Here is a 121,896-nt window from a genome sequence, read left to right on the forward strand (position 1 = left end):
GTGTCTGAGAAGAAAAACGACTTGTTTTCTGGTCTACTCTTGGAAAGACCTCCAGGGTCTATGCAACCTGAGAGGCCGTGGTATCCATGATCAGGAGATAGGCTGGGATCCATGGTCAGTGCTCCTGCTCCAGAACAAATTGATACCAGAGGTCCAGATAGGTTTCCATGATCTGTGCTGCTACCTGAGGCCATGTCAAGGTCTATGGTTCCTGCTGCCATGGTGGTGTCAATGCTCCTGCTGCAGAGCAAATGTCCATATTACTACTGAAGTATTACTATTGGAGGTCACGGGGATGTCAGTTGTCACGGTATCCTAGGGCTGTATGGCTGTGAAGAGACATCAAGAGCAGAGTAACTCTTACCAAGGAAAACATTTAATTGGAGATGGCTTACAGTTTCATAGGTTTTTCAATCCATTATCAACACGGCAAGAATGATGACACACAGGCAGACACGATGCTGGGGAGGGTACTGAGAGTTCTACATCTCAATTTTCAGGCAGTAGGGAGAGACTAAGCCACTAGGCCTGGTTGAGCTTCTGAGATCTCAAAGCCTACCCCAAAATGATGTAATTCTTTCAAAAGAGTCACATATACTCCAATAAGGCCACACCTCCTAATAGTGACACCCCCTATAGACTTACAGGGGTCATTTTTATTCAAACCATCACATATGGTCATGGGGTTAATAATTTAAACTGATTAATAATTTGGAGAACATGGGAGAAAGGTGGCACATGGAAACACAAGCAGGTGGCAATGTTCATGTATTTCTCAAGAAAAATAAATTTATTAAATAATAAAACAAAATAGAAATGACCAAACTACATTATATACATGTACGAAATCATCAAAGAATAAAACCATTTCCTATAGACTCGTATGCAAGCTATGAAATCTTTCTCTGCTTTCTATGATTTAACTGCTGCCTTTCATTTATATTTCCTTTCATTTTATTGAGTAGGGTATGTTGGATTAGTGGAGGCAAGACAGAAAGAGTTAACTAATTCCTTATTAGTCAATCTTAATAATTCCTTCCACCATGGTGGAGGCAAACGTGTCAGATGATTGCACCTGCGATACATTTAATACAGCAGAAGGAACTGACAGGAATCTGGAGAGAAGCAAGATACTAAGACACAGCCCTAGAGTCCCAAGTCCATGGTAGGACAGTGATGGAAGACCAATCCAAGGTTGCTGTGGATTCTGGGAAAGGCAGTCTGCAAATAAAATCTTGTGAAACTCCCTTTCAGATGGAGTTCTGTGACATCCATGACAATACTGTACCATCCAGTGTGCCTTCTGCTTCTCCTAGAGATGTGGGTAAGTCACGCCCTGTGAATGCTACTCTTGGTGGTCAACTTGATTAGACCTAGAATGGCTAAAACCCCAAGCATCCAGACAGATCTGCAAGGGATTTTTCTTGATTGAATCATTTGATGGTGGAAGACCCACCCTAAATCTAGGTTACACCTCTGGTAGAGGACGTGGAAGATAGAAGCTTTTGCTTTTTATCTCCTTGCCTTCATTCTCATTGTCAAGGTCATATGTCCTGCTTCTTTGAGACTCTGATGTGTACTGAAGATCCATCCAACCTCATGGACAGGACAGTTATTGGATTCTTAGACTTTCCTCCAGAGGGAGAACCATAGCCTATAAGCCACTCTACTAAGACTCCTTTTTATATATCAAGATTTATTCTCTCTATCCTGTTCCTCTAGAAACCCCAACTAATAGACTACCTCACACGGTCAGAAACTTTCACCTCTATCAGGAAGAGTGGAAGCTGACCTTAGCTATTTATTAAAAACCCACTTCAATGAAAAAGCATTAAAGAGCCCCAGGGTTCTAATCTCCTCCTAAAACCCTACCTGCCAACACAGTTGCACTGGGTTTCAGGTTCCAAGACATGAACTCTCAGTGGTGTATTCAAACCATAGCACGGCTATAAACAACCGCTTCATAAAGACTGTACAATTATTGCTCTTCACCAGCTAATTCCTCTGAAACTCCTGCTGTGTGTTGTATTGTAACTTTAAGTCTCTTGACTTTAATTCAGCTCGCATCCCTCTTATGAACATAAAGAACACTACGCCAAGCTCATAGCATCCTTTTCGATCCTTCCTTCCATTCCCAGCTCTGTGAAGCTACTGCAGTTAGAGATACCTTACAAATGGGGCAGGGCGCATTTCCACATCTCCAACCTTGCTGCTACCTCCAACTTATCCTAAATGTTTTATATTTCCAATACTTTAATATCAGTCGAAGGGGAAAAGTCTCAAATGATTCTATCATCACCTTTTATGTTAATGAGTATCCATCCAATTTAATTTACATAAATTAACCATTATTCTTAATTTGGGAATGCTAATACATTACACTAAAGGGAATACCTCAAAAGAGATTTCTTAAAATAATGTGCCTTCACTCTGAAACTACCTGTCATATTCCCACCTATATGGAATTACCTTAACTTACTAGGTAGGTGTTCTGTGGAGTTGCAGGGTTTCTGAAATTTTAAAGCAGAGAAATTATAATTTTATGAGACTGTTCTGATTATTCACCACTAATGTTTTTACATTTATATTTTTCAACCCAGAGAATACTGTCTTGCCTTTCAAAATCAAGCATTAGTCTCAGAAAGCTTTCAACAAGGAATTAGATGTTTTCAAATGTGAATATTTAGACTGCTAATCTATGCACTGAATGTTATTATCAGGTCTACAGAATCAGTGAAATATACAAAATGAATAATTCAGTATCCTCATATTCAAATTGTAGGGAAGTATAATTCACTTTTGACATTTTAATTAAAGCAAGCTCCCAAATATAATTGTTATGGTTTAGTCTGTTGCTATGTACTGTAATGTTAAATTCTGTACCTGAAGACCTAAGCCTATAAGTGAATTCTCATATTTGCACACATTTGTTCCACAAACCTTGTTGCTTAATTTAAAACTATTGGTTATATAAAATTGTCTAGCCAATTGTCTAGTAAAAGAAATAGAGGTGGGTGGGTGTTATGATTTCTATGCTTGGCCTATGGAGTGACATTATTAGAAAGTGTGCCACATTGGAGTAGGTGTGGCCTTCTCGGAATAGGTATGTTACTGTGGGTGTGAGCTTTAAGACCCTCATCTCAGCTGCCTGAAAGTCAGTATTCTGCTAGCAGCCTTTAGATGAAGATGTAGACCTCTCAGTTCCTCCTGAATGCTGCCATGCTCCTTCCTGGATGATAATGGACTGAGCCTCTGAACCTGTAAGTCAGCCCCAATTAAATGTTGTCCTTATAAAAGTTGCCTTGGTCATGGTGTCCAATCCTAACTAAGACACAAGTTGGTACCAGAAACTGGGGTATTGCTGTGATAAGCCTGACCATGCTTTTGTTTAGAAGACTATGGATATTGGAACTTTGGATTTGGAAAGCAGTAGGATGCTTTAAATGGGACTTAATGAGCTATCCTAGTAGGAATATGGAAGACTTTCTTACTGAGAGTGATTTCACCTGGCCCAAGAGGTTTCAGTGGAAAATTTCAATATGTGGTCTAGAAACAGGTTTTGCGGTATTTTGGTGAAGAATGTGGCTGCTTTTTGCCCTTATCTAAAGAGTTTGCCTAAGGTTAAGGTGAAGAGAGTCAGATTAACTGCATTGCAAAGGAAGTCTCAGAAACGCCCACTATAGGCCTTGTTCTCTGGTTAAGTCTTATGAAGAGCATTTTAAACAAGCATAGCAAACTGAGAAAGGAAAAATGTAAAATATAAGGTTCAAGTATTAAAGGAGTACCAAGAAGTGAAATGAAGCTGAATTCTTTGTTCAAGGAGATAACAAATTAAGGGAGTGGGACCTTGGGACAAGATCCTACCCAGCTAAATTTAGACCCAGACATGGTGGTACATCCCCAAGATCTAAATAACTTTAAAAGTCCCACAATCTTTATAACTTCTTACATATTAATTTTTCAATCCCTTTAAAATATCCAAACTCTTTTAAAATTCAAAGTCTTTTCTCAATTCAAAGTCTCTTAACTGTGGGACCCATTAAAATACTTTCTTATTTCAAGAGAGAAAAATAACAGGGCACAGTCATAATCAAACTCTAACCATCCAATATCTGAGATCCACTCAGGATCTTCTAGGGCTTGGGTCACTTCTCCAGCTCTGCTCTTTGTAGCACACACCTTGTCTTCTAGGCTCCAACAGTCTGTATCTCACTTGTGCTGTTGTTCTTGGTGGTCTCAGAGGCCAAGCAATACTAGATTGCGTCCCCTGGCTTGCTCAGCTTGCTTTCTTATAGAACCCAGGCTACCAGCCCAGGGATAGCATCACCCACAATGGGCCCTCCCACCCTTGATTACTAATTGAGAAAATGCCTTACAGCTGGATGTCAAGGAGGCATTTCCTTGGGAGAGGCTCCTTTCTCTGTCATAACTCCAGCTTGTGTCAAGTTGACACACAAAACCAGAAAGTAGAGTGAATTACCTAGAGGAAAAGGAAGAATGGAAAGAGGGGAGAAAGCCACCATGAGGGGAGATGGACCGTGAGCACATGATCAGAAGAGACAACAAGTATCTGGGGTACTCTTCTGGGAAGGTACCCAGGCCTGCAATTAGAAAAGTAGATTAGGGGTTACCTCTTCCCCCCCGCCCAGTAATTGTTAAAGCCAAATAAAATAACTGTGGTCTGAGTCTATGGATTCAGACTTATTTTTAAGCTAGTCGGGGATAAGCTTAATATTGTTTTACTACAATAAATTATGATTCATACATCTTTAAACAAGTCAATAAGCATCAGCCAATAAACTAAAAGTACTCAAGTTCAAGTTTGTGTCAACTCCATCAAAAGGTGTCAAAAACTAGCTCTGACAACATATGTCTCTGAGCTGAACTGCCAATATTCCTTTTCAATATATGTAGCTATATTTGATTTTTCCTGATATACCAATTATACTGCCAAAAGACAAAGTTTAGGGCCTTTTCTGGTGACTATGTTTGGGAGTGGTGCTAGATTGGAAATTTTGTTATTCTCCAAATCCAAAATATCCCATGAGGTTTATTATGTTGAAAATATTTTTCTTCTTCTCAACATATTTGTTTTGCTCATTTGTAATTCTGGTTGTTGATACTACCAGAGAATTTTACTGTGAAAGACTCAGTCAGTTCGTCATGTTCTCTTTCTAATGTGATTCCCACCTTGTTGCTATAGCTGGCTTTTCCATAGTGAAAAGGAGAAAAGGATTTGCAAAGACAAGAGAAAATGTGTTTCCCTTTGCCACAACAGCTACACAGTTTGTGTGTAGAAGGAACATCAATTCTACAGCATTTTGAACTAGCTAGAACAAATTACTCCAAAATTTGTTCCTTTGGTGGACAGTAGAGGGGAATCCCATTCTGCTACTTTGTATGATGCTGAAGAAAAGAGTAGGTAACTAAAGTACCTTCACCTCTGCCAGAAGAAGCCTATGTTGTGAGCCACTTGGGAGACGGTGGTGTCAGGGACTGGAGAAAGGTGGGGGCTTGAATGAGTGTCAGCCATGAAGAGCTGTGCTGCCTTTAACCTATAGCCACAGACATGATGCAATTTCTTGAAACCAATGTGACAGAAAAACAGAGCCCTTTATTTAAAAGAAGGCAGGAAAGTGCCATTCTAAATACTCTAAGGCCAGGCATTAGTAGCTCACATCTTTAATCCTAGCACTCGGGAGGCAAGGGCAGGCACACCTCTGGGTTTGAGGCCAGGTTGGTCTGCATTCCAGGCCAGCCAACTACATAGTGAAACTCTGTAGAGTTTCATAACAATAACAAGAACAGCACCCGCAAAGCTCCAAACGATTAACAACAAAAAAGCCTCAAACGAAAATTCCCAAACAAAACAAAAAGTTCTAAAATTTAAAGTTTTTTCCTTTTTTATGCTACAGTGTCTTCACTTTTTGTGATATATATATATACATATATATATATGTATATATATATATATGTATATATATATATATATATATAATTTCATCTTAAGTCACAGTACCAGATAGGATATAGCAAATATATATGCTTCTCTGGTTGTTGACACTACCAGAAATTTACTGTGAAAGACTCAGTCAGGGCATATATATATTTGCCATGCCCTAGCTGCTATTGTAACTAGAGATGAAATTAGCATGAATTTCACCATTCATCATTTGGGCAAACAGACTGGTTTTAAATGCAAACCAAGACTATATTATTTTTACGTACAATCCCTGAAACTACACACTCTTCTCTTTTGTATACTCTTTTGGTTTTGTTCTTAAGGAATGTCTATTCGGAGGGATACTCATTCTTATTGTTGAGAGTTGTTTTTCCATTTCTGAGCTCATTACGTCAGTATATCACACTTGTTCAAGCTATATTTCCTAGTGTCGGAAGTCACGCTACTTGGCCTATGGAGAATTGCCCTTTTCATTTTTAATTTATTTTACCACCTCCCCTCCCCCATCAAAGAATTTGTTTATCTCTCCTGTGCCTTGTTTTATGAATGGTGATAGACCTCTTTCTTATTATGCTTTCTAATGCTCACCAAGCCTTCTGATTACTTCATCTGAGCCACGGTGCTCTTAGGTGGTAGATTTATCGACTGATGCCAAATCTTCAAAGGATGTGCATTAATGAAAGTCTACATATTAAACTCTTGAATTCTAAACCTTTACCTTTACTTTCTTCTATCCAATTTCTGCTACATCAAAACTATAGGTACTACTTGTATAAGAACTTTCTTTTATAATATCTATCTATAGATACTATGATATCTTTCTATATATCTATGTATCTATCATTGCCTATTTATTGTGTTTGCATGTGTATGTATGTATAACCTCCCCTCCATGTGCATGTCTGTGTTTATGTGTGTTAGGGTGAAGAGGATGATTTATGATTATTGACCTCTTCCCCAAGGAGAATAAGTGTTCTTGTAGATCTACAAAATAAAGAAAGATACATGGCCATGATTGACAGTGGACAGCATAATAATGGTACTCTAGTGACCTGATTATTGTTGGGTTGTTTTTTTTTTTCATGGGGGGATTTTATTTCTAAAGGGTATGGTTGGTTTGGATGGTTCTCTGTGTGTGTACCTATTACATATAAATGTGTATGCGTATGTGTAATGATGATGTATACACACACATGTGTGTAAGTACATAGTCATTTATTGCTGTGAATATTTATCCCCACAATATGTATGTCTTCAACATACTTCAAAGAAGTAGGGATTCTAATACAAGTGAAGGGACACCCCAGCAGTAGCATATATGAACTTGCTACTGAGAATGAGGACAAGCAGACAAAAGTCAAAAGCTTCTCTCCTCCATGTCCTTCCTCTAGGCTGACACCAGAAGGCATGGCCCAGATTCAGGTCGGATCTTCTGACCTCAGAATATCAAATCAAGAAAAAAAAATTCCCCACAGGTGTGCCTACATGCTTGAGTTTTAATTCCAGATGTAGTCAAGTTGATGACCAAGAATCACAGACATCCATATGAAAATTAAATAAATGTTTTTATTTATGTGTGTGTACATAACAGATTAGAAGTTTGATTGTAAAAAATACAATAATAAACTTTTAGAAGAAAATATATTAGTCAAACAGGGCTAATGATATCCAAATTGAAATATAAAAATTTCCAAAACTGGAAAATTCTGGTCATCAAAAGACATTATTAAGACGAAGAAACCATGAAATATCTTGGCAATAAAATTATACAAATCTATATCTAAAATATATATGAAAACCATGAACCAAAAAGAAAAATATGATTCAAATGAAAATGGAGAAAATACTTTAAAAAATGGCTTAAGGCACAAAATTGAGGTATCAGGATTATAAAAATTAAAAGCACAATGAAGTAACATTAAATGCCCTTAAAAATATGTAGTGTTGGCAAAAATATAGATCAACTTAAGCTGTCATACACGGGTGGTGGGAGTGTAATTGAAACAAACATATTGAAAAGTATCTGGCAGCAGTTATAAATGCAAAACATATGCTAATTATATATGACCCTATATACACAAAAGATAGTGCACAACACTTTTCATAATAGCCAGAAACTTGGACTTAACAAAACGTCCATCAAGAATAGAATGAAAACCAAACCCCGTGGGAGAGAGACCTCACCGCCTGGTCAGGTGGGCACTCCTGAGGCTGCAGAGCGGAGGAGACCACCAACACTGCCCACCCCTGCCCACATCTGGCCCAAGAGGCAACTGTATAAGGCCTCTGGGTTCCCGTAGGGGAGGGCCCAGGAGCGGCAGGACCCCTGCGCCTGAGAGGGCCCAGGAGCGGCAGGACCCCTGCGCCTGAGACACCGCGGGAACCTGAAGGAAACAGACCGGATAAACAGTTCTCTGCACCCAAATCCCGTGGGAGGGAGAGCTAAACCTTTAGAGAGGCAGACACGCCTGGGAAACCAGAAGAGACTGCACTCTGCGCACATCCAGACGCCAGAGGAAAACACCAAATGCCATCTGGAACCCTGGTGCACGGAGGCTCCCGGAAGGAGCGGCACAGATCTTCCCGGTTGCTGCCGCCGCGGAGAGGACTTAGGCAGTACCCCACGAGCAAACTTGAGCCTTGGAACCACAGGTAGGACCAACTTTTCCCCTGCAAGAAAGCTGCCTGGTGAACTCAAGACACAGGCCCACAGGAACAGCTGAAGACCTGTAGAGAGGAAAAACTACACGCGCGAAAGCAGAACACTCTGTCCCCATAACTGGCTGAAAGAAAACAGGAAAACAGGTCTACAGCACTCCTGACACACAGGCTTATAGGACAGTCTAGCCACTGTCAGAAATAGCAGAACAAAGTAACACTAGAGATAATCTGATGGCGAGAGGCAAGCGCAGGAACCCAAGCAACAGAAACCAAGACTACATGGTATCATCCGAGCCCAATTCTCCCACCAAAATAAACATGGAATATCCAAACACACCAGAAAAGCAAGATCTAGTTTCAAAATCGTATTTGATCATGATGCTGGAGGACTTCAAGAAAGACGTGGAGAACTCCCTTAGAGAACAAGTAGAAGCCTACAGAGAGGAATCGAAAAAATGCCTGAAAGAATTCCAGGAAAACATAAATAAACAAGTAGAAACCCATAGAGAGGAGACACAAAAATCCCTGAAAGAATTCCAGGAAAACACAATCAAACAGTTGAAGGAATTAAAAATGGAAATAGAAGCAATCAAGAAAGAACACATGGAAACAACCCTGGACATAGAAAATCAAAAGAAAAGACAAGGAGCTGTAGATACAAGCTTCACCAACAGAATACAAGAGATGGAAGAGAGAATCTCGGGAGCAGAAGATTCCATAGAAATCATTGACTCAACTGTCAAAGATAATGTAAAGCAGAAAAAGCTACTGGTCCAAAACATACAGGAAATCCAGGACTCAATGAGAAGATCAAACCTAAGGATAATAGGTATAGAAGAGAGTGAAGACTCCCAGCTCAAAGGACCAGTACCAGTAAATATCTTCAACAAAATCATAGAAGAAAACTTCCCTAACCTAAAAAAAGAGATACCCATAGGCATACAAGAAGCCTACAGAACTCCAAATAGATTGGAACAGAAAAGAAACACCTCCCGTCACATAATAGTCAAAACACCAAACGCACAAAATAAAGAAAGAATATTAAAAGCAGTAAGGGAAAAAGGTCAAGTAACATATAAAGGCAGACCTATCAGAATCACACCAGACTTTTTGCCAGAAACTATGAAGGCCAGAAGATCCTGGACAGATGTCATACAGACCCTAAGAGAACACAAATGCCAGCCCAGGTTACTGTATCCTGCAAAACTCTCAATTAACATTGATGGAGAAACCAAGATATTCCATGACAAAACCAAATTTACACAATATCTTTCTACAAATCCAGCACTACAAAGGATAATAAAGGGTAAAGCCCAACATAAGGAGGCAAGCTATACCCTAGAAGAAGCAAGAAACTAATCGTCTTGGCAACAAAACAAAGAGAAGAAAAGCACACAAACATAACCTCACATCCAAATATGAATATAACAGGAAGCAATAATCACTATTCCTTAATATCTCTCAACATCAATGGCCTCAACTCCCCAATAAAAAGACATAGATTAACAAACTGGATACGCAATGAGGACCCTGCATTCTGCTGCCTACAGGAAACACACCTCAGAGACAAAGACAGACACTACCTCAGAGTGAAAGGCTGGAAAACAACTTTCCAAGCAAATGGTCAGAAGAAGCAAGCTGAAGTAGCCATTCTAATATCAAATAAAATCAATTTTCAATTAAAAGTCATCAAAAAAGATAAGGAAGGACACTTCATATTCATCAAAGGAAAAATCCACCAAGATGAACTCTCAATCCTCATCTTCGGTTGGTTTATATACAAGTGTGCAATTTCTAGGCTTGAAAGTAAAATGATGCTATCTGGTGCTGGATAGAGGAGCCTTATTTTTTATTATGGCAGCTTGCTATTTTTGTAACATGGTGATTTGGTTGAACACAATAAAGTACAGTAGTAACTGAAAAAAAAAGATATAAAGACAACAGTCCAGATAGTCTCATATACATAGATGGTTTTCACAAACGTCAGAAATCCACAAAGTATGAGATTTAAAGTTATTTATCTTTTTTTGAGACATATCTGCTCCTAACTGTTCCCCTTTGGTGGATTTAATGAAGAATGTGAACATCTCTACCTTCAGGTGAGGAAATAATTTGTGGCTAGGCAGCCACTTGACAAAACTGCCTGTTTCATCTGCAGACTATACTGTCCAGAAAAGGACAAATTATGCAGAATATTTGACTGATAAACTCTGCCAAGACAGGGTGATTAGCCCTTCAAAATCTCCATTTCAAGAGTCTGTCAGTTGATTTTGGGCCCGAAGACTGAAGACTTGCACTCACATGTTCCTAACAGGCGACTGCACTAGTGGAGATTTGTCTCTACAACCTCTCAGTTCTGGAAGCCATGTTAGGCTTCCTATGTGTATAGATATTTGGTCGTTCTCAGATTTCTGATGGGGTTGAAGACTGATTCTAGTTTCATAGCCTATCAGGCTGTTTAACTCTGAAAATACATATTTTATTGGATAGTTATCAGATAGTGTAAAGCTAGCAAGATATAATATAGATTTTAGGCCTTTCTTAAATAATGGATAATAATGGAATGGATAACTAAATATTCTGTATAACTGATGTAGTGTTGGACTGGGTGTTAGATATATTTTATGCTTTTAATTACAAAATGATAATAGTTGTGCTCAGCTTAAAAAAAAAGAAAAGAAAAGAGAAGAAAAGAAAAGAAAAGAAAAGAAAAGAAAAGAAAAGAAAAGAAAAGAAGCCACGCTATGGATCAGCAGCGGCAGTATTGTATATTTATCTCTTATGGGTGCAGCAAATCATTTGGGAACAGTTTATGGAGCAGAAATTCCAAATTAACCCTTCACTCACTGTGTCGTGATATAGAACCATGGCGGTCTCGCTGTCCCGCCGTGTTGTAAACTTCGATTCTTTTAATTGGATTCTTTAGGTTGTTTGTGCATTAAGGACGCATTAGGTAAAGGGAGTAAAGAGTGTGAAGGTGTCTTTAAAAAAAAAAAAAAAGAAAAGAAATGATGGAATTTTCCCGATATTTTTCAGCATCTAATGATATAATCATGTGACTTTTTTCAGTTTTTTTTTTTTTAACTTGAGTATTTCTTATATACATTTCGAGTGTTATTCCCTTTCCTGGTATCCGGGCAAACATCCCCCTCCCCCCTCCCCTTCCTTATGGGTGTTCCCCTCCCAACCCTCCCCCCACTGCCGCCCTCCCAACCCTCCCCCCATTGCCGCCCTCCCCCCACCAGTCTAGTTCACTGGGGGTTCAGTCTTAGCAGGACCCAGGGCTTCTCCTTCCACTGGTGCTCTTACTAGGATATTCATTGCTACCTATGAGGTCAGAGTCCAGGGTCAGTCCATGTATAGTCTTTAGGTAGTGGCTTAGTCCCTGGAAGCTCTGGTTGCTTAGCATTGTTGTACATATGGGGTCTCCAGCCCTTCAAGATCTTCCAGTTCTTTCTCTGATTCCTTCAACGGGGGTCCTATTCTCAGTTCAGTGGTTTGCTGCTGGCATTCGCCTCTGTATTTGCTGTATTCTGGCTGTGTCTCTCAGAAGCGATCTACATCCGGCTCCTGTCGGTCTGCACTTCTTTGCTTCATCCATCTTGTCTAATTGGGTGGCTGTATATGTATGGGCCACATGTGGGGCAGGCTCTGAATGGGTGTTCCTTCAGTCTCTGTTTTAATCTTTGCCTCTCTCTTCGCTGCCAAGGGTATTCTTGTTCCCCTTTTAAAGAAGGAGTGAAGCATTCACATTTTGATCATCCGTCTTGAGTTTCATTTTTTCTAGGCATCTAGGGTAATTCAAGCATTTGGGCTAATAGCCACTTATCAATGAGTGCATACCATGTATGTCTTTCTGTGATTGGGTTAGCTCACTCAGGATGATGTTTTCCAGTTCCAACCATTTGCCTACGAATTTCATAAAGGCATTGTTTTTGATAGCTGAGTAATATTCCATTGTGTAGATGTACCACATTTTCTGTATCCATTCCTCTGTTGAAGGGCATCTGGGTTCTTTCCAGCTTCTGGCTATTATAAATAAGGCTGCGATGAACATAGTGGAGCACGTGTCTTTTTTATATGTTGGGGCATCTTTTGGGTATATGCCCAAGAGAGGTATAGCTGGATCCTCAGGCAGTTCAATGTCCAATTTTCTGAGGATCCTCCAGACTGATTTCCAGAATGGTTGTACCAGTTTGCAATCCCACCAACAATGGAGGAGTGATCCTCTTTCTCCACATCCTCGCCAGCATCTGTTGTCCCCTGAGTTTTTGATCATAGCCATTCTCACTGGTGTGAGGTGAAATCTCAGGGTTGTTTTGATTTGCATTTCCCTTATGACTAAAGATGTTGAACATTTCTTTAGGTGTTTCTCAGCCATTTGGCATTCCTCAGCTGTGAATTCTTTGTTTAGCTCTGAACCCCATTTTTTAATAGGGTTATTTGTTTCCCTGCGGTCTAACTTCTTGAGGTCTTTGTATATTTTGGATATAAGGCCTCTATCTGTTGTAGGATTGGTAAAGATCTTTTCCCAATCTGTTGGTTGCCGTTTTGTCCTAACCACAGTGTCCTTTGCCTTACAGAAGCTTTGCAGTTTTATGAGATCCCATTTGTCGATTCTTGATCTTAGAGCATAAGCCATTGGTGTTTTGTTCAGGAAATTTTTTCCAGTGCCCATGTGTTCCAGATGCTTCCCTAGTTTTTCTTCTATTAGTTTGAGTGTGTCTGGTTTGATGTGGAGGTCCTTGATCCACTTGGACTTAACCTTTGTACAGGGTGATAAGCATGGATCGATCTACATTCTTCTACATGTTGCCCTCCAGTTGAACCAGCACCATTTGCTGAAAATGCTATCTTTTTTCCATTTGATGGTTTTGGCTCCTTTGTCAAAAATCAAGTGACCATAGGTGTGTGGGTTCATTTCTGGGTCTTCAATTCTATTCCATTGGTCTATCTGTCTGTCTCTGTACCAATACCATGCAGTTTTTATCACTATTGCTCTGTAATACTGCTTGAGTTCAGGGATAGTGATTCCCCCTGAAGTCCTTTTATTGTTGAGGATAGCTTTAGCTATCCTGGGTTTTTTGTTATTCCAGATGAATTTGCAAATTGTTCTGTCTAACTCTTTGAAGAATTGGATTGGTATTTTGATGGGGATTGCATTGAATCTGTAGATTGCTTTTGGTAAAATGGCCATTTTTACTATATTAATCCTGCCAATCCATGAGCATGGGAGATCTTTCCATCTTCTGAGGTCTTCTTCAATTTCCTTCTTCAGTGTCTTGAAGTTCTTATTGTACAGATCTTTTACTTGCTTTGTTAAAGTCACTCCGAGGTACTTTATATTATTTGGGTCTATTATGAAGGGTGTCGTTTCCCTAATTTCTTTCTCGGCTTGTTTCTCTTTTGTATAGAGGAAGGCAACTGATTTATTTGAGTTAATTTTATACCCAGCCACTTTGCTGAAGTTGTCTATCAGCTTTAGTAGTTCTCTGGTGGAACTTTTGGGATCACTTAAATATACTATCATATCATCTGCAAATAGTGATATTTTGACTTCTTCTTTTCCGATCTGTATCCCCTTGACCTCCTTTTGTTGTCTGATTGCTCTGGCTAGAACTTCAAGAACTATATTGAATAAGTAGGGAGAGAGTGGGCAGCCTTGTCTAGTCCCTGATTTTAGTGAGATTGCTTCAAGTTTCTCTCCATTTAGTTTAATGTTAGCAACTGGTTTGCTGTATATGGCTTTTACTATGTTCAGGTATGGGCCTTGAATTCCTATTCTTTCCAGGACTTTTATCATGAAGGGGTGTTGAATTTTGTCAAATGCTTTCTCAGCATCTAATGAAATGATCATGTGGTTCTGTTCTTTCAGTTTGTTTATATAATGGATCACGTTGATGGTTTTCCGTATATTAAACCATCCCTGCATGCCTGGGATGAAGCCTACTTGGTCATGGTGGATGATTGTTTTGATGTGCTCTTGGATTCGGTTTGCCAGAATTTTATTGAGTATTTTTGCATCGATATTCATAAGGGAAATTGGTCTGAAGTTCTCTTTCTTTGTTGTGTCTTTGTGTGGTTTAGGTATAAGAGTAATTGTGGCTTCGTAGAAGGTATTCGGTAGTGATCCATCTGTTTCAATTTTGTGGAATAGTTTAGATAATATTGGTATGAGGTCTTCTATGAAGGTTTGATAGAATTCTGCACTAAACCCGTCTGCACCTGGGCTCTTTTTGGTTGGGAGACCTTTAATGACTGCTTCTATTTCCTTAGGAGTTATGGGGTTGTTTAACTGGTTTATCTGTTCCTGATTTAACTTCGGTACCTGGTATCTGTCTAGGAAATTGTCCATTTCCTGAAGATTTTCAAGTTTTGTTGAATATAGGTTTTTATAGTAAGATCTGATGATTTTTTGAATTTCCTCTGAATCTGTTGTTATGTCTCCCTTTTCATTTCTGATTTTGTTAATTTGGACGCACTCTCTGTGTCCTCTCGTTAGTCTGGCTAAGGGTTTATCTATCTTGTTGATTTTCTCAAAGAACCAACTTTTGGTTTTGTTGATTCTTTCTATGGTCCTTTTTGTTTCTACTTGGTTGATTTCAGCTCTGAGTTTGATTATTTCCTGCCTTCTACTCCTCCTGGGTGTATTTGCTTCTTTTTGTTCTAGAGCTTTTAGGTGTGCTGTCAAGCTGCTGACATATGCTCTTTCCTGTTTCTTTCTGCAGGCACTCAGCGCTATGAGTTTTCCTCTTAGCACAGCTTTCATTGTGTCCCATAAGTTTGGGTATGTTGTACCTTCATTTTCATTAAATTCTAAAAAGTTTTTAATTTCTTTCTTTATTTCTTCCTTGACCAGGTTATCATTGAGTAGAGCATTGTTCAATTTCCACGTATATGTGGGCATTCTTCCTTGATTGTTATTGAAGACCAGTTTTAGGCCGTGGTGGTCCGATAGCACGCATGGGATTATTTCTATCTTTCTGTACCTGTTGAGGCCCGTTTTTTGACCAATTATATGGTCAATTTTGGAGAAAGTACCATGAGGAGCTGAGAAGAAGGTATATCCTTTTGCTTTAGGATAGAATGTTCTATAAATATCTGTTAAGTCCATTTGGCTCATGACTTCTCTTAGTCTGTCTACATCTCTGTTTACTGAATTATATCAATGGATTTCCACATATTGAATCATCCCTTCATGTCTTGAATGAAATCTACTGGACTAAGATGGATGATGTATTGATGTGTTTCTGCATTCAGCTTGTGATTATTTTACTTTTTTTTAATAAATGATCCTAAGAGAAAAAAAAAAGAATAGAATGAAAACTAATGATTAGTATATCCATATAATGGAGTACTATTTAGTTATACTTTTCAATTATACAATATAAATGAAATGCATATAACTCCATACAAAATACCTGATTCTCTTAACATAATCTCATGTGAAAGAATCCAGAGACAAAATAAGCAAATAGATATTCATTTACCTTAACTGCCTGATTGCTTTTTGACCTAATATTTATATGAGTGTATCCATTTTGAGAAAATTATCATTTTTTTACTTATAACATACATTTTGTTATATGTATGCTTTAGATTCAATTTAAACATTTAAAAGAACAATCTGCTACATGGATGTGTCCATATTCTTAGCAGAATATTATGACATTTTGCTTTGGTGTGTAACACCATTAATAATCCAGAATAACGAGAGGGGGGGGGTAGGTCATGGCATTTCCTTATATCGGCTGAGTTTGAAGGCAAACATTGAGTTATAAACTTTTTCTTTTGCCTTTTTACTGTTTTACATAATTCAGTTATATACAAGTAGAAGATAAAAATTCTTATAGAATGTGAATTTATAATACAAATATCTTTTTAAAAATTTATCCTGATTTCAGATTTAATCAATTTAACCCTGACCATGAATTTCTCACTCCCAGGAACTATGGTTGTGGGTCGGCTGTTCCCAGTCTACAGAATTCAAAAATTGAACCATCATTCATTCCCTATCTATTTACTGCTGACCACCTCCATTTGACATTCTTTCCAATGCAAACCTTGTGTGAATGCTAATATTATCAACTAGATATCCCACCACTCTGAAAAAAAAATTATTGCTGCATCTGGACCCAGTGTTTAGCATTAGGAGAGAAAATTGTTCACATATGGAAAGTCCTCCTCCCTTCTTCTTATCTTAACAGGAGTAGAGCAAACCTGGAAGGAAGGTATCAGAGCTGTGCTGTTAGAGCAACAGACTGGCTCTGCATTGTGGAAGAAAGTAAGAGAACAAACACAGATGAGTCTTAAAACTTGGAACTTGGGGGTTGGGGATTTAGCTCAGTGGTAGAGCGTTTGCCTAGCAAGCGCAAGGCCCTGGGTTCAGTCCCCAGCTCCGAAAAAAAGAAAAAAAAAAAAAACTTGGAACTTGGCTGTCATAATAGCCAACGCTATTGGTTAATTACACAATGCCTTCATTCATCCTTAAGGATAACACAGACCCAAGTTAGGTACAGTATAATACTATTATCACTAGAAACTACACTGGATACAACTCAGACCCGTATGGATAATTCACTCTGTAGCCTACAGTCGCCATCTGTAGTGGTTTGAATGAAAATGGCCTCTATAGACTTATAGGAAGTGGAACTGTTAGGAAATGTGGCCTTGTAAGAGAAAGTCACTGGGTGTTAGCTTTGAGATTTTGGAATCTCAAGCCAGGCCCAACGTCATTCTCTCTTCCTGCTGCCTACAGATCACTGAACCAATCAAATGTAAAATATGTAAAAACCTTGGAAACACTTAAACAATGTGAAATCCCTGCCACCAGGGAGTGCTGCCCACTCCCACTGTGACCTCTGACTCCTGAAACCCCAAACCAGCATAATGTACTCTCCAAAGACTTTGGAATAACAACAAAACAGATTATTCCCAAGACTGAACAACAAGAACCATTCAGCTGGTTCACAACCCAAGCTGGAGTAACAGCAAACAAAGATACAAACACCCATTTGACAAAGGTGGGATCAGATATCCACACTAAGAAACACCACCAATGACCTAACTCCAGGTGCCTAGGTGCCATCATGAAAATGTCAATGACATGAAAAAACAAGACAGTATGCCTTCTCCATAAATGACCCTATCATAATGCTCCCTGAGGAGAGCAACTTAGCTGATACACAAGACAACAACTTCAAAATAGAATAATTAGCCACAGACACGTAAATCAAAGGCAATATAAGCCAATGCTTGAATGAAGACTACAAAGACATACTTGAGGAAATAATGAAAACAATTCAAGATTTAAAACCAGAATTTAATAGAGATATAAGCTATGAACAAAAACACAAAGTGAAGTAAAACTCAAAATGAAAAACTCAAGAAGTCAAACAATTAGCTCGGTGAAAAAAATCTCACCAACTGATTGGACTGAAGACAAAATGGCTTCCTGTCTTCTTTTCAGGGCCGCTGATGCTGCTTCATGGTGCCTGGCCTCAGCTCCTCCCCATGAGTCCTTCTATCCTGAAGTCTTAATACAACTGAAGGTCCATCTTCACTAATGGCGTGTCCCACCTTTCATAGAAGCTTCCATGCTGCCAAACCGGTACACACTTACACATTACTAAGTTCGGATGTCAAATTGGTGTTCATCTCTGGTACTCTCTGAGCCACAACTTTTATAGAATACCTCTAAGGAGATAGTACTCAAAATATTTCACCTCAAAGATGCTAGAGTTGACTCTTCAGCTCCAACCACCCAGCATCAATTGTCCCAGTAAAGATTTCACAGTTCTTAATCCAAAAAAAAAAAAAAACACACACATAAATGATGCTTAGAGAGGTTTAGGTTCCCTCCGAATTTTCAGAAGCCAGTGCCATGCTCTGCACCTCTCTCAACGTCCCAGTCTTCCAAGGTCCCACAATAGCTCCTTAAGCTCTGAGTGCTCAATAGCTTTTTCTGTGGTGGTTTGAATAGAAATGGCCCCATAGGCTCTTAGGAACTGGCAGTATTGGGAGGTGTGTTCTTGTTGGAGTAGGTAAGGTCTTGTTCGAGGAAGTACATCACTAGGGCATGGTGTTTGAGGTCTCAGAAGCCCAAGCAAGGCCTAGCCTCTCTCGTTCTCTTCCCACTTCCTGTGAGAGCTCCTTCTCCAGCACCATGTCTGTTTACATGCTGCCATGCTACCCACCATGATGATGATGGACTAAACCTTTGAAATTGTAAGCCAGCCCCCAATTAAATGTCCTTTATAAGAGCTTCTGTGGCCATGGTGTCTGTTCACAGCAATAGAAACCCTAAGACACTTCTGTAGCCCAAAGTTCCAAAATTCTTCCATAATCCTCCCCCTAAAAACATGTTTAGGTCCATCATAGTAATATTTCACTCTATGCTCTTAATTTCTATATAAATTTTCTCTCTTTTGCTTTGATAAAACACTGACCAAAAGAAAGATAGGGGAGAAAAGGATTTGTTTGGCTTAGTGGTTTCAGTGCGTCATCTGGAGAACTCAGACCATACTGAAGAAGATACCACTGAGGAATGCTGCTTACTGGCTTGCTTTCCACGGCTTGCCCAGCCTACCTTTTTATATAACCCAGGACAATAGACCCAGGGATAGTTACAGAAACTCAAGGTAGAAACCTGGAGTTAAAAATTGAAACAGAGGGATACTCTGCCATACTTGTAGATGGGAACATTGCATAACTGTCACTTGAGGGTCTTCATCCAGCAGTGTATGGAACCAGATGCAGAGACCCACAGACAAACATCACATGGAGTTCAGGAGTCATGTGGAAGAGTAGAGGATAGGACTGAGTGAGCCACAGGGGCTCAAGGACCCCTACCACCACAAGGACACCTACAGGGTCAATTAACCTGGGCCCATGGGGCTCACAGAGACTGAACTATCAACCAAAGAGTATCCAGTGTCAAACTTAGGCCCCTGCACATTTGTAGCAGATGTGCACCTTGGTCTTCAAGTGGGTTCCCTAATAATTGGAGTGGAGTCTGTCTTGGACTCTGTGGCCTGCCATTGGATCTCTTTCACATAGCCGGACTGACTAGTCAGGCCTCAGTGGAAGAGAATGCACTTAGATATTGATATTCCAGGGATTGTGTACCCTGAGAGGGTGGAGAAGGAGAGGGCATAATGTGGGAGGGACTTGTGAAGGTGGGAGGACAGAGGGGGCCATGACTTAGATGTAAAGTGAATAAAAAAATAAATTTAATTAAGGAGGGGGAAAAATAATTGAAACAAAGACTATGAAGAAACACTGCTGAGTAGCTTGCTTTCAAAGGCTTTCTTTCCAAGGGTTGCTTTTATGTACAACCCAGGATGGCTGGCCCAGGGGTGGCAATGCCCAAACTGGGATGGGTCCTCCCACATCAATAATTAGCCAAGAAAATTTGTTCCATGAACATGCCTATGGGCCAGTTTGGTGAAAGTGATTCCTCAGTTGGGGTTTCCTCTTCTCAGATGACTCTAGTTTTTGTCACGTTGACAAAAATTAATGAGCAACATCTTTAATGTGTGTTGCATCATTTTACTGATCCCCCAACTTTTTCCATGATGCCCTTTTGTCCATGTCTGCTAGTGTTTCTTGCATGACAATTGTCATGCACAGTCCACGGATAACTACCTGGAAAGAGGTGCCATGTTTAGCAACAGCAGCTGTTGGGCCTCTACCTCACTGCCCAAAGTGACTAATGATGACTGAGCCTCAGCTGGGACATTTGTGGCTCCCCAGTAAGCAACTGGGTTATGCCGACTATAACAGGATTTCAGATGTTAGTAGGCCTCAAGACCTTAGCACAACTAATTCCATGCCAGAAGTACCATTGAGGCTGTAAAACTCAGCCAGAAGACATCACCACCTGCCAAAACTAAAACAAAATAACCTAATCCATCAAAGTCCATAGCTCTGGGAAAGTCTCTAAATGTACCTTGCTTTTTTGGCTTCTGTAGTTCTGCTTCTGGCTAACTGTCCTCATTAACTAAAATGTGTCAACCCACAACATGGTTTTTGTGCTTAAAAGCTCACTCACCCTGAGAAAGGCCTAGGGCTACACTGAGATCCTGAACACCCAGTGTTGTCTTGGATGGCAAACAAAGACTTTCTATTGGCTTAAACACATGTCTGAGCAGTCTTCTCTGGTGAGTACTCCCACAACACTGACAATGGGGTTGCTCAGAGCTCTCATTGTAACTTGGTAACCATCTTGATAAGAATCATTTGGTCTGAAGCCAGCCCAGCGTAGTGGCTTACATTCATAAGCTCAGCCCTTGGGAGACTGAGGTTGATTTTCTACCAGTTCAAGGCTTCACAATGAGATCTGCGTCATATGGTGCATGCCTGTAGTTCCAGCCCTTGGAAGGCTGAGGCAGAGTGATTGCAAGTTCAAAGTTGTGTTTGAAAACATCTGGAAGAATAAAATCACAAGTTTTGAGCATGATAAATCAGATACATTATTCCAGTAATAATTTATAAAAAATATTCCAAAACAAATTATAATTGGCTTTAGAAGCTCTAATCTCTTTTAAAACAGAAGAAATACCTTTCTAGGTTGTATTCTTTTTGTTCACTAAATTGATGAAATTGTTAAATAACCAAAATAAACAGCAGATAGATATTCCCTTGATTAGTTTAAAACTGGAAAACCTGGGCCTGGGCTAGTTAAATATAAGCCTGAGACTATCTTTTCTTTCCCCTCTTTTGTCAACCCAAGCCAAGTTTTTAAAACATCGTCAACCTTTGTAGTAAATTACCACCCTGTTTTGTTTTGTTTATGAGCCAGGCTTTGGTCACTGGCACTGCCTATTTTGGACTTGTTTGGCCCACGTTAGAGAATTCAGGGATTTAAAAATAATTCAAAAGAAACAAGTAACCTTATTTTATTTTTTAATACAAGCTGAAGCATCCTTTTCCAAGGACCCACCTGAGATCACAATATCACATTTAATGAACCTGGTGTAACAGTCATTATTAGAGCTTTTACTAATCCATCATTTCTATGCTGTCCAAACAACCATCTTTGAAATATGCAACATGTGAAGCCAATCTCTTCTCACTAATACTTTGTAGTAATTAGATTTTCTACTAGGGCTTTTTGGGCAGCCATGACAGCAAGCACTATAGAAAAGGGGATGCTATGAATCCCTTCAAAAATATGAGGCAATAGAACAAATGAAACTCAAGACGGATGATCAAAATGTGAATGCTTCACTCCTTCTTTAAAAGGGGAACAAGAATACCCTTGGCAGGGAATAGAGAGGCAAAGATTAAAACAGACACAGAAGGAACACCCATTCAGAGCCTGCCCCACATGTGGCCCATACATATACAGCCATCCAATTAGACAAGATGGATGAAGCAAAGAAGTGCAGGCCGACAGGAGCCGGATGTAGATCGCTCCTGAGAGACACAGCCAGAATACAGCAAATACAGAGGCGAATGCCAGCAACAAACCACTGAACTGAGAATAGGACCCCTGTTGAAGGAATCAGAGAAAGAACTGGAAGAGCTTGAAGGGGCTCGAGACCCCAAAAGTACAACAATGTCAAGCAACCAGAGCTTCCAGGGACTAAGTCACTACCTAAAGAGTATACATGGACTGACCCTGGACTCTGACCTCATAGGTAGCAATGAATATCCTAGTAAGAGCACCAGTGGAAGGAGAAGCCCTGGGTCCTGCTAAGACTGAACCCCCAGTGAACTAGATTGTTGGGGGGAGGGCGGCAATGGGGGGAGGATGAGGAGGGGAACACCCATAAAGAAGGGGAGGGGGAGGGATTAGGGGGATGTTTGCCCGGAAACCGGGAAAGGGAATAACACTCGAAATGTAAATAAGAAATACTCAAGTTAATAAAAAAAATGAGGCAAATATTATAAGTCAGATTGAGAAATATGTTCACAAAACTGTCTGTGCTGGTAAAGAGGAAGCCTTCATTATTGGCATCCTTGGAAAATATTGTTTAAGTCAAGTTCTTTAAATATTTTTGAATGAAAACGGGGCGATACAAAAAAATTGTACACGTTAAATTATCACATAGGGAATGTATAATCTAACCCAGAGAGCATCTCTTGGTTAAAAAAAAATTGTTTTCAAGGAAAACAGGCTAAATGTAGGCCAAGATGCTAAGAGGCAGATTTTAGTACATGGTATTTTGTATATGGTACTTCCTACCTTTACTACCTAATTTTTTAAATGTACAAATAAAACAGCAAATGACATATGTGCATTTGTAAGTCATTGCAAATATTTATGAAAATAAAATTTGGAGCTAGAGTGATGGCTCATCCATTAAGGGCACTGTCTGCTCTTCTGGGGGACCAGGGTTTAATTCCTACCACCAACATAGCAGCTGACAATTGCTTGTAACTCCAGTAGCAGGGTGCCCAACACCCTTTTCAGACCTCCAAGATACCAGGCATGCAAGTGATACAGAAGCATAAAAACACCCACATGTATAAAATAGAAATAAGTACTGAAAAACATTTACTTTAAAAAAGTATTCAAGAAGACTCATAGAAGCCTGTGCCTAGAATGTCATCTTGAAGAATTAAAGACTAATTAAAACTAATTTAACTTTACATCATGCATAGTGCATTTTAGGTAAATAAGCACAATCCCTTTAACAGAAGAAAAAGTATATCAAATAATTTCTCTGACATAGTCTAAAACCTCCAACTGTAACTGTGGATAACTCTAATTATGATGCCAAAAGCAGTGGTTTTTGCAAGAATATCCCAATTTTTCAAAGGCTGCTCTTAACCCTTGACTAGTTAAATCATGTTCCTAGCAAAGAATGGGCATGAGTCCATTAGAAGGTCATCTAACTGTGTTCCCTAACTCTGAGCCTTTTAAGTTTATTTTATTTTGAGACATAAGACATGTGCATCTTTTGGGTAGGATATAATTCAGTCTGTGTATTTACATGTAGCATCCAAAGCACAGAAATAGCACTTTGTACTTGTCGAGCAATAATTGGTTTTTGATGTGTTTGGAATTTTTTGTGCTTTTTTCTATCATTACATATCACAGATTGTGATAACACAATAGTTCCCTTAATGTGCTATAGAAAACCATAACTAGTGCCCAGCTGGGGTATGGTACCCCACATCTAACTTACTTACCCTCTCCCTCACCTCTCCCTGTCTAATTAAAACTCTTCTACTCAGTTCTATGAGATTGGTTTCAATTTCCACAGAAAAAAAATGAGAATTGTAATCTTTCTTTTTTCAGTATCTGGCTTATTTCATTTCCTATATGACCTCCAATTCTACCTGTGTTGTTGTAAATAACAGAATTTTATTTTTCGTAGGCTTAGATTTTTCAAAACGTACTTTTAAAACGGTTCTTAATGCTTTAACCTCCCTTATAGCCCACCACGCACCAGGGGTAATGGAAAGGAAGGGCAAAGAGGGCGGTGAACCTGCTTAAATAGCTCTTTTGGGCGATTTCAGTCTTCATTGCCAGGATATCAGAAGTTCAGTTCACATGAGATAGCAGCTGTAGCTCGATCCACTTGCAAACACTATTCCTGAATCAGCAGTGGCAGTTTGAGCCAGAAGATTGGCAAGGCTCTGCCCATCAGCCCGAGTCCATGAAAGCAGGAAGAAGCTGCCAGAACACTACCAGAAGTTCTTTTGTGTACTTCTATCTACAAAATCATGACAAATGAGGACCAGCAAAGAGTAGCAAGGTGAACCAATGAATGCTACACAGTGTCATCCACTGTCAGTTGGTTATACTTATACTCTTTCCAAATATTGCATGTTCTTTCAAATGTCCACTTTAGCAAAATGCCGCATGCCCTCTTTCCAGGTAGCTTTAAGAAAAACACCATCTATCTGTTCTCAGGAAAACATCCTCCACTTCATGTTTTAATATTGACTAGCACTCCATTATCTGCATGTCCCTTGTTGTCCTTACCCTTTCATTCATTATAGACACCTGAGTAGTCCCACAGCTTGATCATAGTGAATGGTATAATAAACATGAAAGGACTGGAATCATTTGGGTGTAAGAATTTCATTTGCTTGGACACTTTCTCGTGAGTGGACTTGATGGATTATTTCCTGGGACTATTTTAAGGAAATTCCATATTGTTTTTCTTAAGAGTTATACACATTTACCATCAATGCTCAAGAGCTCCCCCTCATATATTTCAATCAGCACTTGGCTATCTTTAGTCTTTTTGATAAAAATCAATTTGCAAGTGTCTGTGTATGTGTGCACCTGCCTGATCATACTTGTGTGTCCATCAGCTCTGACTTGCCCCATATGTAGAGGTCAAAAGGCAACGTTTTGGAGTTAGTTCCCTCCTTCTACCTTTATGTGGTTCAGGGAATTGAACTCAGGTCTTCAGACTCATCAAGGCAAGAGTTTTTACCAACTAAGCCATCCTACTACCATGTATAATATCCCTGCTTACTGCCTAAGGTGATCTTACAGTATGGTTTTGATTTTTATATCTAGTAATTAGCAATTTTAATGTACTTGGTCATCTCCGCATTTTTTTGAGATGGAGTTTATTTAGTTCTACTGCCTGAGTTTAAATTAAGCCATGTGTTCGTATTTGTTTGTTCATGATGTTTTTCAGAGTTCTTGATATACTCTGGATATTAACCCCCTGCCTGGAGCATTGTTTGACGGTATTTTTCACATTTTAAGGTTGATTCTTTGTCAGTTGTTTCCTGTCTAACAGGGTTGTTTAGTCTGATGGACTCCCATTTGCTTAGTTTTGCTTTTGTCTGGTGTTTTTGAGCTCTTGTCACAAAATTCCCTTCCCTTTCCAATGCCTTGCAGCATTTCCCTTGTTTTTCTCCTAACAAATACTTAGTTCCAAGTCTCACATTTAAGCGTGTAATCGATTTGGATTTATTTAGTATCTGGTAAGTGATAGGGATTGTTTTCTTCTTGATTGTCTATATCCAGTTTCCTCAGAACACTGTGTTGAATAAACTGTCCTTTTTCTAATGATCCTTCTAAAAATGAAACAAACGCTACTCACGATAGTTACAAAAATTAATATATGTCTGGGTGCCTTTGTCAAAACTCAGCCTTCTCTGCATACTAACTTCTGTGTTCTGTGTTCTGCTTTTACTGCCACACTGCCTTGGTTATTAGCTTGGCACTAAACTTGGAAATCAAGAATCGCCATAGTCCAACTGTGCTCAGGATCACTTGGACTATTAAAAGCTCTTTTATGGTTCCATATCAATTTTTTTAAAGATTTATTTATTTCTATGAGTATACTGTAGCTGTCTTCAGACATCAGATAGTTGTGAGCCACAAGGTGGTTGCTGAGATTTGAACTCAGGACCTCTGGAACAGCTGTCAGTGTTCTTAACCACTAAGCCACCTTCCCCTCCCTGGTTCCATATCAATTTTAGAATGTGTTTTATATTCTGGAGAGGAAGTCATTGGTATTTTGACAGTGATTGCATTGAACAATGCATAGATTGCTTTGGGTGGCAATAATTATCTTAATAGTATACGTTCTTGTGATTATGAAATGAGATATCTTTCTATTTTTCATGACCTGTACCATTTCCATCATATGTACTTTACAATTTTCACTAGGAAACCTTGGACGTTTTACCACAAGCAGTTACAAAAGAGAAAAAATAAGGACCATCCAAGTTAGAAAGGCAGAATTAAATTAGCCATGTTTCCAAATGGCATCATTTTAAATACAAAAAAAAAAAAAAAGAAACCCTCAGTGCTACATCATAAGACTTAGAAGTAATAAAAAAATTAGTAAATTTGTAGGTTTTAAACATCAAAAAATCTAGCATTTAATTTTTAGATATCAATAATGAAAGATGCTACAAAAAACAAAAGTAATTTTAACTAACACAGATACTTAAAGGGGGATGGCGTGACTACGATCCTTGAAGATGAAGACCTGACCTTAGCTTTTCTATACAAATTGAAAGCCCATAGGTTTTGTGAAGAAAAAAAAAAAATACTCAGGTAGCTGTGACTCCAGAGTCGTTCAACAGAACCTTGGAAGTTGCTTAAGCAATCAGAATGTGAATAATACCTTGAGGGTCTGCAAATCACAGAGTTGGGATGTATAGATTAATACTGTTTTCAAAACAAACTGTATTGTGGCACTGTGCCAGGATGCCTAGATGTCTCATTCAGGTTGTTAGACCACTGACTCAGAGAAAGCTCTTGTGCCGAGCCTAATGTACTAAACCCTTATAGAGTAGGTGAGTTTTAGTGGATGACAGGGAACCTGTTGAGCTGAAGCCACTTAACCTGTATTTACACCACATTTCTGTTCCTTTGAAGTATTGTTAGATTATGTGATTGGTGGATGCTTTTGTGCCTCTATTGTTTCCAAGAATGGTGATTTGGTATATTAGTGACATGACCATGTGACATACAGAAATTTTTTGAGAGGTTATGGTTTCCAAAGGGTGAGAATTTATCACCATCATCGTGGGGAATTTGAGGGCAGCACGGAGACAGGCATGTTGCCAAAGTAGGAGCTGAGAGTGAAGTGGAGATGGTTAAGAGGCTTTTGACATGAGTTCACTCTATGACCTTCTCCTATTTAACCTTCTACTATTTCCCAAACAGCCCCACCAGCTGCAAGTAATAGATTCAAACATAGGAGCCTATAATGGCCAGCCACACTTATTCAAACCACCACTAAGGATTCACTGGGGTATAGGAGTTGCTTTGCATCCTAATTTCTCAGGTAAATTATGCTGAATTTTTTTGACAAGGAATATAGGTAGTATAATGGATGAGGGTGGAGGCAGAAGATGAGGAAAGCCCTGGTTGGCATCTAAAAGAACCCTAGAGACAGTGGTGTGCCTATCTGGTGTGAAGTTGGAAACTTGATACAGAAAACACAGCAACTCAAGGGTAAGCGAACGCTTCTTGAGCCACAGCAGCAGTGCTGAAGCCTCTTTAAATTAAAACTCAAATCTGAGCCTAAAGGAGAACTGATAGGATGGGCTGGATGTGGGTAAGGTGCAGTGGTGTGTGTGTGTGTGTGTGTGTGTGTGTGTGTGTGTGACCCATTCTATAGCATTAAGAAATCACTCATTTTTATAAATTATTGTGTCAAAAAATACATTTCCCTGAGTACTTTTTATTTATTCTTTACTGACAATATAGATGAGATGCATAATGGAACAGTATCGGTAGAGGCTGGCTGGCTGAGGCTCATTAGTACGAACAGAAAGATTTGCTGTGGCCTTGACTTTTCTATATGCTTGAAATTTTTTACTGAAAAAGAAAACCTACATATAGTTCACTTATAGTTTTGAGTCTCTTGAAACTAATTAGAGAAGGGAGGAGCCAGAAGCTGAGGCCTGTCTTCAAGAATAGAAAATCCTCCTGAGAACCCAGACTCAGAGAGACAAATATGGTTTGTATTCAGTTATAAGTGGATAGTAGCTGGTAAGTAGATGATAATCACGCTACAATGTAAGGAGTCAGGTTAGATAAACAGGAAGGCTCTAGCACAGAAGCATGGATCTCCCTCGGAGCGGAAATAGAATAGATTTTGCAGGAAGGCTGGGAATTGGTGGGGATAGGAGCAGGAGGGATGGGGTGGGGAGTAGAAGAGAATGCAGGGAGAGACAGCTAGAATTAGGGATCACTTGGGAGATGAAGCAGAAAACCAATGCAGTAGGAATTGCCTGGAATCTATGAGGGCGAGCCTAGTGAGAATCCTAGCAATGGAGGACATGGAATATGGACCGGCCATCTCTTGTAGCCAACCAGGCAAGGCTTCCAGTAATGGGACTTGATTGTATCTGGTTGAGTTGTTGGTGGGACATGGGATTTCAGGGTGTCCATAGCCATCCCTAAACAACTCAAGCTCGTTCTAGGACAGCTCTCTCAAAACTGACAGTAGGGCCCCATTGCCAATAACAACATCCATGCAGCTCATTGAACATAGAGTTAGGTCTAGTGCCCACATGGATTTTTAAACCCAACCTTCTAGTCTCTTTGGCAAGAGAAGGTATAGTAGAAAATATTAAAACCCTGGCCCAGGTTTTCTACCCTACCTTTGGTTACTGAGTTTATGGAAAGAAAACACACTCAGCCTTTATATTTCTAATAAGCCTAACGCAGCACAACAGCTGGGCAGCTGCCTACCTTCCATGCTGTTAGAACCTACTTTCCTATAGATAACCCTGAGTTATTACTGTTTTCTATGTTTGTCTGGACTGCTCTTAATTCCAACTGGGCAGCCCTGGGGACCATGTTTTTATGGCTCAGCTAACCCACGGCAGCTTTTCCTTTCTCCTATATTGTATAATCCTATTCTTATTTTTATCTTCCTCTTCTTCCTTCTCCTCTTCCTCTTGGACCCCAAGCCTATGAAACCTACACCCCATCTATGTCTCTTCTGCCTAGCTATTAGTTGTTGACATCTTTATCAACCGCAATTAACTGGGGGCAGGGCCATTCAGCATCTTATGAGGGACTCTCTTCTCTCTGGGGCACCAGTCTTGGGAGGCCCAAATTAGCATTAGAATACAAGCAGCATTAGGCCAACCTGATATAGAAATCTGGACACCAACTGACTCACAAAACCCTGCACTGTAGAGGGATTTTAATCCATCAACAAAACTACTTTGGCTGGAATATAGACACACCCTTAGTACACACTTTTAATCCCAAACAATGAAGCAAAAGTTAGTTCGTAGATTGAAGCACCCATTTGAATGTGATGTCAAATTGAGTGGCAGACAAAATCAGAGATCAGAGAATGATTTGACAGAATAGGATGCCCAATTCTCACAAGAACAGATAGGAAAAGAGGTGACTTAAGAAAGAGCAATGCACAGAGAGAGAGGGAGAGGGGAGGGGAGAAAGAGAGGGGGAAGAGAAGGAAGAGGAAGAGGAAGAGGAGGAAGAGGAGGAGGAGGAGGAGGCAATTTTACCAGGAGAGTTTTACAAAGACAGGTTAAGAGAAAGCAAGTTTAGCACATATGCAGGTAAAGACAGAACAAGCCAGAGAATGAGAAGGAACCAGAAGATTAGACCAGATTTGCAGCCAAACTTAGTATGAGGTCAAGCAGAGTAATTCAGTCAGAAGCTGAAAGAAGCCAATTTCAATCAACCATCTTGGAGAGAAGTTTTGATCCAGAATAGCTGAGTTGAATCAACCAGCTAGAGTTCAGAAAGAACTAGAAACGGCGACCTTAATTAGCGGCAAGTCTTAAAGGCTGAAAAAAATTCTAGGCCTACATTAGATTGTATGGAGGCTAGAAGCTTCCTAACCTTCCTAGGACTATGTTAGCAGACAAGCAATATGCCTCAGAAACAACAATTACTACAGAAGGATAAAAATTACATTCATATTATACCTACAATCTGTTCTGCCTGCAAGATGTGCTTTGGCAATGATGCTGTAGAACCTGTAGGAATGGCCAACCAATGTTTAGTTTAACTTGAGGCGCATGCCATGAGAGGGAGATTATTCCCTACCCTGCCTGGATGACCAGGAACTGGAAAGTTGATGGCCCAGAGACCTAAGGTAGAACCAAACATGACAGACAAAAGAATAAATGAATGAATGAAATAAAATGATTCCTAATGATATTCTTCTATACTCAGACTGATGTCTGGTCATCATCAGAGAGGCTTTCTCTAAGCAGCAGATGGACACAGAGCAGAAACCCACAGCCAGACATTATGTAGAGAGTCTAGATTGGAGATCTTCATCAGGTCCCTCCTCTCAGAGAAGGGGAGGAAAGATTGGAAGAGTCAGAGGCTTGAGTTTAGGGATGGTGATTCCCCAGAAGTTATTTTGTTGTTGAGGATAGTTTTTCGCTATCCTGGGTTTTCCATTATTCCAAATGAATTTGCAAATTGCTCTTTCTCAGTGAAGAATTGAATCTATAAAAATGTGCATATAATAATAAAATAGTGCTTTCTGTTTTTATTGTTGAGATAAAATGCCATGACCAAAAACAATGTGGGTTAATCTCATTAACACTTACATATCGCAGATCAAAGGAAGTCAGACAGGAGTCCAAATAGGAGTGGTTCCTGAAATAGAGAATATGAAGGAATGTTGCTTACTAGCTTGTTGCTTATTTATTTATTTACTTTATATCCAGATCGAAGCTTCCCTTCCCACCTCACTTGACACTCCCTCTCTCAACTCCCCTCTCTCTATGCCTTTTTCCTCAGAGAACAGGAAGTCTTCCAAGAATATCAACCCACCTTGGTATAACATGTAGGACTAGGTATGTTTTCTACTGAGCCTAGACAAAGGAGCCCAGTTAGGAGAAGGAAGTCCAAATGCAGGCAACAGAGTCAGAGACAGCCTCTGTTCCAACTGTTAGGGGCCCTACATGAAGACCAAGCTACACATCTGTTGTATGTGTGTAAGGGGCCTAGGTCCATCCCATGCATGTTCTCTGGCTGGTTGTTGACACTTAGTGAGCCCCTATTGGCCCAGGTTAGTTGATTCCATCACACCAAGTCTCTGCAAAGCTAGGCATATCCTCTCCCACAAAGGCCAGAGAAGGGAGCCCAGGTCAGGAGAACATATTCCACAAACATGCAACAGCTTTAGGGATAGCCCCAGCTCTAGTTGTTGGGGGACCCCCATGAAGACCAAGCTACATATCTACTACATATGTGTAGGGGTCTAGGTTCAGCCTGTGAATGGTCTTTAGTTGGTGGCTCAGTCTCTGAGAGACCCCAAGAGTCCAGGTTAGTTGACTCCTTTGGTCTTCCTGTGGAGTTCCGATCTCTTTCAGGGCCCTCAGTCCTTCTCCCAACTCTTCCATAGGAGTCCCCAAGCTCTGGCCACTGGTCAGCTTGGGCCTCTGCATCTGTTTTAGTCAGACACTGAGTGGAGTCTCTTGGAGGACAGTTATGATAGGAAAGCATGACAGAACATCATTAATAGTGTTAGGGACTGGTGCTCGCCCATAAGATGGGTCTCAAGTTGGGTCAGTTATTGGTTGGCAATTCCCTCAGTCTCTGCTCCATTCTCATCCCTGAATTTCTTGTAAACAGGTTAAATTTGGAATTTAAAAGTTTTGTGGGTGGGTTGGTGTCCCTATTGTTCTATAGGGGTTCCTACCTGACTACAGGGGTTGGCCCCTTCAGGTTCCATATCCCTACTGCTGTCTTAGCTAAGGTCACACCCTACCCCATTGATTCTCAGGAAAAACAAAACAAAACAATGCGCCCGAACGCACGCACACACACACACACACACACACACACACACACATACCACACAAACATCAAAATAACAGGGATTAAAATCACTGGTCATTAATATCTCTCAACATCAAGGGACTCAATTCCAATAAAATGAAAAGGCTAATAGAATAGATGCAAAAACAGGATCCAACATTCTGTTACATACAAGAAACACACCTCAGCCATAAAGATAGACATTACCTCAGAGTAAAGGCCTGAACAAAACCTTTCTAAACAAACAGACACAAGAAGCAAGCTGGAATAGACATTCTAAGATATAATAAAATAGACTTTAAACCAAAATTACTAAAAGGAGATTAGGAAGGACACTTCATACCCATCAAAGGAAAAAAATCTAAGATGACATCTCAGTTCTGAACATCTATACCCCAAACACAAGGGCACCCATATTTGTAAAAGAAACATGCAAAACTCATATCAAACCCCACACATTAAGAGTGGGAGACTTCAACACTCCACACTCACCAATCAACCAATCAACAGGTCATCCAGACAAGAATTAAACAGAGAAACAATGAAACTAACCAATATTATGAAACAAATGGAAATAACAGACATCTACAAACGCTTCACCCAAACACAAAGGAATATGCCTTCTTCTCAATACCTAATGGATCCTTCTCCAAAATTCACCATATAGTCAGTCACAAAGCAAGTCTCAACAGATACAAGAAAATTAAAATAATGCCCTGTATCCTATCAGATCACCATAGATTAAAGCTGGCTTTCAATAACAATAGAAACACCAGAGAACCTACACTCTCAAGAAAACTGAACAACTCTCTATTAAATGATCTCTGTGGCAGGGAAGAATAAAGAAAGAAATGAAAGACTTTATAGAATTCAATGAAAACAAAAGATACAACATACCCAAATTTACAGGACCCAATGAAAGCAATGCTAAGAGTAATGTTCATAGCACTAAGTGCCTCCATAAAGAAAGTTCTCATATTAGCAATTTAAAAGAACACCTGAAAGTTCTAGAAAAAAAGAAGCAAGTGCAACAAAGAGGAGTAGAAGGCAGGAAATAATCAAAATCAGGCTGAAATTAGCCAATTAGAAAGAAAGAAAATGATACAAAGAGTCAACGAAACCAAGAGCTGGTTCTTTGAGCAAATCAACAAAATAAATAAACCTTTACATATATATATATATATATATATATATATATATATATATATATATATATATTTACTTTACATCCCAATCAAAGCTTCCCTTCTTGTCTTAGTTAGGGTTTTACTGCTGTGAACAGACACCACGACCAAGACAATTCTAATAAGGACAACATTTTATTTGGGCTGGCTTTCAGGTTCAGAGATTCAGTCCAGTATCATCAAGGTGGGAGTATGGCAGCTTCCAAGCAGATATGATTCAGGAGGAGCTAAGAGTTCTGCATCTTCATCTGAAGGCTGCTAGCAGAATACTGGCTTTCAGGCAGCCTGGCTGAGGGTCCTAAAGCTCATGCCCACAGCGATACACCTACTCCAATAAGGCCACACCTAGTCCAACAGGGCCACACCTTCTAATAGTGCCACTCCCCGGACTAAGCATCTACAAACCATAACATTCCACTCCCTGACCCCTATAGGCTTGTTCAAACATATGAGACTACCTAAACATAGGATAGTAAAAATACATTTAGTCCAACTTCCAAAGCCCCCATAAAAGTCCAAAGTTTTGAGATCCATCCAATAACTTAACTATAATCCCCAAAGCAAGACAAGAAACCAGCTGGGCAAACTCCAAACTCTGTACCTCCATGTCTGATGTCAAGGCAGTTTTCAGATCTTCAACTCCTTTGTCATCTCTGTTAACTTCAACAAACTTCTGTCTCCTGGGCTATTGCCACTCCCTGTTAGCAGCTTTCCTCAGCAGATATCTCACAGCTCTGGCATCTTAAATATCTTGGGGTCTCCAAGACAACTTCAAAGTTACAACTTGTTTCAATAGCTGGAATTCTCACATGATGTTCTGGGCTCATCCAAAGGGCTCATCACCACTCCAGCTCTGCCCTCTGTAGCGCTCTAAGCTCAGGTTTATCCACTCCACTGTTCCTGCTGTTCTTGGTGATCAGCCCATGGTACTGGCATCTCCAATACACTGGGGTCTTCTGCTGCAACCAGGCTTCACCACTAGCCTCTCCATAGGCTCTCTTCATGGTGTCAAGCCTTAAATCCTTTGCATGACCCCTTTAGTTCTGGGCCATCAACTACACCTGAGGCTGCACCCTCACCAATGGCCTTCCACGGCCTCTCACAGTGCCAAGCCTCAGCTGCCCTTCATGTTGCCTTCATGCCTTCAAAACCAGTACCACCTGGGTGACTCTTGTGTATTACCAAGTATAGCTGTAGCAAGAAGTACATCCTCAGCCATCTCTGGAACACAGCATCTTTGTGCTCTCAGAAAACACTTCCCAGAAAATTTCACCTCAGTGATGCCAGTCTCAAGCACCGCTAATTTCTCAGCTCCCACAAACTAGCAACAACTGTCCCAGTAGTCCCTTCTATTCTAGATTCTAAAGCTAGAGTCACATGGCCAAAGATGCTGATCTATGCTGCTTGCAGGAGCTGGAACATGACCCCCTTGTTTTATTACATTATCACTAATTTTCTGTTTTCCTTCACTACCTAAGCTTGGCTGTCCTGGATCTTGCTCTGTAGATTGACCTTGAACTCAGCCCTCTACATGGCTGTCTCTCCTGGGGTTAAAGGTGTGTACCACCGAGCATACAGCTACATTTAGCTGGGTAGCATCTTGCCCCAAGGTCACCACTCCCTTAATTCAATTTAATATCATTGAACACAGGATTTAGCTTCATTTCCCTTGCTTGTGTCCCATTAATACTCGAACCATATGTTTTATATTTTTCCTTTCTAGACTTCTATGCTTGCTCAAAATGTTCTTCATGAGCCTTAACCGGAGAACAAAGTCTCTGCTGGGCTTTTTGAAACTTCCTTTGTCAATGCAATCGTGTCTTAGTTATGGTTTTACTGCAGGGAACAGACAAGACCAATCAGCCTGTGTGTGCCCTCACCAACAATGAACTGAACATTATTGCATCAATCACTAATGTTTTAAATGCCCTACAGGTTTGTCTACAGCCTGATCTTATGGAGGCGTCTCAACTGAGGCTCCCTTTATCTCTTAGATGACTCCAATTGGTACTAAGTTTACATAAAAAACTAGTAAGCACAGACACTCCATCTCCATAAAATATTGACAGTATTTTATTTATTTATTTATTTATTTATTTATTTATTTATTTATTTTATGTACAGCATTCTGCCTGCATATGTGACTGCAGGCCAGAAGAGGGCACCAGATCTCATTACAGATGGTTGTCAGCCACCGTGTGGTTGCTGGGAATTGAACTCATGACCTCTGGAAGAGCAGTCAGTGCTCTTAACCGCTGAGCCATCTCTCCAGCCCAACAATATTTCTTTATGTAAAAAAATATACAGTACATGCTATTTGCCTACAATATAGTTATCCCCAGAGTGATCTCAGGAGTTCCCCAGAAGTCTACCAACTCTTAGTGCAATGTCTTTACCTTGGTCCTCCAGTCTCTGGTAACTTGACCTTCTGAAAACTAGTAATTGATGAATTACCCAAAGGCAGATGTTCAAATGGGGCACCACTTTTCACTTCCACTGGCAACAAAGTGGAACAAAGGAGTGGGCTCCAAGAAGCACAGAGAATGGTGCTAGTAGGTGAGGTCATTACTTTCCTCATCACAAACATGGTTTCTTCAGTAGTCCGGGCTTTGCAAATCCTTACCTGGCAAAGGCCAGGGCTTCCATGGTGTCTTTCTGAGATAAAATTAACTCTGATTCCTCTTGTCTTCTTGCCAAACAACTGGAACTCATGTTCACAGAGTAAATAGATGTTCCTCCTCCTGACTGGCTTCTTGCAAATACGTAGAGCCCATTCCTCCCCTTTCTCCACATCAACTTCCCAGTGGCAGACTGAAAAGAATTGGGAGCAGTCCACCACACCAGCTGAGGGAATGAATCTTCTGGGATCTTCCACCAAATTATGACCAGGCTTCTCACAGCAGACAGGCCTTAAATCATTAGAAGGCTCCAGGGAGGGCTCAGGAGTCTTAGCTGCCAGAGCTCTATCCTCTGAGACCAATCCCAGGAGTCCAGTGATCTTCACTATATGTTGCTTCAGTAAGGGGCCATGCTGTTTTAGAAGGATGACCAGCTGTTTCATGACTCCATCAAACTTGATAGGACTCTTGTGTTCTTCTCGACACAAGGGACAGTTCATTATCAAGTCTTCTGTGTTTGTGAACCATTTTTTACTGCACTCCAAGCAAAATACATGGGAGCAGGAGAGATAAACAGGATCAGAGTAAAGGTCCAGGCAAACTGGACAGATTGCCTCCGTTTCCAAGTGGGTTCTCGGAGTCCTCCTTCGAGGTGAAACAACCATTCTTCAGTTTCTGGAAGGAACTGGTAGTCGTCCTTTGACACCTGAGATGTAAATAAATCCAATACAAATATTTACCTACATAGTTCCAGGTGATACTAGACCACCAAAGAATCATAGTTGAGTTGATCATCTGTGACATTTTTTAAAAGACATCTAAAATGACCAAAATTCAGGTGGTTAGAAGAAGGAGACAAAGCAGCCAAGGGTATCTTTCCAATCAGGCCAGCTTTCTGGGAATTCTCTGGAAACTTCTGGGTGAAGAGTTGTCTTCTCTGACCAAAACTTTTAGTTGTGGGCTCTGATCCTTCCTGGATCTTTAACTGATCTAGACGGGAGTGGACGTCTTCACCTTCCACCCTGGTTAACATTTCTTTCTAAGGCACTTGCAGATTTCTTTTTCCCTGTTTGCAAGGATTTAATTGAGGGTTTTTTTTTTCATGTTTATTTATTTATTCACTTCACATCCTGATTGCTACCGCCAACTCCTCCCATTGGACCTATCTCCCCACCTGCAAATATGTAGCAGATGTACAAACTTGGTCTTCATGTGGGTCTCCCAACCACTGGAGTGGGAGTTGTCCCTAAAGCTGCTACCTGTCTATGGGATGTGTTCTTTAAGGTGGGCTGCCTTGGCTGGCCTCAGTGGGTAAGGATGCACCTAGTTATGCAGAGGTCTGACGTGCCAGGTTGGGGGCAGGGGGTAGATACCCAGGGGAAGCCTCCCCCTTCTGAGAGAAGTAGGGAGTGAGGCAGGACTGTATTCTTTTTTTAATCCTCACCTAAATTCAATCATAAAACCAAAGTCAATCCTAGTACAGTTAACAAAGAAAAGTGACTAAGGAATCTATAGAGAAGATTCTGGGGAATAGCAAGGGAATAGCCAGGGGAGAGTAGGGGATGGAACAAGAAACCAAGAAGATGGACATAGACCAGCAGGTAGATGAACTCAGGGAGACACTGTGAGAGAGAAGTGGGCCAGGACTGAAGAGAAGTACCTAACCACGTGGTAGATATAGAAAATTTATTTTAAATTGGTTTAAAAAGGTATGAGCTAATCAGGGAATGAGCCAAAGCTTGTGGCCTAGCATTTAATAATAAATAATTAGTCTCCAAGTGATCACTCCAGGAACTGGAGCTGGGAAAGGAAAATGGAATTTAAAAATTATTTTAAACACGACTGGTCAGGTCTGCAGAGAAATGACCACGTGTGAATAAGGCAGCAAATCCACCACACCTTCAGTGAGATGCCGCCATGGCCTTGCCTCAACCACCCTGGAGTTTTACCAAAGGAAACAATATCACTGGCATTTGTAAAAGGCTTGCTTTCCAGTGTTAACTATCATCCCAAGTGATCAGAAATAATTCAGCAATAATCATACTACAAATACTAAAGGCGTTACATACGTCTAAGCAAAGAACAAAGAATAGTGTCCAAGAAATATAGAGCTGGACATAGGGATGGTAACCAAAAGATGGCCTGAATTTTTGCTGCACGTGCTTTAAAATGCAGAGAGTGATGTTAAACTTAAAGGTTTAGATATTGATTCTCTAGTCATTGAACATATCCAGGTGAACAAGGCACCTAAGATGAGCCAACTAACGTACAAAGCTCATGACCGGATTAGCCCATATGTAAGCTACCCCTGCCACACTGAAATGATCCTCACTGAGAAGGAACAGATTGTTCAAAAGCCAGAAAAAGATAAATGCAGATAAAAGTTAAGAAGGATGAGGAGGAGGAGGAGGAAGAGGAGAAGAAAGAAAGAAAGAAAGAAAGAAAGAAAGAAAGAAAGAAAGAAAGAAAGAAAGAATATTTAAAACACCTCAAAAACTATACATACATTTTACTTTAAGGAGCAAAGAAAATGTGGCATACATCTGAAGTTCAAGGCTAGCCTGAGCAACACAGACCTCGTTTCAAAAAGAAAGAAAAATTCAAATGTTTATTTCATCATGAAAAGTCCCATGAAGTTGTCTTGTGAAACTCTTACATGGTGATGTTTAGAGTGAACGTTCTCTTTCCTCGTCTGAAAGCCAAAGATAAAGACGCAAACAAAAGTTGTAGCCAGAGAGAAATAGGATTCTGAAGACAGTCCCACAAGAGGATCAGTTTACCTAGAGTTGGTGATCTCCAGCAAATGACTTAGGCTCGGCTCTGGACACTTGTGCTTCTGTACTTACTCCTTCGAGCTCTTTGTTGAACTAATGAGGCACTAGGGCTGGATGGAGCCTTATATAGTGTCTGTGACAGACTCCACCCACAATGAGTCATAAGCTCCACCCACAACATGAGTCAAAAGCTCCCTCTAACAGTTGTGCTACTTAAATCTAATCAAAGGGAGTGCATGCCTTAAACTCCTGCACTTGGGAGTCACAGGCAGGTAGATTTCTGTAAGTTTGAGACCAGCCTGGTCTACAGAATGAGTTACAGTTCAGCTAGGGCTACAGAGAGAAACCCGGTCTTGGAAATATAACAAATAAATTATTTTTTAATTTAATCACTTTTCTGGACCCAGGTGCTGCAGAGCCGCAGGTTACCCTGTAGACATGGCCAAGTTCAAGAACCACACCACACACAACCTGTCCCACAAGTGGCACAGAAATGGCATCTAAAAACTTCGGTCATAAGGTACAAATCTTTTAAGGGGTTCGATCTCAAGTTCCTGAGGAACATGTGCTTCACCAAGAAGCACAAGAAAGTCCTAAAGAAGATGCAGGCCAACAATGTAAAGGCAATCAGTGCCCTAGTGAAGCCTAATTAGTTAAACCTAAGAAGTCAAAGGGCCCCACGTGCCAACTGAGCTGTCTTGCTTTCAACGCTCGCCCTAAGCTTGGGAAGCAGATTCGAAGCTAAGTGGTAAAGGGTCATAGGCTCTGTCAACCAAAGCCCAAGGTTCAAACCAAGGCAGAGCTGAAGCCCCAGCCAAGGCTCCCACAGGTGTGCAGGCCCATGTGAAGGTTCTGCTAATGGAAGGAAAGACAGACTGCTGTGACACACCTACATATACACTATTTGCAGATGACCAGTGTCCTATGCTGTTTTAACAAATAAACTTAAAGCAAGAAATTAATTAATTTTTAAAATCTAATCAAGTAAACATTGATCCTAATCTTCCATGAACGTTGTTTTGCAACTGTCAAAAGAATTATATGTCTATACAATTAGATGCCATTAAAGACTACCTAAATAATTATACGATATTTCATACTAATTCTTGAGTTAAAAATAATGAGACTGCTGCCATCCAAATGACATTTTTCTACTTTTAGAACTCAACCTTTAGAAACAAAATATACTAGAGACCAAATTCATCCTCAGTTGTCTGATATATTCACAAGTAAACAGAATCTGAAACAATTTATGTCACTTAACTACTTTGGGGATCAGTTACTAGGCAGAAAACTGAAAACACTCAAAGTAACATTGTGCACCTGCTATAATTATTCATTCTCAAAATTATTTATTCTCAAAAATGTCCTTGCTTAAGCAATAAATTATGTGATATCTGTATTGAGCATTAAACACATCTCTTATCATTCCTGAACCTCCAAATGTGTGTTTTGATGGATGCATGTACCCATTTTTAAGTGATTAAATCATGCTGATTTAATCAACAGATTTGTAGAATTACTCCTTCTGTTCACCTAATATCCCCACTGCTCTGCCTGGTAACGATACCACTACCTTTATGTGTTGAAGTTTTTTGCAGTCCACATATGGATAAGACCATGCAATGATTCCGTTGGGGAGACAAAGTTAAGTATTAATAATGTCCTCTATTTCATGCATATAGTTGCAAATAGCAGGACTTTTCCCTACGATTGTCTAGTATTCCATTGTGAATATTAACATATTTTTTATTGATTCATTCATTGATGGATTGTTATATTGACTCTATCTTATCTGTTGCAAATAGTATCAAAATGAATGTAATAATCTACCTATTTCTGTATTGCATTGACTTCCTTTTCATTGGGTATATATTCAGAAATGGAATTGTTGGACCCTACAGGTAGAATTTTTTTACTGGTTTCCATAATTACTATATTCGTTTGGTGACAAAACTTCCTCTGGGAAGAAGCAGTGCGCACATGTTCTCACCCCAGATAGGAAACCCAGGACAAACCAAAGTACAGTTCAGATATCACCAAAGTCTCGTTGGTTTTGGCTTTGGTTTTGGTTTTGTCTCATGCATCAACAAAAGCACCAAAAAGTTTTTGTAGGCAGGCGTGGTGGTGCAAACCCCTTCATCTCAGTACTCGGGTGGTAGGGGCAGGAGGGGCTCTGTTTTAGTTGAAGCACAGCCTGACCTTCAAAGTGAGTTCCTGGACAGCTTGGTCTATTACACAAAGAAACCCTGTCTCAATAAACAAAAACAGAAACAAAAAAAGTTCTTGTGAATTTTATATGTCATATACCATGCAGTTAAAATTTAAAATAAAAAAAATAAAAAAAAAAACAGATGAGGGGGACGCGCTCTGAATCCCAGAACTCAGGAAGCAAAAGCAGACTGATATCTATGAGTTAAAACCCAGCCTGATCTACAAAATGAGTTCCAGGACAGCCAAGGCTACATAAGATTTTAGCTCAAAGTCTGGAGCAGAGACTGAAGGAATGGCCATTTAGAGCCTACCCCACCTGGGGATCCAGCCCATATGTATACAGCCACCAAAACTATACAATATTCATGGAGCCAAGAAGTGCATGCTGACAGGGGCCTGATATAAGTGTCTCCTGAGAGGCTTAAACAAAGCATGACAAATACAGAGGTGAATGCTAGCAGCAAACCATTGATCTGAGAACAGGGTCCCCTTGAAGGAATTAGAGAAAGGATTGAAGGAACTGAAGGGGCTTGCAACCCCATAAGAACAACAATACCAACCAACCAGAGCTCCCAGGGACTAAACCACTACCCAAAGATACACATGGACAGACCCATGACTCCAGCTGCATACATAGCAGAGGATAGCCTTGTTGGGCACCGATGGGAGGAAAAGTCCTTGGTCCTGCCAAGGCTAGACCCCCTAGTGTAAGGAAATGTCAGGGTGGGGAGGGGAGAGGCAGGGGTAATTGGGGAGGGAGAACACCCGTATAGAAGAAAAGGGAGGGGAAGGGGATGGGGGCTTATGGACAGGAAACTAGGAAAGGGAATAACATTTGAAATGTAAATAAAGAAATAGCCAACAAAAAAAAAGAAAAAGAAAAAGAAAAAGAAAATTTAGAAACAAGGGGGGAAAAAAGAAATGTTTGACATTCTCAGTCATCATAGAAATGCAAATCAAAACAACCCTGAGATTCCGTCTCACATCAATCAGAATGCTTAAGCTGGAAAATGCAGCTGACAGCAGGTGTTGTTGAGGATGTGGAGAAAGAAGGCTACTCCTCCACTGCTGGTGGAGCTGCAAGCTGGCAATACCACTTTGAAAATCAGTGGTGTTCCCTGAGACAGTTGGAAATAGTGCTACCCGAAGACCCAGCTATACCGCTCTTGGGAATATACCCAAAATATGCTCCAACATATGACAAGGACACGTGCTCCACTATGTTCATAGCAACCTTATTTATAATATCCAGAAGCTGAAAACTACCTACATGTCCCTCAGCAGAAGAATGGATACAAAAAAAGTGGTACATTCACACAATGGAGTAGTACTCAGTGATTAAAAACAATGACTTAATCAAATTCACAGGCAAATACAATGGATGGAACTAGAAAATATCATCCTGAGTGAGGTAATCTAGACCCACATCAAAGGACATACCCTGTACGTGCTCACTGATAAGTGGATATTAGCCAAAAAGCTCACAATGCCTATGATACAACCCACAGACCATATGGAGCTTAGAAGGAAGGAGGACCAGGGTGTTGATGCCAGTCCTGCACTAAGGGCGGAACAGGATGATCATGGGAGATAGAGGGAGAGGGGGACCTAGGAGGAAGAAAGGCAGGGGAGGAAATAAGAGGGCCAGTATCAGGAACTGGAGATGTAAGTGAGGTACCAAGGTACAGGAAAGCAAACAAAAATATGTAGCAAGGGTGATTGAGGAAATAACCACTGGAGGGTCCTAGATAACAGGGAAATGTGAGGCTCCCAGGACCCAACAGAGAGGCCATTAGCCAAAATGTGCATCTAATGGGGAGATAGATCCTGTAGAGATCACCTCCAGTAGATAGGCACGGCCCCAGTTGAAGGATGGGGCCACCCACCCATCTCAAAGTTTTTAATTTTCTGTCTAAAAGAAGAAAAGGGACAAAAATGGAACAGAGACTGAAGGAAGGGCCGACCAGGGACTGCCCCACCTAGGTATCCATCCTGTCTGCAGACACCAAACACATCACTGTTGTAGTGGTCAAGAGGCTCTTGCTGACAGGAACCTGGTGTGGCAGTTCCTTGTGATGCCTGGCCAGCAACTGACCAATGCAGATGTAGATGCTTGAAGCCAATGGACTAGAGAAGCAGAGGGGAATTGCAACCCCATTGGAAGAACAACATAGGCTGGACTGACCACCCATTTCTCCCAGACTAAACCACCAGCCAAGGAGTTTACCTGATGGGATCCATGGCTCCAGATACATATGTAGCAGAGGATGGTCTTGCCTGACAGCAGTAGGAAGGGAGGCCCTTGGTCCTGGGGAGGTTTGATGCCCCAGCATAGGGGGATCCTGGAGGGGTGGGGCAGGAGAGTATGGCTGGGTGGAGGAACCCCCTCTTATAGGCAAAGGGGGGGGGGAGGGGGGTGGGGGATAGGCAGTTCAGTGGAGGGGTAACTGGGAAGTGAGGTATAATCTGAGGTGTAAATGAGTGGAATGATTAATAATTAATAATAATAATAATTAATAAGAAAGAAAGGATGGAAGGATGGCAATTGGGGGAGGGATGAAGGGGGAGAGATCAGGGGAGGTGAGTGGAAGGGAAGGGGAAGGGGAGGGGAGGGGGAGAGAAGGGAAGGGAGAGGAAGGGAAGGTGAAGGAGGAGACTTGCAGATCCCCTAGAAAGAACTTGGGGATACCAGGATGCCCTTCTACTAACTAAGAGTCACTGTTCTGCCACACACTGGGGTAGTCTGGTAAGCAACAGATCTCGGCAGTAAAGTCCCCCGTGATGCACCTCACCCAACCAGTTGCAGATGCAGATGATGCAGCAAACTCCAAACACTTCTATTAGGCAGGATTTTCTAGAGTCATAGAATTTACAGAATGTCTCTCTATATATTTAAAAAATATATATTAGAATGACTTACAGTCTGCAGTCCAGTTAACCCAATAATGGGCAACTGTGAATGGGAAGTCCAAGAATCTAGTAGTTATTCAGTCCTTGAGGATAGGCATTTCAGCTGGGCTTGTGTAGAAGCAAGAATCCTGGAGTAGGTTCCAACAGATGTGCTGGCAAGCAGGTGAAGAGAGTGAGTCTTCCTTCTTCCAAAGTCCTTATATAGGCCTCAAGCAGGAGGTGTGGCCCAGATTACCAAATGAAAAGTGTGCACCACCACGCTTGGACTTAAACTGTTCTTTACTTGGGACTCGCTCAGTCCCAGGCTGGCCTTGAACTCAGAGATCTGCTTGACTTTATCTCCTGGGATTAAAGGTATGTGCCATGCCTGGGCCTAAGACTTTCGCCTCCACAATGTCTCAAGATCTGGATGAAAAGCATGCATCATTCTATGTCAAGACTCAGATCAAACACCTGTGTCTTCTGGCCTCAAGATCTGGATCCCAGGTATGCCCTCCATTTCTGACTTGTAGTGAAAGAGGCAGAGTTGGGGCCAATCTGGGCCCAGTGGGAAAATTCCCACCACAAATCTCCAAGCACAAGGACACCCTCCCTTCCAGGAAGAAAAAGGCTGGTTTAGTTACCAGAACAGCTACAAGCAAAACTGTCACACAAAGCTACCTATGGCTTCCAACCAACCCCACTTTGGAAAAGTCTTGAACCGTACACTGAGTCCAATCTGAAAGTTGTTTCGCTCCACCAAATGTGCATAGTACCCTCCCTAGTTACCATCGTGCAAATTCTGCCCCGATTGTTTAAATTTTGCCCCAATTGTTTGCAAGGTATATAATTCTCTGTTAGAGTCTGCTCAGGGTTGTCTCCCCTTGAAGTGAGATGACCCCAACATGTCAGAATGATTAAACTCCTCGTGCTTTTGCATCGATCACTGCCTCCATGAGACTCATTCAAGAGGTCCTGGAAGAGGTTCAATTTGGACCTCACAGTAGTTCATTACAGATGTAGTCAGATTGACAACTGGGAATATCCATCACACATTTCTCCTCCCCTTCCTACTCCATAAGGATGAGATACACTTCATGTTTTCCATTTACTTTATGAGGCTGTGGTGATGAATCCAAATAAAGTGTGAAACACCAAAGCAACTATCATTTCTCATTGGTTTGCTCATTTTCCAGCTAGCTCTAGCAGTGGCTTAAGCCTTCTCATCCCTCCTTCTCCAGAGGAATATTTTCTTGCCAAAATACTCACTTTAGTGTCCAATTCTTCATTACTAGTGAAGTGCTGGAAATTTAGAGAGAAATGACCTTTTCTAAAAAACAAAAATTTCAAGTGCTGGAAATATTTGAAGTCACTGATCTGTGATATCTTAACACCCTCACAACAATTTATCAAGACGTATATGTATTTCTGCTTTTGAAATGTAATTATCACTAGGGTTTCCATGAGGTAAGGTCAATTCATAAACTAAGCTTGTTTCCAAAGTATCCTGATCCAAAACACATGGTAGTTAAGTACAATGTAGCCCCTTCCCAAGAAAGGAGGAAAATCAGGCTACCGTTTCCTTCATCCAGAACCAGTCTGGGTTACATAAGACCATGTATCAAATAAAAACAAAACGAGCCTGGTTTTCCATTTCAAAACGCAGCCCCTGTAGTGGATACCTGTCTCCTTAGCCCCAGGTGTGTGACCACTCTGGCCTGCAGCCTCCTTTTCTCTGCCACTTTGTCATCCTTTCCTCATTTTTCCTGTCTCATTACCCATTAAAATGGACCCTTCTGTCTCTATGGGAAATGGGGTTTCCTTGTGCACCTCTTCTAACAGCTGTCCTTTTAGATCTGGTAAGCTTCACAAAGAAAATCTTTTCTGCACTTAGAATGTGTAGGATATCCTACTTCTACATTTTCCTTAGAGACAAGACATAGAAATACCAGGGATGCTTAGAGTCTACACATAGGTGACAGCTATAGGTGTCCTGTATAGGTACTCCTACTGCTGTTCACCTCACTCTCAATTTCTTAATCCTGTACATTTCATTATAAGGACAGAAAACACAAACCTCTGGGTCATAGTGACTTGTATTATGCCTGAGCTGCACATGCATAGTAGGAACTGATATGTAATTCCTCATTCATAGCAGGGATTTGCGCAGGGGATGAGACGGGGATTTTTACGTAGCCATGGCTGTCCTGGAACTTGCTCTGTAGAACAGACTTATCTATAACTGGGGTCTGCCTGGCTATACCTCTTGAGTGCTGGGATTAAAGGTATTTAGCACCATGGCAAGGGCTTTTGTTTTAAATTCATCTCAACAGTCCCCCTTCTTCCCATCTCCCACAGACCCACTCCTCTATTTCTCCTCAGAAAAGTGCAGGACTCCCAGAAATATCAACTGGACACGGCATAACAGAGACAATAAGATTAAGTACAAACCTGAGTAAGGCAACTCAGTAAAAGGAAAAGGGCCCCAAGAGCAGGTGAAAGATTCAGAGACACCCTGGCTACCACCATTAGCAGTCCCACAGAACTTTTTTAAGACGGGGTTTCTATGTTTAGCCCTGGCTGTCCTGGAACTTGTGCTGTAGATAAAACTGGCCCCAAACTCGGAGATCTGCCTGTCTCTACCTCCTAAGCCCTAGGATTAAAGGAATATGCCACCACTACCCAACCGATAGCAGGGCTTCTTAAACAATTTCCATTACTGAACACTTTTCCCTCAGGAGTTTTTTCATCTTTATTAACATTTATGAATTGTGACAACTAGTGAACTTTATTATGACATTTAATGCATTTATTATACTTTGATCCCCTTCAATCCCCATCATCATATCCTGCACCCTTCACTGTTCCAGTTCACCCACTTCCAACCTCTTGCTATTTTCATGCATATCTCTAATGTTTTTAAGTACTATTCTTATACGTATATAGACATATGAACATATATGCAACCTGTGGAATCCATTTGGTGTTATTCGTGTGTTTTAGGGGTAACTACTTGAGATTACATAATGACTTAGTGGGACTGTTCTTTAGGAAGACTAATGCAGGCATTAGTTGCCTGTAGAGCCTTCCCTCATCTAGAGCTCCATCCTTCATCATGACGTGGAGCCTTTATGGGTTTTCCTAAATCACATTATTACATCAGTTGGTGTTTTATTTGTTCAGGCCCTGTTTTGGCTAATGTTGTGTTCCCCAGTTCGATTCTCCCAGAAGACTTCCTGATCCTCTGGTTCTTACAATCCTCTTGTCCCTTCTTCCACAATGTTCCCTGAGCTGCAGGATTAGGTGCAGATGTGAGTGAGGCAGGGCACCCTACTGTCTGTTGTCCTCTGCATTGTGACCAGTTGTGGATTTTTGTCATGGTCTCCATCTGCTGCAAAGAGAAGCTTCTTTGGTGAGGAATGAGAGCTACACTCTACAGTGGGTATAAGAATAATTGTTTAAACTGTAATTAGAAATTTTACTGTTTTAAATAAGTGTCAGTCATAGGCTTTCCTCTAGGTTTCATGGATCTCATCCATAGATCGTTTCCTCGGTTCATAGTACCCAGCATGAATCTGTGCTTATTACGTAGACCTTAAATCCATTTAGGCAGCTAGTGGTTACCTCCCTAATGTATTTATTTGTTTGTTTTTACACTCCAGATTTTATTCCTCTCCCAGTCCACCCCCACCAGGGTTCCATATCCCATACCTCCTTCCCCCCCAAAACTCCTTCAAGTCTCCATAAGGATGTCCCTACCCCACCTACCCCACCAGACCTCTAAACTTCCTCCAGCCTCCAGTCTCTTGAGGATTAGGTGCATCTTCTCTGAAAGAGCCCAGACCCAGGAATCCTCTGCTATATATGTGTTGGAGGCCTCATCTCAACTGGTGTATGCTGCCTGGTTGGTGATCCAGTGTCTGAGAGATCTCAGAGGTCCAGGTTGATTGAGACTGCTGGTCCTCCTACAGGGTTGCCCTCCTCATTAGCTTCCTCCAGCTTTTCCTTAATTCAACCAGAGGAGTCAGCAGCATCTGTTGTTGGTTGGGTGCCCATATCTGCATCTGACTCTTTCAGATGCTTGTTGGGTCTTTTGGAGAGCAGTCATGGTAGGTTACTTTTTGTGAACGCCACATACCTTCAGTAATGGTGTCAGGTCTTGGGGCCTCCCCTTGAGCTGGAAACCACTTTGGACCTGTCGCTGGACCTTCTTTTCCTCAGCCTCCTCTCCATTTCCATCCCTGCATTTCTTTCAGACAGGAAGAACTATGGGTCAGAGCTTTAGCTGTGGGATAGCAACCCCATCCCTCACTTGATGCTATACCCTACTGATTTTCTGATGGAGACGGATTCAATAAGTTTCCTCTCCCCAGTACAGGACCTTTCATCTAGGGTCCCCACCACTTGAATCCTGAGAGTCTCTCACTTCCCAGATCTCTGGTACATTCTAGAGGGTCTTGCCAACCTTCTTCCTCCTAAGGTCACCTGTTTCCATTATTTCTACTGGCCCTCAGGGCTTCCGTCTTTCCCCCTCCCACCCAATACCAAATCATGTTCCCCTATTCCCTTTTCCTCCTTTGTCCTTCCCTCCCCCATTGTGGTTGCTTTCTTCTCCCTCCCAAGTGGAACTGAAGCATCCTCACTTGGGTCCTTCAGCTTGTTGAGTTTTTTGAGTCCTGTGGACTTTATCTTGGGTATTCTGTACATTTTTTAGCTAATATTTACTTGTTAGTGAAAACATACAGTGCATGTTCTTTTGGGTCTGAGTTACCTCACTCAGGATGACATTTTCTAGCTCTATCCATGTGCCTTCATTTTTATTGAATTCTAGGAAGTCTTTCATTTCTTTCTTTTTTTTTTAATTTTTTTTTTCAGGAGCTGGGGACCGAACCCAGGGCCTTGTGCTTCCTAGGCAAACGCTCTACCACTGAGCTAAATCCCCAACCCCCTTTCATTTCTTTCTTTACTTCTTCCATGACTCAAAGATCACTGAGTAGAGAATTGTTTAGTTTCCAAGAGTACGCAGACTTTCCAGTGTTTCTGTTGTTGTTGAAGTCCAGCTTTAATTGATGGCGGTCTGATAATATGCAAGGCGTTATTGCAATTTTCTTGTTCCTGTTGAGGCTTGCTTTATAACTGACTATATGATCAATTTTGGAGAAGGACCCATGAGGTCCTGAAAAGAAGGCATATTCTTTTGTGTTTGGCTGATGTCATTCTATAGATGTCTGTTATTTCTATTTGAGTCATAATATCTATCAGTTTTATTATTTCTCAGCTTAGTTTTTGTCTGATCACCTGTCAATTGGTGAGAGTGGGGTGTTGAAGTCTCCCACTATTAATACATGGGGTTTGATGAGAGATTTAAGTTTTAGCAATGTTTCTTTTACAAATGTGGGTGACCTTGTGTTTGGGGCATAAATGTTCAGAATTGAGATATCATCTTGGTAGATTTTTCCTTTGGTGAGTATCAAGTGTCCTTCCTTGCCTGTCTCTTTTGATTAATTTTACTTGAAAGTCTATTTAATTATATATTAGAATGGTTATTCCAGCTTGCTTCTTGGGTCTGTTTGCTTGAAAAACCTTTTTCCAGCCCTTTACTCTGAGGTACTCTATCTTTATCAATGAGATGTGTTTACTGTATGCAGCAGAATGATGGATCCTGTTTTTGCATCCATTCTGTTATCCTGTGTCTTTTTATCGAGGAATTGAGTCGATTAATGTTGAGAGATTATTAATTTCCAGTGATTGTTAATTCCTGTTATTTTGATGTTTGTGTGATATTAGCATGTGTGTATATGTCTGTTTGTGTCTGTGTGTGTGTGCACGCGTGCATGCATATGTGTGAGTTTGTGTGTGATTTCTTTGGTTTTGCTGGTATGGAATTATTTGTTTTCTGTGTTTTCTTGGATGTAGTTTTCCTTCTTGAGTTGGAGTTTTCCTTCTAGTAATTCCTGTAGGGCTGGATTTGTGGATAGATACTGTTTGGATTTACTTTTGACTTGAAATATCTTGTTTTCTCCATCTATGGTAATTGAGAGTTTTGCTGGGTATAGTAGTCTAGACTGGTACATGTAATTTTTTAGAGATTACAAGCTATCTGTCCGTGACTTTCTAGCTTTTAGAGTCTCTGTTGAGAAGTCAGGTGTGATTCTTATAGGTCTGTCTTTGAATGTTACCTAGTCTTTTTCTCTTACTGCTTTAAATATTCTTTCTCTGTTCTGTAAATTCTGAGTTTTGATAATTATGTGCTGAAAGAATTTTGCTTCTCTGCTCTAATTTGGGCCCTATAAGCTTCTTATATGTTTATAGGCAACCATTTCTTAAGGTTGGGAAAGTTTTCTTCTATAATTTTGTTGAGAATGCTTTCTGGACCTTGGAACTGGGACTCTTCATTTTCTTCTATTCCTATTATTCTTAGGTTGTCTTTTTTGTGGTATCCCAGACTTCCTGGATGTTTTGTGTCAGGAATTTTTTAGAATTTAACATTTTCTTTGACTGATATATCAATTTCTTCAATTGTATCATCTATGCCTGAGACTCTTCCATCTCCTGTATTCTGTTGGTGATGCTTGCATCTGTAGTTCCTGTTCTCTTTTGTGCTGGCTGGTTTTGTGAGTCAACTTGATACAAGCTGGAGTTATCACAGAGAAAGTAACCTCCTCTGAGGAAATACTTCCATGAGATCAAGCTATAAGGTGTTTTCTCAATTAGTGATCAAGGATGGGAGGGCCCATTATGGGTGGTGCCATCACTGAGCTGGTCTCCCTGTGTTCTGTAAGAAAGCAAGCTGAGTAAGCCATGTGAGGCAATCCAGTAAGCAGCACCCCTCTATGGCCTCTGAGTCAGCTTCTGCCTCCAAGTTTCTGCCCTGTGAGTGTTCCTGTCCTGACTTCCTCGGTGATGAACAGCCATGTGAAAGTATAAGCTGAATAAACCCTTTCCTCCCCAATTTGCTTCATGACAACTGGGTCATGATGTTTTATGTAGGGATGCAAACCCTGACTAAGACATCTTCCCTAGGTCTCCCATATTCAGGAATTCCTCAGTTTGTGTTTTCTTTATTGCTTCTATTTCCACTTTCAAGTCTTGCACAGTTTTATTTATTTCCTTCACCTGTTTAACTGTATTTCCTGTATGTCTTTAAAGGACTTATTTGTTTCCTCTTTAAAGACCTCTGTTTGATGTATTTTCCTGTATTTCTTTAAGGCATTCATTCATTTCATTTCCTCTTTAAAGGTCTTTATCGTCTTTATAAGATTGAATTTTAGGTCATTTACTTGTGTTTGAGTTGTGCTAGGATATCCAAGGTTTGCTGTAGTGAGATCGCTGATCTTTGGAGGTGTCATGTTGCCCTGGTTCCTGTTGATTTTGTTCTTTCGAGGGCCATTTGCTATCTAGATGGTTTTAGTCCCTAGATATTCTTGTTGTAGTAGGTACTGGGAGGGGGGTGAACCTTGATAGTTTTGGTGTGGCAGGCCTCTGATGGATATCCTAGGACTGTAAGGTTCCAAACCTGCAGTTCTATATGGTTCAGGAGCCTCTAGACCAATGAAAGTGGGTAGAGTCCAAGAAAACTCAGAGAGATAGAATGAGGTGAGAAGGAAGGATGGGCAGGAGAAAAGCGTGAGGGAAGAGGAGGAGAGTGGAATGGAAAGGAGGTCTATGAAAATAACCAGCTCTAACTTGAGTCACCATCAAGTGCCAATGACATTAGGCCACTGTCAAGCAAGTTATACTTAGTCTCCCCAAGTAAGCCATAATTGTTTCGCTGTGTGGTACCAGACCCTAAGCAAAGCCAATGACAGTCAGTAGGATGAGGAGTAGATTAGGATTAGGATCAAAGATGGCACACCTTTAATGCAGATCTAATCTGGGCCACACCCTCTGCTGGAAGCCTATAGAAAGGACATGGAAGAAGGAAGCTTTTGCTCTTTGACTGCTTGCCATGCTTCACTAACAAGTCCATTTCTTCACTAGCACTAGAGCCATCTGTTTGGGATTCCAGCATATAGTGAAGACCAATTGAGATATCCAGCCTTCTGGACAGAGCAACTACTGGGCTTTCTGTCCATAATAAGCTATTGTTGAATTAGGTGGGTGAGCCTGTAGTTATTATAATAAATCCCCGTATATAAAGAGATTTATTCTATAAATTCTATTACACTAGAGAACCCAAATTAATACAATCTCCTGCAGTTATCTTATTGCTCTAGCTAAAACTAAAAGTACTGTATTGAATGGTTAATAAGAGAGGGGACAACATTGTCTTGTTCCTGACTTTAGTACAAGTGCTTTGAATTTTCCTCCATTTACGTTAATGGCTGTGGGCTTGCTATAAATTGTCTTTAATGTGTTGATGCATGTCCGTTGCATTCCTGGTCTCTTCATGACTTTTATCATGAGGAGATCTTAGAATTTGTCAAAGATTTCTACATCAAATGAATAATCATGTAGCATTTGTCTTTCAGGTATATTTTTTTTTCAATTTATGTATGTTGAACCTGCATCTCTGGGATAAGCCAAATATTGTGGTAGATGACCTTTTTTTATATGTTCTTAGATTCTGTTTGCAATTTTTATTGAAAAAAATTATAGGTGTGTTGTGGTCTATGAATTTCTTTTTTTGTTACGTCTTTATGTGGTTTTGGTATCAGTATAATAGGGCTTGCAAAAAAAAAAAAAAAAAAACAGGAAACATTGCTCAAGTTTCTATTCAGCATAGTAATTTAAGTAGTATTGGTATTGTTCTGCTTTGAAAGCCTGGTAGAATTCTGCTGTGAAGCCATCTGTGTTGCTGTAAAATTATAAAAACAAATGGTTTTCTTTGCCCTCACTAGATCCGGGTCCACAGTGCCCCAAGATATCCGGTAGATACATTGCCAGAAGCACACATCCCAGTTCTGTGGCGGCCCACGTACTCTCCCAAAGTCAAATCGCCACAAGAAAGTACACACAACACAATAACATCTGTTCCAATTGATAAGATATAATTGCCCACCTAAGCATACAAAGCCCTGTACACAACCATCTCTTAAGAACATTCATAACACCCTATAAAAGTACAGCATGGAATCTTTTTTTTTTCAATATTTATTTATTCTATATGAGTATACTGTAGCTGTCATCAGACACACCAGAAGAGGGCATCAGATCCCATTACAGATGGTTGTCAGCCACCATGTGGTTGCTGGGATTTGAACTCAGGACCTCCAGAAGAGCAGTCGGTGCTCTTAACCACTAAGCCATCTGTCCAGCCCTACAGCATGGAATCTTAAAGTCAGCTTCCATGTTCTCTCTCTGCGGCTCTCCCAGTCTCCTCCCCTCCTTTCCGTTCCACTCTCCTCCTCTTCCCTCAAACTTTTCTCCCGCCCATCCTACCTTCTCATCCAATGACAGGCCCCATTCTATCTTGTATCTGCCTCACCTGTGTGACATCATCCCACACATCTGTCCCTGGGCCTTTTTCCTGTTAGGAGGAAAGAATCCTTATGATTCTTTGAATTTCCTTGGCGTTGATTGTATTGTCCCCTTTTTAGCTACAACTTTACTAATTTGTACCTTCTCTGTGTGTCTTTTAATTTGGTTACCTGTTTGTCAATCCCGTTGATTTTTCTCAAAGAAACAACTCTTTGTTTCATTGATTCTCTGTATTGTTTCTGTTGTTGTTGCTGTTTGTTTGATTGATTTTAGCCCTGAGTTCGGTTATTTCTTTTTGTCTGCTAGTTCTTGTTGTTGGGTGTTATTTCTTCTTGTTTTAGCTTTCCCAGGTGTGCTGTTAAGGTGCTAATATGACGTCACTCCACTTTTGTTTTTTGGGATTTTTTTGTTTCTTTGTTTGTTCGGTTGGTTTGGTTTTATGTAGACACATACTGATATAAACTTGTCTCTTCAAACTGCCTTTAATATGACCTATTAGTTGGGGTAGGTTGTATTTTCATTTTCATTCAATTATGAAAGGTTTTTAATTCCCTTCTTGCTTTATGTCTTGTCTTTAGTACTAAGTAGTTCAGCTTCCATGAGTTTTAAACTCTTTGTCATTCTTACTCTTGGTATCCAGCTTTAAAATGTCATAGTCAGATAGGATACCAGTTTTCTTGTATCAGTTGAGACTTGTCTTGTGCTCATGCATGTGGTCAATATTGGAGCAAGCTCCATGAGCTTTCGAAAAGGTATAATTGTATGTCTGGGTGAAGAGTTCTGTAAATATCTGCTAGATTCATTTGGTCTAGTATCTCTTTTAGCTTCAGCATTTCTCTGTTTAGTTTTATCTGGATGAACTGTCTATTGGTGATACTCATTTTAGCACTGAGTTTGGATATTTCTTTCTGTCAACTATTTTTGTTCATGGGTGTTTCCATTGTGTTATAGTCCTCCCAGGTGTGTTATATTCCCAGGTATGGGATATTTGAAGTCACCCACTATTAGGGTGTAAGGAACAATATGCGATTTTAACTGTATTTGTGTTTCTTTTATAGACTTGGGTGTTCGAATTATAGATATTTAGAATTGTAATGTCCTTTTAGTCAACTTTTCCTTTGAGTATGTAGTATCCTTTCCTATATCTTCTGATTAGCTTTGGTTTGAAGTATATTTTGTCAGATACTAAAATGGCAACACCTGCTTCCCTCTTGGGTCCATTTACGTGGAATATCTTTTTCTGACCTTGATGTTAGGGTGGTTTCTCAGATGCAGCAGGATGATGGGTCCTGTTTTCAAATCCAGTCTGTTAGTCTGTCTTTTTATTGAGTAATTGAGATCATTGATGTGGAGCCTAATAAGCTATGTTTATTGATTGCTATTGTTTTGCTTGATATGTGATTCCCCCCCTTTTTTTTATTTGCTGCTCCAAGACTATTTCTTGTGTTTCCTGTGGTGGTTAACCTCTTAAGGTTGAAGCTTTTCTTCTATTACCTTTTGTAGGCCTGGCTTTATAGGTACATACTGCTTAAATTTGGTTTTATCATGAATTTTTTTTCTTTATCCATTTACTGTGATAGTTTTGTTGGGTATTGTAATGTGGGCTGCCGTCTGTAGTCTCTTAGAGTCTGCAGCAAATCTGTAGAGATCCTTCTGACTTTCAGAGTCTCCACCGAGAAGTCAGGTATTATTATTCTAATGAACCTTTCTTTATATGTGACTTAGTTTTTTTTCCCTTGCAGATTTATCCTTTCTTCTGTATATTTAGAGTTTTGTTTATTTGTTTATTATGTAGCGTGGGTAATTTCCTTTCTGTTCCAGTCTATATGAAGTTCTATATGTTCCCTATACCCTTTATGGGGTGCTATATGCTTCCATCACACTGATAGACACCTCCTTCTTTATATTGGAGAAATTTTCTTCTATGATTTTGTTAAAAAATACATTTTCTCTGCCTTTGATCTGGGTTTCTTCTCCATCTTCTATTCCTATTACTCATATATTTAGGGTTTTTTGTTTTTTGTTTTTTGTTTTTGTAGTGTCCCAGATTACCTAGGTGTTTTGTGTCGGGTTTTGTTTTTTTTTTTTTTAAGATAATTCATTAGAGTTATATATCTCAACTTTTTAAAGATTTATTCATTTATTATCTATAAGTACACTGTAGCTGTCTTCAGACACACCAGAAGAGGGCATCATATCTTATTACAAATGGTTGTAAGCCACCATGTAGTTACTGGGATTTGAATTCAGGACTGCTGAAAGAGCAGTCAGTGTTCTTAACCACTGACCCATCTCTCCCTCTTGGGTCAGGATTTTTTTAGACTTAGGATTTTTCTTTGATTCAGCTATCTATTTCTTCAATCTTGTCTGCAACACCTGTAGGTGAGGCATACCCCTGAGATTATTATTTGAAATACTAAATTTTCTTTTCCAGTTTTATTTCAGTAAGGATTTTCTTTAGTTATTCCATTGATTATCAAATTCTAATTGCATGTCTTGAATTGTTTTTATTGTTTCATGCAACTGTTTGTGTTTTCATAGACTTCATTAAAAGATTTATTCATATCCTCTGTAAAGTCCTTGAACATCTTCATAATAGCAATTTCGAAAGTCCTTGATTTGTTCATCATTTAAGACCTACCACAATAGAGCTACTGGTTTCTGGTAGAGGCATATTGTCTTAGCTGTTCATAATTGTGGTTTTGTGATGGGATCTATGCATATAGAGTTGAGAGTCATAGAAGGCTTTGTGACAACCCCTATGTGTAGACTTAGATTTTTAAAACCTACTTTCATTAAGGTTTCTCAAATGCTTTGACCCCCCTGCTAGCCCACCATCCAAAAGTAGGGAAAAAAGATGATAAATAGGACAGGGGGATATGGACCTGTTTAGAAGTAGTCCTTTGGGGTGATTCCAACCTCTGTTTGTCAGGATAGCAGCAGTCCAGTTTGATACTGTCAGGATTTATACTCTCTGCCTCAGCAAAACACCACATGACTGGATCAGATGGCAATCAGAAATGTCTACCTCACCCACCACCACCCTACTGACCCCACTCCAAAAATGTAACAGCCTAGACTAGAACCCATAAAAGAGAACTCTTAAAAACTGTGATGATAAGGATTCTGAAGTATAGCTCTTCACATTCATGGCTTCTGCTGGGGGGGATGGAGCGGAAAGACTTGGTTTTCTTTAAAACTGGTAGTTTGACCATGCTCCAGAGAGAACATAGACAAATTGAGCTTGTGGGAGGCTGGGTTTTTCTTCTTCCTTCTGTGGGGTGGGGGGTGGGGGGTCACGAGTGTGGCAGGCAGACCTGGAATGGCTGGGAAGTGAGTGTGATCTGGGTGTATTATGTGAAATTCCCAAATAATCAATAAATATATTATGTTGGAAAAAATTACCAAGCCCTCCACAAGAACACAATTCTAATCACCATGGCCATTCCATTGGGAGTGTCCAACAAGGAGTATGAGTTGTTGGTTCAAACTAAATTTATCCATTCTTGTATTCCTATCAGGAATAGTAAGCCACTATGTCTATCTTGTGTCCTTATTCTATAATAGAGGAATGATCTGAAAGAATAAACAAAATAGATGAATGAAGTAGCTGTATTTGCCTCTGTAGAGCTCACAGTCTGGTATGGATAAAAACAAAGAAGCTGGCTAATATAATAGATTCTGTAAGTGTTACAGTAGAGAAAAATGCATGGTGCTCTATGGCAGATAAAGAATACTTCAAGCAGGTACTTGAAAGGTGTTATGAAAAAGTGGAATATAAGTCAAGGCCAAATAGATGAGAACAAAGAATTCATAGAAAATAGATAAGCCATAGAATTTTCTTAAGAAACAAAACAAAACAAAATCTCTGGTTATATGAGTGGTCATCCAAGTGCAGTTTCAAAAGTTCAAAGCAGAAGAGTGAAGCTAAAAACAAAAAGGCTGGTTAGAAATCTGATGCCCAAATCCAAATAGGTAATGACAATGGCTAAAAGATAATAGCAAAAAAAGGAGCTGGAGAGATGGCTCAGTGGTTAAGAGCACTGACTGCTCTTCTGGAGGTCCTGAGTTCGAATCCCAGCAACCACATGTGGCTCACAACCATCTATAATGAAATCTGATGCCCTCTTCTGGTGTGTCTGAAGACAGATACACTTTTTTTAAAAAAGATAATAGCAAAAGAATTTTAAAAAAAAAGACATAAGGGTTTCCCAAGACATAACAGACCTTGCCATTATTTAGAGGAAGAAAAATGGATCAAAAGTGAATATGGGCTGGAGGATGGACTCAGAGGTTAGAAGCACTTGCTGCTCTTGCAGAGGACCAGGGTCTAATTCTCAGCACCCATGTGGCAGCAAACAACTGTCTATAACTCTGTCCAATGAGACTCAATGCCCTCTTCTGACCTCCATGGTACAAACACATACTCACAGGCCTAACAATCATATATATATATTAAGCTGGGAGTGGCAGCATATACCTTTAGTCTCAGCCCTCAAGAGACAGAGGAGACTGAGGATGGAGGATCTCTCTGAGTTCAAGGCCACCCTGGTCTACACAGTAAGCACCAAGAAAGCCAGGACTACATAGACACTTTCAAAAACAAAGCAATAATAATAATAATAATAATAATAATAATAATAATAATCTATTTTATAAGGGTGAATATGGGATTTCTGAGATAGATTCAGAGACTCAAGCATGAAATTTGATTTTACAGTGCTAGTGAGCTAAGTACCTCTGTAACAACCACAGTCTCAAAAGTCAGGAAAGGGATTTGGGATAGCCATGGACTTAGAGCTGATTATCATACAAACATAACTAACAGCTGGGAGTCAGAGGCTGAGATGGTCCATTAAAAAGCTGTGTAAAATGAGGAAAGGGGTGGGGAGCTTAGACAGAACCTCAGAAACAACAGCATACAAAGGAAAGGAGAAAGCAATTGGAGAGTGTGCATGCCAGGCCTTGAGAAGAAAGCTCTCTGCAGCCAACCACACCACTCTTCTTCTGAAAGCTCTAGTGGACTCAAGCAATTTTGATAATACTTAGTGGGCTGGCCTAACTAGGCCAGGCTTGGACGCCAACACAGTGAATGAGGCCAGGAAAAGCCAATGTGGGACTTCCAGGAGCCCCGGGAATTGGACAGAGATCTAAACCCTAAATGGACAAAGACAAGTGGAAAAATAAATGTTATGTGGCAAGTGGAAAGGACAGTGGGCCACACACACTGCAAACAGAAGTCAGAGCAGATCTTCTAGTCAGAGGACACAAAACCAGATGTGAGGGAAGGTATGAGGGGGCCTGCGTATCTACTGAGATCATCGAATCTGTGTAATTAATCACCACACACAATTCTCACACAACATCTCTCCTTTCCCCTGGTAATTCTTAAAGACATTAACATTTTATAAGTGTCTGCGGCTTCACTGAGACAGACTTCCTTGACAAATATTTAATAATGAACAATATATTAGAAAGGACACCATGGCTTTGTCATTCCTGAATGAACATACTGACGGTTTTAATAATCTTTTGCAAAATTATCTCAAGTTCCTATGTCTTCTAGAAAAAAAAAAGTTTGATTATGTTAAGGCTACTAAGTAATTGGCAAATTTTAGGGTAACTGATATGTAAAAGTAAATATATATATATATATATATATATATATATATATATATATATTTACAAATATCCACCTATACATTCATTTCTAGATTTTTTTTACCCAAAGTGCTAAAAGAGCAAACTTCAAAGTCTCAATATGTAGAGAACTTTGTTGTGAATTGTCCAGAACCCTTACTCATAGATTAACCAGAGCGATACTGTTTTAATTAAATTAATAAACCTGAAGAGGACAGTATCAGGTGACTAGGAGAACATGCCAGGCATTAAAAGGGGGGCTTCAAAGTATAATTTTTCTTCAGGATTGGATTAAATAAGCCTAATGGTCTTTGGTGTCAGAGTCGATTAGAAAACAACAGTTTACTGTTCCAGTTAAATGTGGAAAGACTTCTAACCTCTTCTTTCTGGGCGGGCGAAACCAGCAGGAACATCCAAGAAAACCAATGCCTCCCTGTAGGTCAATTGCCTCGCAAGACTGAGCCTCCTGGGAATCTGTGTGGCACGGCGCCACCTACTGTGGGGCTTTAGAACTGCAGCTCCCGACTCTATGAGGCATGGTCCTCTGGGTGAGAACAGCAATGATTTTGCCTGTGAGAGCTTTTACAAGTGGTATTTTAAAAAAAAATGAAAATTAGAGATTACCATGGATGCATTTAGATCCATAGGATGCAGATTTGAACAATTAAATTAGACAAGAAGTTTCCTTGCTGTGGGGAAATCGGTTTGTAAAACTGGTGATTACTTTCTTGGCATCACAGAGAACAGACAAACATTCTGGAGGTTGTTTTCTTTTTTAATCAAATCCCAGAGCATACAATTCTAATTAAGATGACTGAATTATGTATATGTAGGAGAAAGGGGGAATAATTCATGTAGGTCTGTTTTATTTATAAAAGAATGTTCGCATGGCTCTCTTCATGGCTACGGTCAGACATCAATGATTTAAAGGCAAGCATTCCACTTGGCTCAGTCTCTCCTTCTTTCATGTTGGTACCTAACCTCCAGCCAGCCTTCTGCAACAATAATGCTACAGAAGAGGGAAGATGCACGATACTGAACCATCACAAGAAGCTTTTTAGCTGAGTTTGGAAACAGTACAGATAACAAACACGGCGAGAGATTTTGATGGGATGCATAGTACATTCGACTTGCCAGATCACCAGAACTACCCTAGTCCCTGGTGGTCTTCAGATGCTAGCTGTTTGCAAGCCATGTCTTGTGCACACAGGCTTGGGTACATAATAACACTGAGCTATTCCCTGCCAGCCAGGGCCAAAGAAGCTCTATGCATCAAGAGTTTGAAATATCGAAATTCCAAGCATTTGATCCTAATGTGGCAGGGACCATCTTGGGAAACAAGTATCTGGAGAGAATTTAAGATGATCCCTTGAGCAGGTGAGAAGAAAAAGAGACACCAGAGTCATGAAAGGGCATGAGGAAAAGAGGAAAGATGGAGAGAAAAAAGAAGGTGTTCTTTTGCTCACTCTTGGTCTTATCCTTTTTCTTCTCCTCCAAAGGTTGACAGGACTCTTTCATGACTTTTTAAGTCAATGATGTCAATGTAGAAGGTTGTTATGTCTAAGGCTTCAATAGCCAATTTTACTCCAAGACCCACAAGAATGACTTACTAGTGCGGGAGAGATCGCTCATTGGGTAAGAACACTGACTGCTATTTCAAGGTCCTGAGTTCAATTCCCAGCAACCGCATAGTGGCTCACAACCATCTGTAATGAGATCTGATGCCTTCTTCTCGTGTGTCTGAAGGCAGCTACAGTCTACTTTCTGTCTGTCTGTCTGTCTCTGTATCAAGGCAGACTTTACTCTCTGTTTAGGAAGGGGGCTATTGTGTTTTGTTTTGTCTTTGATTTGGGGTCTCACTTTGTAGTAGCAGTTGGACTGGAAACTGCTGTGTAGACCAGGCTGGCCTCACAGTCTCACAGGGATCTGTCTGCTACTGCTTTCTGAATGCCTGAGTGAACAGTGCTTGTCACCAGGCCTGGCTGAAGAATGGCTCTCCCTTAAGCCTTCAGATCCACTAGTGCTTAAGAAGGAAGAACACTGCACAACTTCTGAGCTCGTCAGTTCCTGCTCTTCAGTTCCCTGCTAAGCCTTCCAGAACATGTGGGCTTCACCTGAGATGGAGGATGTACCAAACCTCTAACAAGACGATCACTGCCTTCACCGTGTGGGCAAGACCACGTTTGGCATTGCGGAAAGAATGAGCAATGTGCTGTCTAACAAAGCGAAAAGTAAACAGAATTAATCACCACGTGAGTGTCAATCAATATTTTAGGATTGCATCCTTGGTGCAGGGTTTTAGATCTTCCCTGAGATGGCATTAGCATTGTCAAAGAATCAAATGCCCTGTTGCCAAAAGCTTTTTAAAACTGCCGACTCAGAGACAGACAGGCAGGCAGGCGGACAGACGGACAGACGGACGGATGGACGGACAGATGGACGGACAGACAGAGACAGAGAGAGGTTTGTGAAAGAGTCAAGTCTTGCTTATCTTCTGAAATGATGCTATAAAGAATAAAACCAAGTGAAATATAAACTGCATTCCTTACTTTAAATTTCCTGCCAATGTCATACTTGGATAAACTCATCCAGAAGCCAAGCCTTGCCCTACTTTCCTTCCTTTCCACAAGAGCTCACCTTGTATGGGCATCAAACCCGCTACCACCTTGATCACCGTCACCCCTGGCTTCACGCTCCATCTCCACTTATGACCCTTTGTTAGTCAAATGCATCACTTCCTGGCCCTTGGTTGAATTTATCAGCGGGTTTATTATTGTCTCTAAGTTAAACACCACAATATGACTTCTTTGGGAAGTTTTTCCTGAGCCCAAGCCTTGAATAAACCATCTCCTGGTGCCAAGTCCCTTCCTTTGGAATACTTGTCAATATGTAACTATCCTTATCGAGTACTTTATGAGACTGTCGATTCATATTCTTTTTCTTATTCTACTATGAGTTTCATGAGGAGGAGACAGGTTTTTGCTTGCCATTACCTGTTGGTCACCTCACCAGAGTTAGCCTCATGGGTGAGCAGCATCATTTGCTATCACCTGGAGGAGCTTGGAAAGGCATAGTGTCTGAGTTATTGCTCTGTTATCCCAGTCTTAAAACGCTTTACCTTCGAGCAAGAGGCTCCATCCTTTCATTCCGCATGACGACCTGCAAATTATGTGGGCTATTTTGTAATTAGCCTAGTGCTTGACACAAGGAAAGAATTCAATAAATTGATCTTCCATGTTTAATTACACACAAATTACCACATGCATGACTGTGTGGTCAGCCTTTAAAAGACACAATTTCATGTGTAACAAGAATGCTTTTCAAAACGTAGCCGTCTTTTGCTAACTTGTCAAATGAAGATATCATAACATAGTGAAAACACTGAATTAACACATAGAGGATAACTAAAGCCCTTACCCTCCCTTAGAAAGATTGCAAATCCAAGTTTTTTGGGGGATTATATAGACCTGGTATTATGATCTTCACTAAGACAAGGAGGGTTTGAGAGAATGTTGGTATAATTGTGTCCGGAAGACCATTCAGTGGTGGCAAAGTCAGACCTATCCCATGATTTGGTTTCCCACTGAAGCTTCTTAGCAACCATCAGACACATTTTAACATTAAACTCCTTGATTAGGTCAATATCAGATGCTCGTTCTGATGACTTCTTGTCGGAAGTTTAGTAGTCAAATTAGAGGTTTTATTAAATTTAAGTTAGAAGTAAATTAAAACTACGAGTTCAGTATACATTGTGAAGAGTTTGGTTTCTAGGAGTCCCTTGTGAATTATGTGATCCAGGGCACTGTATTTAACCTCTTTGGACTCAGTCTCCCCAGATGGAAATGGCGGGGGGAGATTATAGATGTTTAAGAATTGACACATGTGAAGGACCAGTGGTTCTGGCGTGCAGAAACCAACCTCATCACCATAGTGGTTACGTGGAAGATGGGGAATTTATCACTGCAGCTCCTACATTCAATGCCGTCTGCTTAGCATTTACCCAACTAGAAATAAATAGGCTTTGTTTTTCTTTTTTTTTAATGCTCACTTTTACTGACCACCAAGATGTGTGTCATTTAATGGCTTTGACCTCCTTGCTACCTACCACATTTAAACTGGGTATGTTATACAAATCATCTTACTATTAACCCTTGTTGTTTGAAATCGAGTTCATCCTGACCCACCCAGTTTAAGTAACATGGATATAAAGGTTGTTTTTTTTTTTTTATCTTCTAAAGACTCCTCCACAATTTCTTTTTCCACTGAAACTAGATTTTATCCCTATTTCCTGAAGAGTAATGAGGTTACAAGGTACTTATCTCACAAAGACAACTGAGGGGCTCTCTTGGCCCCAAATTTGATTCTTGACGAGGATAAAGCAGGTCCTAGCCAGATGAATGCTGACACAGCTCCAGGACTGGACCAGAAATTGAGCAAATGTCAACTAGAGAAGTACAGAGGCTAATCTTAAGGTCAGGGTAGTAGAGATGAAGATATTCTTTGGATTTTTTGTTGTTGCTGTTGTTTTGGGGTTTGTTTTTTTTATATTTTGTTTTTTGTTTCTATTTTGTTATAAAAGAAAACTAGTGGTAATATAGATAATAAATTGTCTCTTCAGTGTCTTCACTATGGTGATTGAATCTCTGGGTCCCCAACCCCAGAAGAGACTCGAGACCTCTGTGATCACCATTCATCATCTATCTATTGGTGTAGTAATGATTTCCAAGACTCTATACATAGTACGAATTTTAATGAATGCTAAATTTAAAAGTTCACAGTGTAAACTTAACAACTCAACTAACCAGAATGGAGTGCCTAGCTGCCCTATATAGGAAGAGTTAGGAGGCGAGCATCTGAAGCAAAAAGAAGCGTTTCTAACCCCATAATGGTAATGAATAAGAAAGCTCAAATAGCTCTCTCTTTACAACTCGACAATAGAAGAGTTCATGCTCTAACAGAGTAATTTTGCATGTGTCTTCCAGTTGCCAGACTGCATTCTCCTTACAGGGCCAGTGGACCACACTGTTCCTTCACCCCTCCATTGCATAGCACAGGGTCCGTCCGGCACTGTCTTGGCCAGGTTCTGACTGGAATGACTTGAGTTCTAGAACGTGTCTCGAAAGCTGTTCCCACTGCAAGTGCGAGTGCATCAAGAGTGGGAAGAGAACCAAGAGGTGAAGCTCTCAAAAGCCTCCTATAATTAGTGTAATTTGACAAAAGCATCCAGTAATTAGTGTAATTTGAGGTTATTCATCTTGCCAGTATACTGATTTAAAAAAAAAAAAAAAGTCCAGCCTTTGTGGGTAGACCTATCTGCTGACCACCAACTGTTCAAAATGACCCAAAAAGAGAACCAAAGGGTCATATTTAAAACTGAGGATTCAAGTTTCAGAACACAAATTTCTACAGAATTTCTTTTGGTACTTTTAAAGGAAAATACTCCAACATTTGATGTTAACCCAAATTCAAAAACTCCCAAAGGGGACTAGGCCCAGCACCCTACGACATTTGACTTAAGATACTATGACTCCCCACTAGTTCACATAACCATGAAAGTTTTCCTTCAAATTTATGAATCAAGCCTTTAGTGTTAACAGTGAGAGAACATTTTATGAATATAGCCTCCCTATTATCTCAGTTCATGACATTTTACAAAGCAATTATTGTCAGACATATCATAACATAATTGAGATTCTGAATATGGAAATGAGAGGTGATAGGAGGAGCAAAGTTACTTTAAAAATCCAAAGGACGTTTTATTTGAAAATTAAATTTTAAATATAATGAAGTGGATATAGAAATTGATTGAAAATGTAATTGAGAAAATCTTTGTTTCTGTAAGGAACATCGATAGGAAGGTCAGCTCTGACACTCCTCTTTAGACAGGAAGGCTCTTCCATGAACGAAAGCTTAAAAGATGATTCTCCAAAATGCGTCAAACTCAGGAACTCAGGACTTGAAGAAGCAACAATGAATTCTTCCAGTAAGAACACTGATTCAACCAGTGAGTATTTGACATTGGGTGTTCTCTCTCTCTCTCTCTCTCTCTCTCTCTCTCTCTCTCTCTCTCTCTCTCCCCCTACCTCTCCCTCCCTCCTCCATCTCCTTTTCCTTCTCCCTCTCCCTCTGTGTATGTCTCCCTTCTGTATTCACATAGATATGCATATGTACATATGCAGAGATAGGTAGGACATGGCTCAATTGTAGAGTGTCAGCTTAGCGTGTGTAAGGCATGTTTTAATCTCCGGCCCCTTAAAAACATAACTGCTAGATACTCCAGAAATTTTACATTTGTATACTTATGTATATGGCTTCTAAGAGGCATTCCCTTCACAGATGTTAGCATAACCAAAACTGAGACAGCAAAGGCATGTGCCAACATGCACGGCCAATGAAAATAAGCCAGCACCCTCCACTAGGGTACCTTATTCTTCTCCTTTTAAATTTAGATATGTGTAGCTACAAACAGAAAAACAAAGCAGTGAGGTTACACACTCTAGCTATCCCTCAGTGTTGTTTCAGTTTCTTACTCAGAGCCACAAAAGTAACAAAAGTGACAAACCTTTGCCAATTGATAGTACAATTATTCTCTTTCTAATTCTCACTTGCCTAGTTGTGGCCTTATAATTAAGTTCAGACCAAAGAACCTGCGTTTTAAAAACTGAATCACCATGGCATTTTATTTATGTCTTTGGACCCTAGACAATTATATAAAAGATGGAAAAAAAGAGAGAGTACAGCCTTAAGATATTAAAAAATATCAAAGAAAGAGGGTAAAGACTTAGTGATTTGTTTTGATTCTTCAGATCATATGCAGATGGTGAAGTCACGAGGCGTGCGTGAATTCTGAGGTTTCTGAGCATTTGAAATGACTCGGCCAGCCGCTGGAGATTTACTCAAAAAAACTCCCTTTTCTTCCTTTACAGAGAGATTTTTGAACTTAGAATTTAAAAAGTGATTGTTCATTATCCAAGTCCTTTTAAGAGAAAAATAAAAAGGGTGGGCAGCACTCTAAAGGAAGAATACTTCATTGCTGGGATGGGAGACAAAATTGATGACTTTCCCACTGCTTCTGTGGCCAGTTTGGCCCCCTCCCCGCCCCCCCTCCTCCAGAGATTAAAACATGCCTGAATTAGAGTAGGCATTTCCTTCCTTCCGTGCGGTGCCAGTTCTCAGAGGAAAACATCCATTTCAGTCTTTGATTCTTGTAGCCCAGAGACAGCAATGAAAGAGCCTGCTGCTTCCTGGAGTATAAGGATTTCATTTGGGGGCTGCAGAGCAGGAAGGAGAGTTTCAAGGGTGTGTGCATCCAGCGTGGGTGTGAGAATGATTTTCCCCAGAGCTCTTATTTGGTCTGGAGCCCAGAGTAAACCATTCAGCCACCTCAAATTGTAGTGCCACTGACTGCCTATTCTCACTGTGGCTCCATGAGGAATGTCTTGGAAACCAAAGCGGTCTTCCATTTCTTCCCCACAAGAGGATTAAGTGATGCACCACTCTTAGGGTGGGCATGGTATCGTATGTCTAGAATCCTGATGCTAGGGAGTCTGAAGCAGCAGAATGATGACTTCAAGGTCAGTCTAGACAACATAGTAAGACTGTGTCTCACAGAGAGAGGGGGTGGGAGGGAAAAGGAAGGAAGGAAGGAAAGAGAGAGAAAGAGAGAGAGAGAGAGAGAGAGAGAAAGAGAGAAAGAGAGAAAGAGAGAAAGAGAGAAAGAAAGAAAGAGAGAAAGAAAGAAAGAAAGAAAGAAAGAAAGAAAGAAAGAGCCCTTCAGTAAGCTGAAATGAGAATCATCTTCCCACAGAAGCCAAGAGTTGGGAGTATATATTGATATTGTCCTGTATTGCCAGATACAAAAGTGCCTGAAATCTTTAGGCATAAAACCTACTTCCAAATTCTGAGAGGATGAGGTTTATCTTGGAGGAGACAAAGTCTGTTCAGTCATGGAATATTCAAGAAGAAAGCCCAACTTGATTCATTGTTATCCAAAAATATTTTTCTCTTGCTGTTCATCTTCATGTTGTAACAGAATGAAGCACATAAATAAATCAGTGCAGGTTCCTTGAGACCCAAAATCCCTGTCGTTGTTTCTCACTGAGACATGTGAGTTGAAAACATACAAAGAAGATTTAGCCAAGCCTGTGGTGGCCAGCTGTCACAGTTTGTCTGGAACCAAGTCACTCTCTACATGAGGGACTTTTGATGCTAAACTAAGGCATGCATGGAAAGCCTGGGACACCTCATCATCTTGGGATAGTCTGGATGTGCACAGTACCTAAAACTATCAAGTACTTTGCCACGTTCAACAGTTATAACTTTAAGCTTATCTGGGAATTAGTGAAATGAATGAGAAGCTTTGTTTAGTGGAATGCTGCAGAAAATCTATACAAACAAATGTCCATAGGCTTAACAGATGGTGCAATGGTCTGTCTTGCTGTTTACTGCTCCTTAGGAAGATTTCAGTTTAGCTCACAGGTCACAGGTCAAGTGGCACAACTACCTATAATTCCATCTGTAGGGGATCCAACCTGTTCTTCTGGCATCTTGGGTCTCTGAGAGAGAGTCAGAGAGAGAGAGTCAGAGACAGAGAGACAGAGAGAGAATATACACAAACATACACAAAATAAGAAATATGAATTGAAAACTATGTGTTTTGGGGACAGGGTTACTGTACTCAGGATAATATTCTTAATATTTACCCATTTACCTGCAAAATATAGGATGTCTTTGTTCTTAATAGCTAAATAGCATTCCATTGTATAGATGTACTACATTTTCTTTATCCACTCTTCAGTTGAGGGACATGTAGGTTTCCAGTTACGGGCTATTATGAACAAAGCTACGATGAGCACGTGTCTTTGTGGGATGGTGGAACGTCTTTTGCATATATGATCAGGAGTGGTATAGCTGGTTCTTGATGTAGAACTATTCTCAGTTTTCTGATTTTGGAAATGCCAAATTGATTTCCAAAGTAGTTGTACAAGTTTGCACTCCTACCAGCAACGGGGTACCAATTCCTGACACTGTTAATGATACCTTTTTATGCTTGCAGACAAGAACCTAGCATGTTTTCCTCTGAGAGGCTCTACCCAGCAGCTGACTCAGACAGATGCAGAAACCCACAGCCAAACAGTGGCTAGAGCTTGGGGTCTCTTAGGGAAGAATAGGAGGAAGGATTGCAGCCTCTGGGGGATAGGAACTCCACAGGAAGACCAACAGAGTCGACTAACCTGGACTTTTGTGGCTCTCAGAGTCTGAACCACCAACCAAAGAACATACATGGGCTGGACCTAGGCTTCCCCACACATATGTAACAGATGTACAGCTTGGTCTTCATTGGGTCCCTTACAACTGGAGCAGGAGCTATCCCAAAAGCTGTTGCCTGTCTGGGGTTTGTTCTTCTAGCTGGGCTGCCTTGTCTGGCCTCAGTGGAAGAGTACGTGCCTCACCTTCAAGACTTGAAAGGAGGGAGGAGAGAATCAATACACATACTACCACCTACAACAAACATAACAGTAACTAACAATCATCTGACTTTAATATCTCTCAATATCAGCAGACTCAACTCCCCAATAAAAAGACATAAGCTAACAGACTGGATATGCAAGCAGGATCCAGAATTTTGCTGCATACAAAAAAATATACCTCAATGACAAAGACAGACTCTACCTCAGAGTAAAAGGCAGGAAAAAAAGTCTTCCAAGCAAACGGTCCCAAGAAACAAGCAAGAGTCGGCATTCTAGTATTCAATAAAATAGGCTTTCAACCAAAAGTTATTAAGCAAGATGAAGAGGGACATTTCATATTCATCATGGGAAAAATTCACCAAGAAAAAGATTCAATTCTGAACATGAATACCCCAAATGCAAGGATACCCACATCCATAAAAGAAATTTTACTAAAGCTCAAAACACACATTGAATCCCACAAAATAATAGTGGTAGACTTCAATACCCCACTCTCACCAATGGACATGTCATTGAGACAGAAACTAAACATAGATACAGTGAAACTAATAGAGGATATGAACCAAATATATTTAACAGATATCTCAGCACCTCATGGTACCTCTCTACTCAATAATAACTTGGTCATGAAATGGAGAAAGAAAGAAACTAAAAACTTCCTGGAATTCAATGAAAATGGTGAGACAGCATACCCAAATTTATGGGACACAATGAAAGCAGTGCTACGAGGAAAATGAATAGCACTAAGTACCCTCCTAAAGAAATTGAAGAGCTCCTTCACTAGCAATATAATACCATACCTGAAAGCCTTAGAACAAAAGAAGCAAACACACTCAAGAGTAGTAGAGGGCAGAAAATAGTCAAACTCATGGCTAAAATCAACCAAATAGAAACAAAGAGAACTATACAAAGAATCAAGAAAACCAACAGTTAGTTCTTTGAGAAAAATCAACAAGATAGCTAAACCCCTAGTCAAACTAACTAAAGGGCACAGAGACAGTATCTCAATTAACAAAATCAGAAATAAAAGGTGAGACAAAGCAACAAAAACTGAGGAACTTTTAAAAAATCAGTAGTTCCTACTACAAAAGTCTCTAGTCAACAAAACAAGAAAACCTCGATGAAATGGTTGATTTTTCTAGACAGATACAAGGTACCAAGTTAAATCAAGAGTGGATAAACTACCCAAACAAGTCCATATCCCCTAAAAAATATTAAAGTCATTTTAAAAAATTCCAAAAAATAAAAAAAAAAACAGGGCCAGATGGCCTTAGTGCAATATTTTACCAGACCTTCAAGGAAGAGTTAATACCAATACTCCTCAAAAACAGAAACAGAAGGAACATTACCTAATTCATTCTATAAAATCACAATTACTCTGACACCTAAACTACACCCAACAAAGAAAATTTCAACCCAATTTCCCTTATGAATATTGATGTAAAAATACTCAATTAAATTCTACCAAACCAAATCAAAGAACACATCAAAACCATTATTCACCACCATCAAGTAGGTTTCATGCCATGGATGCAAGCTTGGTTCAGTATATGAAAATTCATTAACATAATTTACTATATAAACAAATTCAAAGAAAAAAGCCACATGGTTGTCTCATTAGATGCTGAGAAAGCATTTGACAAAATACAACACCCCTTCATGTTAAAAGTATTGGAGAGATCAAGAATTCAAATCCCATACCTAAACATGAAAAAAACAATATCCAGCAAACCAACAACAAATATTAGGTTAAATGGAGAGATACTTAAAGCAATCCCACTAAAATCAGGGACTAGACAAAGCTGTCCACTCTCTCCCTGCTTATTCGATATAGTACTCGAAGTCTCAGCCAGAGCAATCAGACAACAAAAGGGGGTCAAATGGATACAACTTGGAAAGAAAGAAACCAAATTATCACTATTTGAAGATGATATATACTATACTTAAGTCACCCCAAAAATTCCACCTAAGCTTGGCTGTCCTGGACCTTGAACTCAGAAATCTGCATGCCTGTCTCCTGGGATTAAAAGTGTGTACCACCTTACCTGAACTTAAGCTTTTCTTCACCTACAACTTGTTCTATCTGTCCCAGACTAGCCTTGAGCTCAGAGGTCTGCTTGGCTTTATCTCCTGGGATTAAATGTGTCTACCACCATGCCTGGATCAAAATTTAACTGAATAGGATCTTGCCCCAAAGCCCCACTCCCTAAACTTTCCACTCCCTAATTTAATTTAATATTCATGAACACAGAATTTAGCTCCATTTCCCTTCCTGGTGCTCTTTTAATACTCGACCTATATATTTTATATTTTTCCTTTCTAAGTTTGCTATGCTTATTCAAAATACTCTTCAGGACACTTAACTAGAAAGTTAAGTCTCATGATGGGTGTTTCTGAGACTTTCTTTGTCAATGCAATTAATCTGAGTCTCTTCATCTTAGCCTCAGACAGACTCTTCAGGCAAGGGCTAAAACCAGTTATACTCTTCACAAAAATCCCACAAGAACAGTCTCTAGGCCAAATATTGAAATTCTCCACTGAAATCTCTTGGGCCAGGTCTTCACAATTCAAATCACTCTCAGAAACAAATTCTTCCCTATTCATATGAGGATAACCCATTAAGCCCCATTTAAAGCATTCTTCTAGTTTCCAAATCCAAAGTCCCAAAATCCACATACTTCCAAACAAAAAACATGGTAAGGCCTATCACAGCAATAACCCAATCCCTGGTACCAACTTGTGTCTTAATTAAGGTTTTACTATTGATGATGCCCTCACTGCCATGGTACCGAGAACCAGGCGTAGGCCTGGGGGGATTTAAGAAAAAATACAGATTCGAGTCATTTGTGCTAAGAGAATGCCAATGCTTTACTGATGTTATAGTATATATACCCCAACTGGGTGGGAAAACCCCTGGAAGCACAATGGAGAAACAAGTTTACATTCTCAGCAGAAAAACAGGAACTAAAACCAGGGACTGACTTCAAAGGTGTTACTGCCCAGGTGTTACTGCCCATAGGCCAAACAGCAAGGCCAGGAAGTACCTTTCTAAAGAACAAAGCCTTTCACATGTGTCAGCAAGGCTCAGCAGGGGATAAACACTGATGGGGCGCAGGAAGGTCCGACAAGTCCCTCTGTTTTATTTTTTTAATGTAGTGCCTGTCTTGGGTCACTTTGGGAAAATCACTCCCCTTGTCCGTCTTTGGGAATCTCTGCCAGTCTCAGAGCCCCTTTGGTCACAAAGAGTTGCCCGTCTTTGGCTAACTACTTCTCGTAAAGGCTGAGCCAGATTTGGACAAAGGGATTGTCTCCAGCCAAGGAGAGCAACACCTGCTTAGTCACTGCCTGGGACTGGGAATGCTGTCTGTGCATGTGATAAGAAGCAAAAGGCAAACTACTGCAGCATGGAGAGCCAAAACCCCGAGGGTCACTGTAAGGTTTTACACAAACGTGAAAATAGGAGAACAGGAAGCCATAAGAGATCAAACTGTTCCTGTAAAATCTCTGACTGAAGATTTAGATTTAGAATTCCCAATTGTCAGCAACTTCTCCTGAAAGTTTATCCACTTCGCTTGCCTTAACAATAGATTGGGAGAGGGCAATCCCAGACACTGCAGCTGCAGTGGCCACAGTGGCAATGGCTGCTACAATAGCAGTGATAATGTAAAAGTCTCTCCCATGACAGTTCAGGATCAGCTGACCCTCTCCTGAATGACTGACAGGCAGTGGAACTAAGCCAGGGCAGAGTTCTCTGGTTCCCAGCAGCTTCACATAGATGGCATTCCTGCAAAGAATAGACTATCTCTAGTATTAGTACCATTCGGGTAACACAAAGATCATCAATCCATTGTTCCAAATGCATAAATCTTCTTGAATACTCAAAACATTAACATTTTTGTTAAATGATTAACAAAAGTAACCGTAGTAACTTCTTGGGTCAAAGTAATGGTGCTATTAATTAAATAGCTATACCACTCTACCAGCAATAATCAAACCCACTATTCTATTGCTTCTGCTTAAAACCTGACTCACTTCTTCCAGTATTTGCAAGCCTTTTTCAGAATACCAAGGTCCTATAATACTCACAAGCAATAAAACAAAAGCTGGTACATGCCAGATTTCAATACAGTAACAAAATTATTAGAAAGTATACAATCAATATAACTTACATTAAATACTGTAGAAGAAACAGAAATAATTTTAACATGACCAATTAATAAAAGATTAGGAGTTTAAACACACACACTAACATTTGTTCAAAATCCAGATCCTGTATCAATTTTATCCACTGTAAGTGTAACTTCATATAAGACAATTGTGAATTTTTAAATATCTCTTAAAATGTCCAGAACCAATCTTCCAAGTGAAAACTGTTATTTCCAATATTGGATTGACCAGTCTATGATTGAATCAGAATAACTTGTCACATTAAAGGAAAGAAAAGAGTCATACTTCTCTTTGATTTTCTGAAGGCATTTTCCACATTCTCCATGTTCTCTGTCCCACAGGGTCTAAAAGTTTGAAGTAAGGCAGCTTGTCCGAACTGGGATATAGGCAAGCAAAGATGGGTCAGGAACATACGTCCAAAACAGCTTCCCAGTTACCATTGTCGGGGCACTCAGCAAGCTCAGAGGTCAACATTCTTTGTCCCAGCATCAGCATGTCTCACCAGCCACTCTGGCAGCTAGCACACTTCTGCAACATCCTGCATAAAAAACACAAATATGCCCTCTTCCTCATATTAAATACCTGAACATGATCATGCAATATGTCAGTTTAGTGGATCCTTCCATTTCACCTAGGCATAAGTATGCCTAGTTGCAGGGTGCCATAGACACTCAGAGAGTTCCTTGGTATCCAAATTTTAAAATTTAAAATAAAAAGAGCATTATTTAAATAGTTGTGTTGTATACAGGGATATAACTCCCCCTTTTTATTTATGAATATATTGTTTTAAAGTTTTATAATACCTGTTTTATAAGACCTTGCCTTTGAGAATTATAAGGTATATCAATAATATGGTAATTGTCAAATATCATTAGGCTGTAACCCTCTTGGGTTAACTCCCAAATTGGGAGAGGAAATAAATGGGGCACACTGGGAACATTAACTGACTTTTTGGGCTGCTTGTTCTTTAGTTACTCCATTGTGAAACCTCAAAGAATTAGCATTAACATGAAAATTTCTATGCATCTATAAAGCTTTATCATAGGCAGTACTAATTTTAACATGTAATAACACTGAGACTGAGTACAAGAATCAGCCAACTAATTGCCTTGTGCTACGGAGCCAGGTAACATGGAATGTCCTCTGATATGGCCTACAAAAAGAGTTTCCCAATGCTGCCATAGCAAAGCCTGTACTTGTACTAAGCAGGCACAAATGGATGAAACAGAAGCAACAAAGGCAGAAGTCTCAAGGGGTGAAATAATCTGAGACACATGTTTACTATCAATGTTTCCTGAAACATTATCAAAGCAAGTTGTAAGGCTTTCAATTCTGTCAGCTGTATAGAACAATTAGGAATTTTCATAACCTCTACCTTCCCTCTAGACACTATCATAGCACATCCATTGAGGGGGCCATCAGTAGATACTAAATGAACCTTTTGCAAAGGGGAACTAAGAATAATTTGTGTAAAAATTACTGGATGCATTTTTAAAAACTGACAAATCTTATTGTCAGGATATGGTTATCAAACTGTCTAACACAAGTGCACATTAAAATAGCCCAATCTGTAAGTCCCTGGTCTAAATATTGTAGCTGTTCCTTGGTATAGGGAGTAATAATAAGATCTGGTTCCTTGCCAAAGGTCTGTAAGCTAATTTTTTTGAGCTTTGAACAGTAATTGAGCAATGGCCTGAGGATAAGCCATCACTATTTTTTCAGGAGAAGCTTGTAAATAAACCCATATTAAAGGGCCATTCTGCAAAAAAAAAAAAAAAAAGCCACATAGGGGAATGAGCAGATATAAAAATCAAAAACAAGCTGGTTGCTGCCGCCACAGAGAGCTCGTGGGCAGCACGCCTCGAGCGAACTTGAGCCTCGGGACCACAGGTAAGACCAACTTTTCTGCTGCAAGTGACCTGCCTGGTGAACTCGGGACACACAGAGGCAGAATTCCTCTAGGACCGGGCACTTCCTGTGTTTACCGGGAGCCCCAAACCCTCGAATCCCACCCCGCAGCAGCTCTCTGCTCCCAGACAACGTGGGAGAGAGACCTCACCGCCTGATCAGGTGGGCACTCCTGAGACTGCAGAGCGGAAGAGACCACCAACACTGCCCACCCCTGCCCACATCCCTGGCCCAAGAGGAAACTGTATACGGCCTCTGGGTTCCCGCAGAGGAGGGCCCAGGAGCAGGAGGACCGCTGCGCCTGAGACACCGCCATAATCTGAAAGAACAGACCGGATAAACAGTTCTCTGCACCCAAATCCCATGGGAGGGAGAGCTAAACCTTCAGAGAGGCAGACACGCCTGGGAAACCAGAAGAGACTGCACTCTGCACACATCTTGGACGCCAGAGGAAAACACCAAACGCCATCTGGAACCCTGGTGCACAGAAGCTCCCGGAAAGGGCTGCGCAGATCTTCCTGGTTGCTGCCGCCGCAGAGAGCTCATAAGCAACACCCCACGAGCAAACTTGAGCCTCCGGACCACAGGTAAGACCAACATTTCTGCTGCAAGTGAACTGCCTGGTAAACTCAAGACACAGGCCCACAGGAACAGCTGAAGACCTGTAGAGAGGAAAAACTACACGCCCGAAAGCAGAACACTCTGTCCCCATAACAGGATGAAAGAAAACAGGAAAACAGGTCTACAGCACTGCTGACACACAGGCTTATAGGACAGTCTAGCCACTGTCACAAATAGCAGAACAAAGTAACACTAGAGATAATCTGATGGCGAGAGGCAAGCGCAGGAACCCAAGCAACAGAAACCAAGACTACATGGCACCATTGGAGCCCAATTCTCCCACCAAAACAAACATGGAATATCCAAACACACCAGAAAAGCAAGATCTAGTTTCAAAATCATATTTGATCATGATGCTGGAGGACTTCAAGAAAGACGTGAAGAACTCCCTTAGAGAACAAGTAGAAGCCTACAGAGAGGAATCACAAAAATCCCTGAAAGAATTCCAGGAAAACACAATCAAACAGTTGAAGGAATTAAAAATGGAAATAGAAGCAATCAAGAAAGAACACATGGAAACAACCCTGGATATAGAAAATCAAAAGAAGAGACAAGGAGCTGTAGATAGAAGCCTCACCAACAGAATACAAGAGATGGAAGAGAGAATCTCGGGAGCAGAAGATTCCCTATCCTACAACAGACAGAGGCCTTATATCCAAAATATACAAAGAACTCAAGAAGTTAGACCGCAGGGAGACAAATAACCCTATTAAAAAATGGGGTTCAGAGCTAAACAAAGAATTCACAGCTGAGGAATGCCGAATGGCTGAGAAACCCCTAAAGAAATGTTCAACATCTTTAGTCATAAGGGAAATGCAATTCAAAACAACCCTGAGATTTCACCTCACACCAGTGAGAATGGCTAAGATCAAAAACTCAGGTGACAGCAGATGCTGGCGAGGATGCGGAGAAAGAGGAACACTCCTCCATTGTTGGTGGGATTGCAGACTGGTAAAACCATTCTGGAAATCAGTCTGGAGGTTCCTCAGAAAATTGGACATTGAACTGCCTGAGGATCCAGCTACACCTCTCTTGGGCATATACCCAAAAGATGCCCAACATATAAAAAAGACACGTGCTCCACTATGTTCATCACAGCCTTATTTATAATAGCCAGAAGCTGAAAAGAACCCAGATGCCCTTCAACAGAGGAATGGATACAGAAAATGTGGTACATCTACACAATGGAATATTACTCAGCTATCAAAAACAATGCCTTTATGAAATTCGTAGGCAAATGGTTGGAACTGGAAAATATCATCCTGAGTGAGCTAACCCAATCACAGAAAGACACACATGGTATGCACTCATTGATAAGTGGCTATTAGCCCAAATGCTTGAATTACCCTAGATGCCTAGAACAAATGAAATTCAAGACGGATGATCAAAATGTGAATGCTTCACTCCTTCTTTAAAAGGGGAACAAGAATACCCTTGGCAGGGAATAGAGAGGCAAAGATTAAAACAGAGACTGAAGGAACACCTTCAGAGCCTGCCCCACATGTGGCCCATACATATACAGTCACCCAATTAGACAAGATGGATGAAGCAAAGAAGTGCAGACTGACAGGAGCCAGATGTAGATTGCTCCTGAGAGACACAGCCAGAATACAGCAAATACAGAGGCGAATGCCAGCAGCAAACCACTGAACTGAGAATAGGACCCCCGTTGAAGGAATCAGAGAAAGAACTGGAAGAGCTTGAAGGGGCTCGAGACCCCATATGTACAACAATACCAAGCAACCAGAGCTTCCAGGGACTAAGCCACTACCTAAAGACTATACATGGACTGACCTTGGACTCTGACCTCATAGGTAGCAATGAATATCCTAGTAAGATCACCAGTGGAAGGGGAAGCCATGGGTCCTGCTAAGACTGAACCCCCAGTGAACTAGACTGTTGGGGAGAGGGCGGCAATGGGGGGAGGGTGGGGAGGGGAACACCCATAAGGAAGGGGAGGGGGGAGGGGAATGTTTGCCTGGAAACCGGGAAAGGGAATAACACTCGAAATGTATATAAGAAATACTCAAGTTAATAAAAAGAAAATCAAAAACAAAAGAAGCCTAGAATAATCAATATAATTAAGGTAGGCCTCTTCCTAAGCCTGTTGTACTAAATTTAAGCATTCACGCACTTCTGGAGTTAATTCTCTAGGTGTATTTGAAGAGGAATCGCCTTTTAAATCTCCAAATAATGGCTTCAATTGTCCCCTGGTTAATTTTAATGTTGACCAAAGCCAATTTATATCCCCCTAATAATTTTTGAAAGTCATTTAAGGTCTTTAGTGTATCTAATATAATTTTAAGGTTTGTAGGCAAATTCCTTCTTGTAATAATTCATGTCCTAAATATTGATATGGGAAGTTCTTTTGAACTTTATCAGGAGCAATCATTGACCCTGTAGCATCCAAATCTTCTTGTAAATCAGCATATGCTGTCAACAACTCTTTTTCATCTTGAGCTGCTAATAAAATATCATCCATATAATGAACAATATATATATCTGTGGGTACTTCTGCCTCAAAGGCTAAAGCTTTTAGCCTTTTAGGGCAGAGGCTACAAACACCTGACACATAGTAGGCCATCCCCTGAGGTAACATAATCTAACGATAGCGATGAGAAGGCTCCTGAAAATTTATGGAAGGGATTCTAAAAGCAAATCTCTCACAATCTTTATCATCTAGTGGAATAGCAAAGAAACGAAAAGGTATCACATATCTAAAGCAAGAAATATGAGTAACATCTATTTGCCTCGGGGACTAACACCATTATGTGATACAGGAAGAAACTGAGGACACTGAGGATTTGTATTTACAATTTGACTTGTATATTTTTCTAGAAATATAAAATTATTTTCTCTAGCTATTACTGTTTTGACAATAAAAGGATAAGATTGTCTAATTGTTCCTATATAAGGCTTAAAATCTGCCTGGTATACAAATCTATTGTGGCATTGCCCTCCAGGCAATCCAGTCTGGTTCTTAAATGGCCTATAAAGGAAGAGTACATTCTCTTACATCCGTTGTTTTAGCATAAATAATTGCAAATTTTGAGGGTTAGCAGTATCTAAAAAGGGAAAAATTTTAATCAATTGTAAACCATAGGCTACACATTGGCTATGTGTATACAAATTGAAAGCTTGATTTTAACATTTTAAAAACAGTGGCTACAGCATGTAATTCAATAATCTGTGTTGAAGCAGGTGGACAACTCAAGAGAATAAACATGTGATCCAATCACATATACTGTCTTCTCATCTGTAAATATAGTAAGCATGTTTTCTATGATCTATATGTGTAAATTTACAAGAAACACAAAAGCATGTATAGAGGAAAATTATCAATTTTGTCTGAAAAGTTTGCACATTTCCAAATATCAGTATTTTGTAATAACCAATTTAATTGCTGTCCAGAATAAGGAATGTTTCATCAGGTTCTTTCTCAAAATGCTTCCATGACTCTATCCTACAATTTTATATTAACACAATAACAGCTTCACAATAGAATGTTTAAACTTTACTTGGAGATGAAGCAAAATAAATCTACATTAATGGTCCCTCTTGCCGAAGGACTGCTGTGGGTATAAACAACCAACAATTGATCATAGTCTATATAATTAATGTATCTGTTGTTGACATATGGCTTTCTTTACTTCCTGTAAAGCTATTCAGTCCCTCATCAGTTAATTGTCTAGGGGAATTAGGATTTGCATCTCCCTTGAGGATGTCAAACAAAGGCTTAAGTCCTCCTGTGGTAAACTTAAGGTGAGGTCTTAAGCCAGTTAACATCTCTTTAACAGCTTTCAAAAATAATTTAAAGTAAACTATCTTGAATTTTCTGTGTCACAATTTGTTCAGGATATAACTGATGTCTCAAATATTGAACAGGACATTGTCTTTGAACCTTTTCTAAAGCAACAATTACTCCAAAATTTAAATCTCACAGTTGTAAGAGCAAAGGCTTGTAGTAAAACTTCTTTAGAGGGATCAGCTAATAAAATATCTATATAATGAATAATATAAACTGGAAAATACAAAGTCCTAACTTCCTGTATTGAAGCAGTGAAAAATTTACATAATGTAGGGCTATTAGCCATTCCTTTGTAAAACTTTTCAATGATATCACTTTATGGGCTTTCTAAAATTATAAGCAAGATCACTAAATTAAAACCTTTTTACAATCACCAGGATGTAAAGAAACAGCATAAAAAATCCTCCAAATCCAAAATAATTCTATATGTATTTATTAAAATAGCAGTTGGAGTAAGCAAACAGACTGTAATGCTCTCACAAGTTTCATAGTCTCAACCCTTCAAAAATCCTGAAACAATCTCCATCTGCTTGATTTTTTTATTAATTATAAATATGTGTGAGTTACAATGTTGAGCCTGTGATCGAACTGCAAACTGTAGCCAATGGACCCTGGCAATTTAACCACAATCTTTAAGTTTCTTTTGCAACACCAGAGCACAACCACAACTTTGGAAAGCAAACCTCAACCTCCAACAAACAATCTAGTCTCTTCAAAATCAACAAGTGTATCACTCCCATGTTACAAAGTTTGGCTGTCAATTCCTGTACATGAACACACAATGGTGCAGTCTCTAATCCCTCAAAGAGATACTTCCCTAAATCCTATCTTTTATAAGTATAGTTTCTAGGATAAGAATTACATAAAATATTACCCAAGTTAGACTTATCTTTAGAGACCTGTTTCCCTGGATTGGTTTATGGCACATGTTGTCTATAATGACTCCATTCAAATTACCAGTTTTTAAGCTGACTTTCCATTACCAATGTTACAAATTTTTAACCATACCCAATAACTTAAAAGTCAATAATCTATAACCAAGACATGTAGAGCATATTTATACATTTAAAACCAATCAGAAACAAAAACGAAGTGGCTACACATATTTTAAGATTTAGACCAAACACAATTCTTACTTTTTCTAGCTGTAACTTTAAGAGGAGTACCTTGTCATCTGTTGAATCTAATAAACACAGAGATTTTTCTGAAAGAAACAACCATCAGATCCCTTACCATAGAAGCTGAGAAGGTGCTGGTCTTTTTAAAATTGGGCTTCTACAGCTGACCTAGACTCCTAACTATAGTTCAAGGCTCCAAAGGCCAATTGAGACTGAGATTGATTGATTGATTGATTGATTGATTGATTGATTGATTGATTGATTGATTTTTGAAACGAGTTAAAATTAAACCAAGGGGTAAACATCCAGCATTTAAATTTTTAACCATTTTTTTCTTTTGAACATGAAACACAAAACATTCAAACAATGAGAAACAAAAACCACAGACATAAACTGACAGACATGGACAGCTTGGTACACCAAGGACAGGCAAATAGACATAGATGGAGAGAACTAGATGATGTCCCACCAAGGGGACCCAGATGTCTAGATTTTAGCATAACTCTAAAAGAACACATATACAAAAAAACTTTACCATTACTTTATCCCTTTGTACAAAGTTTATTCACCACTGGCCTAAATCTTTTTTACTTTCCTTTGCATGTGCTTTCAATTCCTTCAGTGTCCTTCACTGTATCTCACTTACTGGGGCTCCAACATTGTGGCCCATTCATCCAATATGTTCCTTCCACTTCCCTGGCCAGCTTCCTGGAACGATCCCGTCAGGGGCTCCTCTCTTTCCCGGTCTTGGCCAGACCTCCACTTGATGGTGCCCATGCCACCACAGTACTGAGAACTGGGCATAGGCCTGGGGGATTTAAGAAAAAACTCAGACTCAGGTCATTTGTGCTAAGAGAATGCAAAAGCTTTACTGAGGTTCACAGTATATATACCACAACCATTGGATGGAAAAACCCCTGAAAGCACAATAGAGAAACAAGTTTATGTTTTTAGCAGGAAAACAGAAACTAAAACCAGGGACTGACTTCAAAGGTGGTAACACCTGGGTGGTACCATAGGCCAAACAGCAAGGTCAGGAAGTACCTTTCTAAAGAACAAAGGCTTTCACATGCATCAGCAAGGCTCAGCAGGGGGTAAACACTGAGGGGGCCCAGGAGGGTCTGACATGCTATGAACAGACATCATGACCAACTCATATAAAGGACAACATTAATTTAAGGATGGCTTACAAGTTCAGAGATTCAGTCCAGTATCATCAAGGCAGGAGCATGACAGCCTCTAAGCAGGCATGGTGCAGGCTAAGCTGAGAGTTCTAAGCCAAGCATATACAATATATAATGCATCACACTGCATAATACCTAAGACATAATCCACAGAACTCAAAAAGGTTAACAAACTGAAGGACCCACGTGAGGATGCTTCAATCCCACTTGAGTGGGAGAAGAAAGTAATAACAGGAGGCAGAGCGAGGGAGGAACCTGAGTGGGAGAAGGTAAGGGGAGGTAAAGGGGAACATGATCAGGTATTGGAGTGGGGGAGAGTGAACACAGAGGAGAAGCCCTGAGGACCAGCAAAATGAATGGAAATATGCAACCTCAGGGGATGGGAAGTGGGGGGACCCTCTAGCATATACCAGAGACATTAGAGGTGAGAGACTCTCAGAACTCAACAGGGGGGACCCTAGATGAAATGCCCAGCAGTGGAGAGAGGAAATGTATACAGCCCACCTCCAGCAGAAAGACAAGGCATCAAGTGGAGGGATGGGGTTGCCATCCCACAGTCAAAAACTCTGACACAGAATTGTTCCTGTCTAATAGAACTGCAGGGACAAAAATGGAGAAGAGCCTGAGGGAAAGGAGGTCTAGTGACTGGGATAACTTGGGATCCATCTCAAGGGGAGGCTCCAAGACCTGACACTATTTCTGATGCTATGGTGTGCTTACAGACAGAAGCCTAGTATGGCTCTCCTCTGAGAGGGTCAAAAAGAAGTTGACTGAGACAGAAGCAGATACTTACACCCAACCATTGGACCAAAGTTTGGGACCCCTGTGGTTGAATTAGGGAAAGGCTGGAAGAAGCTGAGGAAGCAATCCCATAGGAAGACCAGCAGTCTCAACTAACCTGGACCCATGAGATTTCTCAGACAATGAGCCACCAACCAGGCAGTGTACACTAGCTGGCCTAAGGCCCCTGACACATATGCAACAGAAGGCTGCCTGGTCTTTCCTCAGAGAGAAAAGATGCACCTAACCTGTGAGAGACTTGAGACTTCAGAGAGTGGGAAGCCTGGCAGGGGTTTGGTAGGGGGTGGGGATGCCCTCTTGGAGACAAGGGGAGGAGGAATGGGATGAGCAACTGTGGGAGAGCAGACCAAAGAGGGTAATGACTGGACTGTAAGAAAAATAAAAGTTAAACAAAAGAAAGAAAGAAAGAAAGAAAGAAAGAAAGAAAGAAAGAAAGAAAGAAGAAATAAATTTCCATTGTGGCTGTAGCAATTTTATTTAAAAGTCATCAAAGGCCAGTGAGATGACTCACCAGGGAAGGTGCTTGCCGCCCATCCTGATAACCTGAGTTCAATCTCCAGGACCCACATGGTAGAAAGACAGAACCAATGCCCAATAATTGTCCTCTGACCTCCATTGTGGTAGGTGTGCTCCCACACATATACACAAATAAAATAAATGTAATTTAAAAGTCATCACAATAGATATCTAGTGATTTTAAAACAAGCATACATGCTCTTAAACCCCATTAAACAATTCCTCAGTAGCTCAAACTTCCAATTTTCTCTGTGGTAATTGGAGGTTACATCTAGATAAACCTAAAACATGGTCGAATGTTAGCAGATTACATTCAGAAACTACAAATTCGAAACTTTCTCCACTTTGGTGTTGAAACAGAGTTTCACGTACCCCAGCTTGGTCTTGAACTCAGTGCATAGCCAAGGATGACTTTTTACTCCTAATCCTTTTAACTCCTAATGCTGCTATTTGCTCCCCAAGTAATAACATCATAATTGTGTGCCACCATGTCTGGTGCAAATGGAGAACTTAATCATTCACTTTGGATTACTTTTTATATAATTATATCCTAATGATCAAATTTTTATCTTGAAATGACAAGTGAATATTAAGCAGCTTTCCTACACTGTGGGATTTAATACCCTTAACAATGTAAAGTGGTGTATCACTGACCTCATTTTAATAGAGGAGGAAACTGAGGCAGAGAGGAGGGAAGAGTGGAAGTAGGAAAAGAAACAACCTGACTTACCCACTTCATTTGTTCATGACTACCCTCAATCCTGCCTTCAACAAACCGATGGAAAGGATCCAGACATGGTGTTGGGGATAACAAGGAAACACATCGGGTTTCTGGGAATAGGACGTGGTTAATTTGACCAGGTGCAACACATATAGCCTTGAGATACTGGCAAAAAAAAAAAAAAGCCCAGTGCCTCTTAGTCTTAGACTATTTTTGGTGTATTGGTGCAAACCTTAGGAAAAGAGAGAGAGAAAGAGAGGGAGAGGGAGAGGAAGAGGGAGAGAGAGACAGAGAGAGAGAGACAGAGAGAGAGAGAGAGAGAGAGAGAGAGAGAGAGGAGAGAAGAAGGAGGAAGAGGAGGAGGAGGAGGAGGAGGAGGAGGAGGAGGAGGAGGAGGAGGAGGAGGAGGAGGAGGAGGAGGAGGAGCAAAAGCCAGGTACTTACATGAGGAAAGGAAGCAGAATTAGAGATGGCAGCTCACTGTTTAAAAAAAATCTTAACTCTTAGAAAAGGAAAACTTGGTGGATTGAGAGGAAAATGTCATCATTTAATCAAGGTTGCCTTGATTAAAATTATACAGAAGCTGTCCTACCCCAATGAGATGTCCAAGTTCAGAGCAGCTTAGAAATCGGAAATTAAGGCTGGTAGCCTAGACAAGTCTGACTACAGAAAAGAACAGCCATGTTCTGAGACAAGACAGGACATCGTGGGGACTAATGAGGATGTGGGAAGAGAGGAGAAAATAACTGCTACCTGGTAGGTGACGGAAGGTTTGCCTGACACTTAGTCATATCCAGTAAAGAAAGGGCAGGATCATCTGCTGAGACAGAAGAAAATACTGAAGAGAGCTTAGCAGACGCATGGTGAATCTGTAGAAATTTCTAAGGGAATGAAAGGGTTCAACGTTTAAATAACTGAAGGCATTGACAGGCACTCCAGGGAACTCACCTGAGGCTGGGGTCCAATTGTTTCAAGTTTCTCAGTGTGCCAGGAAGTGCCTTTTGTGCATGATGGTTACTCTTCTATGTGCTGGAGGAAAAGGAGGGATAGACCCAGGATTCCAGCCTGCTGTGCAGAAGCAATGGCAGGGTGTGGCGATCAGGATGCAGAATGACTGCAGAAGTCATCAGGTCAGAATTAAACTGAAGTTCTTGTACTGAGTTTAGATCAAGCTCCTTCTTCCTGTTCCACATCTACCATTGTTCTCGTTGAAGCCTAGCATAGCCGAAGTTAAATCACAAGCCCAGGATATTTCCTAGAGAGTTCAAATACTTCACAGCATGGGAGCTTGACCTATAAACACTGCTCCTGGTGTGCAAGGAAATGAGCTTCTAAATCAGATCCTTATACCAAAACATCAGAAAACAAGAAATGTACACTAACTGCTACACTTCCTGTGGAGAAAATGGAGGGCTATGCTTCAAATTCAGAGCATTATTTGTGATACAGCTTCAGGAGGAATTTTTCTCTATCATGACCAAGAGTGTGGTCACTTTTGACAACTCTAACAAAGTAAAATCTTTCCTGGCCAGGGACAGAAACACACTTCGTTAGCTAAAAGAATCCTAGATATGGAAGATTTAAGATCATACAAGTCATTTTTTTTAATTGCCAGAAAAGAAAATGTCAACCAAAAGAGGAAATAGTTTCTGTAGAAAGACTCAGGATTAGGATTAATTCTGTTCTTCTGGCTTATAGTCTCTTGCTTCAATGTGATGTCTTTTTGTTTCCTTTCTTAAAAAATGATGTATCTGGAGCTGATTCCTAAATGTTTAAAAGTAAGCATGTTAAAGTACTTTAGAAGCCATCCAGACAGATCCAGGGAATATTCGTAGCTACTGAGGTAAGCAGGAGGTTGCAGTTTTTGTAACTTTTACATGACTGGAGACAGGATCTGTCCTAATTAGAGTTTTAGTTGATGTGAAGAGACACCATGACCACACCAACATTCATAAAGGAAAACATTTCACTGGGGCTGGCTTACACTTTCAGAGGTTTAGTCTATTATCACCACGGTGGGAAACAAGGCAGCACACAGACAGACCTGGTGCTAGAGAAGGAACTGAGAGTTCTCTATTTTGATCCTGAGGCAGCAGAAGGACACTGGGTGCCACGCTGGGAGTAACTAGAATATCTGAGACTTAAAGCCCACCCCTACAGTGACACACTTCCTCCAACAAGGCTATATCTCCTAATAGTGCCACTCCCTGTGGGTGAAGCATTCAAACACATGAGTCTACGGAGGCCATTCTTATTCAACTCACCACGGGGTCTTACAAATAAGCAACCTTACATAGGCTGAAATCCTAATCCAAATGTGTCACCTGGTTGAATAAATTATTAATCCTTTATATTTCTTTTAGGTTGATGTCTATAGGCAGGTTAGCAGTGGCACAAGTTAGGTCAGGGCCATGATTGGACAGTAAAAAGTAAGACTGAGACAAAGCTTTTGTAAGGTGGGAGAGAAGGGGAAAGAGGAGAATCAAGATGGAGACCGAAAAGGATGACCCATATCCAAGTGGTCTTGAATTGCCAAGGTAGCTGTGATGGATTTCTGTAGGCAAATCTATCTTATCTAGGTGGGCGGTTTATATCCTTATCAATTGGTTGTGAGTTCATTGTGGGGATGTATTGTGGACTGAGAATTTAACATATAAATCTGATTGATAAATTACAGTTTATTGAGTCATGGTTTCACTCATGAGTCATGGGTTGTTGGGAGTGTGAGCAGAGTCTGTGTCAGGGAGCCTGGATAGGCCAGCCCATACTGGATTTCTAGAGCCCTAAGTTTACAGGGTAGCTGGAACCAGAGAGTTCTCATCTAGCAGAGAGCCACCGGGAGAGATACTGATTAGAGATAAATTATGGTTAGTTCCATTTGTCCCCATAGGTGTCAGAACTAACTCTCCAGGGACCAGTGTGGCAAGGTGCCAGGCTGGAACAGCCCATGGACCACCTGGATCAGAGAATACTTGGTGGCATTGTGGAGCTGCTGCGATAAATTAGTGCTAATTCCTATGGCCAGACAGAGCAGGAACTAGTGAGAGAGCAACCACCCTGGGTCAGACAGAGCCTGGGTCAGAGAGAGCCTGGGAAAGAAGCAGAGAGTGGTGCAAAGTAATCATTACCACAACAATCTCTTTCTTGTTTTCACAAAGTGGACACAATAATATTATTTTGCAAGGTTTCTACAAAAACCGGTATTTGTAAGTTCTAAGCACAATATGAAATGTAAGTATCAAAAGAACAGTTACTACTACTGATATTGACTCATTTTATCTGTGATAACAATGAAATCAAATAGTAATTACTAGTAATTACCTCTTAGTGTTCAAAAGATTTTGGGGGGCGGGGGGTGGCAAGATGGCTCAAGGACAACGGCACTTGCCTAGCAAACCTAGTGAGCTAAGTTTGATGGATCCTGGAACCTGTGCTGGATACTCTTATGTCAACTTGACACAAAAGTTAGTTATCTGAAAGGAAGAGACTTTGAGAAAATAGATCCATAAGATCTGTCTATAAGGCATTATCTTAACTAGTTACCGATGGGAAGAACCCAGCCCATTGTAGACGGTGCCATCCCTAGGCTAATGGTCATGGGTTCTATAAGAAAACCAGGCTAAGTAAGCCATAGGGAGCAAGTCAGTAAGTACCATGCCTCCATGGGTTCTGCAATAGCTCCTGCCTCCAGTTCCTGCCCTAGTTGAGTTCCTGACCTCATTCCCTTCCATGATGAACAGTGATAAAGAAGTGTAAGCCAAATAAATCCCTTCCTCCCCAACTTGCGTTTTGGTCATGGTGGTTCATGGCAGTAATAGAAACCCTAACTAAGAGAAAGCCCATCCAAATGTAGGATAGGATTAACTCCGCAAAGTTGTTTTCTGATCTCTACAACACCATTGCATGTATTCCATGGTGCGAGGACCCCCAGACACACATCACGCACACATATACATTGTTTTAAGGTTTCCATTGCTGTAAAGAGACACCACGTACAAGGTAACTCATATAATGTACAGCACTTGATTGGGATTGGCTTACAGTTCCTGGGGTTCAGTCCATTAGCATCATGGCACAAAGCAGGGCAGTGTCCAGACAGGCATGGTGCTGGACGAGCTAAGAGTTCTAGTTCTATGTCTTGTTCTGAAGGCAAACAGGAGAAGACTGGCTTCCAGGCAGCTAGCAGAAGGGTCTCAAAGCCTATCCCCACAGTGACACATTACCTCCAACAAGACCACACCTCCCAATAGTGCCACTCCCTGAACCAAGCATATTCAAACCACCGCATTCCACTCCCTGGCACCCATAGGTTTCTTCAAACATATGAGTTTATGGGGGACATACCTAGCCATAGCATAATACAAAATACATTTAGTTCAACTTCAAAAGGCCCTTAGTCCATAACAGTCTCAACAATGTTAAAAGTGAAATTTCAAAGTCTTTTCTAGATTCATCCAATAAGTTAATGGAAATCCCCTATAAAATCAAAATAAAAAGTCAGATCATGGACTGGTAAGATGGCTTAGAAGTTAAGAGCACTGTTTGTACAGAGTTTGGAGTTTGCATAATAGTGTATGTCTCCACACCAGGGGTCTGTAACTAGGCTTCACCAATAGCCTCTCATAGGTTCTTTTCATGGTGCTAAGCCTCAACTTCTTTGCATGACCCCTTCAGTCCTGGGCCATCAACTGCAACTGAGGCTGCACCTTCACCCATGGCTTCCATGACCTCTCACAGTGCCCAGCCTCAGTTGCTCTTCATGACCCCTTCATGCCTTCAAAACCAGTACCACCTGGGTGACTCTTACACATTACCAAGTCCAGCTGCAGCACAAAGTACAACCTTGGCCATCTCTGGAACACAGCTTCTTTGTGCTCTCAGAAAACACTTCCCAGAATATTTCACCTCAGGGATGCTGTCTCTTCTTAATCACTGCTAATTTCTTAGCTCCATCTAACCAGCATTAGTTGTTCCAGTAGTCCTTTCTATTCTTGACTCTAAAGCCAGAGCCACGTGACTGAAGCTGCTGAGTTCTGCTGCTTCCTAGAGCTGCAACATGTCACTAGCTTTCTGCTTTCCAACTCCTTCACTGCCTAAGCTTGGCTATCCTGGAACTTGCTCTGTACACTGACCTTGAACTCAGAGGTCTGTATGCCTCTGTCTTCTGAGTTCTGAGATTAAAGGTGTGTGCCACCACACTTGAATCTAACCTTTGCTCTACTTGGAACTTGCTCTGTATAACAGTGGCCTGGAACTCAGAAATCTGCTTGCCTCTGTCTCCTGGGATTAAAGGTGTGAGTCGCCATGCCTTAATCTAAGCTTTTCATTATAGATCTTCATCAAGTTGACAACTGAGAATAGCTATCAGAATCTATTCCTTACCAGTCTGACACACAATTGCATCTTCTTATGTCCAAATGAAAGCAATAATGCCTAACATGACTGCTAAGGCCTGCTCCTTTTAACATAACTGTAGCCATTTTGTATTCGGTCTCCATTTTGCTCATAAGGTAAAATTAAGTTCAGATTCTCAGACTCCACTTGCCAGAAATATTCATAGCTGGCACTGCAAAATTCTCCCAAAAGATCTTAATGGTGTGTTTCTAATAGTCACGCTCTGCTATCTCAACACTCTGAAACCCCCCTGTTCACCACACATCCACCACCCCTCTCACCTCAGTTAGGACCGATCAGCTTAAATGTCCATTGATAATACTTTGTCTAGTTAGCCAAATGTAATACTACACCTCTGCCTTCTGGACTTAACTTGGTTTTGCCTATTTAAAAAAAAATGCCCTAGGCTCCAGAGACCATTTGCGCGCGCGCGCGTGTGTGTGTGTGTGTGTGTGTGTGTGTGTGTGTGTGTGTGTGTGTGTATGTGTGTGTGTGTGTGTTCCTGATTGATCACTATCTATCGGGTTGTGTGTTCAATATACTATTCTTGCTTACCTGAGATCAGTGTATGTGGCAATTCCTAAACTCCCACAATGATATAACTTTCCCTTGTACAACTGCAAATGCATAAGTTTAACTGGATGGGATCTTGCCCTGAGGTTACCACTCCCTTAATTCCATTTAATATCCTTGAACGCAGAATTTAGCTTCATTTTTACATCCTGGTGCCTCTTTATTCTATGAAGCACATATTTTGTATTTTTCCTTTCTACGCTTGCTACACTTGATGGAAACATTCTTCATAAGAGTAAACTACAGCACATAGTCTAACTTGGTTGATTTGAGAGTTTTTGTCAATGCAACTACTCTAATTCAGCTCTTCACCTTACCCTCAGGCAAACACTTCAGACAAGGGCAAAAGGAAGCCATATTCTTTACTAAAATATCACAATAGTCTCTAGGCAACATTCTAAAATCCTTCTCCTCTGGATTCCATTGGACCAGGCCCTCACAGTTCAAATCACCCTCAGAAGCAATATATTCCATATTCCTAATAAGATGGCCTATTAAGCCCCACTTAAAGCATCCCATTGCTTTCTAGAGTCCAGAAATACATATTTCTCCAAGCCAAGGCATGGTCAGGCCTCTCAAAGCAATACCTCAGTTCCTGCTATCAACTTATGTCCAGGTTAGGATTTCTACTACTGTGAAGAGACACCAAGACCAAGACAACATTTCATTGGTGTCGGCTTACAGGTTCTGAGGTTCAGTCCGTTAGCATCATGGTGGGAAGCATGGCAGTGTCCAGTCACACATAGAATTGGAGGAGCTGAGAGTTCTACATCTTGTTCTAAAGGCACACAAAGAAGACTGGCTTCCAGGCAGCTAGTAAAAGGGTCTCAAAGCCCATGCCCACAGTGACATATTTTCTCCAACTAGACCACCTACGCCAACAAAGCCACACCTCCTAATAGTCCCACTTCCTGGGACAAGCATATTCAAACCAACACACACACATATAATAATAATAATAATAATAATAATAATAATAATAATAATAATAATAATAATAATATAAAATTGAAAAGAAATAAATACCTCATGGGACTGAAGCTACATCAACATTGGAAAGTTTATTGTGAGCATAAGTTCTGTATATTAAAACCTAAAGGAGGGCTAGAGAGATAGATGGCTCAGTGGTTAAGAGCATTGACTGCTTTTCCAGAGGTCCTGAGTTCAATTCCCAGCAACCTCATGGTGACGTACAACCATCTGTAATGAGATCTGGCTCCCTTTTCTTGTGTGTCTGAAGACAGCATACCTGATTCAAGCTGCTCTTCACCTAGAACCTGCTTTGTCCCAGGCTGGCCTTGAACTCAGACATCTGTTTGGCTTCGTCTCCTGGGATTAAAGGATCTAAATTTAGCTGAGCAGGATCTTGCCCAAAAATCCCTTAATCTGCTATCTCATAGAACATAGAATTCAGTTCCATTTCACTTCCTGGTGCCCCTTTAATACTTGAACCATATATTTTATATTTTTCCTTTCTAAGCTTGCTATGCTTGTTCAAAACACTCTTTATAAGTCTTAACCAGGGAACAGGTTTCTGCTGGGCTGATTGGAGGCTTCCTTTTCAATGCAAATAATATACCTTAGACTTGGGTAGACTCTTCAGACAAGGGCAAAAAAAAAAAATAGCCATATATTCTTCACCAAAATACCACAAAAAAGAGTCTCAAGGCCACATTCTGGAATTCTTCTTCACTAATTTATTGCATAATAAAGACAAGAAGTCAATCACTGGGTGAGAAGGAGGCAGGACTTCCGGGTCCAGGGAGGAAGAGGGAAGGAAGGCAGGGGAAAGGAAGCTTCTTTTGGACAGGAGACAAATTGGGCAAGATGTAGGCCAGAGGGTGTCAGTTTGGGTCTGCCTCCAGAAGATTTCTAACATAGAATAGTTGGTGAATTTAGGATGCTAGGTTCTGAGCCCACGATCAGTGATTGTGTTATCTGTTGATTCTAAACTAAGATGGTTTGGTGCTTTCCATTTCACAGCGACTCGACTGAGCTCGAGGGAAAGGTGACCACATCTGAGCGTGGGTTTGCAAGAGTGCACCACCCCCCCCCCCCCGCTGGCCATGGAAATTTGGAATCGCTGAGCAGGATTGGCAGCAGGCAGCTGCAGAGAGGAGAGAGTGATTTCGGAGCTCTGGAGAGGCAGAGCCAGCTTTGGTGGGACGGGCTTTGAAAAAAAGGGAAAGTCTTGGGCAATGTGCTCAGCTGGGAATAGAGAGAGACCACCAGCCTGTGCCTACCCAGCAATAGTGTGGATTCCTTTTTGGTTTTATAATAATTACCACAACAATATATAACATATTTGTCTTCTTGAATCTGAGGTTAACTAACTCCAGATGATTTTCTCTAGTTACATCTAGTTATCTGCAAATTTTATTATTTCATTTTTTAAATGGTAGAGTAATATTCCACTGTGTCAATTTACCACATTTTCTTTATCTGAAGAAATAAAGTTTCATAGTTTCATAGATATGAGAAACAAAGTTGTAAAAACGAGGTTTTGAAAAATACAACTGGTGATCAGGATGCCTATGACAAACTTGTGACCTTTCTGAGAGATAACATCTGACGTCAGGATGCCCAGTGATATGATAAAGTTTTGGTGATCAAGATATTGAGGTAATTCTGACTAAGCTAAAGTTAAGACAAAACAAACAAACAAACAAAAAAACAAAAACAAAAACAAACAAACAAAAAACTGTTCTCAGAAAGACCTCCTACCCCTCCCTGTGGTAAATTCCGAGAACAACCACAAGATGTCATCCTGACCCTGCCTGACCACCCAGTTCCACCCCATTCTAAGGGACTTGCCAACTTAGCCCTTTCCCAGTGATTCTCCAAGGCCAGGTGCGGGGCTGGATGAGGAAAGTGACCAACTGAGCCAAGAACAGCCCCTTGAGCAGACCAGCCAATACCTGACCAGATCCTTTGTCCTGTGTACTACCAATGAGAATAGGCCAGCTAACCCTGTTGCTGAAGTCTGTCCTCTGTAAAGAATAAAAGCTGTGTGCTTTTTGGGTTTGGGGTTGCCTTTCCATATGTGGATGAGCAACTCCATGTACGTGGATTAAAAAACCTTATACCCTCATGCTATTGCAGAGCACTTCTGTGCTCTGTGGGTGGTGCTCCTGATGTTCTTTTGTTGAGGGCATCTAGGTTGTTTCTAGTTTCTGGTTATGTATAAAGCAGAAATCAATATTGGCTGGATCTTGAGGTAGATCTATCGCCAGCTTTTTTGAAGAACTTCCACATTGATTTTCATATTGGCTGTACAAGTTCTCAGTCCCACTAGCATTAGCTCAGTATTCCCCTTCACATCCTCTAAACCAGCATGATGCCATTCTGATGGATATAAGATGAAATCTCAAAGTAGTTTTGATTTTCATTTCCCTGATGACTCAGTCCTAGCTAGGATTACTATTGCCATAATGAGACACCATGACCAAAAGCAACTTGGGTAGGGAAGAGTTTATTTCACTCACAGGTTCCTGTAATAGTTCACCATCAAAAGCAGTAAGGGTAGGAACGCAAGCAGGACAGGAACCTGGAGGCAGAAGCTGACGTTGAGTCCACAGAGAGGCGCCGCTTTCTAAATCGTGCTTATCGTGGCTTGCTCAGCAACCCACTTTCTTATAGAACTGAGGACCACTGGCCCAAGGATGATGGCACCACCCCCAGTGGTCTAGGCCCTCCCCCGCCAATCGCTAATTAAGAAAATGCCTTACAGGTTTGCCTATAGCCCACTCCTACGAAGACATTTTGTTACTTGAGAATCCTTCCTCTTAGATGACTTTAGCTTATCTCAAGTTGACACAGAACTACCCAGCACGATGTCGAACACTTCTTTAAGTGTTTCCTAGCCATTTAAGTTTCCTGTTTTGAGAATTTTCTGTTTATGTATGTTCCCCATGTTTCAGTTGCAGTATTTGTCTTCTTGATATCTAGTAGTGTTTTTAGCCCCTTATATATTTTGGATATTAGCCCTCTATCGAATGTGTAGTTGGTAAAAAGGAAATTTCCCATGCTGTAGGCTGCTGATTTGTATGAATTATGGTATCCTTTGCCATAAAAAAGATTTCCAGTTTCATGAGGTCCCCTTTATTAAATATTGATCTTAGAGCCTGTACTAATAGTGTTCTGTTTAGAAAGGTTTTTTTCCTGTACCAATGAGTTCAAGGGTGTTTCTAACTTTCTCTTCTATGAAGTTCAGTGTATCTAGTTTTGTGCTGATGTCTTCAATACAATTGGAACCGAGTGCAGGGTAATAAGTATGTGTCTATTTCAATTCTTCTATCTGAAGCAACTTAGTTTTCATAAGCATCATTTTTTTAAAAAATTACAGACTTTTTTCCAGTACATACTTCTGGCTTCTTTAATCAAAACTCATATATCTATAGGTATATGCATTTATGTCTACATCTTCAATTATATTCCATTAATTTTTATGTCTTTTTTATGCCAATACCACACTGTTATTACTATAGCTCTATAGTATAGCATGAGATTGGGGATAGTAGTTATCTCCCATAGTTCTGTTTATATACAGCTTTAATCCATAGTAGTCAAATAGAATGCAGTGTTATTTAAATTTTCTTGTATCCTTTGAGACTTGCTTTGTATCTGAGTATGTGGTTAATTTTGCAGAAAGTCCCATGAGGTAGCGAGAAGGAATATTCTGGGTGAAATGTTTCGTAAATATCTGTTTAGTCCATTTAGCTTCTAAGTTTAGTTAGCCCCAGCATTGTCTGTTCAGTTTTTGTCTAGATGTCTATCTACTGATGAGCTGTGGTATTGAAGTCTCTGACTGTCAATACATCATTTTAAGGTATAGCGGTGTTTCTTTGATGAACTTGGGTGCCCTTGTGCTTGATGCATAGATGTTAAAATTTTCAATTCTCTCTTTTTTTAACCTTACATATATTCCCTTACCTTTGGGAATATATTAAAGTTTCCAATTTAGTATTTTTATGAGTTTCCTGAGTATGCGAACAAGCTGGTCTCTGCTTCTACGTCTGTTTCATGTGGCTTTTCTTGGGCCCTTTCCTTCTGTCTGTCCTATTCCAATGTATCGTTTTGTTTATGTTTATATTATATTTTATTATTATTTTATTTTCATAAAGTCTGTTTTTTCTAATGAGAGATAGAAAGAGAATAGATCTAGATTTTTTTTGGGGGGGGAGGAGACTGGGAGGAGTAGAGGGAAGGAAAAACATAATTAGGATATATTATATGTGATGGCTATTCTTGATTGTCAACTTGACTACATCTGGAATTAACTAAAATCCAAATGGCTGGGCATACCTGTGAGGGGTTTTTATAATTAAATCATTTGAAGAGGAAAGACCCACTTTAAATCATATCTTTGAGGTGGGATGATACAACTTTAATCCAGATCTTTGAGGTGGGAAGGTCCACCTTTAATCTGAACCATGCTTTCTTCTGGAAAGCTATTTAAAGAACTGGAAGAAGGAAGCTTTGCTCTTTGCCTGCTTGCTCTCAATCTTCCTGCAAGTCCATTCTAGAGCCGAATCCACTGACATTAGAGCCTCCTTCAGGATTCCAGCATGTAATGAAGACCAGCTGAGACCTGCAGCCTTATGGGCTGAACAACTACCAGTTTCTCTGACCTACTGTTAGAATACATCCTTTGTTGGACTAGGGCTACATCTTATAAGCTACTCTAGTAAATTATGTAAGAGCTATTTTCTTTAAAGATTTTTATTTATTTATTTTATGTCTGTGAGTACACTGTCGCTGTCTTCAGACGCACCAGAAGAGGGCATCAGGTCCCATTACAGATAGTTGTGAGCCACCATGTGGCTGCTGGGAATGGAACTCAGGACCTCTGGAAGAGCAGTTAGTGCTCTTAACTGCTGAGCCATCTCTCCAGCCCAAGAGCTATTTTAAATAAAGAGAAAAAAGCCGAGTCTACCTGGAACATATCCCTATAAAGTTTTAGAGACTAGAATGGGTATCAAGTGTTGGGGGGAAAGTTATATTCCTCAATAGCCCAAAAGTACATTTACTAGGACAGAAAATGTACCTTGATGCAGAAGAAGCAGACTGAAAAGAACACGGTCATCTTACCAAGTGATCGTAAGAATGAAGACTTCCCAAAGTGAGAGCCCATCGGGATATGCTTTGCAAATGTCAAAAGGGGGCATCAGCTTGACTACAAACAACATGCTAAGTAATAAAGAAAAAATTAGTTTTATTTTTTTTCTGGAGGAAAAGCAATACACCAGCAATAATTCTATTGCTCTGTTGCTAAAAATGTGAAAAAGAGAAGTGTGGGGGTCAGGGGTTACACACTTAGAGAAAAACTGACTCTCCCTCTCCCAGCAGCTAACAATCTCCACTGGTTCTCAGGAGAAATGGAACTTTGTGTCAAAGCCAGTCTCTGTGCTCAGACAGGTCTTCTGCGTGATCCCATGTCTTCTGTGAGTTGGAATGTGAGGCTGCTGTGTTCAGACAACATGGTTTCCCTTTGGTCATTCCATGCCTCTTGCTCTTGTGTTCTTTCCAACCCATCTTCCGAAATGATCACTGAGCCTTTGAGGGAGGTGTGTGCTGTGTATTTGTTCCCTTTATGGAATTTGTCCCTTTTCAATGTTGTCCTTTAGATCATTTTACTGTGTCCTCTCAGGTGGTGACAGAGGGTTAATGATTGTACCCTGGAAAATAGCCTTGGATAACCCCAAGTAAATAAACTCCTTACTAAAAATAGCTTGCAGTTGCATTTGTAGCTATCTTTTACGACTTTGTGGGCTCTTCTTCCTTCACCCTTCTTCAACCCCCTAACACTAGCTAGGAGAGAAAAAAGGAGAGAAAGACAAAAAGGCAACATTATCGTTAGTCTACTTCCTATCGGTTAGAGGCAGTGAGATTCTTGGGGCAAGTTTGATCTTCACTGTTATCTAATTTCCTCTTTCTTCTTTGCACCTGACCTCTTAACAAACCAAGACCAACAGTCAACAACCAACAACTCACTCGCCATCCTGGGCCCTAGCATGTATAAACCCTCTGAAAAGTTCCCAGCAGTTCAAACATTACCCAATCACAGAAACTATCCGCCTCTGGTAAAAATCACACCCCTGCAAGATAAATCATAATCATCCGCTGTGGAGAATCTGAAGTAGCCCCACATCCTACACCTGTGACTAAAACGAAAACATATTCTTATTTCTATGTGTGTTTAAAGAAACCAAAATGCCTTGGTCACAGACACACACTGCAAGTTTCTAGGGTGAAGAGGGCCTGTTTACTGTCTCCTGATCTCCCTAATTATGATGGCTATTCTTGGTTGTCAAGTTGACTGCATCTGGAACTAACCAAACCCCAAGGAGATGGGTAGACCTGTGAGAGGTTTTTCTTGATTGATTCATGTGAGGTTGGAAGACCCACCTTAAATCTGGGCCATACCTTCTGGTGGCATTTACTATAAAGCATGAAAGAAAGCAGGTTTTGCTTTTTATCTGCTTGCCCTCATTCCCACTAGCACGTTCACCCACCCTGCTGCTGAGGCGTTCCTTCTCCAGCAAGAGAGCCGGCTTCTTTGGGATTCCAATATATACGGAAGACCAGCTGAGACATCCAGCCTTGTGGATTGAACGACTATTGGATAGTTTGTATTTCCATTGGAGGACGGCCACTGTCGAGTAGCAAGACTGTCTTAGTTAAGGGATTCTATTGCTGGGAAGAGACACTGTCTTAGTTAGGGTTGCTATCCCTATGAAGGGGCACCATGACCAAGGTAACTCTTATAATGGGCAACCTTTGACTGGGGCTGGCTTCCAGGTTCTGAGGACTAGTTCATTATCATCACGGCAGGAGCATGGCAGCAGCCAAGCAGGCATGGTGCTGGGAGAGCTGAGAGTTCTACATCTTGTTCTGAAGTCAAACAGGAGAAGACTGGTTTATTAAGTCTCGAAGCCCACCCCTCAGAGACACACTTCCTCCAACAAGGCCACACCTCCTAATAGTACCACTCACTCGCTAGGCCAAGCTTATCCACCATGACTCTTACAGAGGACAACATTTCGTTGGGGCTGGCTTACAGTTCAGAAGTTTAGACCATCATCACGTAATAGGAAGCATGGCAGCGTGCAGGCAGACATGGTGCTGGAGAACGAGTCAAGAGTTCTAAATATGGATCCACAGGCAGCAGGAAGAAAAGAGACACACTAGACATGGTCTGAGCTTCTTAGACCTCAAAACCTGCCCCCGGTGACACACTTCCTCGGACAAGCCCATACTTACACCAACAAGGCCACGCCACCCAATAGTCACAGTTCCTATAAGCCTATGGGGCCATTTTTATTTAAACTACCACAGTCCAGAGCTTGTAAGCCATTCTAGTACATCTCCATATGTGTGTGCATATGTGTGTGCATTCATATGCACATGTGTGTGTGTGTGTGTGTGTGTGTATGTGTATGTGTGTGTTCTGTTCCCCTAGAGAACCCTAACTAATATAATTGCCATTCATCAATATTCTAGAGTAAGAGTTCTTTGTAAGGCTTTGCCACAAAGTTCCCAGAAAAATTAAATTGAAAAAATATAAAAGGTACAACAGTACATTTTTTAAAAAAAGAGCATGGTAGAATGAGATAGGATGAGAAAAGCACAGATTCTAGAGTCAAGGGCATCTCAGCTCAACTGAGAATCCCATTAGGAACTGTATAAACTTAAATAGCTGTTTATTTTATCTGAGCCATCAGTTTGCTTTAAAATGCAAAACCCATCACTATCCAATCTTACAACGACATCACACTGAACTGTACGTACGTGTAGCATCTGGCTTGTTAGAGTCACTTACAGTGCCTCCTTTTAAAACCCAGAAGAAAGTGTGTGTAAAACATTTGCAAATGTAGCTCCATTTGAATTTATTAGCTCTAAAATAAATGATATTTGCCTAGGCTTAATATCCTAAAGAGCATACTTTAACATTGGAGATGGAAGAGGAGGTCATTGTGAAAGTAGGAAAGCTCTCGGCAACATGGCCCATGACTTTATAACAGGGAGCTGATATATGGGCAGGGAAGAGCTCTAACACTGAAGCCGGAATACAGATACACAATACTGGTCCCAAACAATGCTTACATGGCGACTCATTCTGCGCTATTCTTCACTTTCCCAAACAACCCATCACTCATTCTTTCAAGGAGACCTAGCAAAATTGTGTTTATGTTTCCTTTCTGACTTTTTTATTGGATGATGGATGACAGATCTACTATATGCATGACATAACTTGATATAAACTTGCATTTGCAAGTTAATGCTACCTTTGTGTGTGTGTGTGTATGTGTGTGTGTGTGTCGCTAAACATTGAGCCGAGAATCTCACTGACCCATGGCTAAGCAAGCATTCTTCACTGAGCTATATCTGCAGCCCCCTTTTTGAGATAGGACCTCACAAAGTTGCCCGGGCTGGCTGTTAATTCACTATACACTCGAGCCAGTCTGGAATTTGTAATTCTCCAGCTCTACTTCCCAATAGCTGAATACACTTGGCCTAAGCTTGGCTACCCTCAAGGTCAGTAGTAGGATACATATGTTCTACTCCATTCTTGGAAAGAAGAAACCATGTTTCCAACAGACGCCACACGCCAAGCACTTTTGACGCTAACCCGGTAAAAGATTGAAAGCAAACCTCACAGTATGATTTCTACTGGCTGCATACGACGTTTCTGCCATCACAGGGTTGAAAAATTAGAACTTTAACTCTCATAAGTCAGGAACTATTTGCATTAGAAGTGCACTTAGGTATTTTTCCCTTCTGTGACTTGTGTGTTTGTAATTTATTCTTTTTAAAGAATACTTGAATTTATTCAATTAAGAATTCCATGCATATAAGCAATGCACCGTGATCACATTTACCCTCAACTCTCCCTCCCCCTCCCCCCCTTCCCCTCTCCCTGGGCTCCACTCCAACACAGCCCTCCCAACATCATGTACTTCCTTTTTTTTTTTTTTAATAATTCCCTGAGTCCAGCTAGAGGTGCCTGCATGGATATGAAACCATTCACAGCAGCATATACAACCTACCAGAAGCCACACCATGAAGAAAAATGGCTCTGCACTCCCCAGGAGCCAGCAGCTGCCAGTGGTCCTTCTTTTAGGAGTGGGGTCTCATTAGTCTCTCTCCAATACGAGCTAGAATGCTGACTTAATCTTCTATGGTCCTCGTGTGCAGGTAACACGGCTGCTGCCCAAAAGACACCTCACAGTCTTCATCCCCCATATCCCCGTTCTCCGGCTTTCATTCTCCCTGCCCCTGCTTCCCAATGTCCTCTGAGCCTTGTGGGCTAGGTGAGTGTGCAGCTTGATAAAAATGTCTCATTTGGGACTGAGCCTTCAGGAGTCACTTATTCTACACTATACACTCTGACCGATTAGAAGATTCTGCATGGCCGACTGCTGAACATGCAGCCTGAGAATAAAGGTTAAATGTAGACATTTGAAAGACAATTTGACTGCATATCAACTTCATTTTTAAAACAGCTATTGGGTCTCCCATCGGGCCGATAACCTTTCAAGCCATGGGCTTTTGACAAGGTTTGCAATGCCTAGGACTGAATTCCTTCCTGTGGAGACCTCAAGTCCAATCAGAAAGTGTTGGGTTACCCCAACGCCAGTGGTATCAAAATTGTACCAATGGGTATATCTTGCTTAGCATGTCAGTGTTGCAGCAGGCAGGGTCCGCTGCTGGGGGAGACTACTGACCCCTTTTCTCCCTCAGCAGTTTGTAAAGCACTTCAGGCCCCATGAACGCTAGCCCTCAGAAAAGAGGCTTTTCTCAGTCCGTTCAGTTGATTTCTCTGTGTCCTGCAAATGGTGCCGTGTCTTCTACAATGGAGTCTTACCATCTAGATATGGAGGGCAGCTACAAGCAAAAGCAACAGCCTGTGTTGTTTGGGGGCTTTCTGGGGCTCACTCATATTTTGACTCCGTATTCCTTTCCATATCGGTCAACATTTTTAACATTAGGGATAATAAAATGGTTGCCAAATACTTAGCAAATATTTTCCAGACTTTCAAAAATAAAATACCGTCACATCCTCCCCTTTGTGATCCCTTCATGAAAGCATCCCTCTTTCTTGAAACTGCATGTCGCAAGTCTTTGACTGGCATTTAATGCAACGGAGCGTTCTAAAAAAGATTGAGGACAAAGGACACCTTTGTTCACAATTGACAAGCACTATCTATCTTGGACTCCAAGTTGCAAGAGGATAAATGAGAGGAAAAGACTAACCTTAACGGTCTTTATATAAAATATAACGGATGCTGCCAATGCCTGGCTATGCAAAGTAGATCACTGAACTGGGGTCCTGGCCTCTGCCTTGCACTCTGACTGGTCTGATGTGGCTGGAAGTAAAAGGAGGTGGCGGGAATAATAGTTGTCCCCTTCAGTGATTCACTTCGTCTTCAGAAAGGAATCCCAGACCCATGTGTGACAGTTGAGGGTGGGAAAGAGTTTATAGGTCATTGCCATAATGGTGGTAATGAGTACATTTGAAAGCTTTAACGCATGCTCCACATCGCCTCCTCTTAGCCCTGTGCCAAGTGACACAGGAGGGCGCCATCATCCCCACTCTACAGAAGAGAGACACGAAGCATCTATGGTGCACTGTAGTGTGAAGCGTGCTATACTCTCATCGTCGGAAACATGGTCTTGCGAAGAAGGCAAGACAGAGTGAAGGAGCAATCAAGAGTACTCAAGAGAATACATACCAATTAAAAAGAAATCAAGTCAGTACAAATTAAATACAACAAATACAGTGCTCGATACTATTAACAATGAATGCTGGACACGTAACTGCCAACGTTGACTAGATTGTTAAGTAAATTTGATGTAGACACTAGTGATTACATGGGAATTAACTCTGAGTAAGGAGAGAGAAAGCACACATATCAGACAGGGAGCATATTCAGAGAGCCTTAAAATAGGACTGCAAACTCGGTGTGGAAAGAAGAGAAGGCAGAGAGTAGGCTGGACCACTGGGAATAAGCCTTGTTAAGATTTGGCCGTTAGGTTGGAGGGTTCAAGGCAGAGTTTGAAGGTGCGAGCTGAACTCGTGAGCCCTGGGAGAAGCACGACAGGAGCAGGAATATGATTTTTAAAATCTCCTCTAGGAAGACTGGGATGGTGAGAACACACTAAGCACATAGTAGGGCTGAGACAGTGTCGAGCAGTTCTGATGGTAACAGAGTTTAAAAATGCCAGCGCGTCCATCCAGACGTGGAGCTGTCAATCTACAACAGCGGCCATGTGGACTGAAAAGGTAGGAAATAAAAGGAGTAAATTCAGAATGAGAGATGCGTACAAAGGCTTTCTCCAAGAGCGAGAGCCGTCGAGGTGGGGATGCTTTGACTCTAGGAAAGGGAGCTAGGCAAAGATACAACTTAGGAATGAAAACCACTTTCAGCTGTGGCCATCGGAGTGGAAGTTGGACGAGATACCTTTCCCATGCTTACACACACAATTGCTCATGTACAAGATCTAATAAAGAGTTCCCTGTGCCTCCTCAAGGTTCCAGAGCCGAACCAGCTTACAGAGCCATTACCAGTTTAAATCTGGTTACCAGGATTGTTAGAACAGACGAACCCTCCATTGTAACAAATGTAGACATTAAAACTCCAGATGCGTGAGGAGTAAGATGTGAGGAGCATTCACAGTCACTGGGTTGCAAAGGCGAACAAAGGCTGTTACGGAGAGGGGGAGAGTCCTAGCTTCCCCTGAAAACCGCGCAATTCCCTTCTCAAGCATCACGGGTAAAAACGCACATTTACGGTCAAGGGTGAGAATGGCAAACTTAATGGAGAAAGCAGAGTTACTCTGCCGAGGAGACCCATTTGAAAGTGAAATAGAGGTCAAAACCCCACTCTGACCTAGAAATTGGAAACCGCCAGATGTTCCACTGCTGTAGAACAATTTGAAAGGGCAGGAGTGACGGATTATTAACCATGCCAGCTGGAAACGTAGAATTTATGTTTTCTTTGTTGTGTGAAATGTACAGTCATAACAGAAAACATAAAAAAAAAAAAAAAAAAAAAAAAACCGGGCAGGTTCAAAGAACCTGTCAGAAAGCAATGTAAATCAAATCTAAGTGCAATGAATGGAACTACCAGCAGAGGGCGCCCTTCAACGCCTGGCAAAATCTCAAGGACGACAAACTCCTGAAGGAAGCCTTTTATTGCCTGGAAACTTCTGATCCCAATCGAAAATGTCCATGCCCAGAAATAGCACAATTGTCCTTTCTTATAACTGAATTACAAAAGCAATATTTAGACTTTCAGGTCTTAAGGCTCTCTTCAAATTTTTTCCCTCACTATGCTTTCCGCTTAATGAGAAATTTTATGTAACATTCTCAATGTCATAATTCAGGATAATGTAGGATAATAGAAGGATGATTTCCACAACCTCTCTACAGTACTACAGACTATCCTGCTGATAACACAAACAGCCACTGTAAAAAAACTGGCTGGGGTGGGGTTGGGGGGGGTGTTGGTTTGATTTGGTTTGGTTTTTTTACCCCATAACCCCTGGGTAGAAACGTACAAATTACAAACACAGGAAGGATGACTCTGTAGCAAGGAATCTTTAACAACACAAGGCCTCAGGAAATACACATCTGTTAAACGCCACATTTGATCAAAATCTCATTTGTATTTTTAAAGGACGTCTGTAGAGCGTCTTGGATATTTTAAGTCAGAATGTCTCTGTTTCATATAACGTTCTCAATCAGCCACTCCTAATTGATGGGGGGGGCAGGATGTGGGTGCCAGCAAACCTTGCCTTGAAATGTTGTCGTTGCATCTGCGTATTGTCCTTGGAAAAACTGATTTCCCAAAGTCAGATAAAGTAGCTGAGTGTTGACTTTGTTACTTAGATGCTTGATTCTGGCCTTGTCTTTGGCTTCAAGGATTATTGTACTCTACATCAAAAGCCAGAAAACTTTAGCTCACAGAGCCCTAGCCTGCTACCTACTTTTGAATTACAAGGTAATAGGCTTTACATTTTAAAATGGTTTTAAGATATCAAAATAGACGTAATTTTTCATGACATAAAAATTATATGTGAGACTGTGTGCTCACTGACCACTAAGTTTCATATTCCATTAAAAGTTGTGGAAATTCGTTTGTTTTCTGTTATATAACCATTTACCTGATAAGCACAATTTTGCTTCAAGTCTTATGAAGCCTAAAATACTATATTTACTCTCTAGTTCTGTGTAGAAAAACCTTGCCAAATTCTGAACCACGCCCTCTTTATTAAAGCTCCTTGTGTTCTTAGTAATAAAACATGCTGTCCCATTAGCACTGGAAGCAAAGGGCTCGCAGATTTAGTTTCTCCAAATAATCAAATTCCAAATAAAGGAATTGCCTGAGTAGCATCAAGAAATTTGCTGTTTGCATCCTAGACTTCTGGGCCTGTGGTATAACCAGAACTTCAATGTTTTTGAAGATCCCCAGGTGAATATGTAGCTTGCAGAGCTCTTAACTTAGTGTTTTGTCAAATGCAATCCCTGCCCTCAGCCTTATCAGGCTCTTTATACTCCTCATTGCTCCTTTAAGCAACCAAATGATTGTTCCCACTGCCTCTGCGACGCTCCTCTCCAGGAGCTGTTGACCACCAAGCTATTGAGGACAAAGGGAGTAGAGGCAAGGGGCAGGATGCCAACAGCAGGAATAGGGGACTGTTGGCTGACTTGTAAGATCTGCTTCAGTGGTCAGTTCACTTTATTCCGGGTGAACAAGGGCTATTATAGATCTGGGGAGTGGGTAGGGAATTCCAAAGTGATGATACGTTATTGACTAGGAATGCTTCATTTACGTAAAAAGGAATTCCAAGAACCTGGAGGGCAAGTTCTTATCCCGACACAGGAAGTTGAACTGTAGTCTAGCCTCAGACTACATCGAGGCAGAGGAAGTAGAAGTAGAGGTCATAGGCTGGAGCTCATAGGCTGAGAGCAAGGCCCAGCTCCAACTCCTACCAATCTCAGGATGAGATGTTCCGGGTTTGGGGCCCGTCTGAATCTCACTCTTGCTTGAGGCCAGCCCCCCAGTCGCACACCCCCACACCCCCACAACCCCAAACTCTGGGCTAAAGTCTTCACTCTGGCCACTCCAGCAACAACCTAACAGCTAGTTTGAAGGCCAGCCCATCAAAGAGCCTGCCCCTTTTACTTTTCTGAATGAAACCTCCTTCTTGTCTGTTTTCTTCTCTCCATCAGTATAGTGATTGAAACACTGTCTTGAGCCTGGTAGATTTTAATGAGAGGCATGGCCTGGAACAAGTTGCTGAGTCTTTCTACTCATCTATGCCTTCAGTCATGAGTCTGCTTTTAAATGCTTAGCTCTCAGAAATTTTAAAGAGCACATGCGCTTTTCTTATTACTTGCTTAGATTGGCCCCACCTGGACCCTTGTTAGGTATTCAGAATCTCAGGACCCATCCGGGCCTCGGAATCAGCATTTACTGGCTTCCCACGGTGGTGTATGTGTGCACACGTTACATTTTACACAGGGCACTGGAAGCTTTGAGAGTCACCAGACACCAGGCTGTCTCTTCTTTGAGGCTGGCTTTTATGCACAAACAGGTTTGCTTACTCGTTTTAAAATCCATCTATCTTGTAGAGAGTACTTAGAAACCAGAAGAGGCTGGGGCAAGATTGGAGGTGGTTAAGACAAATAAATCACCTTCGTGAAACTTAGAAAATCTCCTCCCTCTGACAGACAGGATCCTAGAGGTGCAGAGCTAGTGAATTAAAAGAGCTCTGGTAAAGCTTAGAAAACACACACACACACACACACACACACACACACATACACCACACACACAACACACACACAACACACATACACACACAACACACACAACACACACACACAACACACACACACACACACACACACACACATACACACACACACACACACAGAGCTGGCAATGGCCTGCTTCAGAGCCTGTGGCCTGTTGCAGACAGCAGGGCCTCAACCAGTTGTCCTTGGACACTGTGTGCCAAGAGTGAGGCGATTAGATGGATGGGGGGTCCAGGAACTAGGATGTAGCCATTCGGAGTGAAAAGCAACATGGAGCCCAGAAAATGGCTGAGGTAGATGGCGCTGTGTGACAGTACAATGGGAAGCAGCCCTGCCCTTGTCAAAGATTTCTGGAAGGAGATACGATTCGACAGAAATCGGAAGGTTTATAAAGTTAAAATGTTGGGTGGAATACCAAATACGAGCTGAGCTTCCCTCCCTAATCTCAGAGCCTAAACCTGAAATTCTCCAGAATCTGGGCCTCTCTGGGTATTGAAATGATGCCACCAGTAGGAAGGGCTACATCAGAATACATGTAACCAACCGCAGTCCAACTGTATACTAAAGGGGGACTTCACTTGAGAAACATGGCTTCATCGGAAGCGAGACGTTCTCATCAGGAACCCACGGGCACCTACGTTTAAGTCAGTTTTCTGTGCCTTCGGAAGGGCCAAGCTGGAGATTGTCTTAAGTAAGCATTTATTTCTAAGTTAGGGTGGGTGTATGAAAGCTAAGGGAAAGAGAACATTCCCCCATTAACTGAGGTATTTGTGTCACACCCGTGGAACTGAGTGAGATCATCTGCAGATCGGTGTCAAAGGTGCTGAGTGTTTACTTAAATCTCCAACTACTGCACGCTCTTGCTACCCTGTGTTTTCCTGAGCATGAGAAGTTTTGTCTTTAAAGAGACGCTTCTCAAAGAGCTGGTGAGAGGTTGAGGCCGTGAGGTCCTTAAACTCTACGTGGTCGAGGATGCGCTGGAGGAAATTCAAACATCCCTTAGTAAAGAAGTTGATGTTTACTAAACGCCTGCTCAGTGCTGCCAAGAGGTTGGACTTCCTTACCTGACAATCGAGCCAGAGCCTGGAAACCTGTCCATTTTGTTTAAAGGGAAAAGAGAGAGAGAGAGAGAGAGAGAGAGAGAGAGAGAGAGAGAGAGAGAGAGAGAGAGAGAGAGAGGAGATGTGGTCACACAGCCAGATGTCACCATCTTACCCCTCCCTGTTTTTACACTGAGCTATGTTGTCCCAGTGCAAAGTCTCCTTTGCTTTCCAGACGAGAGGTCCGATTTCCTTTCTTGATGGAGTTCATTTGGATTAGATGCTTGCTTGTTTCAGCTGAGTTAACCCAGTTTCAAATCCAGATATTAAAAAAGGGGGGAAGGAAGGAACGTATTGGAGGAAAGAAAAGGACAGGGTTAATTTTAGCCCCTGGGTATGCATTCTTAACCCTTGGCTTCTTGACGCGGAATTAACATGCCATTCCTCAGATGTAAAAACTTGTAGAAGGTACCCCAGAGAAATGTCCCACCATCACCACCGTGAGAGAGCCATTAATGGTGCATTTCCTCATATCTTTATGTCTACACGCTTCCTCTTGAGAATGTTGGGTTCAGAGTAGAAGTTGAGAAAACTTAGTTCAGATACGGAAGCTTAAAAATAGAAGTGTTATTTTTCTGAGCGCACAGGAAGGCAGCCGGTTCAGGATCTGAACCACCTCCCCAAAAAGAGATTGTACAACATTTTTATAGGACAGGAACACAGAGCAAGGAGGATGGGGTGGGTCGTGGCATTGACCAATCATATTTTAACACAAGGAGTTAAAGAAGGAAGTTAGTACTGGTGACTGGGCCTTATCTCGATCACTGGTTTCAGAGTCTTGGAGTCAGCTTTTGCAGTCAAGTCTCTTCCTGGACTCTGGTCTGGGATTTTAAAATGATAAGAAATAAAGGATCGGACAGCTGCATGTAGTCCATTAAATCAAGACAGGCAGCACATTTATGACTTGTGTGCCTTGGTTTAGATAACGGGATAACAGTATCTTCCCTCTTTCCATCCCTTCCTGGTTAACAGACAAACAGGAAACAGCTGAAGATGCGGGGCAGAGGTTGGGTTCCAGGGCCTGGGAATCCTTCCATGGAGGTAGAACTCATTCCCAGAGTGGCTGAACTCAGGAAACTACCTCTTAACAGAGAAGACATTATCAGTAAATATTTAAGAGACTAAATGAAAGGGTAAATAAATAAAAGAAAGCAACCTGAGTGTTTTAGCTCCTGCCCCCAAACGAGTGCACCATAACACCCAGTAAGGGAAAGAAAGGCTAGGAGAAAAGGCCTCAGACAGTTCAAGGAGGAAGCTAGCCAAAAACAAAGCTGAACTGTGGTACATCCATATGCTTTGCCCAGGGAGTGGCACTCTTGGGAGGTGTAGCCTTTTCGATGGAGGGGTGTCATTGTGTAGACAGAACTTTGAGCTCTGCCCAATGTGAGACACAGTAGTCTCTCTTCCTGGCTGCCCTTGAATCAAGATGTAAAACTCTCAGTTCCTCCAGCACCAAGTCTGCCTGGATGCTGCCATGCTTCCTTCCATGGTGGTAATGGACTGAACCTCTGAGACTGTAAGCCAGCCCCAATTAAATGCTGCTCTTTATAAGAGTTGCCTTGGTCATAGAGTCTCTTCACCACAATAAAACCCTAAATAAGACATACGCCCAAGGAGAATTCTGGAGATCTGGAACCTTTAAAACATGCAGTAGAAATAGCAGAAGCTGCTACACTTGAAGCATCCTTTGGTATAGTACTGGTGAACAGGTGTTTAACCAGCAGCCTTTGTAGCAGAGAAGCTCAGGGCCATTTTTACAAAGGATCAAGCAGTAGATAGTAGATTTCCTTACATTAGAAATATGAAGGAGGAGGACGAGGAGGAGGACGAGGAGGAGGATGAAGAAGAGGAGGAGAAGAAGGAGGAGGAGGAAGAGGAAGAGGAAGAGGAAGACGGGGAGGAGGAGAGAAAGAGAGAGAAAGAAAGAAGGAAAGAAGGAAGGGAGGGAGGAAGGAAAGAAGGAAGGAAGGAAGGAAGGAAGGAAGGAAGAAAGAAAGAAGGAAAGAAAGAAAAGACAACAGTCAAGAACTAGAACAGAATGAAAGATAAAAGGAAGAGAAAAAGTAACAAAGGAGAGAGAGGGAGGGAAGGAAAAGGGGAGAGAAGAGGGAAGAAGAGAAAAAGAGACACAGAGAGAGACAGCCAGCCCTTCCTTCATAGCTAACCAGGAAGTACACTCGTAAAATAAAAAGCATCTCTCTACTAGAAAGATGGCATTGTGCACAAGCCAGTGCTGTAGACGAGACATCAATTTTCTGCTAAAGCCACTGAGAAAGGATGAAGGACATCGGTGACTTGGGGTAGCGTAACGATGACCACGAGCTTGCAGCCTTTTGCCAAGTTTGTCTCAGAAATGGAAAAGGAATGAAGTTCAATGGCAAGATTTATACTTCTCCTCGGTGCACAGCCAAAGCCAGCTCCAGTGTGAAAGGTTAATCGGGTATTTTGTTTTCCAGTCCGTGCTTGCCTGCTCCAGGACAACGGATGTTTAGTAGAAAATCTAGCTGAACATAATCCAACGAATGAGGCTCGTTATGACGGTCATGTTTTACTTTAAAAGATTTTGACTTACAAGGCTGGGGAGATGGCTTGGGGTTAAAGGGCCTGTCAGCATAAGAACTTGAGTCCTGGTCTCCAGCATCCCATAGGTAAGATCCAGGAAGGGAAGCCCTAGGGAGGCAGGGCCTGGAAGATCTCTGGAGGAGCTTATCAGCCAACCAGCCTTGCTGAACTGATGACATCTAGGTTCAAAAACGAGTGACCAAGAAAGATGACTTACACAGGCATTCCCATGCATGCACATATACATGCAAACAGTACACACGCCAAAGTAAATATATTTGCATAAATAGTGTACGCTAGTTTAAGTTGATAGAACCCCACTGTTGCCTATCATCCTCAGAGGAATTTCATATATTATGATTGGTCGGTTGGCTGGCTAGATGATCCGGGGTGCATACACATCACTGAGTCTTGTCTTAGGGTTTCCGTTGCTGTAAAGAGACACCACAAGCAGGGTAAGGAAGGAAAACATTTCACGGGGGCTGGCTTACAGTTCGGAGGTTCAGTCCATTATCATCGGAGCAAGAAGCATGGTGGCAGCAGGCAAACATGGTGCTGGAGAAGGAGCCAAGAGTTCTCCATCTTGATCTGAAGGCAGCAGAAGTGAACTGGCTTGAGCTTCTGAGACCTCAAAGCTCACCCTCATTGGCACACTTTCTCCAACAAAGCCACGCCTACTCTAAGGTCATATCCTCTAATAGTGCCATTCCCTATTGGCCTATGGGGGCCATTTTTATTCAAAGCACCCCAAAGCTATACACATTTTCCACCATAATCTGCACCACAGGCAGGAAATTATGCTAAGAAATAGTGAATTCATTTACTCAATAAATTACTGTGATATGATAGTAGGTATACAAGTGTGTCAATAAAATAACTTGGAATAATTTTAGTACTACAAAATAAATCTAGGAAGGCCTGTGCCCTCAAATATTGGAAGTCCCTGGATTTTTAACATCAACTCTCAAGAATAGCTGTATAGCACTATTCCTAGAGAGATATGAATAAATGTCTACTCACCTCAGACAGGGAAACCAAAGTACAGATACCACCACAGTCCAGTTTGGTGGACCAATGAGTTTTATTGGAGTTACTTGCAGGAGTATGGGTGAAGGGTTATTTCCAGAAGCAGAAATGACTCAAAGACAGATGCATCACCCAAGCCCAGCCAGCACAGCTCACAACAACTTGGAACCTGGAGCACGCTACACAGCCTGCAGACAGCTCAACAGGCTGAAGAGTATCTTTCCAAGTGACTCAGTTGGTCTAAACCTCTTCCAGACAGCTGGGCTTGTCTCAAGAGTCTACTTTGCAGCTTGCCTCTTGGAGAGTGACTTGTAATAATCTTTTCTGTTTGTCCACTCCCCGGAAATGGTGGCCCTGGAGACCATGGTCACTTCAGGGACTTCCTAAAGCTATTTTGAGTGAGCGTCCCTGCAAGATGAAATGTTTCGATCTGGAGGAAACCTGATGATGCACAAAGGTTGAAGTACTGAAAGATGGAAATGTAGAAACTGCAGTCATAGCTGGTGGCAGAGGTGTTTGCCCGGCCTGTGCACTGCTCCACGTCCAACACGGTTAAGGAAACTAGCCAGCAAGCAGAACCACATGCTCCAACTTCTGAGGTTAGAATGCTAGCAAAACTGTTTCACTCAGTGACACTGGGAAAAGACAACCCCAGACACAACTGTTTCACTCAGTGACACTGGGAAAAGACAACCCCAGACACAACTGTTTCACTCAGTGACACTGGGAAAAGACAACCCCAGACACAACTGTTTCACTCAGTGACACTGGGAAAAGACAACCCCAGACACAACTGTTTCACTCAGTGACACTGGGAAAAGACAACCCCAGACACAACTGTTTCACTCAGTGACACTGGGAAAAGACAACCCCAGACACAACTGTTTCACTCAGTGACACTGGGAAAAGACAACCCCAGACACAACTGTTTCACTCAGTGACACTGGGAAAAGACAACCCCAGACACAACTGTTTCACTCAGTGACACTGGGAAAAGACAACCCCAGACACAACTGTTTCACTCAGTGACACTGGGAAAAGACAACCCCAGACACAACTGTTTCACTCAGTGACACTGTAAAGGGGTAACACCAGTCATAACCATTTCATACAGTTACACTGTGAAGACACAACCCCAGACACAACTGTTTCATACAGTTACACTGTGGAGGTGTAACTCCAGACATAACCATTTCATACAGTTACACTGTGAAGGGATAATCCCAGACACAACTGTTTCATACAGTTACCCTGTGAAGGTGTAACACCAGACATAACCATTTCATACAGTTACACTGTGAAGGGATAACCCTAATACTACTGTCTCATACAGTTACACTGTGAAGATTCCACCCCAGATACAACTGTTTCATACAGTTATACTGTGAAGATGTAACCTAATACAACTGTTTCATACAGTTACCCTGTGAAGGTGTAACACCAGACATAACCATTTCATACAGTTACACTGTGAAGGGATAACCCTAATACTACTGTCTCATACAGTTACACTGTGAAGATTCCACCTCAGATACAACTGTTTCATATAGTTATACTGTGGATGTATAACCCTAATACAACTGTTTCATACAGTTATACTGTGAAGATGTAACCCTAATACAACTGTTTCATACAGTGACACCCTGAGGGTATAACCCCAGTTACTGTCTCATAGGCTTACACTGGATTATTTTACTCTCACACACCCTGGTGAATTCTAGATGGCCTTGCAACCATGTCCTTTCCAGCCAGATGGGGAGCACTCACTCTCCTGAGTATCTCACAGAGGGACTGGTACACGGGGATCAATGCTGTGATTGGTGCAAATACAAACAAAAGGTTTGCTGCGCTTTGTGCAAAAGCTCTCCTTGGGCTGTGTAAGCAGGCTGTTCCGCTCACTTTCTGAGAGAGCTGAGAGGCAGCCCTCTGTGCTGCCTCCCCTGGTGTTGGAATAGTAGTATCAGGAAAAAAAAATGGCCTCTTTCCCGTGGTCCTTTCTTGATAGATTTAAATAGAGTAGGCTGAGATGGTAATAAGAGAGGGAAGCAGCTGCCACAGACAGCAGAGCCATGGTGGCAGCCCTGGTGGTGATAATGGATCTGCCATTGTCACCTAGGCCTAAGGAGGTGGTGGGGTGGCAGCCCACTTTGACAGACACAGAAGAGATAGAGCTGAGGAGAGCAGCCAGCTAGCCACTCCGGAAATCAGGGAACCAAGAGGGACCTGGCCTTAATAAGTAGCAGAGGCTGAACTGTGAGCTCAGGGGACTGAGCAGCTCTGATGCGCAGCAGGGGTGTGGTGAGGATGTCTAAAGTAATGCTGCACAGGCTGTGGGCCAGGCTGCAAAACCAGCCAAGCATCGCTGACATCCCCAAGAGAGGCAGAGCCATACAACAAAGGAAAGACTGGGGCTCGGTGGTTGTAGTAGCTGCTTTCTGAGCAGGAGCAGCCATGAAAGTGACCACAGAAAACTGTTACACTGGACACTCAAGTTGACAGCAATTGAGGCATCTCAGGACACTAAAGCTCTAACACATGAGAGCTAAGGGTCCTAGTCCCTAAGACCTATGTGGAGCTGTAACTCTAGAGGGCTCGACCTGAACACACCTGGAGGCTTCTCCTGGCAGCGATTGTCAAGCTTCTAGGGACACTAAACTGCCAAAGGCCAGCCCTTGAAAAGCTCTTCCCTGCCTGCCCTTGTAGAGCAAGAGGATCCCAGACAGCTGACTGCTAACATTATCAAAGAGAAGCTAACTTTTACTCACACCAAGCTGGCGCCCCTGTTATCTTCCAAAATTAAGTCAAGAATTGTGCCTTTTCAAAATGTCCTCAGTCAGTCCACCACGCAGAAAGGAGGTGGAACAGGTGGAGCTGCTGCTCTTTTCCTGTTTGCTCCAGCCCGGTTCTTGAGATCTCTGAAACAGGCTATCATGCAACACTGGCAAAAGGGTTCCGAACCGTGAAACTGACCTCAGCGTTTCAGAATGTATAGGCTCAGTACATCTCGGTTTGTGAGGCCCGTTAATGAAGAAGATAGCTCCAATGAGGAAGAATGGATTAGTTACTTCTCTGCTGTCATGATAAAAACACCACTACCAAGCCACTTGTAGCACACAGAGCATAGTGGCTGAAACCAGAAGCTGAGGGCTCACATCTTGTACCTAAAGCATCAGAGCGAAAACAAACTGAGAATAGGGAAAGGCCTTGAGTCTTCCAAGCCTGCGCCCAGTAGCAGACTTCTAGAAAGGCCACATAGTGCCACCAACTGGAGGCCAAGTATTTAGTTAAAGTAGACACTAGCCTGCAGGAATATAAACTTGAAAAGAACTATTTAACACCAAAATCCAGGCCCCTCAGCCTGCATTCGGTACTCTTTGGAGCAAAGCTTTACAATTCTGAAAAAAAAAAATTAACTTTGATAAGGTATCATTGATCTGATCTTTTAGAAGGTTGGACAATGGTAGCTTGGGTCATCACACATAATATGTCGAAGTTTTATTTTCTTAGCCTCAAAGCATGTTAGCAAAGATGTTATCTCTTCTCTTGTAAGCATCGCTGTGCTCCCCTAGCAGACGAGTTAATTGAAGAACAACGGTTCCTATGTCCGTTCCCACAGGCTCTGAAAGGACAAGTGAACCAAGAATAGTAAAGTAAGGCAGCATAAACCACTAACGTGCTAACAAAGAGAGCAGTGGCCTCGTCCTTTTTTCTCATTAATTAGTTATTTTATTATTTACATCCCAAATGTTGTCCCCCTTCCCGATCCCCACTCACAGAGTTTTTCCCCCAATCCTCCCTCCCCTTCACCTCTGAGAGGGTACTCCCCTGGGCACCCTGCTCCCTGAGGCATCAAGTCTTCACAGGATTAGGTGCATCCTCTCCACTGAGACCAGATAAGGCAGTCCTTTGCTACATAAATGCCTGGGACTTTGGACCAGCCCCTGTATGCTCTTTGGTTGGTGGCTTTCTGGGAGCTCCCAGGAATCCAGGTTAGCTAACACTGTTGGTCTTCCTAAGGGGTTGCCATCCCCTTCAGTTCCTTCAGTTCCTTCCCCTAACTTTTCCATAGGCGTCCCAGACTTCAGTCCAGTGCTTAGCTGTGGGTACCTACATCTGACTCAGTCAGCTGCTCGTAGAGCCTCTCAGAGGACAGCCATGCTAGGGGGGCCTAGATTTTCAAAGGCCTAAAATTAAACCTTTCACCTCAATTCTGAGACTGTTTTAGCAGCATGGGAAGGGCCTCCAGCTGCTACACGTTGAGGTGTAATCCTGTCGCTGTCACAGTTTAATGAGAACAGTGTGACGGCAGTGAGTGCCTTACACACAGGCTCCTCCCCTTCGATTTAGGAACATTTATCCAGCCACCTATTAGTTTCCAGCTACACTTGGGAACCATGTTGGCAGCGTGTCGTGACAAAGTCTGGATCAGTGGGCATGAGGACTGGGACAGAGTTCACACGTGTACATAGTCCCTGCATCATAGAAACCAATGATTACAGTCACTTTTAAGTCTACTAACAGGATCAAGTTTAGCATAAATTCAGAATATGGGGAGGAAAAATTTAAAAAGGACCATCTTGGAGGAACTGACACTGAATACCCGTCCTTCTTCTATACCAAGGACAGGGAGGCCATGTCAGTTTTAACTTCTTTTGTCTCGAACGTGAGGACGCTAGGTTTCAAGTGACCATCAGAGACGTTTGCACGTGGCCTCTACAGTGATTACATAGTAGACTCGTGCTAAATTCCTGCCCAGGAAATCAAGAGAGATGGAGGCCAGCAGATTGCTTTGGTAGTGAGACAGTAAAGAGAGGCACATTGGGAAAAGGGTGCGTTAAAGGTCTGGTAATCCCAAGGAACAGATGTAGCATTTATGGGGTAGACGGAAACCCCTGATTCCCTGACGTTTATCAGCTGGGGGCTTCTCCAGCAACCACAGGCCACGTGCAGTTCTTGGATATGTTCCTATCTCACAGAGTTCATCACTGTGCGACAATTCACTCTTTTGAAGATAGGGGCATCTCCATTCACTTCACCAGGTTGTAATGAGATACATAGATGTTCGCTTTACCTTTGCCTAATCGTGAAAGTACCTTTCTGTTCTATTGGCTAGAATCAAGTCTGCATTCAGTGAGCAGGGGTTAGACAAGACTGTTGCTAGATGGGGTAAAGACAGAAAAGGTGGGGAGGATGGCTAGCTGTTTGGGGATTTTGTTTTGTTTTGTTTGATCTGCTTTTATATCCCTTCTCTTTCATTTGTTTGGTTTTTTTTTTTTTTTTGGTTTTGTTTTTTTCGTTTTTGGTTTCTTTTTTGAGCCTACACAATGGAAGCCTTCCTATGTTGCAAAGTTCTAAAAGAATCAATGCACATTCAACTTGGCTAGATGAAGTCATTTTCCTTGCACGTCCCGTAAGAGTCCCCACATTGGACAGCTTCTTCGTGAAGGCATGCATGATGGCGTGCCACTGTGAGAACTCTCAGGAGAGAGCCAGGGGGAAAACATCAATTTTTCAAAGCAGAGTCAACATAGTGGCTTTGCTGACCTAAATGGACCTGACAGCTTACTCAGAGGAGACAGAGACGAGGGGGAACTGAACATTCATTCACATTAGCTTCAAGGCACTCACGGGTTACAGGAGACAGAAATGTAAACCCTGGGTGAGGTTAGACCACTGAGGTCAGGATGAGTCTGTCTACCTAATCTCCACTCAGGAGCTCTCCTTGATGGCCTCTGGGGCAGTCTGTGCTGTTATTACTGTTTGATTTCCAACCCTGGGGACAAGGGACTGAGGTGCATATTTTATGCATCAAAGCAGATCTGACCTCCAGGTTCTCCCAGAAGCCATTAGTCCCTACCTGGCGTACCCTGTCCCAACCTTGAACTTTTCAACCCAGTGATCCTTCCCCCAGGGTTCCTCCCTATATAATCCAGACATTCTCTCTCCCACCCTCCCTTCCTTCCTTCATCCCTCCCCCTCCCCCCTCTCTGTCTCTGTCTCTTTCCCTCCTCTCTCTCTCTCTCTGTCTCTTTCCTCTTTCTCCCTCTCTCTGTCTCTGTCTCTGTCTCTCTCTGTGTCTCTCTCTATGTCTCTCTCTCTCCTTCCCTTCCTCCCTCCCTCCCTCCCTTCCTCTCTCTCTCTCCACCCTTTCTTCCATTCTCCCCTGCCCCCCTCTCCCCATGGCAACTCCCCAGGCTTCAGTCCTTGGGACCTGTGAGCTCACTTGCTCAAGCACAACTTCCCAATAAACCTGCTTTTAATATATTCTAACCTGGCTTAAATTGAGTCATTTCACCGGTGGAGAAAGGACCTATCGATTATTATTTCTCTCCTTTTCAGAACATTCTCCAGGGATAGAGACCTTGAAATGTTCTTCCTCAGATGCTGAGTTCTGGAGAACCGTCTAGTTGTACACTCCCGACTCACAACCACATCACACACCAATGTTCTTGAGGCCATGCTAGGGTGGCACCTCTTGGGCTGAAGCCTTGCCTCCAACACGTCCATTCAACTGAGGCGCCAGCAAGTAAACACAGCTGAATAGGCAGAGCTCAAAAGTAATGAGACACGGTGTCTCACAGTGGCATGCCATCACGCATGCCTTCATGAAGAAGCTGCCCAATGCGGGGACTCCCACGGGACGTGCAAGGAAAATGACTTCATCATTTCATTCATAGCTAACTTCACGGAAACCTTAGACTATCCCGTGATCTTAGCTGATGACGTGTTCATTCCCATGACACTGAGAAAACAGAAGCAATTGGACGAAACCTTTCACGGGCTTCTACCAAAGCACATACCCTTATTCCACCTTTACAGACCTGAAATTTCTGCTCTCCGGAAAGCTGCTCCCTCTGTGTGATAGATCACACCCACTCTGGTTCTCTTCTCCACCTCAGACACCCCCCATTTATGTGCTGGATTTCACGCGAATTCAAGCACCCTTCATTTTTCCTACCTTAAGTTAGAAAAGCAAAACCCAGGTATGCTCTTGCTGGACCCTGTGTTTCCTTTCAACTCTTCCCCATCCTTCTCTTCCCTTTGCAAGAATCTATCTAGTGTTCATTTCCCTCCCATTCTCTCTTGAGTACCTGTCAGGCCTTTGCGCCCAACACTCAAAAATTATTCGAGAGAAAATTGCCAAGAATTCCTATGTTCTCAGAGTCCTTGTTCAGGTCTCCTTGATCAGGGTTCTCGATTGCTCAGTCAGCTCTACATGTGTTCAGGAGACTCCTAACTGCTGTTCTATCACTCCCGTGCACACTGGCACTTCCTTCCTACCCCCAGGCCACTCCTCTCAGCCCTTGTGATCTGGTTGTCAGCTTTCCCCTGATGACTTTGTGTTGGAGGTCCCCCAGGCTCAGACCTTGAAGTCTTCATTTTTTTTAATTGCCCCCACTCCTTTGGTAAACTCATCAAGTCTCATGCCTTTATATGCTGGTGAGTTAAAACCATATCTCCAGGAGAGACGTCTCTCCCATTGTCCAGGTTCATGGGGCAACTGAGCAGGCCTGAAACTGATCTGCTCTTCCACCAGAACTCGATCATCCCACAGCTTCCTATCCCTCAACTTCGAGTAACCCCATCCTGAGTAACTCAGGCTAAAGCTCTGGAATCACTCTTCCTTTCTCTCAAACGTCTGTTAACCAGTTGGGACGATATATTGACTTCAGATTTAGACTGTATCAAAACTCCGATAAATCTTCCCAGTGTCCCTTCAATATGTTTCTAGTCTCTGTCCTCTGTTCCTCTGTCACTTGATTTTTTTTTCAGTTTTTTTGGAGACAGGCTTTCACTATGGTAGACCTGGTATGATCCGAAACTCACTGTGTAGACCTTGCCAGACTTGGACTCGCAGACATCCACCTGCCTCCGCCTCCAGAATACAGAGACAAAAGATGTATGCCACCACACCCATCCAGCTGTCTGTCACCTGAATTCCTCAGTAATAGGCCCCTGGTCTTTTGGTATCCAAAATGTCCCCTAGTATCTTTTGTGACACAACCTTTGAAAAAAATCCATATGAAACACAATGTCTATTGTTTCTGTTTAAAATTCTGCAGAGCAGTTAGTTGCCTCAAGGGAGGCCATTACAGGTTCTCCGGCTGAGGGAAACAAGCTTCCAAGTCTGAGAGATGCATGTTCCCATCGAAATTGTCCGGGTCACCTCCTTCCTACACAACAACCTCACCATAAACACTCCCAAGAGTTTTGAATTCAATTTACTGCTTCAAGGGCCCATATTGCTTCTTTAAATAGGTGATAATACACACAGGGGTTTTCTTGCCTTTGATTTTTTTTCATACTTTGAATTTGATAGCCTTATGAAACCAAGACTTATTTGAACAAATGCTTTAACTTGTCAAAATGCATATGCATTTTAATATTTTCTGTATTTGTTGGTACACACTTTGGTTGCACTTACAGAAGATAACAGGGTGTGGTTTTTTCTTCTTTCTTGAACACTTCAAGATTTCACTTTAATTTTGAAAAATATTTCATGCAGTATGTTTCAGTCATGTTCTTTCCTCTCTCCCAGATCCTTCTGGATCCCACCCCCACCACCTCCCTACCCACCCAACTTCACATTGAGATTTTACCTGAGGTGGAATATACATAGGCAGTATTTTTACATCTATCAGTCCCTGTGAGTATAGAATGCAAAATAGATTTCAAGCTGGTTCACATGGTAATTTTGCTCACTAAATTCCCTCAGGCCCTTCAGATGTTGCACTGACTTGTCAGTAGTGACAGAGACAAATGAAGGTTTAAGCTCGTGGATCAGTATAAACAAAATTAAACAAACTGAATACCACCAGAGAAAAGGCTGGTGGCCTTACAGTGTCTACAGGACCTTCATCACCTCAGTTTCTCCTGTGGCTTCTTTTTGGCCCTACCTCGCTGTTTGCTTAGTTCCTAATGAATCCTCTTCCTCACTGCCAGAAGACCTTTGCTCTGTTTCCCCTGCTTGAAATGTTCTCCCTCTTAAGTAACTCCTTCCCTCCTTGGCATCTGTGCTAAAACCCCACCCCTGCAACGAGGGTTACTCTTGCCCTGTTTACAATGCAACCATCTTCTACCCTAGTTGGCTGTTTGCCTTCCTTTCCCTCCTCCCTTCCCTTCTCTTTGTCCCATTTCTATCTCACACTCTAGCATGACAAGCAGCTCTTATCTTGTTTTAATATGAACTCATGTAGAGACAAATGTTTGCCTTTTTTTTTTTTTTTTTGTCCACTAATGTATCCCACAATCCTAGAACTTCCTTTGCCTGGCCCATGGTAAGAGTCTTAGTTTGGGTTTTACTGCTGTGAACACACACCGTGACCAAGACAACTCTTATAAAGGACAACATTTAGTAGGGGGCTACCTTACAGGTTCAGAGGTTCAGTCCATTATAATCACGGAAGGAAGGATGGTAGTGTCCAGGCAGGCAGACTTGACACTGGAGGAGCTGAGAATTCTACATCTAGTTCTGAAAGCAAACAGGAGAAGAATGACTCTTCCACAATGGGTGGGGCTTCAAAGCCCACCCCCACAGTGACACACTTCCTCCAACAAGGCCACACCTCCTAACAGCACCGCTCCTTATGGGACAAGCATATTCTAACCACCACAGTGAGTGTTCTGCAAACATCAATGAATGAGTGCCTCACCCTGGGATGGAAGCTTCAGTCTGAGCCATCCTTTCTGTGAGTGTTTACTGCCTTCTAAGAGTTTCCCAGTTATCTACTAGGAAAAACGAACAAGCCCTCACTAGCCATAGGCCTATAAGATCAGACCACAGCAAATCCACGTTTCAGTAATTTTACTTAAAATGCAATTTAGGTCTTATAAAATTATGCTATCACTTCTCAAGCAATTCCTATGTCAGTGTATCCTAATGCTTTCTTACTCACTCTTCTTATTGTGAACTTTGAAGAATATGTACATACATATGCTTGCCTTCCATTGCAGAGCTTCCAAGGAGGCCCTGCGCCCTTATCTGAATCTCAAGTGTTTACAGACCTCAGTAATCAGCTTCAGGTGCACATGTGCTCACAGATACATACACACATGTTCTATTTCAGAAGTTGTGTTGATAGCACATTTTAAAAAAAACCTTTCTCCTCATCTGACCAAGCTGTTAGGATACCTTTTATTGCTTTGCCACTTGTGACAATAACTTTAGGGCATTTTAGCCTCAAAAGAAACTTACAAGCATAGGACAAGCATGCTCTGGTCCACGGGGTATGAGTCATGTTTACATTTTCACTTCAAGCAAATAGAAGGCAAAGTGGAGATATGGAGATTCAGCGAGAGAGGACCCTGCTAAGAAACGGATTAGGACAAACCAGCCCTGCTCAACGTCTTGAGCTTGAGCTCTTCCCCAACCCACACAACTGGACTCAGGGTGGCCCTGTCCATGCTCGAGAACAGGCAGGTCACAAGGTGACCACCAACCAAGGACGTGGCTCAACAAAATGGCCTCATGCCAGGGCCTTGGTGCCAACGTGCTCAAGCATGACCAGCACGACACGGCATCCATGGAGGTTGCTTTAAAGGGTATCTTTGGAGCCTTTTTGGTGACTCACTTCTATCTCGGCAAAGAAAAGGAAGGGCGTTAGGGAAGGCTGTTGACAGATAGCAACATCCATCTGGGCCTGAAACACATGGTATACATCAGTCTGGAGACTGTTCAGCAGCTGAGTGGAGGAGAAGCTGCAGAAACTCCACTCTGACTAGAAGGGAGAAATAGAGGGATATTTCTGGCCCATCGGTGTTCCCAAGACCAGCATCAGTTGGACAGCTTACTTATGTGTGGAAGCTAGTGAATGCCTCTGACACCTCAGCACCTCAGCACAGCCCACAGGAGGTGGGTGCCAATGAAGAGCATCTCTGTTGCTGACAGTGGTGTAGTTTTCTCTAGTATATCTAGTTCTACTGCCAGACTGTCTTGCAGCTTCCAACAATGATGTACACTTACACTTATTTATGAATGTTTAGGCCTTATAGCTTAGACTTGTTCTCAACCAACTCATATAACTGAATTAACTCATTTATGGTAATCTATGTTCTGCCATGTTGCCCATTACCTGGTACCTGTTTCTTCCCCCTTGTCTGGCTAGCTACAAATCTCCTGAGACTGATTTTTTTTCCCAGAGTTCCTATCTCTGCCCAGATGTCCCTCCTTTCCTCTCCTATCCTCCTATAGGCCTTCAGCTCTTTATTAAACCAATCAGAAGGTGATGGAGAAGAAAGTTTACCAAACACTGAGATAGGTGACACTTCATAAAAACAACAATACCAAGGTCCAGACAGTGCTCAGCACTCTGCTGGTGTAGAAGTCAATACTTCATTAATGCAAAGACAAACCTTTACACAGAGCACAAGAAGATCATTCCAACATAGTTCTCTAGTAAAGTTTGTAGGAAAGGCTTCAGACTTCCAGTATCACAGTATGTTGGTGTCTTGTCTAATGCCCTGGGGAAAGAAGAGTGAGGTTCAAAGGTCAACCCAGAAGTTTACAAGAACATGGAATGAGGGAATTGGCCAACACATGTCATTTCTATCAAATAAAGCTAGACCATGAGGTCAAGGTTATTTACTGCCTAAACCCAAAGTCAGAAGCTTTAGCCAATACATCCCCAGTAATAGGAAGCCTTTAAAGACATGTGATGAATCAGCTGTTCAGACCCAGCCCCTTTTTCTCATTTCTTTTTCATCAGAAGAAAAGAAAAGAAAAGAAAAGAAAAGAAAAGAAAAGAAAAGAAAGGAAAAGAAAAGAAAAGGTCTGGGGATTTAGCTCAGTGGTTGAGTGCTTGCCTAGGAAGCGCAAGGCCCTGGGTTCGGTCCCCAGCTCCGAAAAAAAGAAAAGAAAAGAAAAGAAAAGAAAAGAAAAGAAAAGAAGAGAAAAGAAGAACACTGCATTAGTGATTCAGGACAATGATCTGAATCTCAAATACCTGTCTAGCTGATAAGGGTAGCACCACTGGTATATTAGGAAGTCCCAAACTTGCACTGCCCACATCAAAGTTTCCTCAATGGCCTGTCATGTCAGGAATTTAGAGCATCTCCCCTAACATGAATGGGTGGCCACTCAGCTTTCTCCTCGGTGAGCAACTCTACAACCTGGTTCTGGAATCTCCCCCTTGTAACTCCATTTTCTCAAGTTCATCTCAAAAGTCTCAAGTGTTTAAAAACAATCCAAGTAAACCATCAGAAGATGAATGGACAAGCAAAATGTTTCTGATACAGTAGGATGTTGTTCAGGCCTAACCAGCAATGAAGTCTGGATATGTACTACAATATGAATGAGCTTTAAAACACAGAACTAATTTAAATAAGCTTGACACTGTAGAGAACAGATCAAGCACTGAATGAATGTACATTGTTGACATGACCACTGTCCTGTCAAGGACCCCAATGTCTTGGGAACAGCAAGACCTTCTGTGGTTTGAGCAGGAATGTTGAGAGAGGATACAGACAACATCAGTCACAGCTTCTTCCTTTAGGATGACTAAAGCCTGAGACAAAATCCCCATAGAGACATCCCA

General features: G+C 41.4%; 1 protein-coding gene and 1 long non-coding RNA gene across 3 annotated transcripts; both read right to left on the reverse strand.

Annotated features, from left to right (window-relative positions):
- Positions 1 to 35,405: 35,405 nt before the first annotated feature.
- Rfpl4b (ret finger protein-like 4B) lies at positions 35,406 to 61,267 on the reverse strand. Its single transcript, XM_087598785.1, has 4 exons — positions 61,206 to 61,267; positions 60,706 to 60,784; positions 38,252 to 38,323; positions 35,406 to 36,257 (listed from the first exon to the last, which is right to left on the reverse strand). The coding sequence occupies exons 1-4, from the start codon at positions 61,265 to 61,267 to the stop codon at positions 35,406 to 35,408; spliced, it is 1,065 nt and encodes a 354-aa protein (XP_087454911.1).
- A 3,959-nt stretch (positions 61,268 to 65,226) lies between these two features.
- Positions 65,227 to 118,858, reverse strand: LOC147998715 (uncharacterized). 2 transcript variants are annotated; one of them, XR_015645250.1, is made up of 5 exons: positions 118,736 to 118,858; positions 83,831 to 83,947; positions 80,307 to 80,468; positions 72,491 to 72,581; positions 65,227 to 67,123 (listed from the first exon to the last, which is right to left on the reverse strand). It is a non-coding gene; the product is annotated as an uncharacterized LOC147998715 (long non-coding RNA). The 2 variants fall into 2 exon arrangements; XR_015645251.1 differs by lacking the exon at positions 118,736 to 118,858 and having other exon boundaries at positions 83,831 to 85,090.
- Positions 118,859 to 121,896: the final 3,038 nt, after the last annotated feature.

Source organism: Rattus norvegicus, chromosome 20, assembly GCF_021556685.1.
Source record: "Rattus norvegicus strain SHRSP/BbbUtx chromosome 20, alternate assembly SHRSP_T2T, whole genome shotgun sequence".
Classification (NCBI taxonomy): domain Eukaryota; kingdom Metazoa; phylum Chordata; class Mammalia; order Rodentia; family Muridae; genus Rattus; species Rattus norvegicus.

Coding starts and splice junctions, on each gene's coding strand:
- Rfpl4b (XM_087598785.1), bottom strand. CDS start 61,267: ATGGAGCGTGAAGCCAGGGGTGACGGTGATCAAGGTGGTAGCGGGTTT. Junction 60,785..61,205: donor GGGTTTGATGCCCATACAAG/GTGAGCTCTTGT, acceptor TCGCTTTGTTAG/ACAGCACATTGCTCATTCTT. Junction 36,258..38,251: donor ACAACTTCATGGGACTTTTC/ATGATGAAATAA, acceptor CCGAGAACCCAC/TTGGAAACGGAGGCAATCTG.